The sequence below is a fragment of the Nipponia nippon genome, unplaced genomic scaffold (assembly GCF_047370975.1).
Source record: "Nipponia nippon isolate SJK-2023a ecotype South Korea unplaced genomic scaffold, ASM4737097v1 scaffold_2, whole genome shotgun sequence".
NCBI lineage: Eukaryota > Metazoa > Chordata > Aves > Pelecaniformes > Threskiornithidae > Nipponia > Nipponia nippon.
The window spans coordinates 108,984,459-109,127,429 of NW_028262336.1; the positions used below are offsets into that span (position 1 = coordinate 108,984,459).

The following is a 142,971-nucleotide window of genomic DNA, read 5'->3' on the forward strand; positions in this document are numbered from 1 at the left end:
TAATTCAATTCCAGCCTGATGACTTTATGAGAAGCAGAACTGCAGAAGTTTGCAAAACAGTAGACAGCAGTTTCGCAGTATAAACTCTCTCATCAATAATATGTTCCACTCTGAATTTGAATTTCCCTTTCCTTAATTACCTCTCATTTACCCTAAGTACGCTGCCAGTGTGTTTGCCTAAGCAATTTTTCTCTGTCAACGATGTTTACTCTCCTCAGATACCTACAGACTATTTTCACATCTGCCCACACACTGTGTTATGTTTTAGACAAACCCTTATTTAGATTTATGTTTTCTCCTTTTAAGTTGATCACTTTGGTCTTCTCCTGACATTGTGGCTTTACTCTGGATTCTGTCATCCCACCAAGACAGTGGTCTTGGGGCCCAGCGTACACTCCCAGAAGCTGTGAAGGCAGCAAGCATGGTAAGCACCCTGGCCCACTGCCAGAGAAGCAATTTTCAACCTGTTCTTAACTTTAAGCACACGAGTAATCCCACTTGCTTTACTGAGATTACACATGCCCTTAAAATAAAGCCTTGCTCAGCTGCTGTGCTGGAGTGGGACCAGAGCGCTCTGTCTATTCTGTATCAAGCCCATTAAGAAAAGGACTTTTCACTCATTTTTCCGTGACATAATGAATGTGTGTGAATGGAGCTCAAGGTGTGCTTTCTTGCAAATACTTGTCTGATTTTCTGCCCACCAGCACTCCAGTGTCTCCAGACGTGCTCTTGTATCTGTGCATCTCCTCCCTCAAATGTTTGGGGCTTATGTAACTTTCCAGAATGAGCTCATGTTCCTCCAAACCAAGTCACGTTCTTGTTATCTGCTGTCCGGCTTAAAAAGAGCTCTTGGACAAGTTGGGGAATGAAGATAGCTGAAACAGTGGGTTTACTCTGAGAAAATGTGACTTAGGGTGGTAACATAGATGAAGTGGCTAGCAGGCAGCGTAGGACTAGTTTCCTGGGGGGTTTCTGCTGGGTCACTGGATTATTTTATGCCAACTCCAGAACTTTTTCCAGTGGCTGAGGTAGCCCTAGCATACATCTCCCATAGAGCTTCTCTGGTATCTGTGAAGACATTGGTCCTTCTCTCCTGCTTCCCCCACATTCACAGGGTCTCCTTTTCTCCTATACTTAGCCATTTATTTTTGTGAAACTTGTAAAAACTGAGCTCTGGGACACATTGACTCATGTCAATCACAGTTTGATAGTGCGGTAATAAGGAGGAACACCTGCACACATGCTCTTCTGCCTAAACCATGGTATCACGAGAGCCTCGTTTCTGTAGCAAACTAGGCTAAAAGGAGACTTGCTTGGGGAAACAAGGAGTTAACCCAGATAATTGATGAGTTATGAAGAGCTGTACTGTGCTAATCACATTCTCATTCCTTTTAAGTAAACAAGTGACAAAATCGGGGAGATCTGCAGGGCTGAGTGCCTTGAAAGACTGATCTGCGTTATTTAGATGTACAACTATGGACTAAGGAGTGTACTGCTAGTTCTACAGATCTATGGCTTGGGCCATGTTTTCTGATGAAACATGGCCCACAACAAAGAGCTGAGGCTCTTCATGTTTGGTTGTACAACACTGGTAAGGCAGGCAGATGTTGACCACCACTTCAAATAGCACAAGCTTGAAGATGTGACATCTGTGGTGTGAGAGAAAAACAATATCAGTATGTTTGAACTCCAGGAGACCACAGGAGCAGTTGCAACACTCACCACAGGCTTCATCTGCACTAGTCAGATAGTGAAGTGGCCACAAGCATGGATCAGAGAGCAGGAAGATGCGTGGAGGAAGAGTGAAGGACACCCAGTGGTCCTATGGTGAAAAATGGTGTGTGCTGGTGGAGCTGCCATCCCGCCCTGGCTGCAGATGGCACATGGACTCACTGAACCAGAGCAGCCATAGCCCTACGAATGGTGGGGGGACCGAGGCTTGCGGTTGGCAGCACTGGTGGAGGGGCTTACTGAGATCCTTGAAACACTCATACACTGCACAAGGGCAGCCTCACCTCCAAGGTGATGGTAGATATGGGCTCTTCCCTCTGTCAGGCTTATTTTGTCATGAGCTGAGATCTCACAAGTCTTGTGTTATTGAGCCCAAGAGGCCAGAGAAGTTTTCTTCTGGGATGCCTGATTGCTCCTTTTGACTCTTCTGTACCAGAATAGATTGTCTCTGCTTAAGAGCAACCAAGTGTGAGGGGAGTGCAGAAGGATGGACCCCATTGACTGCAACTGTATGTGTGAAGTGAACATGTCCATGGCCTCTTCTCTAGCCTTTGAGGGCAAGTGGCACAGCACAGCTGGTATTTGCTTGGCTGACCTGCCTTCAGTTACAGGTAAGGTGTAGATCCATACATCCCATTGGGGCTATATGTAGATTGGGTTTATTGGGTTTATTATTGTTGGTTTATTATGAACTGTGCCCAGGCATTTCCTGCACAGAGGGGTAGCTGCCAGGGCCCAAAACCATGCCAGGCAGTGTGCTGCTAAGTATCCCACCAGGACAGCTGCAGGCCTGTGGTCAAAGCCCATGTCCTGTCCCTTTCTAGTTTACTTGCATAGGTGTAGCCAGAGACCAAAAGGAGGGCTAGGATAAGATGGGCTGTGCTGGCAACTTGCTAATGAAGAGCAGGGCAAGGACAGTCTGTGGCAGAGGTGACAGCATTCGAGCTAAGCCGTAGCTGGAGTAACAAGCCAAGCCACCGTCCTATCCATTTCAGTTGAGCTGCTGAGAGGCGTGAGCCCTGACCCTTGCAGAGTGAGTAGGAGGTGTCAGGCTGGGAGGAGCAGGCAGGGCAGAGGAGGAACGACCATGCACACCAGGCTGGATGGACCCACCATGCACCCGGGGGCTGGATGGACCATTCCTTTAAGAAAAATAGTCTTCTGGCTTGGAGCCCAGACTCTCAAATCTCCTGTGAAGCAAGACACCCTCTTTCAGCATTGCACATACCTTTCATACTTCTTTCCCTCAAGGAAGTGTTTTATGATGATTAATAAATTATGAAGGTCACCTTTTGGGTCTTCAGCTCTCACTGAACTCCAAAGAAAACAAAATCCGGAAGAGTTCTGGCTAAAAGTGTCATAGTAAATGCATCCAGTTTACTTTATTTATGATTATGCTCACAATGGACTTTTTAAGTACATTTTTTAAATAAACAGAACTTGAGACTGTTTGTGAAATGCTGAGGTTTTCTGTCTTAAAACATCTGCTGCCTATTTCTTAAGGACCATTTAGGTAATGCTAGAGCATGCCCAGATATGTATCTATTTCCTGGAAATTGCTTAAACATTCCACAAAAATGTAGAAATCTGCCCCTTTACCACCCAAGGAAAACCTAAGACTAAAACAAATGAGGCTGTGTAGCCGTTAGCTGAGAGACATTCAATAAATCTACCCTGCACATGAACTGTGTTGGAATGTGAGACTGGAAAGCTTGCTGGCAGGAGACAGAGAAGTTGACTGTAGGTCTGTATAACTCTAACTAATAATGCATAATGTTGCATAAAGTAATGCAGCTATTTCAGCAGTGTGCTTTTTCTAATGACGTGCCTACTGAATAAACAACTGGACTCACATCTTCCTCCAAAACTGAAGATGTTCTGGACGGGAATTTCCTTTTGAGCATCTGTCCCATTAGATGGCCTATAATTGATATCCTTGGGGAATCTTCTTCTATATGCCAAGTATGAAGAGACTCTAGGAACATCTGCAAGATAACTTCTCTGTGAGATGTGATCCTTGTCAAATATCTCCACGATGTTTGATGTCTCACCTCCTCTCCGGCAATAAGAGTCCAACTGCACTCTGACATCCAGTGGTTTCCTATGGACAGTGTTAGATGTCTTCCAATCTGGCTTCTTTTTGGCTTTCATTTCATAGCTGTCTTCTCCCCACTTGAAAGGAAGTCAGGGAATAAAGTCAGATTCACTCTTCAAGTCCAGTGGCTCCAAGTGCATGCTGGAAACATGGCTAGACTTCATGAGTACCTGCCTTCAGCACCTGTTACAGATACCACGATATAACCCAAGGCCTGTGTCTGTTTTGCTGATTGTTGGTCTTTCCAACAGATGAACAGAACACATGTAAGCTTGTGAGTTTTGGGCTAAAGCTGTCATAGGCTACTATTTCCCTCTCCCAGAACTAACACACCTCATTGGAGACAAATCTCATTCTAGATCTGGGGAAACGAAGAGAACAAACAAGCACCAGAGCTCTAATGCAATGCAGCGCATCAAATCTGGCTTCTGAGAGGCTTGAGAAACACGCATAAGGACATTAATACGACCACAATGGAGAAGCCTTACCAACCACCCTTTCAGGTCTTAAATGACAACCCTGTGATCCCAGCAATGAACAACCACTCCGACAGTGATTCTGTAGGACGCATGACTTTAAACTACCTTCAGAGCCCACAGATCATCTTTGTGGCAGAACAGTGAGTTGGGACCCAGCTGTTCACATCTGTGCTCAACACTCGGCTCGTGAGTTGTCCCAGAGGATTCACTTCGTGGGGTCTTTGCATAGGACCCTTCCAGCTTTGTGCTTGAAGGTTTTGCAGAGCATGATATGTGTGCAAAGGCTAAACTGAATGATAGCCAGAATGTTTTATATTTAGCTGGGGAAATAAAAAACACTATCACAACCCTTTAACAATCATCTTAATTATTTAGAAATGCAGAAATTCAAAGCACCTGGAATCTGAAGTGCAGTTTTGATCTCAGGTCCATTGCTCCCTTGGCCTTATCCTGCACTTAACCAATTAATTGAGACAGACACACCAGACTTCTTCCTTGCCATGTCAAAAGAAAGAGCTGTGTGTCAAACCTTCTTATTCCTGCAGATAAAGGATTTGTCACTTTATCAGCCAGCTAGCCACATATGTAAGCTTGCAACATCTGTTTTTACACTGGTGATTGACAGCACATACATTTCTTCCTAATTAGTATTGTCTCCATAGTCATCAAATCAGCTGTATCTGCCAAGATGGTGCACGTTGCATGGCCTCCTTGCTGCTGAACTGTGTCAGAGCATAGGCGCGTTGACCTCTGGGCATCACTTTAAACACTTCATATCCTGGGAAAAGCTGCAGTGACTTGCACAGGCCTCTTGAAAGAGCATCAGTCTGGATCCTGTGTTGTCTGGATTTGTTATCAATGAAAATGTGCTGATCCTACTGAAGTTTCTTTTCTCTGGTCCTTGTGTGGCTGACAGGGAGGCTAAATCTGGGCATGACAGTGTGCTTGACTCTTAGTATTAAATACAATGCTTCCAGGCCCTAATGTGTTGCTCCTTGTGCTATTCAGGAAGGTTATTAAATTCCCCATCAAAACATCTAAGCAGTATTCTTAATTCTAGGAAAAGAGGGGGGTCTGCCTCATGCAGGCACGAATTAGCCATTCCTGTTCCCTCACTACAGAGGGCATGGCAGAAGGAAGGGTAAATCTGGCAGGAGCATTGCCTTCCTTGGCTTGCTGAGAGCAAAAAGACAGTGTGATCCAGAATATGTCACCCAGAGAAAGTCCTCCTGCTCAGAGCCTCAGAAAGAGAGACAAGGGTCCTTCCTCAGATTAATCTTGTCTTAACGTACATTAGAGGGGCCCTAAAGCAATTCTCGCCTGCACTGCAGGCTAGCAGGTAAGAGGGGTTGCTGTGTCATCCAGGAGTCATTAGAAGAGCGAAAACTTCCTTGTTTGAGGGACTCAGCAGCCTCCCAGCCTGGCAGCAGCAACTGCCTGCTGATGACTTCTGTCTCATCTGTGAAGAGAAAATATTAGGCCTCTCTTGGGCATATGTTTGTGATGGAGGTTGCGGTTAAGAACAGAACCGAAGCTGGGGTGCCAGAGTCTTGGCATCTTTCGGATGCAGAGCAATGTTTTTTCCCCTGCTGCATGGACCAGCATGGGGTGAGCAATGCTCCCCTTCCCAGGCAGAGTTTAGCCCATGGCACTGCCTGGGCTGCCATCACCAAAACGGCACCTCTGTGCCACGTATCCATGACAAAGTGCACGTAGTGTTGGGGATAGCTAGACAGGTGAGAAAGCAGGCTCAGCACAACAGCTGACCTTGCCAAAAAAGACCCTCAAACAAATCCTCAAAAGAAGAGTAAATATAATCTCATGATAACAAAATCTCCCAGGAATTAATCAGGTTCATCTGGATTTATGGGGTAGGAAGCATTTGCTCTGCTCTGATTCAGTTAAATAATGATCTGTACCAGCTGCTGTAAACTGGGTGAGTTCACTTCTTTGATTCAGTTACACCTACGCACTTTGGAGTCAGCATCCTTCTCCTGCGCAGAGCTATCTTCAGAAAGTTTCTCACTCCCATGGGGCTGGGGGAGCTTGCCTGCTGGCAGCGGGGGGCCTGCGCTGCCCCACAGCCCACTGTGGGCACTGCCTCCCACCCTGTGCATCGTGCATGGGGAAAACAGAATTACCCAGAGGCAACAGCCATAGCTTGCAATGAAGTCCCCCTTAAAACCTTCTCTTTGCTCTGATGGCTTCAAAACTCTGGGCAATGTTTCAGCTGCTGATGTGCTGCATCACCACCTCGCATGTGTTCAAAGTTGTCCCAGTGTCTCCCTCAGCTCCACCCCTTGCCAAGAGATCTGCATCTCCCACCGTGTCCTGGGGCACCGAGCACCTTGCAGGAAGGGACTCTTCCTGTGTCTCTGCACCACCAGCGAGATGGGGGCTGTGGAGAGAGCTCACAGCTGGGCAGCTGGGACTTATACAGGCTGAGGTCATTCTTATAGCACCACTGCATTAACCCGTTGACTAGTAATCAATCGCTGTCTGCACTATCAGGCTGGGGGTGCGGGCGGGGTGTTGGTTGGTTTTAGTCTCTATCACCAAAGTATCTCTTTTCAAGATTTCATCCTGTTCTGTTTTTTCTAGTCACTTACTTGCGGTCTCAGTCCTCCTCCAGTCTGTAGAGCTGATGGATAGTCACCTGTTTCAGGAGTGACATGTACTTTCCTAAGGCATCTTTCACCCATGGAGATGTTCCCTTTACACGCAGACAACTCTCCTCCCCGCTACTAGAGAGAGAATACCTTAGAGGAAGGTCTGTATTAATAGATATTGCACACCCCGGACGCAGACAGAGGTCATTTCAATTTGCTAGGTAGGCTCGACCATCCAGGCAGGACAATGAAGTTATTGCTGTCTAGACCTGTCCATTTTGGGTCTTTGTGCCTAGGTCCCTGTGACATCTACCACGGGTAGATGTTGCACTTCACGGACATTTCTGCCAAACTTACTGACATCACAGCAGTAGGAAGGGGCACTGATGATTTTTATTGTGCTTTCCGGTTGGGAGTTGGGATGTCTTTCATAAACTTTCAAGGAGGAGAAACATAGCAGTAAATAGCTTCAGGTTCTGGCCTTCTTTTGTTCTTGATTTTAACACCTCCTGTCCTAATTATAATCATTTGCCATGTGATTTTAAAGCAATTATGAACTGACTGTAATGCATGCAGATTACTGATCTCTTTGTCATGCACAAAATTCATTCACTGTGCCAGCAATTTCAGACACTGAACTTCAGTTTGTGACTCACAGTTTTGCGTAAATGATTCTACAGTAAAACCTGTGAAATAGTAAACCTTCGATAAACATTTTTGTTTAACAGATTCTTCAATGTTATTACTCCTTATAAGGCCTCTTTGCCAGCGGAAAAGAAAACACTCCCACACAAACATGGGTAATTTAACTGGAGACCTTTTATGAGGTAGGTGATTGTTTTATACCTGAGCAGATATTTATTGCGAATTACACTTAGTTACAGCAAGAATACCATGTGGGCAGAGACGCACCAGGGAAGCTGAGAGCAAAACCTTACGAGATTCCTTGTCCAAGAGTCACTGGGTCATTTTCTTAGGTGCTGCGTGCGAACTGGTGCAGGTCTAGTAATAGTGGCTGGAGGACACAGCCCAGGAGGAGAAGCACAGACCAGGAGGTTTCTCCAGGAGGAGAAACACAGACAATTCCTTAAAAATTAGAGGCCCCTCCAAAATCGCATGCTGTTTATCAACCAGACCAAATCAGTCAAAACAATGAACAGGCTTGCTTTGCAATCAGTAAAGTAGACTTAAGTCTGATGAAATAATTGAAAACCATGGAAATCTAGATGTCCTTCCCAAAACTTGGTCAGCTTTACTATATTATTCAAAACAATTTCAGACAAGACTGCCAGGATCTCCTCTCAGATCATTCAATATACCAACACTGGCACAATTGCTCTTCAATGTCAGCGAAGCAGCAGATCCACTATATATCCACAAAGGCCTTTCCTCTGGAATTTATGGACATCCAGGAGCCTGGGAAGCCAGCCTGGAAACTCAGGACATCACTGCCCAAAGCAGTGGCCAACCATCTGAATCAACAGGGATTGATAACTTGGCATAGAAACGTTACAGCTGGTGACACCGTCAGGAGAGGGAACCAACCCCAAAACCATCAGTTGCAGTTAAAGTTATGCCATGCACTTTGGGCTGCAGAATTAGACCAGGCAATTCCTCTGGCTTTATCATTGCCTGCCCAATACTCCTTTCAGCAGAGTTGTGTTGACAAATTTACTACAGTTTCATAAAACATCAGGTACAATTTCTTACTCATGAACCACATCGTGGCTCTTCTACAGCAGAGACTCGCTTCCAGCAGCCAATACGTGTGCTAATTAACAGCATCATCTCTGGGAGGGCAGCCCACGGCTGTGAACGTCAAGATCAGACCCACTGACCAGAGTGCCCAATACCCGGCTCTGAAGCAACTGTGCTTCTGTCTGTCCTATACAACACTTCTGAAAGCTGGGCTTGTTCTTTTTGTATTTACCAGCCTCAGCGTCCGAGGCTTAATTCATATCAAAACAAAGTCCTACTGGCTCCAGAGAGGGCCAAGCCAGGCCCACAATGATGAGAATTCTTTATTTTATAGAGAGTAAGTGCACAGCTGCCTCGCAAACGCTGCAGTTGTTAGCAAACAATGAATTAATTCTATTTTAGCTCCCCATAATAAAGATCTTGCAGCAGTGCAATAAGGGAGAGGAAACATAAGAGCCACTTGGAAGGGAACAACAGCACTACAGAGTGAATGAAGCCTTTATCACACAGCGGTCCAACAAAAACAGAATTCCACGACTGTGGCAGAGGAGCAGAAGCTCAGTAGCATGCAGCCCTACAGCTATACCTTCAGGCAATTACATAAGCTAAGATGTCACAGGATCCAGTGCGGTTAATTGAAGCGGACCATTATAGAGACAAAGCGTAGGACGACTCTTTGTTCCACAGATTTGCAAATACTTCACATCAGCAAACAGGTCAAAAGATCCTGGCCTCTTGTTGTTTTCATGTCCTGAGTGTGCACACTCACTGCCAGGGCGCAGCAAGAGCAAGGGCTCAGCAGGGGACATGGCCAGGCACAGGCATGCCTGCAATGGAGTTCAGGCAGGGACCACGGGTAAGCGGCTGAACTTAAATACAGTCCTTGAGCAATGGTGAGGTAACACCCAGGGTCCTGACGCTCACCCCGCAAATGTCCCCAAAATGAAGCAGACACCATTTTAGCAAAGGTGCAGTCCTCCTGCCTTGCTTATGAAGAGTGGGTGTCTGGAAAAGAGAGGGGGCAACTGTGCAATGAAGGTGTATTACAGGGAAATAACTGGAAGTGCTGGTAGCGAAACAGTGGATGCATGAGACACTGTCATGGACAGCAATTATTGATTTTACTGAGTCAAATAGAATTTGGTGGGACTTGCACACAAAACAGAAAGTCCTGGAGACTAGATCCAGGCATTGCTGTACTCATACCATGTATTTGGTGGTATCCCTTTCAACCTCAGAGGCAACTGTGATGAACGTGTCCATGATTTAACATTATCTTAGCCCTCCTCATTTTCTGCCATGTTTCTGACAGCTCTAGCTCATTTTTTCTGCTGCTCTGTTCTAAAGATTTGCTAGGAAGGACACAAAGCAACCCAGGGAACAGTGCAGTTCAGGTAATTAACATATCAAACAGATTGTCTGTCTGTCTATCTATCTGTCCATCTATCCGTCCATCCATCCATCCATCCATCCATGCATCCATCCATCCATCCATCCATCCATCCATCCATCCCTTGCTCCTCAGGTATAGTCTACAGAGAGGGGCGTGGTTGAATAGGGTCAGTCAGAAGATGGGACAGGTGATCATCTGGGACCTTCCTTGTCCTCTGACTTCCACCCCTTTCCTTTGCACGCCAGGCAGAAGTTGAACCCCACTAGTACTTTCACTCAAGCACAAGTGACTCTCAGAAGGCTACACCTGGCACAGGCTGTCCATGCCCATGACCCCATACAAGGGAGCTACAGTAAGAACTTGTTACCTTTGCTAAGAAACAGGTGTCTTTGCTGGCCAAGACCCACACTTGTTTATGTGAAAAACACATAAACAAGTGTACTAAAAGTGTAAGAACAAGCAGTCTTAGAGGAGGCACCTACACTACTGAGTAAAAGAAAGCCAGGGAGAGAGCTCAAGCACTAGATCACCTGTGTGGTTGTCCACACTCTGAGCTCACTCACTGGCTCCAATTTGGATCTCTTCAACTAGCTCTTTCCAAGAGAAATCTCCTGCAGAAGGACTAGCCCTGGGCAGTGTGACCACCCAGAGCAGTGTGGCAGTGAGGCTGGGGGTCTGTCTCCAGCAGTATTTAGTCTCCAGAAATACTAGCCTAGTCTCCACTGTGTTTAGCAGCATGGACAAAGCCATGCAGACTTTGGATATTCAGTACACGGATAGCTGGTCTACCCTTAGGCCATTAGCACATTCTTAGACTTCCAGATTCAAAACGGGGTTCATGATCACATGAAGTAGGATATGAAGTTGCTCATGATCCTGGAAGTAGGATAGGGTTGAAAGCCCGTAAATGAATCAAGAAGTACAAGTAAAGGTGAGGTTATGTGCATAGAAGCTTGAGAAGCAGTGTTTCAGTCCTAAATAGGACTTACCAGGTTTTCTGGGCTGAAAGCAAATCTCCTCTTTAAGGAGATGTGTGCAGTGTTTCCCATCCCTGACTCCTGAATATATTTTTATCAAGTCAAAGGCAACTTGAGTTCATCCTTTCTCCAGTGGGAACAAAATGTGGCAACTCTTTCTCTAAAATCACTGGATGGATCTTAAGTAGTCCCGGTATAACATTTCCTTCTGTTCAGGAGAGATTTTTCAGCAGCTGGCTGGTTTGGTCATGCTCCACCCCCAAAAATGTGAAGCTGGAAATGGCAGCCCCCAATTCGAACCCTGACTTCTTCTTTGGTGCTTCAGGCAGTACCTTGAATGTGTTCCCCAGGAACTGGGAGTTCGAGGATTTTGGAATGTTCAGCTGCCGGCAGCCAGTAAGACCCAGAGGAGCATCTCTTCTGCATGAAAAAGCCTTCCTCCTTCTTTTTTGTATCTGCTTCTCTCCATCCTTTTAGTACCTCCCCTATAAAAAGGAACATAGTGATGCTTTGCCCACCTCTGTGACATCCTTTGGATGACTAAGAAGCACTGTGCGTAATTTTATGACTTGAAAGATAAGGAGTGAAGGGCAGAGCTCTACCACTTGCTACTGTACTTAAAGCTGTAATTGTGTGTAAGTGCTTGTAAATATCAAGGCCACCTTTGGGAACAACTAACTATGTGTAATGGCTATAATATAATGGAAGACTTGCTATATTCCATTTGTCCAGTAGAACATAATGGCTAAATCAATTTATTTATTTAAATGGCATTTCTTTTTTCTGTTCTCCCTGGGGCTATTCTTTCCAGTTATGTATGTTCAGCTTTGACCTCCAGAAAAATCAATGAAGATTTAGTTGTTCTCAAAAAAAACCCAAGCTAAACATTTAAAGCATTTTCTGTCATCTTGGTATGGCATATGTAATCCCTCTCCCCCTCAGGCTGCCACAAAGAGCACCCGACTCAGCAAGCTTTTGTGAAATGAGCAGTAGCATGAAAACAGGTTTATACTTAAAGGTTGTTTTTCTTGGGTCTCATTTTTAACCATAATCAATGAAATAATTGTTTTTACTTGTATTCTCATAAAAGAACCACTACCACTTTACTGTTCCTGAAAAATAAAGGCAGTTTTCATAAAAAAAAAAAAAAAAAAAAAAGCTGACCTATCTATCTATCCTCTGACATTCTCTTTGTGTCAAACCCTGACTTTTCAGTTCACTTTTACACATGGCTGTGAACACAACACCTATGCTTATGATGCAGTCAGCCAGTGCCTGCAAGAAGACACAGCATAGCTATCAGACTGTATGTAGGAGTAAGCTGCAAATAATAAAAAATGAGAAAGCACATTAAGTGCAAACTGAAATTTATCTATGTCTATACAAAGAAAAAGCTTTAGAGAAGATTTAGGAATACATTTGTAATAAAACCCTCATTTTGGCACTTAGGTCTTCACGGTGGCTTTTGCCTCCAGTACAACCTTCTGTGTTTTTCTAAAGATCAGATACCACAGTCAGTAAAATAATGCCTTACTTCTCAAGCAGCCTTGAGAAGTGCTAGGCTTTCATGCTCTAAGATATAATTCTGCTCTTAGTACAGAGAACAATTTTCAGGAATGATGCAACATTATCAGAGCATCTCCCTGCAAAGCATAGCAGGGGCCTTGGGGATTAAAGACGTTGCACCCAGAAAGGTTTGGCATCACAGCTCATGGGCCGGCTGCTCAGCAGAGCAGGCAGGGAAGCTGAGGAATCTGGGGTGATCGAAGCAATGTGCTACCATTTTGGAAAGTACTTGGCTGTGATTTTAGTTGCTCAAATACCAAAGCTGCCTGGATGTTGGAAAGGCGAAACATCCTCTTAGGAGCATCAGAGTTTCAACAAGTAGAAGGCAAAAACTCTGAAAAGTATCTTCCCAGGGCCCCTTGACCCATTCCTCTCACTTAATTATCTTTCCCGTGGGTTGTGTGGAGGTTTGGGAGGTTTTGCTTTGCAAACAGAAGCAGCAGACTGAAGCAGGTTTGACAGTCCAGTTTGACCAGTTGCTTGCACTTCTTATAAGGAAGAAGGAAAGAAGCCAAACCCTCCTGCAGCGTGTGGGTGTATCGGCATACCAGCTGTGTTATTACCGACATTACCAACCAGGTAAGATGCACAGCATAGCCATTATGGAGCCTATCACACCCTCCACGCCCCAAGCACCCCCGGCTCCCCCGGCACTGAGCGTGGTGTCAGCATGGGGTACGCTTGGGTCTGGTAGGAGGAAAACAACGTGTAGCCTCGTTTTTGAAAAAAAAAAAGCAAATCAACCCGCTCTGTTTATCTGCAGTTGCTTGGCAAATTATGTCATCAAGACTCTGTTTCATTGCTTTAAGTGGAAAATGTTTGTGTCAAGCATCTTCCCCAATGCTTGTGTAAGGACACAGCACGGGGGCTGGAGAGCGCCAGGAACCAACACCCCCCAGCCCCATCTGTGGTCACCGGTGCCATCATCACCACTTGCTCTTGGCAGCAGCTTAGTCATCGGAGGGTGGCAGAGGGGAGCTCGGCAACTGGAAAAGTTTCTCCCAATGCCACTCATCAAACGTGATGTCCTTGCAGGGCATTTGCGGTGGGCAGATGAGCTAGGAAATGAGGTCGGAGGATATGTGGTGTTTGCCTCTGCAGGGAAGTGATGGTGAAATAGCCCACGGCAGCCATTCGCAGTTTATCTCACTCTCTCTCTCCCAGCTTCTCTGGCTCAGCCGAGCATCAGCAGCCACGCTGCAGAAATCTCCTAGCACTTTTCTTAAAAGCCACAAGCCAGCGGCAACTTGACTGGTGTCTTCAAAGTAATCTGTGAGAAGTTAAACTGGCAAATTACTCACATTCTCTCCTCATCTGACTAGCGGAAATTTCTGGAGGGCAAACTGAAGAAGCCCAGGGGCGTGGGCTATTGTGTCGTACTGACAGAAAGGGTCAAGTCTGGGCTCCACAGGCACTAAGCCCAGCCCTGCCAAAACCAAGCAGCAGCTGCATATCAGAGTTGTCTCTGGAGGAGGGGTCAAGTACACAGGAGTTGGAAACACAGTGTTTGAGATTGCCTAACACAACTGGGTCTTCTGAAGAAAATAACCCAGGAGATGTGTTAGCAGGTGATGACAGCACCTCCTTCCTGCCTGGCTGGACCATCCATCACCCATTTAGGCCACTGCAGCAGAGACAAACCCAATTACCTGCTGACCCATCAGATCCTCTTTTCATCTCCTTCTCCAGGAAAAAAAATCACACCAACCTACGCAGCAAACACCCCCACCCCAATAGCTCACACTGGGGGTGACAGGCAGACAGGGTGCCTAGCCCTGCCCAGGCTGGAGGGGTGCTGCCCACCCTCCTGGCACAAACAGGGGCAGGGAGGGGAGCCAGCACCCCAGCGAGGGGAACAGGGACAGGGACGGGGACAGGGATGGGCAGGGAGTGCAGCTGGGCTGCACTGTCCTCCACCCTGCCACAGAGGACCTGCTGTCCTCAGCAGGCCTGCAGCCGGTGCCTCTGCTTGATGAGGACCTCAGCAGAAAATGTTGTGCACACACAGAGCTCAACAGACGTTTAACACAACAATATTACACACACACACACAAAGCATATAGCTGTGCATTACCGAGACAGTGCTAGCAAGATGAGAATATTTATTTATTATATGCTGGAAAACAGGAAAAAAACAGCCTTTACTTTTCAAAAGACCTTGTAACTTTCTTCTGTGCTCCCTCTTTTGTGCTTGGCCTGAGCTGCTGCGTGCTGGTCTCTGTGAGGTTGGGGACAGCCAGCAAAATCCCCATGTTGGGCCGCCACGCAGCCAAGGGTGCTCCCCGCTGCAGCAATGCATCCTCCTCGAGTGCCTTGTGATTCCTGGGCTTGGTGTTAGCCTCTGCACAGAGGCAAATAAAAGACTCAGAAACTTTTCTGAGCGTTATAAATTTCTGGTGGGGATGGCCCCTACCAGCCCTGGGGTAAGCACCTCTCATGGCTGTTTACCTGTCATTGATCCCTGTGATGCTTATTGAGCTCATTTTAGGAGACAGGAGTAATGCCGACATCCCACCTTCTTTAGATGCTTATTTCTCTGATTCAGTGCTAAGACGGTGCCAGTACCTTCTGTCCTTCTCCATGCAACCTCGCCCAGGCAGCGACCCCCAGCTCAGGCTCGTGCCCACAAAGTTTCTGCTTCCTGCAGGTTTCCTTCCTCAGCCGCCTGCTCTGGCTCTCCCGGTGTTGACTGATAGCAACAAGGACCTGGTTCAAATTATAGCTGTTGCTGGTAACAACTGGCTCAAGCCTCCGAGCACAGCCCCGGGAAGATTAAACAAAGCTGTCCGAGTCCCCAGTGAGCAACATTTTCTCTGAGTGTACGGGATGAATCATGGGGCTCAACAATCCTGGAGGAAGAAAAGGGCAACAGGAAAACAAGCAGATGATGTACCGTAACCAGCAGTTCCTTTCCCAAAGCACAGCCAGCCCCTGTCTGGGGCTCCCAGAAGGGTCCTCTCAAGACCCTCAGCTCCCAGGTTTCTATGAGCCGATGACTTCTGCTGCCACTGCTTTCCTCAGCTCTCTCCCATGGATTGTATGGCCATTTCCTTAAAGTACAGAAAACCTGGAGAAGGGGGAAAATCATCACAAGCCATCCTCCCTCCTTCCTTCTTCTGTCTCCACATCAGTAGATTGACTTAAAAATCATACCATTTGAAAAATAAGCTTTGGAGCTCAGGATGCCCCCTCATTTTCTGAGCCTTTGGATCATATTAGATCATGGCCCATCATTTTTCTTTTCACATGTGAAGGCTAGAAATTTGCCTTGAATGACAGCCGAGATTCATCTCCAGGAGCCAAGGGTTTTTAAGTAAAAGTCTATTTTTAGCATAGCATAGCATAGCATAGAATAGAATATAATAATTTCAGTTGGAAGGGACCTGTAACAATCATCTAGTCCAAGTCACACCATAGGACTTGTACTTTGAACGCAAAATACGTAACATTAGAAATACATAACATAAGAAAAGAAGTCTGGCTTGCCTTTGTGGAGGGTTTCTGTTGAGGAAAGCTGCATTTTCTTGAGAGCAGCAGCAATGGTTACACAAATCTATCTTTATTATTCAGGAAGGAGAAACAGTGTTTGTCAGTAATAAAATCTTCTCTCAGTCCACCTGCTTGTAGACAGATTATACAGAGTTTATGGTCAGGAGCAGAAAGAAAATGTAGGAAATATAAGAAATATAAGAAGTATAAGAAATATAAGTCTTCCTAGTTTCTATTTGCTTTGGGAAATCTTTCTTTAAGGAGTTTGCTGCTCCAAAGTGTCCTTAGGAAAAAATTTGTGTTGACAAACTGCAGAAGGCCTCTTGAGGATTCCCCGTTTTTAAATGCTCTTTAAATGCTGTAAACTATTACAGCAGTTGTGTTGCAGAGTCCGTCATTTCCTTGCATGACTGCATGCCATTATATGTACAATACTCACCCCACAAAAGAAACATCATCTTCCTTTCCCTCACCCTTTGCAGTGTGCAAAATACCATCCAAAAACTAGATCCCACCTTGCTTACAGTTTTGCAGCAAATCTCAAGTGTTCACTGGGAACTAAAATGAAACAGTGAACATCCATGGGTTAATGTTCTAATAAACAACTTTTGAGGAGCTGTGAAACTGCAGATTGCACAAGCTCACCAAGGAATAGGTTGATTTCTTTAGGAAAGGTGGAGGTCTGGGGTTGGTTTTGCTTTTATCACATCTGGCTTTAGCTAACTGGGGCAGAGATACTGAATTGTGACCCAGGATGGCATTGGGCGTCTGGGTCCTTAACTGCTGCTCCCACGGGGTAAACCTGACCTGCAGGAGGGCTGGGGAAGGGCGAATGTGATTAGATGCCACTTTTTTTCCTGGAGATGCACACGCTGAAGTGAAAAGCTTCAGCCCAGGCTTGGCTGAAGCGCTCAGGGAAGAGGAGGGTGGGCAGCGCAGGTGGGGCAGCTCCTGGCCTCACAGGGGTGGCCGCCCTCAGAGCCTTCCCTGGGGAGCTGAGCTGCACCCGGAGCCCCAGGGCTTTCCTCTCCAGCAAGTACAGAGACCCGCATCCCGCGTTTGATAATGATTGATGAGGTGGTTCAATGTTTCCATGATACGCTGCTGAAGTGGAGATGGAGAAAGTGTCCTGACCACAGAACCACAGACCACAGCTCTGTTGCTTTTTGACAGGGGGAGACCAAAAAGGAGTTACTTTTGAGAGTGGAAATTATGACAATTATACCAGATTTCTGCTGGTATTTCTGAGTGATTCTCTAAATTAAGTCATCTGAAAATGCCCCTCAGTAGTGTCCAAGCCACAGCTGATGGTCACGCTTGAGGGTACGGGTCCCCGTCTGAGATGGCTGCCCCAGCAGTCAGAGGGAGGGTGCTGGATCCGTCCCCACCAGCACTAATCCCAACACCAGTCGAGGGCAGCCGTGCCAAGGGAAAACTTACTCTGATTTATTCTTTCAGATCATGCTCGGCAGTGCACCCTCCCCACACTTCGCTGGGTGCTCCGGGAAGACCAGCTGATGGGTCGGTGGGCAGCCTTCGGCCCTCCAGGGGAGGGTAATGGGCCATTTCTCCAAGCAGCTCGTGCTCTCACAGGCACCCACTTGGGTGGCTCCACCATGTTCCAAGCCATGAAGAGATGGAGTTCCTGATAATGAAGGAATGAAATGCATTTCTCTAGCCCGGAAAATGGGAGGGTTGGGGAGGACCCTTGAAGACCTGGTCGTGTGGAGAAAAGAGCTGAAATGGGCAGAGACTCACAGCTGAACAAAGCAGATGGTACACTGAAGAGATGACAGAAAGCCGGGGCTGAGCAGGGCTCAGGAATTTGTCCAGCTTTGCCAGCCCCAGAGCAGGAACACCTAACCCTAGTGCCCTCTTCTTGCTTCTTTTTTATATGTATCTCTAGACTGTTCTTAAAAATTCTGAAGGGTGAGATTTTATGGGATTGCTATGCTCCTTTTCCAGAGCTAACTATCCAAGACTCTTAGAAATTATTTTGAAATTTCTGACCTAACTCCCCATGCTGCAGCTTAGATCCATTACTTCTTGTCTTCTCTACAGCTGATGTGGCAGAGAGAAGACAAGCCCCGCCGAGAGGGATCTGAGCTGTGGAAATGCCTGAAGGCAGGAGGGTTCCTCAGCACTAAGCCTGTGGTTCTCAGAAATGAGGTGAGAACTGAGCTGGTGTCATGGGCCCAAAGTGCAAACAGATGGGGGACTGCAGTCTGGAGGCGGGATCCCAAGGAGGAATGCTTGTGACCTGCTACCCTAAGCGCAGCTGGAGGCATGGGAGGTCAGAGAAGAGTAACTGTGGCCCAGGGGGTATGAAAACGACAGCTCAGGAGCAAACATCCCCTTGTGCAGAAAGACCAGGAGTTTGTCTAAGCAAGTGTCTTCTCAATTAACTGACGTGCAAAATAAGAGATAACAACAATTGGAAACATGGGCAAGCCACAAAAAGGAGCATGCAAGCATTGTTCATTCACTCTGGGATGAAATCAGAAAGGAGAAAGCCCAGCTGGAGCTTAGACTAGCTAGGGACAAAGACAAACGTGCAAGGATGTTACACGTATGTTAGTAGCAAAAGGAAATTTGGAGAAATTGTGGGTCCACTAATGAATGGGGGAGACAACCCACTGACAGATGATAAGCAAAAGACCAAAGTATTCAATGCCTTTTTTGCATAGGTTTTAATTGGCTGAACCTATTCTCACACCTTACATGTCCAGCATGATTTGGAAGGAGAGGGACAATCCATGGCAGAAGCAATAAAGGAGGGTCTACCAAGAGAAGCTGTAAGTATTCAGATCCAGGTGAGCAGATGGGATTCACCTGAGGGTGCTGATGTGACTTCATGGCTGCTGTCCATCATCAGAAACTCATGGTGATCAGGGACAGCTCTGACAACTGGAAAGTCTCACGCAGTGTTTTCATGCAAAACCGGAGCAAACATGAGTTGAATGAACAAACTGTTAGATGGACTGAAAATTAGCTGGACCATTAGGTCAAAGAATAGTAATCAATGTTGTGACGGGCCATCTGACAGCCAGTAGTGAACAGAGGACCCCAGGGAATGACATGGGAGCTGATATTGTTCAATATTTTCATCAGTCACCAGGCTGATGACACAGAGGACACTTTCAGCACATTTACAGATGATAACAGATTAGAAGCAATGACATCCATCCCGATTTGGCAGAGCTGGTAGACCTTCAGTCCAGAGACACCTTGAAAAACTTGGGACCTGGGTCAATAGAAACCCTCAGAGTTCAACAGGAGCAGTGCAAACCCTGTGCTTTGGTGTAGGATGGCATCCTACTGCCTACGTAACAGCCATGCAGGAAAGGACCTGAGCTTTACTACAAGACTTCAGTGAGAATTTAATGCGAATCAGGCAAACCATACACTGGAGACGCGTAGGAGCAATGTGACTGGCAGTCAGAGCTATTATTCCCTTTCTACTCAGTGTTGGTGAGGCTGCCCCAGAAATGTTGCCCCATGTTGGGACTCCCAGTTCAAAAGGCCATTGAGAAACTGGAGAAAGTCCGCTGGAGTGCTGCCAAGATGGTCAGTGGGCTAGAGCACATGATCCGCAAAGAGATGCTGAGGGACATGGGTTTGGGTAATCTGGCAAAGAGGTGGCTTAGGAGAAGTCCAAAACCAGCCTGCACCTACATGAAGGGGAATGACAAAGAGAATGGAGCCAAACTGCCCACATTAGTGGTGAGCTATACAGAAAAATCCTGGTCTTCACTGGAGTGAACAGGTTTGTCTCTTCAGGGGCCTGAAGGAGGATCATGGAGTGGACCTCTGTGGTGGACCTCTGACCACCCACTCCAGCTGATAGCTCACTGCCTAGCTCTGCCTTGGGTGGCCCCAGCCAGCTCCCTCTGAGCCAGTGCCCAGGCACTGCTCTGGGAACAGCTCATTCCCACAAGTTGTCCCCAAAAGACAGCGTGGACAGGGTGGTGCTAGGTTCCGCCCACACAACCTTTAACAGGACCCTATTGCGCATTTCACCCTAAAACACCTCCACAAGCTTCGTGCCACACCTCGTGGCACGCAACGCAAAGCCTGTTTTGCATTAAAAAAATGCCACTCTCATGGGCTCAAACACAGATCTCATATCATTTTGGATATTTTGAACTGCAGGAATAAAAAAAGAGGAAAAATTGTCACTAGGGACCTGAGTATCCCAGAGGGCCCAGAAGAGACCCAGGACTGAATGCTATTTCATGTAGACCTGGCTAATCTAGCAACAATTATCTTTAAGCAGAGTGGGTACGGGCCAGTACACAGGGCCCTGGGGCTGGGATTTAGTCACCAGCCGTCTTTCAGCTGACAGCATAGGCACAACCATGGAAACTTAAGGTCAATCGCCAAGGGGAAGCCCCCCCATGGCTGTAAGTCACATCCCCCAGCGCAGCTCCCTACTGGCAGGACATTGAAGACCAGGGAGGGCACAAACAGTGAATGGTGGAGCCCACCGTGTTACCTCCACATAAGTAAGAAGCTTTTATGATTATCAGTTTCCTTTGTACAGCTTGGAGGCACGTGTGTGTGCAGCGCAGTGGGGAGCAGAAGTGACCTCTCCTTACCTCTCCTCTGCTGTGTCCACATGGAGGTGGACCCGTGAATGTGCCAGTTTCCTCCAGTGTTTTCCCCTTACTGTGCAAGGGGACGATGCAGGCAGCAAGGCAGCTCATTGCCCAGATTAAAATAACTCAGTTATGCTTCAGATCTTGCTTGTATTTTACCAGCTTTGTATCTGAACATCTCATTAACAAAAGCAAATGGACTATAACTTCTTCTGAGCAAGCTTGCTCAGAAATCCCTGAATCCATCAAAAGCCAGGGAAAACAATTCATTGCATCTGATGCATGAGTTCTTAGAATTTTAGCTATATTAGGCAATACCTCTTTGTTCACTTGAATTAGCCTAATTGCATGCATATTTATTGTCCACTGTTCTTTAGCATCTAGGCAAAATCAAAGTAGGCTGTTTCACTACTGAGATGGCAATTTTGCATAAGAAATACAGACAGTTTTACATCAGACTAATAATGCTATTCCATTATTCAAAACCAGAGCTAAAATTAGCAGGCACCTCAACAATCAGACACATATTTTATCTTCAAGGTATGAGCCTGAATTAGCACAGACCTCTGCCTCCTATCAATAGCCCTTATTTCTATATAGGCTCTTCTACGCCAAGATCATTGGCATGAGATAGGCACGTGAGACTCAGACTACCTCTTACGTTTGTATCTTCCTATTTAAATACTAAAAGGACTCCAGAAGTCATGCTCCATCTCCATTCTTTTGCTATGTGCTGGAAAACTACATAAACCTCCAGATCTGACATGTTATATACCTTTTTAATAGCAAATGACTTGCTGGTACCTGTTTAATGAAAAATAGAGTCAAACCCACCTGCAGAATTGCACCTGCTTGTGCTCACTCCAGAAGGACCGGTCCTTTCTTGAGGCCCTCCTTGAAATGATATGGCATCTTTCCCCCCGTTGGGTGGCCGAGGGATGGGGAGCTCCTAGCATGGAGCAGGTGCTGTAGCTCATCCGTGCTTTCTAAATAACAGCCAAAGCATTGTTGTGCAACAGCATGAAATGGTCCATTAGGAGGTCTTTTAATAGGCCATATGTGCGCAGCACTTGGACAGATGGAAAAAATCCCTCTTGACCAATGCATTTTAAGCACCCTTAATCTGCAGGGACATTGCCACTTGAATGGAATACTGGACACCTTGAAGAATGCAATAAACCCAAACAAAGCTCTCTGTTTCAGCCTCTATACACTGCCCGAGACATGAAAGGGTGAGAGGAAGGGTAAAAAAATCATAGTTCTGGTATAAAATCCTCCAATGTCCCTCCTGCCTGTGCTGATGGAGTGGTTACTTCATGTCTAAAGCCCAGGCCAGCTTTTTCCCAACTCAGTTCAGAGGCAGGTGGAAGAAATGTGGCTGCTCAAAGATGGTGAAGAATGACAAAATACTGTAAATCTGGTCCATGGACTAGTCTCCTCATTGCTGGGGTGCACAGACCGGGGCGAGGGGGCTGCCCAAGATGGGGGTTTCACCCAGGGTAATTCCTCCCTGTGGAGGAGCAAAATGGTCAGATGTGCCTCCTTCTCTTCAAGGGCTGTAGAGGACATTTTGCTCAGAAGCTGCCGAGATGCCTCAGTCCTGGTGAGGGGAGTCCCCCCAGCTGCTGGGCAGGGCCCAGGGCTAAGTTCTGGGGGCTGGGGTTGGGCAGTTGCCCCCATCACTGCCACTGGGCATCACAGGGTGGCAGCCAGGCCTTTTCCTTCCCAGCAGCTGAGTGCAACCCGTCTATTTTCACCCAAATCAGCCTAATCGCATCCATATTTATTGCCTGCTGTTGTCTTACAGGTAGGCAACACCTCCTTAGCTGCTTCAGCTCCTAGGGAGCTGCAATACCATGCTGCTGTTGCTGTGGTTGCTCCGTGATCTCTGCAATCCTCGGGCTTCTCCCAGTTCTATGTCTTAGGGTTAAAGAGACCTTCAAACTTTTTAATATCAAAAGAAACAGTATCAGTGGGAAATCTGCTTGCTGAGCATGGTTCAGATCAAACCGTGTTCTTAAAGGCTCCTGGAAGGGTTCAGGGCTGTGAGCCCCAGACAGCAGGAGCATTGCTTTGCCTGTGCTGGGATTTGTTTGCAGGAGGGGAAGGAAGTATCAGCTGCAGGACTGGAGTTTGTAATTCACCTCCCTGCCCCAGCCAGGGGAGAGTTTAGTCCTCTCTTCTCAGAGCTGCGCCCAGAAACAATATTTGCTGATATTGGCTTACCATCCCAAGGGGGGACATTACTATGAAATGTTTACAAGGACCATTTGAAACCTGAGAAGAGGATGTTTTTAGTAATGGGGAAAGAGCCAAATACCTTGGAAGAGAAACATTCCAGCTTTAAGCATTAATTACTGCTTCCCAGTAATGCAGGTTGACTATTAAATAACCTTGCGCAATTTCCCTGACAGATACATTTTAATGGCAATATTGTGCATAGATCCAGAGCAAAATACAGTTCACTGAACCGTGACCCCGCAAGCCCAGGCACATGGGCAGGTGCCTTTGCTCAAGCACTTAACCAGCGAAACCCAGGGGTCGAGGCATGGGGCTAAAGCAGCCACCTATACACAGCCGCTCACACCGTGAGGGCCTCTGGGCAAGGATTTCTCCTATGGATGGTTATTTTCAGGCCAGGAAGGAAAGCATGGATAGTAAACAACCAAGTGCATTTCTAAAAACTACAGCTGTAACGTCTATGGAGCTCTATAATCATCATGCAAACTTTACTACATAGCTTTTCAGTTGTAAATTGAGTATCATTGGCCAGTGAAATGGATGCTCGATTTCTATGCCCTAATTTTTCTTTTGGTAGCGTGGGAAGATAGTATATAACCGGTTACACTCCACAATGTACGCTGGCATAACAAGTCACAATATGTATTTATGCTTCTTTCAGTCAAAAGCATCAAGTAATGAATGTAGATAGAAAACCTCATAAACCAGTTATCTGAAAACCATTTTCAGTAAAAAGGCATTGCTTGCTTCCTCTCTTTAGATAGGTGGAAAGAGGAGAGCCATGGAAGAGCAAGTCTGAGAATCAATGGGGTTTTCTGGAAGTCTGAATTGTCACTAATTACCCAAAATCCAAGCTGAGCTGCTGCTTTGTGAGCCATGCTTTAACTCATAATAAGCTTTTCAGGGACATCACTCTGAAGGTTTCTCAGGAAGACAGCTCTTTGGAGGATTGCATGGTACCTCGGTGCAGCAATGCAGCGACAGCATCACCCCTGGAGATATTGCTCCTAGAAGGACAACTGGCTTCGCATCCTGGCTTTAGGAGCAACTAAAGAGATCTTGTTGTCTTACTGGTGTGAAAAGCCAATGTGCCAAGTGCAACAACTGCTGCAAAAGGTCAACTTTCCCTGAAGGAATTTATTCTGAACCTATTCAGACCTTCCTAAATAAACAGCAGCTTCACCAAAAGCTATTGAAGTCCCCCAGGACTAAAATTGTCTTATAGGAGGTCCAGGCATGGGATGTAGATTCATTTCTAGTCATCTGTCCATCCGAGCCTCGACCACTTTTGCTCCCTGTCTGAAGCTGGAACCTAGGTCTTGCCCACAATGTGAACGTGGTCCCTCTTGTCCACAGTCCGTCTTGTCCACGGTCCTTCATCCGAACAAACCACATAAACACAGCAGGGGCCTGCGGCACTGACCATTGCATGTGCTGATAGCCTGCACCCTGCCAGGAGGCAGCGAGGAAGCAGCCCAGGTCCAGGCTGCTCCAGCAGGGCAGAAAGCGAGGGGACAGCCGTAAAGCCTTTTGAAGAAAACATCCTTATCTCTGTCTAGGGATCTGTGGCTCCTGAACTGAAGCATACAGAAACAGGTTGATAGCAGCAGCTATTTTAAAATTCATGAAGTCTTAAAGCATTACTAGATGATTTCAGTGCTGGGAGATAACTAGACAAAATAGCCCAACAGGGGGGAGATGCTGATGTAGTAGCAGCCATAATAGTGCATGATGCCGCACACGTCCCTGCTTCTGAAAACCCACTCATCCGTCTTGTCAGGGGAAATTGCTGTGATTTGGTTTCATAGCGGAGGTGGTGGGAGGAAGGAGGCAGACGCATATTTTCCTGTGATCAAGGAGAAAGGCCAGGGTGTGCCCCACTTACCCTCTGAAGCCACCCTGGCCTCTGGGTGAAAGGCTTAGAGACTGGTCATGGCACGTATTCGGTAGGGAGGGTGCAAGTGGCTGTGGTGCAAGAGAAACAAGGCTTTGGAGCTCCTCTGCTAGCACTTGAGAGATGGCTTTCCCTCCCTGCCCCGGTGTGCCCCTCTTTGTCCGCTCATCCCGGACTGAAGAAAAAGCCAGGGCAAAAGGAGCTGGGAGCCAGCGGGCTCCTCCTGCACTTTCCCTGTCAGCCCAGGGTCGCACAGGCTGAAAACTTCTGGGTGAAGGCAAATCTGTGCCAGCCGGGTCAAATTCCAACAAACAGCTTAAATGCCTAATTTATGTATCTGTACCCAAAAGCGTTATCCAGAACTCCCCAGCTCAGCTGCTGCCTTAGACTGGAAGCAGGTCAGAGCACCCCTCCCTCCCTGCCATGGACATGCTTTAGCCAGTGAGATTCCCCATTACATCCCCGAGGGGGCTCATCCTGCTCCCAGCATGTGACCGAGCCATCCCGACAGCATGGGGAGGGAATGGGAGGGTTTGCACCTCCACCTGAACGTGGGTGCCTATATAACGAGGGGCATCTCTTTACGTTCTCCCCATAGGTGAGAGATGGGGAAAATCACTGTATTTACCCTCCTGCCCACTTCTTCCCCTCGTGTGCCCGGCAGCCTCTTGCCCAAAACAGCCAGCACAGCTGCCGGTGGCTTCTAAAGTCTCACAGTGGGGCAGAGGGAGGCACCAGAGGTTGGTGCCTATTGCTTTTTTTCACCTGGCCTTTGATGACCATGGTGAGGTGCAGAGAGTTCCAGTACACGTTACCTGCCCTTTTAGCGTATTTCGTGCCCATGTATGAGCTGGATGCCTTGAGCGACTTGCTCAGTGAAAATCTGTACTGGATGCATGAGTAGGAAATCAAGCTTCACCACTTCCAAAGACAAAAGCTACAGTTTAAAAAAATTACCAACACCATTTCATAGTGGTAATTTCTCTTGGAAACAATTTGTTATCCCTGATTTCAGGATGGTGAAATGCTGCATAAACATCCCACTTGTGATTTTTCAAACTCCCCTTCAAATTTCCCATGAATGCGTGGCCTGTGTGGTGAGTTTGAGTCTGCCCGGGATCTGCTCATTCTCATCAACCCTCTCCCTCTGCTCCCCTCGAGCCCACAGCCCAGAGTCCTGGACCCGGCAGAGCAGCTCTCACAGTGAAGAAATATTTAAAATGTGTTTTAAACAGTACTTTTATTTGTCCAGGCTGTCACTGTGCTTTTGCACCTCCATTAATTCAAGAGTTTTGGACCCAGTTTGCAGTCCCAGTTTCAGTCTGGTCCTGCAAGTCTGGAGCTAGCTCCCTTCAGCTCTCCCGCTCCCTTTGGTAGGGCAGCACAGGGCCTTCAGAGAGGAGATACACAGGTAACATGCCTGGACTGGGGGTGTACACGTGGCCCTGGATGGGGAATAGTGCTGCTGGCATCCCACACCTCTACCCAGCGCTAAAATGGGCTTCTGATGCTTCCTTGCAGAGCACCATCTTGCTCAGTCACCCTCCCCTCGATTACCACCGTCATGAAGGCTTTCATCTGCAGATCAGGAGTGGAGGTGTCCCAGAAAGTTTCAAGTCCCAGGGGTCAGAAACAACAGATACTGCCTACTGACTACAAGGGACTTAGGCAGCAGTTACCTGCCTTTCCTAACAAAGGCAAGAAGAAAAGGGTCTTTGGACTTAACCTACAGAAAAAAACCCATATCTTACTGGAGTTGTGCGTGAGCGAGGACAGCAGGTTTCCCACTGTACAGATTACTCCACTTCCACACTTTCTACTCAGCATGGAGCAGAGCTTTATTTTTTCCCAACACAATGCACATACTTCAGAGGCATATTTGAAGCGCAAAACCCACGTTCCATGCTTAGGCATCCAGCAAACGGTTAATAAAAACCATTCTAGTACGGTGTAGAGCTTATGTGAAATATGAGTGAAAAGTCTAACTTGTTTCCAATGGCTACGAAATTGCCCTGGGGAAGATAAAGATGCGATTCCTTTTAAATGTAGCTATTTTCTGTAAAGGGAACCTACGCATCAGTCCTTCCTATCACAGATCTCCAGAGAAAGCAGCAGCCATCCCACACACTCCTCTGCAGCGGATTGCTCAGCACTTTGTCCCATGGTAATCCGTAGGAGAAACTCAACCCTCCCATTAAATGCTTTGGGCTCAAAAGATTAATTCTGCAGGATAGATCTCTAAAGCACCTCAGAAACGGGAACTCATTCCTAACAGCTTATCATCATTCAGGCAATTACAGGTACAAGCAAAACAGCAGTCGTTGAGGGAGGAAAGCAATCCTATTATAATCATAATTCTTACAGGTTTATATTTTCATGTTTAATAGAGCTTTTTTTTTTCCCCCCCTCTCTCTCCATATAAAGCTTTCCATCAAAGGCTTTCCAAGCATTTTATAAAGGCAGGTGAGCGTTACAGCATCATCACTTCCATTTTACAAACAGGAAACTGAGGCTCCAAAAAAGTCATTTGAGCAGAGTAAAACAGCAAATCCCAGCCCAAAACAGAAACGGAATCAGAACCTCCTGGCAAAAATCCCCTTCTCCAACTACCTCTATTTAGTTACTATGCAGCATTTTTTTGTTTTGGTAAAAATAACCCAACCAGTCAAACAAGAGAGAATGGCAAGGAAATCACAAGCTTCGACATACTTACATCCATACTGCTGGCATTAGTACAAAAATAAAGATTTTTATTAACTAGTTTACAAAAACAAAGTCTATTGAGTCACACAGGATCTCATCGGGGGGTTTATTTGACTTTGGAAGATAAAGCCTGTTTGAAACGTCTCTTTAGATCTTGCATGTTGGGAGACTTGGGCCGAGGGATGATGGACGACCGCCTCCTGTCCATGCTGCCAGCGTGCTGTAGTTTGCTGACCTCCTTGCAAAGATACTGGAAAACATCACAGACGCCCTGGGAGTCGTCACTCGTGGAGATTTCCAAGAACAGGCTGCCCAGTTCATTTGCCAGCTGTAGTCCGTCTTTCGCCTGCACTTGCCTGGCGTGGAGGAGGTCTGCTTTGTTCCCCACGATAATGATGGGAGTCCTGGCATCGGGGTGGACCTTGCGTATGTACTGATAGAGCGGTTGGACGGACTGGTAGCTGCTGTAGTCCGTGATGGAGTAGACCAGGAGGAAGCCCTCTGCCCACTTCACACACCTGGAGAGGGAGTCCAGCACCTGCACGCAGTCCTCCTGCACCTGCGGTACGACAGAGAGCACAAATTTGGCACGGGGCTGTGAAAGTATAAAGCCTGCATCATAGACAGCACCGTTAAATGGGTCCAAAGGGAAGCCTGCGCTCTGTCTTAGGAGACTAAGCCTGGCCTTGGAGGAAGCCTTGGCTCAAAAGCTGAGCCTTTAGGTGGCAGAGAAGAACCGACTGATCGGAAGCATCTCCGTACCTGGATGCACCCCGGCGTGTCTTGGATCTGCACGGCAACGTGGTCCCCCTCCAGATGGACCAGCCGGGAGTAGAGGTTGCCTGGAGAGCAGAGAGCCGTCAGGCACAGCCCCGACCGCGGGGGCCCCCGCCGCGCCCCGCCGCCCGCCGCCTCACCTGTGTTGGGCTCGTAGTCCCCGATGAACCGCTTCGTCAGGAACCGCACGATCATCGCTGCAACACAGAGCGGCCGCGTTAGGGGGGGGGGGGGCGGGCGGGCGGGCGGACGGACGGACGGACGGACGGACAGGGGGAGGGGGGACGGACAGCCCCGCCGCACTCACCGCTCTTGCCGACGGCCCGGGCGCCCAGCACGGCCAGGCGGACCTGGGCGCCGGGCGGCCCCGGGGCGCACTCGGCGATGGGCGCCAGCAGGAAGGGCTGGGACATGCTCGGCAGGCGCATGGGCGGGGCGGCCGGACGGCTCGGCTGGGCTCGGCTGGGCTCGGCTGGGCTCGGCTCAGCTAGGCTCGGTTCGGCTCGGCTTAGCTGGGCCCGGCTCCGCTCGGCCGGCAGCACCCAGCGCGGGCGGCCGCCAGCGGCTTTTAAAGGCTCCGCCGGCAGCGCCCAGCGCGGGGCGCCCATTGGTTCCCGCCCCCCCCCCCCGGCTGTACCGCCCCCCCCCCCCCGGCTGTACCGCCCCCCCGCCACCGCAACAGGCTCCCGCTTTACGCGCCCTCCCGGCAGCGGGGGGCTCCGGGCACAGAAGAAGGGAAACGATTTGTTTTCTTTTTACCTCAGACTGTTTTGTTTCCCACACCCGAGCGTGGAACGCCTCCACATGGCGTTGAAAGGCCAGCTCGCAGATCAAAGCAACAGCCAGCCCCGAAACCAAAGCGGTCCACAGCGCCCTGAGGGCTGGATTAGGCCCTAGGGTTTTTAAAGTGGAAGAAAGTTTCAGAGGAGAAAGGCGCTCCGCCACCGGCTGCCCTTCAACAAGCCTCCAACCTGCAAACGGCCGTGCGGTTGCTTCCGTCTCTCTGCAAATCCTTGCCCTGGCTCCTGCAGAACCGCTTCTGCCACGTGCTGCTTTGCAAACGTGTGAGTGCTTACGAGATAAATCATCTATTCAGGGGCTGTTCTGTTTTTATTATTATCAGGGAGATAACACAAGTCAGCAGGAAACAACATGGAAGAAGCCAGCAGGTCGGTACTCCAAAGCAGCGGGATGGGTCTGTGGTCTCGCCGCCCGGCACTCTGGGGGGTGGAGGACGGAGCCATGGGAGGACAGAGCCGCCGTGGGAGCTGCTGGACCCTGGCTGTGGGCTGGTGCCCAAGGGCACCCCAGGTGGCCCCGGGCACCCACAGGCAGGCAGCTGAGCTGAACCTTGGCAGCAGTGGGGCTCTGCAGTGGTGTTGCTCTTGGTTGCCTTCCCACCTCCCCTTCAATACAGCTCTCGGAAGATGCACACAATAACAACGAGTCCTGTTTTTTCTCGCTTTCCTCTTGTCCTCCCTCTCACTTTCTCCCTACATCCATGCCAGAATCCAGGCACCCAACCTACTGTGCACTTCTTTGGACATCCTCAGCCCCAGTCCCTCCCGTGACATGAAAACTCAGAACAAGGGCACCAGGGTAACATCGCCAGCTCTGCTCTGCCAGAGCCAAAGTGTTCCTGAGGAAAGTCACTGCGGGGGCAAGGATGGGGAGGAACTGCTCCCTGCTTCCCATGGGCGCAAAGTTCGAGCAGGGAACGGAGGCTTAGCTGGGGCTCTGCACCCCGCAGTGGCCAGAGGACTGGCCAGCCCCCCAAAACAATGTTCTGCCCTGTTTAAAGATTCTCCCCTGGTGCCCCAGAAATGTTCTACCTGATAACGATGCCACACCGCTCTTTGCGGAAGGGTTACACATACTTCACAGGAGTTAACGCCACGCAGATTAACACCAGTTGAAGTAGTGCCTGTGGAAAAGCACGGTGGAAGAAGTGTTGTTGATTATTTGTCTTACTTTAGTGCCTAAGAACCCCCATGGTAACATTAAGGCCACTTTTAAGCTGAAAAACTGATTGCCTCTAAAATTCCTACTTCATTTCCCATCATGCCAGTGAGCCCTTCTCTTTTTGTAAACAAGATTTCTCTTGTAGTTTTGTAAACAAGATTTCTTTTGGTTTCCAGAGGTTCACGCTATTGTCATCTGCTCCCATTGTCATGCACCACCACTTGTCTTTGGCCTTGCTCACAGTGCCAACACAGGCTATTTTTATACATTTCTTTACAAAAGAGCTATCAGAGTACATTCAGCATGCCCTTGGAAGAATGCTACTGAAATGAGTCCGTTCCAGACAGATGATTCCCAGGTGCTGAGCTGTGAAAACAGTGGTATTAAACAACCACGGTCCCCAAAATTTGAGGAGCTCCCCCTTTCTGGGCAGCTGTAGAGCTCATGCTGCCTCACTCACTGCTGAGAGCCGCCCCAAAAGGCCAACGGTGATGGTCAAGCCGAGAGATGACTGTGCAAACCCAGGTAGGAAACCCTGCAGAGGAATTAATTTCCAGGGAGCGACAGGCTGTCTCTCCATCAACACCTACTCTGGTGCAACAGGAGCAGTTCAGTAGGTTGAAGCAGTTGGGGCTCAGATTCCGCTCAGGTGGGGGTTCAGAGTAGCTGTCCCTGTTCTGCGGACCCAGCTACCCCTGGGATGCACGGGCCTCATGGCTATTCCAAGGAGCCTTTCCTTTCTTAGCTGGCAGTCCTACTTGGGAAGCACAAGGCTGTACTTCCACCCATCCCATGCAGGTGGCCCATGCCACCATCCCTATGGTCTACCCTTCCCCACAGCAACACCACTCAGTCCCCCCCACGTGGAGTCCCAGGGACCCCACAGTGCTGCCTGACCCACCTCCCTATTCCAAGCTCCGGTAACGTTCCACAGCGGGTAGGTTGCAGCAGGGAGGACATCCTGAGAGCACCTGGAGCTCCTTTCTCCTCTAAGAAACAAAATGCAGAGTTTTCCCAGGAGTCTTTGCTGATGTTGTGGAGTCAGCTAGCAGTTCTGGGCTTAAGATTGGCAGGACCATGTGAGGGAACGAGCAGTAGGCACAGAGCTTTCCCATGTGGAAGAACACTGGCAAGAACCTTTGCTGTGGGCTGGCATGGCTTCACCACTCTCCTATGAATTTTCAGGAGCACAAGCCCATGTTCAAGACTGCAGCTATTCCTTACGCTCCCCAAGTCTTGCTGGTCAATGGTTAAACAGTTTGGAGTGGGCATGGACAAAAAGGTGACTGAGGGCCCAGAGGCCATCGCCCAAAGCCTCTTCCTCCAAATGGTGGAAAAGGAAATCAGCAACTCAACCACAGCTTTGTATTTTCCTGGGTTCCTGAGCTGTATGGGTGCTGCTGGTGGGAGCGATGTCCCTACCCAATGCGTGAGCAAGGATGGTTACGACTGTGTAAATTCCAGCAGCTACAACTTCTTACACAGACCTTGGTAGTACATCCACTGAGGCAGATGCATGGACATGAAAAGCTCATCATCTGTGTCTTCCATACCACCACCCTCAGCATTGCAGGGATTGCTGGTACCTTCCTCCCACACAAGAAGGCCATTTGCAGCAGCAGGGTGCCCCCTGTGCTGTGGGAGACACTACCCACACCCCGCAGTCACGAGGTGCTACCCAGGCAGTGATGAGCCCAGTTTAACCATGCCTTTTCACCACACACCCTGACCTACAGGAACCCACTGCGCCTTGCAGTCTCTGCAAGGACAGGGGGAGCCTGTCCTGCCTGTGCTGGGACAGGGAGGAACACATTTCTGGCAGGTGTACGCACAGCTCTTGGCATCCTCTGGACCAGTCAGGACATCCCAGCGCAGCATCTCTGTCTGGGATGCCAGTCATCCTTTTGATCACAAAGGCCATGAACATGCCGAGTCCAGGATTGCACCGAGGACAAGGGAGCGAACATCAAGACCGTTTCACGTATCTGATACACACTACAGGAAGATTACAAAAGCATGAGTTGTTTGTACATCCTTGTAGCAGCTGCCTCCCCCCAGGAACGGGTGTCTGCACACCCCTCACCCCGCTCAGGTGCGCTTCACCTGCTCCCTCCCGGGGTCCTCAGCCCGCAGCCCCTTTGCACAGGCACAGTTCCTCCTCCCCAGCCCTTTCTGCCATTGACCACGCACAGTGTTCGCACTAACACTGCCTACGCAGCCCTGAGGAAACCTCAGGCCTCAGTGTCACCGATACACTAAAAAAGACAAAGCTGACAGCTCAGGAGAAGGCTTCCATGCTTCTTCTCCAAGAGACGACAGGAGATTTCGGCAGAGCCTTTGTCAGGGAACCAGCTGCAATGGTTTGAGGCAGTAAAACCTGGTAAGGAGGAGAGAGCTCAGCCCCCACCTCCCAGTTAGGCTCCATGGAATGGAGACAAAGCACTACACTGAAGTGTAACTGCTTGTGCTAATCCATCAGCACTTCACTCTCTGCATGTTGTACAGGGACAGCCTGTCCACCAGCTCCGGGATAATGAAGTCTCTGTGCTAGAAAGGGACTGGAAGACAGGTAACATGTAATATGGGACTTCTGCAAAACTGGCCTTTGAACTAGGGATTCCTGAATTCTGCTAGCTCAAGGTGTGTCCAGTTATATGGGAAACCTATAGCTTTGCAGATTTCACAACAGTTCTCCACAATCCAAAGCATCACGGAATGAACAAAATTCAGGTCTGCCATGGTTGGAAGAGAGAGGAAACACCTAGGCTGTAGCTGGCACGCTCGCTGCAGGGTTTTGCTCGCTAGGCACAGCCTCAGGACAGGACTGCAAAGAACTGGTTACAGCTTATGGGTCTAGTGCGTAAAACCTCTTCCAGAGCGAGTCGAAGAGGAGAGAAACTGGCAACTCCACCATAAAGAAACAAGTTTCCTCCACCCAGAGGGGCAAAGGCTGAACTGCTGAAATCACCCCCCTTCCCTCCCGAATCTTCTGCATACACCTGAAACTATTTTCTTCTACCAAGAAGGACGCATTTCAATTTAGACGCTAGTTTCATGACTGCAGATGTCCTGACAGGCAGTTCTTCGGCAACTTTTCCCAATTCACAGATCTCCCTCTTTTGTCAGGACTATGCAAAAACAGGGCAGCTGAATGCACGGGAAACAAACTTCAAGAGCAGATACCAAGTTCTGTAAACATCTGAGCTGTGCTTCTACAAACTTGAGATGACCAGGAAAACTGCCACTGCACAGAGAGCAACTAACAGGTAGCATCTATAAAACCAAGACAGGTTATATCTTAGTTAATTTGTCCTGTTTTCAAACATTAAAAAACCCAAAAAAGGCTATTCTCTTGCTACACAAACCCAGTTTCATTTTCCATCATTTCTGGGAATCCTGACCAAGGAAAGCATTCCCTCCTCCTCCTCCCAGCCCACACACAGCTTCCAAATATGCATTTAAGAGCATCTACTGTCGGCATAGTGACCTTAAAAACAGTGAGACTAAATAAAACTGTTGCAATGCACAGTGCCTCTGGAAGCACAGCTCTTAAATGAGACCACTGCATGCTGTCTAGTCTTATTATTCCAAATTGTTGATAAATTCAAAAGTTTGGAACTACCCACCACCTCTAGTTACTGTTAACCATTTCATCATGATGCTACAGCTAATCCACTTCACTGTTGACAGAGAAGTACAAAACAGACATAGAACCAAAATAACTTACACAAGCATGCATGGGAAGAAAAATTTAAAATACCATCACCGAACTTCGTACCCAGTGAAACCTCCCACTTAACTCCTTCAGATGCAAAGCCTAATGGAAAATTATGCTCATCTTGTGAGTCAAATACCGATTTTAAATTGCTGTGGAAATCCACGAGCCAAAGAAACTAATAAAGGTCTAAGGCTTAGTACACAGATCTAGCTGCTCCAGGAAAACCCCACTTGATCGTAAAAGCCAAGTGCACAAGCTGCAACAGTGGAAGTTAAGAGAGATTCATCAACCTTTGCTGCAGGAGACGGTGGTGCACTCTATGCCCAGTACATATGGTGTCAAAATACAGTATTAATATCACGTATCAGTCTGTTCACGGGTAGGCACTGTTCCATCTTCTCCAAGGTGTTTCCAAAGCCATTCCAACTATACAGCTTGCTCCATCTTCTGAGATGGGAGCTTGCAGGAACTTCAAACACCCGACTTGCTCACTGAGACTTTGAACCTCTGGCGCCTAAAGCCTGTCACGCTTCAACACCAGGCCAAGCCAGACAATGACTTCAACGTCCAAAAGCTACATTCCATGAAAAAAGGAACACTCACAGTTGAATGTTAGGTAAATGCAAACAGGCATTAATCCTTTAATTTATAAGCCATCTGTACATGGTTTGACACTTCTGCTTAAGGCACTCCGGAATTGAGGGAAAAAGCAAACCTCATTACCTCTCTCCATTTCTTACTCCCAAACTTAGTAGCTGTCCTACTGTCCTGCTTTTGGCTGGGATAGAGTTAATTTTCTTCCTAGTAGCGGGTACAGTGCTGTGTTTTGGATTTAGGATGAGAATAATGTAGATAACACACTGATGCTTTAGTTGTTGCTAAGCAGTGCTTACACTGGTCAAGGACTTCTCAGCTTCCCATGCTCTGCCCGGTGCACCAGAAGCTGGGAGGGGGCACAGCCAGGACGGCTGACCCAGACTGGCCCCAGGGCTATTCCATACCATATGCCGTCATGCCCAGTATATAAACTGGGGGGAGATAGCTGGGGAGCAGTGATCGCTGCTCAGGGATGGGCTGGGTGTTGGCTGGTGAGCAACTGCATTGTGCATTACTTGTTTTGTGTATTTATCATTATTATTTCCTCTTCCTCTGCTGTCCTATTAAACTGTCTTTATCTCAGCCCACGGGGCTTACCTTTTTTCTCCTGGGGCAGGGAGAGTGAGCAAGCAGCTGTGCGGTGCTTAGTTGCCCGCTGGGTTTAAACCACAACACCTCCAACTGACTGTTCAATTGCTTTCAACAGCCAATACCTACAAACTGCTTGAGGTCACTACCTTCTCTAGTATTTTACTCTCTCTATGTGTAGACAGTAGTTTTACATCACTTATTTGACGTAGCTAAGCAATGCCTTACATCAGGCTTAGAAAAGTAAAATCATATTTATCCAGATCTATAACACAGTTAAGCTTGAGTTTATGCATGTTCGAAGCTAACAAAGCAGGTTATCTCCAGCAGTTTCTTTAGCAAGCTTCACGCTGCTTCAAACAAAGCTCACAAAAATAGCATTGGTTCGTAAACACTTGGCTGAAGACATTCTTCCATTCAAGAAACACTGGGAGGTAGCACTGGGGTTTTGTGAGTTACCAATAACAACAAGGGGATGAGAGGAATGCATCAGAACATCCAGGCAGACGTTTAGATTCAACAGACATGCAAAAACCAAAATGCAAGTGTTCAGCTATGCCAGCCAATGCAAATGATAAAAATCAAATTACAAAGGCTGGCAGTTTTGGAATTAAAGCCTTGTTTCTAAACTACTACAATTTCATAAGAACACTTACTGGCCTGAGTATGTTCTAAAAATCCTTCTTTTACAGGTTACAATGGTAAAAACACCAAAATCCTCCCACAGCCTTTCTCAAGAGGTTGCTTTCAAAAACTGTTTCCACAATTTTTCTTTGGTATTTATCTGAGGCCTCTTAGACAAAAGCTTTTATCAGCGAAATCTGAAGCCCATTATCCCTTTTCCCACAAAAAAATTAAACCTTCAAATGACACTGTACAATTCTTGGTATATGCTCTTAGTTTGCTGGTGAAATATTTCACGTCCTCTCATATTACCTCATTAGGTTATCAAAGAAGGATGATAATCACTAAGCATTAGCAAATTTGCGTCCCCAGGATTTATGGTCTATATAAATGACTTAACTGATCATCAAAAGCTGCAGATGATTTAAATGACCAAGCACCATGTAAGGCAAGTTAAATAAACAAACTTCAATAAAAGAGGAGTTCTAAAGCATCTGTCCCAAAAAAACTAAAGGCATGAGCCACAATCACATACACTTGTCCAAAACCAGATCTTCAGTTTATTTTTTTTAAATGTGCATTATGCCATGAATTCATAGGGAATAGGCTCCAGCAGCTCTGGATCCTTGCCATTAGTTCTCACAAAGTGTGCTTCTCTTGGTGGAGCGGGCTGTAAACAGAGGAAAACAAGAAAGAAAAGTCATGGCACTAAAACTCAAAACAAACCTTATACAAAATTCTTTTTAACAACCATTTAACACATTATTATATAAACATTACAGCACTTTTACTATTCCTAGTCTCTTTAAAATTTGATTCAAAGAATAGCACTGAGAAAATAATCTGCTAGAAAGTGTACTTGACTTTCATTGCTGAATGAAAAAACCTACACTTTACCCTCTGCAATTTACTAATCCAAATTATCACAAAGCGATGTGCCCTAGCGTTCCGGAAGCAACAGCCATTATCTCCTCTCTGAAGTCTAGTTATTCATTCTTTTCTTAAAGGGTTCCAACAGAAACTGTTGCAGCTAAATTCAACTAAACCAAAAGCAACACTGATCCCAGAAATCACCCAGAGCTGCTGCTGGAAATCAGCAACACAACAGGAAGCATCCGTCCCTATGTTCACGGCCAAGGATAGAATTTCCATCCAGAACAGTGCAGTTCTGTTCAGGCACCAAACACATCAGATAGCTCAGATGCAGACACGCTGCATGCTGCCGCTCTACTCTTATTAAAAAACAAAACAAAACAAAAACCAAACCACCTCCCGCAAAGGACTGCGAACCCAAGTGAGGATAGTAGCAACAGACACCTCCAACAAAATCTGCCAGAGACCTGGATTTTTCAGAATGCTGTAAGCAGCTTCATTTATGTGAGGTGGGTTTTTTGGGTTTTTTTTGGTTTTGTTTTTTTAAAGACAGACAGAAAAGCTCAGTTTACAGCATAGCACACTGTTGTTTTGGAAGAAAACAACATTTTACTCAACTGGTTTGGTTCTAGCTGGTTTTTTTTTTTTTTTGGTGAATTGAATCAACAATGTGTCAACTACAATAAAAATATTACCTGACGTTTCAGTTGAACCCAAATGCCTTTTTCTTTTGCTTCCTTTTTCTTCTTTTCATTCTCCTTCACACGCTGAAGAAAGCTGTCTCTGCTCTTGGAATGTTTAATATGCTCAATACGCACATTAATTCTCTTGGCAAGAATCTTGCCCCTAAGAAAAGAAATCGGTTTTTTATCTACTGCACTTGAAAAAAAGGCTACTTCAAAGCTAGTTTTACAGCCCTTATGAGTAACTCCGTAAGCTCAATAACAGATAATTTTTCTTTAAAGGGCAATCACTCAAAATACATTGCTGCAGATGCAAATCAGATGTAACTTATATAACTGAAAGCTTACTAATATATAACAATATGCTGACAATTTAGGATTAAGACTGTGGAGAGCACGTAATTTTAACCTTGTAGCACACAAACGAAGAATTGCATTACCACTGTACTCCAGTCCAATTACTGGAAGAAAAACAACTTGTCCTTTTCTGACTAAACCGTACAAAACCCAGCTGAATACAGCTACAAATTAGTATTAAAAAAGGGCTTGAGTATCAGTGTGAAAGTCGGCTGATAATCCTCATCAGGTAATGTCACTTTAAGTGGTGCTCAGAAAAATAAAAACTGTATCCTCTGACAGGATCCAAGTCAAATGAGCATCATTTGCTTGGGTTATAAAAAGGAGATATACTTTACCCACCTTGAATGACCAATCAAGACAATAACTGTCTAACTGGCAAAGTGAAAGGAGGGTGCAATTACAGATCAACTTTCCCGAACACAGCGTTTTAATACATAGAACTTCATTACTTACTTAACCTGCTTGTTAACAATAATGCCCACAGCGTGCTGAGTAACGTTATATACCCTTCCAGTCTTGCCATGGTAACACTTGTGGGGCATACCTTTTTGAACAGTACCCATACCCTGTTAAGAGGTAAAACAAGAATAAACTGTAAACTTCAACTTGGAAAAAAGAAAAAAGCAGCATCAAGAACTTTTCTTTCAGAAGTTATTTAAAGTACACATTTCAAATTACTTGAGATTGATTTAAAACTACCCCTATTTTATTCATACATTAGAATTTATAACCACGCACTTTATATCTGAAGACTATCAAATTCTGCTATGACAATTCTGGTTGCTCTCAGTGTCGGTGAAATGATTGATCACTTTGCTTTCAGCAAGCAATCACAGGAGACAATCATCATCAAGCTCCAGTGCATCAAGAAGCGTTAATTCTGAACAGTGCAGTTCTCCAGGAGTCACATAACAAATAAGCAAATTACACACCATCTTCTGTGTGACTGTTATGAGAACTCGTGCATTTCAAATGAAACTAAAGGATTCAACAAAGTACGAAATCCTTGACGAAAGGCTTTCAGATTCACTACAACTTAATTTTGAAAGTACAGTTGTTTTTAAAGGACAAGTTCTAGAAAATACCAAGTGAAGGGAAATGCTGCTTCACTTTTTTCCCCTGTATTAATATATATGATGTATCCTTACATTTATTTCTTGGTTTCTAGTTTTAATGTGGCTTTGTAATCACCATCCCTGTACATACTTATTTTAAGTATAGTCCTACAATGACACAGAGACACAGACGTAACTATCAGCTACACCACCATAATCCATGGCTCTTCTGAACAGCAGGTGCAAATCAGGCAAAACAGAACACCAACTAAAATGACAGCTGGGGTTCCTATGAAAGCAGTGCTGGTAGGTACCATACTGCAACCCCAGTATTAGATATGGCATCTTTCACTCACTTTTTTCAGCTGAACACACAGTAACGGAGCACAGCTGAATATATAAAGGATATACATACACATACAAATATATAAAAACCCACATAAAGCAGCATGTGACACTAAAGCATTACTATTGGTTCAGTAGCATTGTCAGTCCATTACTGCTTCAAAAGTGAGCAGCAGGTACTTGTGCTGACACACATGACCCGAGCAACAACAAAGACTACCTCAAGAAACTGGAGACTGTAAAGGACTACACTGCTTTAGCTTTTAATTATGTAGCACTGTAGAAAGTACCTTGATATCAACTATATCACCCTTCTTGTAGATGCGCATATAGGTAGCCAGAGGGACAACTCCTGTTAAGAGATACAAATTTGGATACTTATGAAGTTCACAATTTCACACACAGAGACACACACACCCCCCAAATGGGGTGGGGGGCACAGAACACGCATTTGACAAAGTTTTCTTAAAAATGCCTCAAATTTAAATTCAATTTCAAAAATGTAAAACTAAGAAATCAAACTGTTTTGTTTTTTTTTTTTTTTTTTCCCAAGCAGTAATTACCTCCTCACATGCTCCCAATTTAAAAAAAAAAAATCCAACTAAGGAAAAATTACAGCTTTAACCTCGTTCCTAATGCAAAAGTTGAAAAGGCATTACAACTATTTACTACTACTTCATTGTGAAAACAGCTGTTACCACTGCTCATTGCTAAGACGCAACAAACTGTAATTTTAAGTAAGTGTAACTGTTGAAATATATTCTTCACCTTCAAATTAATTTTCAAGCATTGATAGAATTAGCATTGTTACTACTGTGAAGCAATCAGAATACCAATACATAAGCTATAAGAGGTGAGAGGTTACTTGCATATCATTCTACAGTTTTTAGCCCAAGCTGTCAGCTATCCTTTGACACAAGCCATTGTTTTACTAATGGTACTTAGGGACTGTTGATGTCCAACAAGTCAGTAACTTAATACACTGTTCTCACTACAAGGTATACTTACCATGCTTGCGAAATGGCCTTGAGAACATATAACGCGTCCCCCTCCTCTTTCCTTTTGTGTTCGTCATTTTGGCCGATTACTGTAAAAATGAATGCAAACTATTCAGAACTACTAGTTCATTCACTAAAAGTTTGACTGACAGCATTTTCATACATTTCAGAAAAACCAAGTCTTTAAACCCACCCAGAATGACATCACTTCCAAATTGCTGGGTCAATTCAAGCAATGTTTTTAGCTTAGACCTTCACAGAGAACGGCATTTATAGGACCAGAGGGTAACTCAGGTTTGAATGGATGCGAGTAAGTCACCTAGCTCAACATCTTGCTTCAAGCAAGGTCTACTATGAGATCAGACCAGGTTGCCCAGAGCTTTGTCCCTGAAACCCGTCAAGCATGGAGAGACTACTGCACAGCCTCCCTAGGCAGCCTGTTTGGAGGCCTAGCTGTTCTCATGATGAAAAGCTTTTTCCTTATATCCAGCCTGAGCTTCTCATTTTGCCTTAAGCCAGCTGTTTTGTGCTCCTGTCAAGTACCAGGATCGGTCTTCTTGCTAACAGCGCTGCTAGGTGCCCCCCAAAGCCGCCTCTGCTCCAGGCCGAGCAAGCCCCGCTCCCTCTGCCGCTCCTCACAAGGCATCCAAAAGGCAACATCTCTACTACCAGACTTCTCAGCCACTGATACATCTGACACGATACAAACCGTGGTCCTCTGTCTGTGCTCCGAGTGCAACAATTTCTTTAGCTTCAAGCTGCGTCTCCTATTGCCACAGGAGCCCCCCCGCCCCGGCACCTGGTGCCGCGGCCAACGGGGACGCCAGCCACCAAGCACGCTAGCGAAGCACAAGTCCCGCCGCAGCCGGCGGTCCCCGCTCCGGGGCCCACCCCGGGGAGCTGCGCCAGCCGCGGGGCCGGCGCAGGGCCGCTCCCCCGCTCCCCCGCCCCCGACGTCCCACCGGCCGCCCCGGGGCTGACCGGGCCCACCGCCACGTACCGCCGCCTCGGCGGAGCCCCGCTCCCCCGCACCTGCACCCGCCGCCGTCGCCGGCCTCGGCGGTCCCCTCCCTCCTGCCCTCCATCCCTCGCAGGCCTCCCGGCCTGGCCGGGCCCGGCACGCCGCACCGAGCCCTGCAGGCCGCGGCCTCTCCACTCCCTCAGCCCCCTCGCCCCAGCAAGGCCGCGCCGCCCCCAGCTGAGCCGGCGGCCACCCGCCCCGACGCCAGCGCGTCCCGCCCTCCCTCCCGCCGCCACCCGGAGCCGCGGAGGCACCTGAGGCCGGCGAGCGGAGCTCGGCGCACCTCCCCGCGCGTGCCTACAAAATGGCGGCTCGGAGCGAAAGGAAAGAGGCGGCGCCGCGGCCGCCCTTAACAGCGGGGCCTTCGCGGGGCTGCCCGCGCCGCGCCTGAGAGAAAGCCCCGGGTAGGCGCCTGCCTGCCTGCCTGCCTGCGAGAGGTAGATGTCGTGAAGGAAGCGTTTGCACGCCGGTCCTGATAAACAGCCACGGAGCTGGCCCGGCAGAAGTGTGACCCGTTCGCTAAAGCAGGGGCAAATGGTGGTTTTGCTCATGGCTGTGCCGTGAGGCGGGGCTAGGAGAGGTTTGACGGCGGGGAAGCGGGAAAACGAGCCAAGTGTCTGTCAGAGATGCTGAGGAGAGAGTTCTGTGGTGGAGCGGCTGGCCCGCCGTCCACAATGTAAAATATAAGCAGCCAAGAAGTTGTTTTACGACATTAAAGAAGTGCACCGAAATTTAAATTTGCAGTAATGCGAGCCGCCTGCTGCCATGTGTCAGTCACAGCTGCCTGACTGGAGATCAAGTAGTGCTGGGCAGGAAACCATGGTGGGAGAAGCAAACCAACAGCAGAAGCGGAGAGGCTGCTCAGGTTTGGTGTTTCTTATTATTGTAATGGGCTTTATTATTATTGTTATAATGCCCTAATCTCCAATTTGTGTGGCAGATGTTTCCACAAAGATAAATAAAGTACGGATTCTCAACAAAGAGCCACAGGTTGCATCAGCTGTGTGGTGCCTGAAAATGAAGCGGACTGGTGAGCAGCTTCCAGAGCTGGCGGCATGACTCATTGTGTTTGTGCATCGTCAATATCGGAGCAGACGGGAATCATCTTGGGAAGCCGATTACAGGCGGGAGTGAGTCAAAAGAGGGCCTCCTTCCCCTGAGCTAAACACGCAGGGGCAGCTCAAAACTTGTCTCAGCGAGAAGTTGCCCTACTGCAGGAATTTTTGTTTTGAATGAAAGAAGCACTTATTTGATTTAGGGGAGGGATGATTACTTAAAGTGGCATATAAAAACATATTTGATCCTCTGACTAATTTCACAGTTATTTTAATGTTGTCTTGCAAAACTTAAGCCCTTTCTATCATCATTTTAAAGCCAGTTTAATGTTTATGGGTTGCAAGAGTGGATATGGAGGATTAAATACACTATCAGGTTCTGCCTGCAAAGCTAGCTGGCGGGGCGTGTTATGACAGACAGAGGCCCTGTCTCCACAGGAAATCTCTTGGGAGTGAAGTGTTATATTTAGAAGAAATGTGTCTATATTCCAGCTCTGTACCATGAAGAATCCAGAATTTACAGCACCTGATATCTACGCAGAGAAAATCGGTATCATTTAATATGCATTCAGCCTAGGTTTCCAAGCGTGAAGATAATTACGAGCCTGAACAGCTCAGGTGAGGAAGCATATTGGCAACAGATAGAGAGATGTCTGGGAGGATATCAAGCAAAGTAAAGACAGGAAGCCAAATCTGAAAAGGCATTACTGAATAAAGGAAGATAGGGATTTTCAGTGAGCTGAACTCCTTACTCTTCCCAGTGATTTACATAGAGGGCAAATCTCCAAGTCAAGCAGGAAAGAAGGGGGAGGAAACTCTACATGTTGAAACTCATGTCCACATATAAAGCCTGTAAGTTTTAATTCATTAGGCAGTAGTAACTGTGACCTTAATTGAACTTTGTTTTATTTGGGGCCAAGACATTCAGGATTTGCTACATTATTTTTTTTTCCTGCATAAACTGCATGACAGGTTGATTTAAAATTTCAGTAATGTTTTTATTCATAAAATCTACCCTGATTAGCACATTCCCGGGATCCTTCTTTAGCTCCACGTTTTGAAGAAACAATCATGTTTCACAGTTTGTCTCCATTGAATCATTCACTGGGCATGCTGTCTGGGTCTGACCCAGAGGTCCATCCTATCTGCCAACATTTTATACGTGGTTTCCCAAATCTGTGGCCTACTGAGCACTTAAAGACTGAAGAGCCTTTGTATGTTGCTCACAAAAGGATTTCTTAATAATGGCTGTCTCTAGCAGATAAAGGTGCACAAGTTGTGGGGTGAGTTCTGGTCTGGAAACCAGAGGTAGCAGCCAAGCAGACGTGGGGGAGACCTGCAGCTCTACATTCCAGACTGCGGGTGCTTCCCTTACTGCCCTGCCTCATCCCTTCAGAAACCCAGCCTAAAAGTGTTCTTCGTTGATCAAACTGCAGTTGTAGGATCCAGATTCCAGTTCCTCCTAGGCTGTACAGCTAATACCACATCTGGTTCTGCTGCAGAAACACCACATCCTCAAGACGGAGGTGAACATGAGTGGCAACGCCCAGCTTAACGTAAAGATCTAAAACCCCATGAAGGTCCCAGGCTGGTGCTCCACCCGTTAATGTACTCTGGAAATCTTACTACACCACGGTAGACTGAGTTTCCCTCCTACTCTCCCTGGCTTGGAGGTAGAGCAAGAGAGGGAAAGCAGCTGCCATGGGAGTCAATTCAAAAGTTGCTGGGGAAAGGAGCTTGAAAGGGAGGGCTCATTAGAAGTCCGAGCAGTGGGGACTAGATAAACATCACTTTGTTTTTCAGAGTGGAAAGTACCACGCCAAAAAAACCATTTCCAGTCCCCAAGTTCCCACAGTCACAATTCTGGTATCTTCTTTGGGAGGGCCCCATTTTGTTTCTGACACTTCTCTGCAGCATCTGTCTGGACAACAGCTCTCTCTAAAGAATAATGCGCTATGATGATTCTGCATATGGGGCTGTCAGGAATCCTTCACCGAAATTTTAATGCACAGTGGGATCTGGCTTGCTCCTAAGCTCAGAGGACCAAGTGATACACACAGAGATCTCGAGTGTGACATTGCATTTGTGTTAGGTTATTCAGCAGGGGTGCGGAAGGAATTTAAATTAATGAGAGTTTGTAAAGGGCTTCGAGGTGAAAAATGAAAAATATTCCCCTTCAGTAGGGCGTAGGTCTCCTGTGTCTCACATAATGCATTCATTACATGAAAAAAAAAAAAGCTGATTATGACTGGAGCAAAATTTTAACAGAAATAACTGAGAATAAGTGCTAAATAAAGAGGATTGAAATCTGCAGTTCCTCTTGTGATAACGCTGCAAAACTAAATTGAAAATCAAGATTGTGAAGTTAATTGCTTACCCCATGGCAGGCTCCCATCCATAGAAGGGCAGCATGTACCTAGTGCTTTTGATCAAAAAGTTACTGACCAAAGTCATCTCTGTCACCTCTTAAGTTGACCCTGGTGTTCCACTGTTCACTCTTTCCAAAAGGATCTTGTTACTGGGCATCACAGACTCATGCTTCTGTCCCCTTTCATGGTCTCTTTAGCTCCCCGATGATTCTAGCTCTAACAACCTCTTTATTTCTGGTAGTCAGTTCAACTCATCCACAAAACCCATTCTGTAAATATTAGCCTGAGCCTAGTTTCACGGGAGTTAAAATCAATAACATTTGTGTCTAATCAATCAAGCACCTCCCAAAATGGCTGGATGGACAAACTGCTTGAGTGGTCTCACTGTGGGATAGCCCAAGTGCCGGTGCAGGTGGCTGTACTGAGCTGCATTGCCAGTCAGGAGAGAGGAATGGAAAATAATGACAGCGTGCCTTTGAGAGAAATGAAAAAGCAAAACCTGTACAGACCTAGAATTGTGGTGGGGCCCAGCACATCACACATGGGTGAAAGTTTTCGTTACACTAATACGTTACTTACACATTAATTCCTAATTCAAAATTTTACTAGAAGCAGGTAGATTGATACTGAAGCCAAACAAATGGCCTTTTTTCCATCATTATCTCAACTGCCACATAAAATTTGAAGTACTGACAAGTTCTGTCAATCAACTGTATATTTGAATAACACGGCATTCTACTTGTACATGTACCTCAGTGAATACTGCCTTACTGGCCGTACAGCAATCATCAGGAACTTGCAAGGAAGCTGTCGTGTAACCGTGACCAGCTTCTCACGGGTACCAAATCATATAATCCATTTATCAAACTTCAGATTTATCAAACTTCATTTCAAAAGCAATTAATGTCCCCTTCCTCCCTTACTAACGGAGTGGCTTCTCAGGAAACCGGCTTCATTAATGCAGTGTTTTCTCCAACTTCTTGTAAGCATTACTACTTTTTTGAAGTCTGCTGTCTCTGTGTAACCTCCCCTGAGTCAAACCCATCTAGCCAGGAACAAGGAACTCCTCACATTGTCAGCATCAGCTTTGCTCTGTATATTTAGTTGTTTTGACTACAGGTGATTAGCCACTCGTTGGCTGACACAGCTGGTAATTATGGATACTTTTTGCTCCTCTGCCATGGAGGAACCAAGCTGCTGCTATCAGTAAATCTGCATAATGTGGGGATTTTCTTTTGATAATGTGTTGAATATAAGTATAGAATTAATATTAAAATATATTTTTAAAAATCTGATCTTTCACAATTCCCCTTAAGCCCTTTGCCAGCCCTCTTGGAAGCTCTTAACTACAGTTTAAGAAATAACTGGCTTAATGGTTAGGAACATACTGCTATTTTCTGTTCATTTGTTTATGTCTGAGCTTATGTGTACTTCTAGCTGGAAGAACAACAATGTTTGCCCTTTTTCTGTAATTATTTACACAGAAGAATGATAACCCCTTTACACCTTCATTTTACTAAGCTAAATAAACCAGGCTGTTGGAGCCTCCGGCCGCATGGCAGGCACTCTGCATTTGCTCCCATTCCCACACCTCTCTCTTGAGTATCAGTGATCAGATTTGTACGCAACAGTCCCAGTTAGCTTGCTTACTGTGCACCAGTTCCTCCTGAGATACTTCCTCTTATTACTGAAGATGATCACAATCCACCAAACATGAAGCTCCTGGGGTTGAATTTTTTTTTCTGGCTGTAAATGTTTCGGTACTTGTCCTTAACCTGCTAGCTGGGAACTAGGAGAGAATTGTTTAATCTCACGGTCATGCAATGGCAGGCTTCTCAGTGATTTCGGTGTCACAAAGTCAGTTCTTGTTTACTGATGATTTTTCTCAGGCAAAACTTTCAGTGTCTTCAAAGAATTTTTGTCTATAAGGAATAAACAGGACAGAATTGGCCTTTTATCATTTTAAAGTAGATAAGCCAAAACAAAACAAATACACTCTACGAAAAAACTGCCGACTGGCGAGGGCCAGACTTAGTTGACCTTTTCCTTATCTGATTTCTAGCATGTGACTATTTTATTCACTATGAAGTATAATTTTAACAGAAGCTCTACCTACAGCAATTGGTTTTTCAAGACAGGCTTAACTTTGGAGGGCAAAGAGATTTAACTTTAGGTAGATCTGAATATGAGCTTTGCTGCTGAAATGTAATACCCGATGTGAAGTGTCATGTATAGGAACAGTTTATAATAATGGCACACTGAGTCTGAACTGATGAAATCTCACTGAAACTATATTACAAAACAATTTTTTGGTGCTAATTCTCAGGTGAGTTTGCAGATGATAGCTAATTGCTGGGAGTGCTCATATCACTGGAGGGCAGGGCTGCTACTGAGAGGGACGGAGACAGGCTGGGGAAATGGGCTGGCAGGAACCTTGAAGTTCAGGACAGGCAAACACAAAGTCCTGTCCTTGGGTTGGAATAACCCCATGCAACAGGACAGGCTGAGGGCTGGCTGTATGGAAAGGGGCTTTGCTGAAAAGGACCTGAGGGTCCTGGTGGACGACGGCAATGTGTCCTTGCTGCAGAGTCAGCTACATCCAGGACTGTATTAGCAAGAGGTTAGCCAGCAGGGCTAGGGATTCTTCCTTGCCGTTTGGCACCCGTGAGACCACAGCTGGAGTGCGTGTCCTGTTTTGGGCTCCCCAGGACACAAAAGACATGGACATACTGGAGCAAGCCCAGCGGAGGGCCACCAAGATGGTCACCGGGCTGAAGCACAGGGACGTATGAGAAGAAGCTGAAAGAGCTGGGTTTGCTCATCTGGCAGAGAAGAAGGAAATCTTATATGTCTCTTCTGCTATCTCATGGGAGGGTGCAGAGAAGATGGAGACAGGCACCTCTCGGGGTGCACAATAGAAGGACAAGAGGCAATGGACAGAAGTTAGAACATGGGAAATTTCTGACTCAAGATAATGAAAACATTTTTAATGTAAACGTGGTCAAAAACTCAACCAGGTTGCTCAGAGAGATGGTGGAATTTACATCCTTGGAGCTGTTTAAAACTTGACATGGCCCTAAGCAACCTGATCTAGCTGGACCTGCTTTGAGCAGGGGATTGGACTACAGACCTCCATAGGTGCCAGAGATTGTTTTGCGTCTGTGATTCCAGCTTCTCAACATTGGGTGCTGCAGTTTAAAAAGGCAACATGCCTGATGGATGCAACAACATAAAGTAAAAATGTGGGTGGAATGATTCTCTATTCTATAAATACTCTATGGCATTGTATTAGCATATTGGTATCTGAGGCAGCCGTTTGTATTTCTTATTAATTGTTATAATCAGAGCCATTAACATCATTGTTTTTAATTGCTTATGAAATAGCAAAGAACCTTGCTGGAAGGAAAGGGCTATATAAAATATTGCTAGTTTTATTTCAAGTAAATTAATGTCTTCTACTTAGTGTTAGCTGAATCCCAGTAAGCGCAAATTTAAATTTATCTTCAAACTATGCCAAAGAAAATTTGTTTTTCTGTATGAGTGCAGAAAGACAAAGCGGCATGTTTATGATTTTAATAGTGCTACAAAATGCTCGTTTTAATAATGCATGACGTAACCAGAGTTATTGCAAACTCGAGTACTGAGCAGATTGTAACAATCTTTCAGTAAACATTATTGTCTTGCTCTAGTTCTATGCATCTTCTGGATGCTAAAAGAAAATCCTATCCTGCCTCCATACCCTCTTCTTGAAAGAAGAGGAAAGAAGAATCAAATGCAGAAACTACAGGACTAAAAAGCACACTATTCTCTGCATTAAAGCACCTCACATGTGATTATAATTCCAGTTATATATTCTTTCCTAGGTGTTTAGCAGAGTTTGAATTTGTGGTCAGAAAATATCAGCCTTCACTGAGTGATTTTTTTTTTTTTTTTTTTTTTTTTTTGCAGGCCAGCCTCCTTTCCAAAATGGGAAACTGGCTGTAGCTTCTGCAGTCTTACACATACCAGTATCTTAAATGATGAACCTAAGACAGACCCCATGATGTGACAAGGTACAGATGCAGTTGTATTTTTTAAAAACACATATGCTTTTACTTTCGCCCTATTTGAACATTTTCAGTCCTGCCATCACATTTTTTTCAGTTTTCTAGCTTATTGAGCCAGAAACTTGTTATAATAAGCAAAAGGTGAATTTCTCAAGTAATCTTCATCACCTGAACCTGGGAACTGTGGTTGCAAGGGAACTATCAAATATCACAAGGTTTGTGATAAAATAATGAGAATTGGCTACGCTCTGACAACCCCTGTCAGTGAGACAACAGCTGCTCTGAACAAACGCTACAGCCAGAAAAGACAAATCAATGGTCAGTCAAGGAGAAGCGAAACAGAGAATTAGCAAGGGATAAACTTGACCAAGCTACGACCAACCAAGGATAAACTAGACCAACTTTCCCATATGTATAGTAGGAATAGTAGCACATATTTATGGAGCAGGGTTATTGTTGATTCATTAGTATTTGGGAAATGCTGTGGAGTCCTTCACAGAATATGCAAAATAGTAATGTGAGCTAATTAGCATATGTGCTGCTCCAAGGCAGCCACAGCTTATTCAAGGGAGAGAGGCAGTACAGGTGAAGGGGCAAAACAGGGAAAAACAAATAGAGGGCAAATGGCAAAAAGAAGTGCCGCAGGGGGAGAGGAGGAAATGAAATCGCAGGGGAAATGGAAAGAGGAAATGAGGCCATACAGGACAAAGAGGTGATGCCCGGGTTACTGCAGTATAAAGACACAGGGCACAAATCTGTATGAAACAGCTTTATTAGTTCTGCTGCTCATGTGATAACCTGTGGTTGGCTGTTTGTTTTGGGTTGTTGGGTTTGGGGTTTTGGGGTTTTTTTTGGGTTTGGTTTTTTTGTTGTTTTTTTTTTAAAACTAAGTATAACCAGAGAAAAACAAGTATAACCAGATGGGAGTATTTAACTGACCATCTGCAAGTACAGAGGGAAACTGTGGGTTTTCCGGGGTATAAATCTTCCAAGAGAAGAAATCAAAATCATTCTACTTCTGTATTGCTGACAAACAGAGCATTGTCTGAGAACTGATTGCAACATGCACTTGAACAATAGCTTTAGATCAGCGGAAGCACAAAATATTGCTAACTGCGACATATGTTTCAATTAAAACAAAAATAATTAACCACCCATTAGTGTCATGAAAAACACAGGCTATTAACAGTAAGTGCTCTTTAGCAATTTTATTATCTCCACAAAGCTGCTTCCAGTATTTTTTCTACCTCCTATTGATAATTTTTTCCACCGCGTAGCTATCTGCATGCTGTTTTACATATTCCTCCTCAGCTTCATTTCTATCTTGGTACTGTAAAGAACTGATTAGTGGGAGAGACTGTAATGATACAAAGACTCTTCACCTGGAGGCTGCCTGTTGTCACATTGTGCGTCACTGTTGTTATTACATGACAGCTCATCTTGCTTTTGGAGAACTGCTGCAAAGATCACAAAAACACTATCTTGCTGACTGCAGCGGGAAGCTTTGCTTGGTATTCTGGTAGAGAACACAGAGACGGAAGAAGCGTCTTGTACTTCTCACCTGTGGTAATGGATTTTCCAAGTTAGTGTTAGAGCGCTGTCGCTGACTCCTGAGGTTTTCATACTGCGGAGAAACTGGAGTTACTGAGACAATCGTTTCCCTAGTGCCTGTGTCAAGGATCAAAGCCATTAATTTTTTAAGAGAAGTTTCTATTATTGAAAGTATTTCATTACAATATTAAACAACCTTATTTCTAAATATACTTGTGGCCTTATTTCTCCAAAAGATTCTGTTCAGAACAATGTCAAAAAGCACACAGTTATTGTTTTAGCTCACGTCCTTTCATATCGAGATCACCGAGACCCAAACTACACACATTTCTCTTGCAGAATACAATGACATCTTTCAAAAGAGTTACCATTTTATAAATGGACTCTTTTTCTAAGAACTGTAACTTTATTTTCAGTTAGAATTCCACCCACTTTTAGGAGTCTAAAGACTCAAACAGTGGTAACAGTTTAGAAATCTACTGTTATTTTCAACACAACTAAATTCTTATATTTTACAGTCTTATTGGACATCTCTCTTAACTGATGTGTACTTTAAATGCTGTTGGTAGAAATTTGTATTCAGTTTAGTAGCATAAAATTTTTTATTTTCTCTTTTAACTTTTCAGATGCTGGTAATCCTTTGTGTAATAAGAGGTTAATTGTCTGCCAGCTATATATATGGCAAGATGCCCAGTATCAGCTGAGCTGTGAAAATGAAAGTATCAAAATATCCCCATGTGTGAACTCTGCAAGAAACAAATATTACCCTCTGCTTTAAAAAAAAAAACAACACAAACACAAGCCAACAAAACCCAACACCTTTACTGAGGAAACCTTTGGTCTTCCAAAATGAGTGTAAGGGAAAAATCATCATGAGCAAATTTTACCCTGTCAGAGAACTCTCACCTAATTTATTCTGTTTACAGATTTGATCTAAGAATGATTATTTCTCACACCTCTTTGTAAAATATTCTGAGATTTACTGATGAAAAGTGCTAAGGAATAAAATAATATTTATCTATTGCACAATTATAGTATCATGATTTTTATAGTATATAGTTTTCTGTGATGACAATTTATTAATGTCTTCCTTATGATTACAACTAAGACTGGATTTATTCTTTTGAACCTATGAATAAAATGTATCACTTGTTTAAGTACTTGCTCAGGTCCTCCCATATCCAGTTAGTCTACTATCACCCCCCCGTCATGGTTCCCAGAGAGCATGTACAACTGTTATGAAAACAGTTGTGTTTTCTGAAAATGTACCATCAACATCATTTACAAAGAATAATCTACTAATATAGATGTTTAACTACCTGTCAGTCAGTACAAGATGGTTTGATATAACATGACTTTCCGAATATATTTCCTGTTTGTCTCTTCTGTTCCCCAGAAGGATCCAGTTTCACTCACATAATGTGTTAAAGATTCCAGTTCTGTATAATTTGATGCAGCTTCAGGTTTTCTCGGAATTATGAAATACAAGTTGGGAAAAATGTCTTTTATGTCTTACTCCCTATTACCTCATAGCACAAATCCTGCAACACCCGTTGCCTACAAAGTAAGGTGCATTTCCATAGCAAGGCTGGCTAATATATGGTGAGAATGGTGGATGACCTTCACTGGGCTATGTGTCAATAGAAATACAGATGGTGAATTCAGATGGTTTTCTTGCAAGGACCAGCCGCTGCCTCTATTATGTCTGGATCCAAATTTAAGAGTTTCCAGAACAAGTAAAGAGTTATACGTACACAAAGCAACCTGTTCTGACCTCAAATCTGACTCTGCTATGAGCAGAAGGTTGGACTAGAGACTCCAGAGGTCCTGTCCGACCTGAATTATCCTGTGATCCTATTATGCTACAATCTTGCAATCATACTGTGTACTAGTCCAACAACAGATGTGATATGTCTGCATTCACATACTGCAGCAACGGTGCGACTGGTTGGTGGTTTGACTGGTTAGCGGAGCTGGTAAATAGATTCATGGGGCCAATTCTGTTGTCAAGCAACGTTAATAAAAACCTGACGTGCCCCAGACTCAGCAAAACCATCTGTAGTCACATATAGATGGTACAGGCACAAACGTACCTGTACCATGCCTACTCTTCAATTTCTAAAGCCAGCCTACCCACACAGCCCAGAGTAAGCTGGGCTCCTGCCAAACCACAAGATTATGAAACAAGGAGAGGCGCAGGATGAGCAGCAGCAGCTTACACTTGTTATATTTTCTCTTTGCTCCTCTGTGTCTGTTGGTGCCTCCTTCCATTTGGAGTATCCGGTCTTCAGAAGACAGATTGGGGTTTTCTCTTAATATCTTGTGTAGTGACTAAGGAGGCGAAGGGCTCTGGCCTCTGACTTGTGTTTCTAGGTGTTATGGTAATGTAATAACAACAACTGCATGGTCTGAGAGACTTTCAGGGCAGAGAATGAATTCTATCTGTTCAACTAATGTACTTCTGTGAGAAAAGCATCTATCCTTTCACTGAAGCCCTTAGGGGATACTGGATGTGCCATTTCTCTTGGCAGCATATTCCAACCATTAATGTCTTCCACTGTTAAAAAATGTGCGTAATTTACAACCCAAACTTGTTTGATTTCAGTTTATAGTTATTTTTTCTTGTTACGCCTCTCACTGTGCAAGATTAAAGATCACTGTAGCCACCTTCCAGTCATCTTTTTGATAAGCCAAACAGATTGTGCTCTTTAAGTCTCTCCAAGCAAAGAATTTTCTCCAGCCTCAAATGATTTCTCAGCATTCTTTTGACAACAAGGACACCAGAGGCTAGCGCAGTATTGCCACAAAAATCCCCCCGATGCCGTACATAGAAGGAAAATAACGTCTCTTCCTACTTGCCACGTCTCTGTTTATATAGTCAAGGACTCCATTATTTGCTTATACCATAGCATTAGACTGGAAATTAATTTTTGCTGGCATGGCCACTGTTAACTCTTAATTTCTTTTCAGTGTTCAGTCACTGCTCTCCACAACACAGCCCCTCATCTCTGCAAACATGACTTGCTCACTGCATTTTTAAGTAATTCTACTTGCATCTATATTGAGACACACTATATCTGAATGGGATAAATTTACCAAACCATATAGATCTTATGATAACCCCAGCCTTAATTTAATTTCCTATTTAGCCACTCTTTTTATCTTCACAGCACATCAGTATTGCTTTCTCATTGCTGAAAATACTAATACATTTATTTGTTTTTCCTCAGTATTAGGATCCTTGGGCTCTCCTGCCAGCTTTCCTGAGCAACTTTACCCTTCGGAGCTGCCGTTCACTGGATCCCACCTACCAGTTTCCTGAATAAACTGGTCTGTCCCCCTAAAGCCAGGGTCTGTAGTCTACTGCTCTCCTTCCTCAGCCCCTACAGGATCCTGAACTCCAGTCCTCAGTCACTACAGCCCAGGCTTAGGTAACCAAGCCGTTGATTACCACACCCCCCAGTTCTTCCTTGTTAGTGAAGAGCAGATCCAGCTGTGAATCACCCCCGGTTGGCCCAGCCAGTATCAAGAAGTTATCCTTGATGCCTTTCAGAAATCTCCTGGACTGCTTGCATCCTGATGTGTGGTGCTTGTAGCAGATGTCGAGCAGGCTGAAATTCCCCCAAAACCCAGGGTCTGTGATCACGAGACGTCCTTGTTCCCAGTTAAAGTTCCCCTCAGCAGCTTGGCTGGCCAGCTGGCAAAGATGCGCTTGTCGCATTTTGTCAGGTGGATCCTGTCTCTCCCCAGTGATACAAGATATGACTGATATCTTGTCTCAGACAGGGTCAGTTACCATACGGATCTATATGCGTTACAGTCGCTCTGTAGCTGCTTTCAAAGCTCTGTCTCCTCAAGCATACACAAACAGGCGCACAATCCTGGTCTACCCACCCTGTTTTTCCTTAGCTGGTCAAGTACCTGGAATACTTAATTTGTGAATAATTCCAATCACCCCAAGGGGCTTAGCGATGACAATTAATTCAGTGACAATTTCCAATTCTTTTACTCTTTTCCTCTTATTTTACCTCATTTTAATGGCCGATGGTACAGAAAGTGTTTCTGTGTTTCCCCTCATTCTATGTGGCATGAGTTCAGTTTGCTCATAACACAGCACCTCAGTTTACACAGAATTAAAAAAAAAATAGGTCTCTCTGTATGTTACTAATTTAGCATCTTCGCAGCTGCTCTGCTTAAGTCTCCAGCCACGATTAGCCCACACCTGTCAGATGCAGGCCAGTGTAGCCATACATCCCCCACTCTTTTTGAAATGTGGTCTGATACTCCACAACATCTAAATTTTCCCTTGGAACTACAGACAGAAAGAGCACCTCACACTAAGTACATTTTGCCTTCTTTCTCTAATTTATGAGTAGGAAGAAACTTAAAGGCAATCTCTGACTTTCCGTTTGAGTGCCTTTCAAGATTCCTGCAGTTTTCTATGGCCTGTACAGTTCCACCTGACGCTACGTAATTATTTCCAAACTGAATTATCTTCCAGATAATGTTACAAGCTTCTGCAATAGTGCAATTGCTTTTTGTGTTTTTGCTTCAGGGAAACAGCATGCCGTCATATTTTCCTTGTGTCATTTTTTGAAGACTTCGTCCACTCTGGATTATGCAGGAGTATCTCTTGTAGCATGTCTGATTAATACTGTAAGGAATCGTATTACAGATGTGTCTTGCAGCATTGTATTTCAGTAGATGAACTGCTGGATATCTGTAAGTTTGACACTTCCAGCTGGCCAAATATCCGTTCTTGCTTCTTTGCACAAAAATGGCCAATCCACTCCTTTTGTTTCTATTCTTTCTCATTCTCCTGATGCTGTCCTCCCCCATGGTTTCTGTGGCAACTGTTTCTGAATGTAGTCAACCAAGAGGCATTCATTTTCCCCAATACTATACTTTTGAAATATATACTTCTAGACCACAGATATTATATAAAAGAATTGCTTGAGGATATTTCAGGTTGCAATAGATTTTAGTTATAAGAATTTCTAAAGTCATGTTCTTTATGTTTCAGATGAAGGAAAATTTACAATTTCCATTAATTTAGTTGATAAAGAATTTTTACTTCTGAAGATCATAGAAAGTACCATGACTTAGTGTTATAGATACCAAAATATCTTTTTTACAGTGAAAGGATGCGTTGTGATCTAGGCCTTATATGCACAGACATTATTCTTAATAATAACGCGTCTTGATCTGCTAGATGGCTCCCACATATGAAAAAAAAAAAAGACAGGGCGGGACATTCCATGTCAGGCACTGGACCAGGCTGCCCAGGGAGGTGGTTGAGTCCCCATCCCTGGAGGTATTTAAAAGACGTGTGGATGTGGTGCTTAGGGACATGGTTTAGTGGTGGACCTGGCAGTGCTAGGTTAACGGTTGGACTTGATGATCTTAAGGGTCTTTTCCAACCTGAACGATTCTGTGATTCTATATCTTAGCTAGCTTTATGCTTCTTTAATGCAGACATCAACACCTTGAATGAGTCATCCAGATTGCCAAACAGGCACATCTAGACGATTCATCTCATTCCCAAGAAGATACCTCAAGCAGTTGATACAAAGGACTACTCTACAGATCAGCTTTACTTTCCAAGATGTCTGAGGCTGGGGCTTGCAAATCCCAGACTCACAGAAACCAAAGAGCTGGTCATCTAGAGATGAAGCAAAAAAAAAGGAAAGAGAGGAATTCATAGGTGCGTGCCCCCCCCGTCCCCCCCGTCCCCCTCTTCCTGGGAGGGACCCTGGGGGATGGCTCTCAGAAGACAACGGCTCTCCAGATGGCACAGCTCACTCTGGAGTCAGTCTGGCATTAGAGTGATTAAGTTGATAAAAGCCAACAGTTTTCTTAGTTCTACTTTTTAATCTGCTTTTATCGTTTGGCTATGAGTTGTGCCTATTCACTCTCCTCTCCAGTTCCCGAGGGAATTATTTCCTGGAGCGGCTCAACACTTGGAGTATAGCAACATCCACTAATCCACCTGCCCCCAACTCTTCCGGCGCTCACCCACTGGCCGCCCGTTACACTTCAACTCTAGGGCCAGAGAAGGAGGAAAAATGAAAAAAAGTACACCCTGCGCGCTGAGGGCCCTCAGACTGGGCCCCCGCAGCGACCGCCAGCCGCCCGCCCTCCGCCATGCCGGAGCGCGACGGCCGCCCTCAGGAGAGCGAGGCACCGCCCCTGCAAGCGGCCCTGCGCGCGCCCTCGCCCCGCCCCCCACTCCGCGCCGCGCATGCGCTTGTGGCGGGCGGGAGGCGGAGCCAGGCCCGAGGGGAGCCGGGCGGGGGGCGGGGCGCGGGGAGGCGGCGCCGAGGCTGGGGGGCGGGGGGGCGGTCGGGGCCGTCACCCGGCGGCGCTAGGGCCCGGCGGCAGGCGGGGCGGGGCGGGGCGGGGCGGGGCCGGGCCGGGCCGGGCCGGGCCGGGGGGGGCGGGCTCGCGCGGTGCTGGCCGCGCGCGGGGCGAGGGGGAGCGAGCCTCTGTGGTGCCGGCGGGGAGCCGCGCGCCCGGCCAGCATCGGGGCGGCCATCGCGGCGGCCATCGGGGCGGCCAGTCACCGGGGCGGCCATCGGGGCGGTCACCGGGGCGGCCATCGGGGCGGCCATCGGGGCGGCCGGGGCTGCGTGCGCCCCGCGGCGGGCGCGGGCGGGGGCGGTGAGGGCTGCCCGGGCTGCCCCCGCCGCCCGCCTCCCCTTCCCTTCCCCTCCTACTCCCGCCCGGCCCAGCCCGGCTCCGCTCGGCTCGGCGCTGCGATTGGGCGGAAGATGGCGCTGGGCGGATGGAAATCCTAATGACCGTCTCCAAAATCGCCTCCGTCTGTACCATGGTGAGTGAGCGAGGGGCCGCGGCCGGGGCCCGGGCGGCTCTCTCCCGCCCTGCCGGCTCCCCGGGGGCGGGGGAGGGGGCCGCGGCCCGGGGCGGGCTGCGGGGGAGGCCGGCTGTGCGCGGCGCCCCGGCGGTGGGCGGCGCGGCGGCGGGGGGGGGGGGGCGGCCGGCCCGGGGACGGGGATGGGAAGCGGAGCGGGGTTAATCGGCTTTGGGAGGCTCAGCCTCGATCGGCGGAGGCCGGCCGGGGGCGAGGCGGGATCCTGGCCGTGAACGGGGCAGGCGTGCGTGGGGTGGGAGCGCAGCCTTTCCCCGAAGCGTGCCCGCAGCGGGGGGGAGAGCTTCGGGACGCTGCCTCGAGTGCGGGGCTGCTGCTTGCAAGTAGGCTTTTAGGGCAGGGTTTCTAGAAGCACCCCTCCTTCTCCCAATCCACTTCGTAGTTGTCCCCAGCTCTCCAAGCACGTTCCTCCTGCTGTAATTGTGGGGCTGTAATTGCCTCCCTTGCCTGTTAGCAGAGGGGTGCTCCTCTGGTTACCCCGCGAAGTGTCAGCATCCCGCCTGATGGGTTCAGGCAAGCAGGCTCCGCGCGTTGGCATGCAATTTGGCTTGCTTGCATCGATCCGGGTGCTGGTAGGAGGCTTCTTCCAGCGATTGCTTTTTCATTACCCTCTCTCTCGATAAATTAGAGCTATGAGCAGATACACAGATGTGATAAGGCTCTCTTGGGGTTTTTTAAAGAGGGGTGGGGAGCTAGGTAGATTCACTGATGGAGGAATGCTGAATTTAAGGAAGGAAATATCCCTTAGTCAGTAGAAGTCACTACGTGTCATGGAAGAGCTGCGTTGATGGTTCACAGCTGAAGATCTCGCATTTGTGCTCTATTCTTACCTATTCCGTGGCCAAATGAAAGTTCTTGTTCCCAAATCTGTTTCCACAGGGGAAAGGAAGAGATGGTTAAGAGGAAAAATGCACTCTGTCGTCTGGTTTGTTTATTTGCTGAACGGGGATTATGACATATCATAATGTCAACAGTGGGAAATGCTTACATTTTATATTATTGGAAACTGATTTATGGTTTTCATAAATTTTGCTGCAAAGATGCTTTAACATCTCAAACAGACATTTCAGAGGTGGCCCGTGGGAATCTTGAATGAACGTCTGTAAACCCATGGGGTGAGGTTGCTCAGGTGGTTGTTGATCAGCTGGAGTAATGTGTTTTGTGGTATGGGAGATCACGTCTTTTCATTCGGACTTGGAGAATCTGACCTCTTGAATTCATGAGCTGTATACCAACATCTTTATATGGCCAAATGCTGTAGGACGTACACCATGTGCTTCAGGAGTTTTCGTTCTCTGAAGTAGTTAGATTTTAGGTTAGGCTGTTGAGGAGTCAATGTGATTGATCCTTGAGCTAGGATCTCGTTTTATTGCAATTCCAGCTAACATGTTTTCACCCACAGCTGACCACTACTAGCCTTTGTGTCAACATAAACTCAGTGCTGGCCTCTTGATTTAGGTCCAGTATGGGACCTCACTTTTCTGCTTCTGGAGAGCATAGAAGTTGTAGGTCTGGACTGGCCAAGCAGCTAGTTTAATCTTATTCTGTATGTATGATTATTAGAAATTATATTATGTCGTTGACATTATGTCATTGGCATTTAGGTCAATCTCAAAACAGTTTTTTTCTACTAAAAATCTTCTTATGATTAACTAAAGTGTCTATATCCATGAAGCTGAAATTCTGATGGCAATTAGGTATTATCTGTCCAGTCATAATCGTGTGCACTGAGGTGGATAAACTCCAGGCATAAGATTTTTCCTGGGCCTTTCTGATGCGTGAGCTTTAATAGTACCGTGAGATGGGACAGCTAGCATAGGATACCTGCTGTAAAAGTTTTTTCAGCACTTAATAGATAATATAAGATTGTGCTTAAAAATATTTCAGTAAAGATAGTGTGAAGAAGCACTTGGTATTTATTGTGGAGTTGTTTACAACAATGTGGTTATGGTCAGGCAGATCTTTTTAATTTTAACAAGAGCCATATACTCATGTTTAAGCATATTTTGTTGCAAAATCAAAATGGAATATAATTGCTGAGTAATACTATTTTTTTTTTCTGGCAGTTCTTCTTTGTGTCAACCCACTGTTTGATAAACTGCCAGACAGCTTCCTAAAAATTCTTACAAGTTTTTCTTGCCTTTCCCCATGCCTCTTACAAGAACTCTCAGGCTGTTGTTTCTCTTGTGTTTGGTTAGTACAAAACCAGTAACAGGCAATTTTTGTCAAGAGGCAGTTTGTGCCTACACAAACCTAACATGCGCATACACTTATAATGTGTAACAGAGCAGTCTGTTGAAGAAGCTCTTCCATCGCAGTCCTCCGTTCCATGACTTCCATTTTTGTGTCCAAATTCAAGTTTCGCTTCTACTTACTCACTTATATTTTATCCATCTTATCCTTGTTGTTCAAGCTCTGAATATTAGAAAGCAATATATTACATTTTACAGTACTGGCAGGTTGTGTGGGTACGGCGAAGAGTGATATCCAGTATTTTTAGCTTGTTAGCCACGGTGCCTTTTGAGATGATCTTACAAGAGCACATCCTGTCTGGAAAGGGTTGGTTCTTTTGTAGGCTTCATTAGTTCGTTGATCTATGCTCCAGTGTTCACACCAGTGATGGCAGAGCTCTTCCTCTAGTACTGTCTCCTAGTGTTGTATCCCCTTTGAACTTCCTTGGACTTCTTTGCTCTACATCACCGCTCCCGTGGTTCCTCGTGCTGTAGTAAGTCTTAATTACATGACTGGTGATTGTGGAAAAGCACTGGAAAATACCTTTGCCCTTGAGTGGTTTAGCCACTGTTCTTGTTGCAAAATGGATGAGGTTAAAAGGTAGAACTTGGTCTTTCACCCTCATCCATGCATTAAACTGCAGTCAAAGCCTTACCTGACTGAATTATGTGGGGGTTTTATGCATGGCTGAGAAGTGGTAAAGTAACCCATGCTAACTGCAATGAAAGTGTCCCCCAAACTATACTCCCCATAAAATACAGATTGAATCTAGTACTTCTGACTTTTGTTTCCGTTGTCTAGAATCCAGCAAACACTTGTCACCAGTTGAAAAGTATCAAGTCTTATAGTAGCTGAAGTAAAGAGAAGATAGAAATTATCTTTGTAGCTTAAAAGCTACAAAAAGCTGCAAAGACGTTAGTCTCAGACATATAGAAGGAAGTTGTAATGGCAGTAGTACTTGTTTTTCAGCGTTTCTTCTAGAAACTGGTTGATAATGTTAGCACAGCCTGAAAAAGTTTAATGGCATTTAAAAACTATGCTGATCTAGAAGCTGTAGCCTTAGACATGAAAATCTTGTCTTCATGTTTCAGATATTTGTCTACGTGTTGCCTTCTCTATCTGCCAGTTCAACATCTTGTATACAGGGTCAGTGTCACTGAATGTCTTCAGTGACCGATTCAGCCCCCCAACACTGACATCAAATACGTAGTCTTTAGCTAGATGTGGACTGCGTGATGTAACAGTGTGTTCTGCGTGAGAAGTCTGTGCATATCTTAACAATCCAAATTTTTGTTTTGTTTTTGAAAGGAGTAAGACTTGTGGAATCATGCTGAATGGCTGGCTATTGTCCTTTCCCTGCCTGTCTCCTGTCTAAGGGTGCTGTCACCAGTATCCTTTTGCCTGTTTCAGTCACATTTGACAAGGGCGAAGAGGTCTCAGAGGTACTTAAGTTCAAATAAGCATGTGGGGAAAAAAAGGCAAGCTTGGAGGAAAGAGACCCTGCAAGTGCCCAGCTGAGGGAAGGCTGCAGTGCACCTACCTCGGATGCCGTAGCAGAGAGGCTTTATAAAAACACTGAATTGCAGGAAAATTTTATAAATAACTGTGAGATAGGTATACCTATATGGACTTCCTTACTGCTTAAGGAATTCTTTGTTTACAATAGGGTTTTCAAATCTGATTGTGAAATCTGCACTTAATGTAAATTGATGTTTGCCAGAGTTTGCAGTCCGCCATAAATGGCTATGATGTACTCACTCCTGTTCCTTCTAATTGCACTGTTTCCTCTGAAGCACAAATTATAATACTTAACCATTAATTGATGGTCAGGTTAACAGATTCCACAGGAAAGTGTACAGAAGTCTCATACTGGAAGAAGTGAGAACTGCGAGTTACAGCAAGGAAAGAAAAGTTGTAGAAAAACACAGCTTCAAAGTGAGGAGATGATAGCAACGAGAGCAGAGAAGAGGACTAAAGTAACACAGAGAAAACAGCAGTGTTATGGTAGTCCTTTATCCAGCTGACTTGCCCATGTAGCGGAGTTGGCAAGAAGGAACATGTGCTGTGCCTCAGCCGCTGCATTTCACTCTGGCATCGTGACCGGCATTCGCCTTGATCAGTGGACCGGAGTGTTCAGGCACGTGTTCTGTTGCGGTGATTCTGTTGCAAGCACGTTAAATTTTGGAGAAGTATTTGTTAGACAGTTGGAGTAAGAGCTTAAACCACAGTAGGGAGGTTCGCTCATCTGTTGGAGCTCTTATCAGGAGAATATTTCATGATAAATATGAAACTAAGACTCATGCATGATTATGACATTTGTCATCATCATTTTTGTAGATGTAACATGCTACAATATGGTAATAAAAGATGAGTCTGTACATTTGCTCTTTGAAATACTGGGTTTGTGACACTGTGTAGTATACTAATTAATTTAGACAAATTTAGTTTAAATTTACATCAAAATACGAATTTGACTCTAAATTAATATAAAGCAAATGTCAAATATGAGACACAAAGAAAAAATTCCTGAAGTTGCGTAGCTGTAAAGCAATATTTATACCAGCACAGAGAATTCTTTAGTTGGCATATCACTTAGTTGGATAATTTCAATTATATAAACATTCCTTTTTACCTGTATGTATACAGTTCTAAGCACGAAGAAACAATGAAACACAAACTTGGAGTCTAGTCTTGCCAACAGAATTTTTAGCTGTGTCAGTGGGAATAACTATTCTATTACTAGAAAAGCTTATATTTAGATTGGTCATTTATATAGTCTTTGTATTTACTTTTTAAGCTACTGAAGGAGCTAATTTGCATTCAAACTTCTAGGAATGATTCTGTAAAAATGTGGCAAAAGAATGTCTGTCCAATAATTGATATTGTCTACTTTTCTCTTTCAAATTTGTTGAAGGAAAGAGGTGTGTAAAAGCCCTGTATAGGGGGGTAACTTCTTTTCCCTAGCTTAGGAAGTTTGCTAAAGTTAATTGCTTTTAACAAATGATTCATTTCAATAAGGTCTTTTTCATCTTTCAGTTGAGGGGGAAAAAAAAAAATCTAGAACTTTTTGTAGTGTAGAACCAGAATGGTGTGTTAATATAAGTAGACCAGAACCGGAAAACGTTTTTACTGTTTTTCATAAACTCAAGTTCTTTTTATAATTCCATGAAAATGAGAAATTATAAAAGCAACATACTTCTTATGAAACAGGAATTATGTGGGTTGAAAAAGCACGTGAAACACACCACAGCGTGCAGTTTATCAACAAAAGTGGTTGAGCAAATGCATTCTTTTTTTTCTTTTTTTTCCTGCCCCTCTGCATTTTGGGTGATTAGGTAAGTCTGATTTTTCTTAAAGATTAATACAATGCTTATAACAGTCTGTACTTTTTAGGCAGTGAAAGCTTTCTAAGGTCACCATGAGATCCTCTTTTAAATACATCTCACAGATTTCCTATCTTGTCTGCTAGTGTAATTCAGCCTTTAACTAAAAGTCTTTGAAGGTAATAGTTTTGATCTTTTGGGACCCCGCTTAATAAGTGTCATTATGGGATGTGTTGCACCGATGCTATTGAAAATCCAGCTGATCGGAGGAAACTGAAGCAACGGCACCTGACGTCATAAACAGCGTTACCCCAGGAATTTTCTGGAATTATACAGTATAAACACGACTTATCTTGTTGGCAGTGTATTGGGTGGCAACGTTTTGGTAGGGGGGGCTACAGGGGTGGCTTCTGTGAGAAGCTGCTAGAAGCTTCCCCCATGCCCGATAGAGCCAATGTCAGCTGGCTCCAAGACGGACCTGCCGCTGGCCAAGGCTGAGCCCATCAGCGATGGTGGTAGCACCTCTGGCGTAACATATTGAAGAAGGGGGAGGGCAAAAACCCTGCGCGATTGCAGAGAGGAGCGTGACACTATGTGAGGAACAACCCTGCAGACACCAAGGCCAGTGAAGAAGGAGGGGGAGGAGGTGCTCCAGGCGCTGGAGCAGAGATTCCCCTGCAGACCATGGTGAAGACCATGGTGAGACAGGCTGTCCCCTGCAGCCCATGGCAGGTTAACGGTGGAGCAGATATCCACCTGCAGCCTGTGGGGGACCCCACGCCAGAGCAGGGGGATGCCCAAAGGAGGCTCTGACCCCATGTGAGCCTGCGCTGGAACAGGCTTCTGGCAGAACCTGTGGACCTGTGGAGAGAGGAGCCCAGGCTGGAGCAGTTTTGCTGGCAGGACTTGTGACCCCGCGGGGGACCCACACTGGAGCAGTTCATGAAGAACAGCAGCCCGTGGGAGAGACTCATGTTGGAGAAGTTTGCGGAGGACTGTCTCCCGTGGGAGGGACCTCATGCTGGAGCAGGGGCAGAGTGTGAGGAGTCCTCCCCCTGAGGAGGAAGGAGCGGCAGAGACAAGGAGTGATGAACTGACCACCATTCCCCGTCCCCCTGTGCTGCTCGGGGGGAGGAGGCAGAGAAAATTGGCAGTGAGGCTGAGCCCAGGAAGACGTGAGGGGTGGTAGGAAGGTGTTTTAAGATTTGGGTTTATTTCTCATTATCCTACTCTGATTTGATTGGCAATAAATTAAATTCATTTTTCTCCAAGTCGAGTCTGTTTTGCCCATGATGGTAACTGCTGAGTGATCTCCCTGCCCTTATCTCAACCCATGAGCCTTTTGTTATATTTTCTCTCCCCTGTCCAGCTGAGGAGGGAGAGTGATAGCACAGCTTTGGTGGGCACCTGGCGTCCAACCAGGGTTAACCCACCACAGCAGTATTTTAGTTTTTAGCAGTATGGTTTCATTCTGTATTGGGCAGGTAGTAGACAGAGTCCATTTCAAGTCTGGCAGCAATTGGGGAAGAATTGTAAAAGCATCATTACATCTTTTCGTGCTTTGAAGATTCATTCCACGAAGGAGCCAAGCCCAGAGCCCTAATTCTCCGAGTCTCAGCTTAATATGTGAGAGTAACTTATCTTTCTTTGACTTCAGTATTCAAAACAGAAGGAAGTATGACTATATCTAGTTGCTGTGAGGGAAAATATGTTGTGTATGCTTAGTGGGTCTCAAAAAGATGGGTGTGGTAGACATACCAAATGTGCAGTGAAGGTAATTTTGTGCTATGCTATCATTTTCCTTGCCCAGGCAGAGATGTTTTTCCTTTGTACTCAATAAAAAAAACTTTTGTCTTAGCTGCACATGATAAGAATATACAGGACTATGTCTTAAACTAATTAGTTAAGAAAATAACTCTATTTGTAAGTGTTTTAAAAATATGAACTGAAACTATCCATGTATTTCATAGTTAGGTTATCAAGTTGTGTATTACTAATGCATGTTCTTTTGCAAATAAATGAACAACAGGGATTATTGAATTTCACTCAGCATATTTTACTTCTGCTTCCTGGGCTAGAAACAGTATCAAAAGAAATGTGTTTCCATTTTGACTGCAGTCGAAACAACAGCTATAAACTGATTTAATATAGCTATTCTGTTTGCTGTTAATCCTGATTCATATAAATACATGGAAAAGTAGGAGTTCACATATTCTGATAAAACATAACTGGAAGAGTAGGACTACGTATTTCTTCTTTAACAGAAGATTCCATCAGTCACGGGGCATTAATTAGCGTAGGCTATGAAATTCTGTATACCTTCACTAGTGGCACAGACAAGGAAGAGTCTTGTAATACATGCCATAAAAGAGTGAAAGCACTAGTAAATGAGTGCTTCGATACTGAGATTTATTTTTGCTAATTATAAATTACATTAATTTTACACTTGTAATGTTTTATTCTTGTTCAGGAAAACATTGCTATTCCTGGTTACTGAATTTCCCTTTTACTTGTAATGCCTTTCTGTCACTAAGAAGAATAAAAGTTCTGTTTTGTGTGTTTTGTTGTTGTTGTTCACTTACGTATAGCTAGGGTCATGTTTAAAAAATTGGGCTTAGATATACCTTTGCGACATGGTTTAGTTATGTGAGTCACCTTTTATCTTTATTGTTCCTTGCTTCTTGAGGGCATTGTAGGGCAGGATCTAGCATAGCGCATGTGTGAAGGGAGAAATGGATCTTCAGAATTTTGACAACCGATGTAAGTTTTGAGATAAGAAATTTCTTTTTAAGGTGAAATTTTTGGTTTTACTCAGGAAATTTACAACTCAATAAAGCTAAAGGAGAAAGCTGTTACAGCAGACTACTGAAAAGATGACCCACCAAGTTATCAATTGATAGTTATTCTAGAAAGGGATCAAATGCCCCTATCTCACCCCAGTAAGACTAACACCAGTGTAATCTTCAAAGCACATTAGACTGGTTATGAATCAAGTCTTTGTAAGAGAAATGCTGCCTTCTAGGTTGGATGATAACAAGAAGGTAGGACACTTTAAAACTGCAATTGTTTGCCTGCTTGCTGACATGTTTTTAGACAGTATTTTTAATATAGGGTGGCTTTTTTTTTTTCTTTAGACAAGTGCTGGGTGCATTTTCATTAGTGTTTTAGTTCAGGTAAGGTGTGTGCAATTCTGAAGTGATTCTCCCAGGCATCCCAATTTACCATACTTTGCTTTGCATCTTGGAGTGGTCTTGGAGTGCACAAATTACATTCCTTTTGGAGGAAGCTAAACCAAGCAACATAGTTCAGCTGCAGCTGGGTGTTCAGTCACAGAGCCAGCCTAGAACTAATCTGGCAAAAACCCTCTGAAACCCAAAATGTGTATGTCAGGTCGTAAGCACCAACTGATTTGCTTTACAGATTGGCTCCAATTAGCTCATCCATATGTTAGCCATCAGCGTGTCTCAGGAGTACTAGTTCGACATGCAGCACCACAGTAGTGTGACCTCTGAGGCAGTGAGAAAAGGCAATAATGAAAGTGGAAATGGCATTTAGCAATATTATTGCTTTAGCAAGTGAAAAACTAAACAAACAAAAAACCCCATCATATGTCTGCACTTTATATTTTTTTTTCCTCTTTTCCGTCGAAATGTACAATGTCAGGGTTTTTTAGTTTATTTTAGAACTTTGGGAGAATGTGTATCTGTAAAACTTGAAAATCAGGAAAATTCAACTGTACTGAATTAAAAGATACTACACTTTCCTCTCCCAGTGTGTTTTCTGGGCTTCGATTCCACTAAACTGAAATAAACACTCATTTCGTCAATGTTCAATGTGTTAATTTATAGAAACCTCGAGCTCTTTTGAAAATAAAAGTTGAGAAACTTAATTAAGGGCCTTCCATGGTAAACACGGATTCTTATCCCATCATTAAGAAATTAGCATCTAAGGGAATCTTTGATAAATCCAGTAATATAGCCTTTTTCTTTAACTTGGTGGGGGAGATAAGCAATAAATGTTCAACTGATTTGAACATGGTTAAACTAAGATTACTCATGATTTTTCTCGTATCGGTTTGAAGTTAAACACAGGATGAAGTGTACAGCTTTACACCTGACTTTCATTATGTGTGAGAACACTCTTTTATAATCATTGATATTTTAACATTGTTTCCAGAATTATTTTCAATAACAAATAAAAGTTAAGCAAATCTGGATTTCATATTGCGTTCTTGTATACACACCTTAGTTGCTGAACTTTCCGCTTTATAAAGGTATAGTGTGGTAACCATGACAAATACGTTTTCTGTATGCCTGTATAATTATCTCTGTGCTGGAAGGCAGGTAATGTAAGGCAGCATTTGGTGACGTATGGGTTTTATACTAGTATGATGCAAAAACTGGTAAATGCCAGTACTATTGCAATATTAGCTTTTCTGGACTTCTGTTGTGCCTCTGTTCCTTCCCACTTCTGGGTAATGACCTTGTGTGCTTCCGATCAGGCGGGCAGGGAGACTGGAGGTGGGTGTACTGACCAAAGTTGATGATGTCCCTTTCTGTCCCCTGCACAATGTCAAAGCCAAGTTGCTGTGTGGGGACTGAGCTCCTATTGTATGGGTTGTTCAGTGAGCCCCAAAAAAGAGAGGTTCATTTTGGGATCTTCCCACATCCCAGTTCAGTGGCAGAGGAAGCAATTCTATACTGTGCAGCATACATCAGAGACTGAAATCTCGCAAGTGTAGACCCCAAGCCCAATAAGTCCATCTTGGCTGATGGAAAGAGATAGATAGACTCCACTTCTGCCTTAAACCTCTGCTGTCCTCTTGTCCAAAAGATGATGTGGTACCATAATAGTTGGTGGTGTCGCAGTGCTTCCCCTCTGCATCTGTATTTGCGTAATGGAAGAGTCAACTGGGACTGATAATGTGTACTGTAATGCTGAACGGGAAGCCTTTTGTATCAAGGGGTAGTTAGGTTTTAAAATAGCTTTTACAGGTCAGGTGTGAACGTGCATTTTAGCATACTCTTTCAAGCCCTTGCTGCATACTAAGTTTTCACTCTCTGCAACCAACACGCTGTGCACAGTATAAATGATTAATTTGGGGGGACGAGTAACGTCCTTCATGATAGACAAAAAGAGAGCTGTAGAGGGAAGTCTTAAGTAGCTTGAGGGTTTTTATATTGGTGTAAAACGTCCATGCTGGTTTGTAGTAATAAAACATTCATAAACAACTGCATTCAAACATAGATAATGCTGTGCTTTGAAATCATGTGAAAGTCTAAGCCTTGAATGAAACAGCCTTGAATAATCAGAAAACCATAAATATATTAGAGTATCTTAGCGTGTCTTTCTCATTGCCAAGTCAGGATCTTTATTGTGCTAGAAAACAGTGTTCAGGTCTGTACAAAACAGAAACATCAATGTTTATACGATAATATTTTTCCTTCCAAATATAGAATAAAGCAGCTACTCCACCCTAGCTTCGAAAAGAGAAAGAATTTCCTAAAAGCCTGCTCTTGAATGTATTTATTTTTAAAGAAGTAGAGATTTTAACAATCGGGTAAAAAGGCCTCCACAGGTCCTTTTTTCTAGTTTATTTGTAAATAATATCCGCCTTGCCAGAGCTTGTGGGTGTGTTTCAATAAGGCTGCAAAACTAAATATTCAGAAGTTGTGGAGTGCTTTAATCTTAAATGAGGGGTTTTTGGCAAGGATAAATGACCCTTTTCCTTACCACCACCATCACCATTTGAGAACGGCTTCTAAAGTAATAAGCCCTGCAGCCAAATCACCAGTAAAGGAGAGGCTTTAGGATATGACTGATGAAAAAGCAGCTGGGGCTGTGGTGTTAATGGAGCAGAGCTGTACTGTCTCAAGCGTGGAGTTACGCTATCTTTTGCTCTATTCTAGTTAAAGTTGTTACCTCCTAATGGGCCTTTGACCATGTTTCCAGTTTCAGAACTACTAAGCTAGACTGCCTAACCACTCTTAAGTTTTGCAGTACCACAATCAGATCATGGCAGATACCACATAATAGACTTCCATTTTAATTTCATACATTTTGATTCAGTCCTAATTTTAATTCTATCCCCCTTCCCCCTATCTGTAATTAATCTGTGAAATCCTGTGTGCTGTTTTAATTTGATTTTATTGTTGTAATGTCTAGGGCTATTTGCTAAATCTTTGGTGTAAAGGAAGAACTTGTGGGAATGAGTCGCATCTGTTTTCAAGATTCTTTGCTGTATACTATGTGCTATTTTAGCTTCACTTAGGCCTGACTTTAGGCTGCAATATTCATGCTCATGTATTAGTTTGATAGAGGAGATATGTATAGATATATATAGATATATATATATCAGTGTTGTATGCCACAAAAGGGATCTAGAGTTGGATCCATTTGCTTTACTCTAAAAGCAATCAGTGTAAGAGCTCATAGAAGGCTAGGGGTTTTTTTTGTTCTCTGAATTTTCGAGCGCGGAGGTTTTTCTGTCTCTAAATAAAAGCCCTCTCTGTCCTTTGAAACCCAGTGTTTATTGCACCAGTTCAGTCAACAGTCTACAGAGTGCAGAACTACAGAGTAATCAAAGTTACCTTCTCTGACTTCTTTTTGAGGATCAGACCCAACAGAGATGTTGGGCAAAGGCTGCAGCATTTGTAATGCACACCAGCACTAGCTGTACCATGTTGTCTTTTAATTTTACAAAATTCAAGGTATTTAGCAAAGCACTTTGAATGTTTTGTATTTTCAGTATAAGTGGAATGGACCAGTCTCTTTGCTTCCTATGAACAATCTGCATTTCTTAACTTTCTGAAATGTGCTACACAGTATGAAAATTACACTTGTTAAGAGGAGCTCACCATTTGGCCTTGTATCACCTGCTTTGCAATACTATATTAATGCAATTGTTATTAAAGAAGCTCCACTCTGAAAATAATAAATACAGAGCATCAAAACAGTGTAATTACCTGAAAATACATGAAAATGATATAACTTACTTTGAGATATTTTTGAACAGAGCATATTTGGAAACACATATCTCTAAGGTATTTTGGATTATGTTGAAATAATTTTCTTGTGGTGGAAGAGTGTTAGGTTCTTCTTTATTAGTAGTATGTAGGTATGCAGTTATGGCACAGAAGACTTGCTGTCTGCTTTAAGACCTGTGTGAAATGGTTTTGTGGACAATCTAGACATCCTGAAACTGCAAATCAACAGGGAACTAAAACGGCTGATTTTTCTGCATTCATGGCTAATATTATCCTGCCTCCGAGCTTGTCTTTGCATTAAGCGATAGACTAACTAAACAAGTTTGGTTAATTTGCCACGTATGATTGTTGAGCTGGGTCACAAACTCCACTTTCTCCCCCCTCCTCCAGGGTACAGACAGGAAGGTGTTTCATCCATTTTCAATATTTAGTCACTCATTTATTCTTGTTTTCCTCCCTCCTGACTAGAGAGAGGTTCTGTGTAAGTAAGTTTAGTAACCCTGAAGTCTTATGGTCTGAGATCTGAAGATACTGGTTTTGTGTTAGCAAGGTCTGTAGTTGTGACCAGGGGTTTTTGGGTTTTTTTTTGGTTGGTTGGTTTTGGTCATTTATCCTTGCCAAAAAATGTTACTTTTTTTTCTCGACTAGTTAAATTCACTGTGTACATAGCTGCAACACTAATATTTTGCTGCTTTTGATTTTTCTAGGGCGCCAATGCCTCAGCTTTGGAGAAAGAGATTGGTCCAGAACAATTTCCAGTCAATGAGCACTATTTTGGTTTGGTTAATGTAAGTTTCAGTCCATAACCTCATTGCTTTGAAATGCCACCAGTGGATTTGTTAAATTACAAGACTGCGACTGAGTAAATAATTAAAACACTGAAAGATATGATCAGTGAATATACATACTTACTGAAATGTGTTCCAATATTCAATGTATTTGTTGAAATATGCTACTGAAATAATTGTCGAAATTGGACTGTGTATTTAATACTTTGTTTCTTTTTACTAATTGTTCAGTATTTTTTAAATCACTTTCTTGCTATTAAAATGTATAAGTAAAAAAAAAAAAAAAAGCTGTTTAAAATATGTAGGTTGTATTTCATCATATGCCAATCTAAGTGAATAAATACAGTACCAGAAAAAAATCTGTGAAAGACTGTTGATGATATGAAGTGTTCACATCTGGTATTTGTATTAAGATTTAAAAAAAATGCTCAGCCCAAAGGGGAAAGCAATGGTGGAAGAACATACTGAATTGTTGGAGTCAATTGTTAGTTTGAAGGAATAATTGAAATTTTAATTTCTGGTATTACCCATGAAAAGTATATCTTATTAGAAATTGTGTTATTCTGAAATGAAATATTAAATGATTTTCTTTATTGGGGCTTCAGAAAGTACATATTTAAACCAAATTAATTTATCAAAAGCTATCGTCTTGCATTTCTTAATGAAGCTAATTACTTCTAATGCTGTCCTGCTACTATAACATATGTCTCTACCTCTAGGTTCTTAGCACTGACATGGTTCAAGAGTCTGCAGTCCAAGTATACACTGTACAGTCAGTAAACACTCTTACTGATAAGCTGACTTACGTGCATCTCAAATGCCATGACTTAAATTAGTAATTTTTTCCCTTTCTCATTGAAGTTAAAATACCTTCAAAATGATGCGTTGTTTCTCTGAAAAGAGGAAATGCAGTAGTTTAACTGTTAATACTTGTTAGTTCTGTAGCAGTGCTTAGGCTTTCCATCAAAGCTGTTCTTGTCTTTTCTCAAATCTGTTACTCTGTTGACAGGTAACCTGTTTTCCTAATTTCTTGTCCAAGTCCAGAGAGGATTTAAGACTTAACAGTAAAGTTGTATTGTACGCCTAATCTTGAAGTTTTACATATTTTGTACCCTTAAGAAAAGTTTCAGTAAAGGACAATCTTCCTAATATATAATGAATATCAACAAATTCTGGCTTTCTGTAGTCCAGAGGGAGTAGGGAATTTGAGGGGAGATCTGTCTTTAAGTCATTGCCCTCAACCATACACATAAGAGGCAGGCATCTAAGGTATCTCAGAGTGCTCTTAACTTTCTGTGTAGTACAGGAATGTTGCTTATTTTAGCTTCAAACAATTAAGTTTTATGGACCAAAATTGTTTGAATTGTACCAAATAGTGAAATGGGATTCTGTTACATCTGTGGCACACTGGTGCTGTGTTTTTCAGGTACAATGGTTGGCTAAGGAAATTCAGTCATATTGTTGCTTGGATGGTTTTCAGATCTGTTATACACAGTATGTATATGCCATAAATGTGTAATAAGCTTGCAGAATTTAAATCTATCAGGAAAAGGAAAGGTAGTGACTTCTTCATTAGCAAACTATGGCCAGTGGCCTTAAGGAAGAATGACAGAGCTAATGATAATTAGAAGAAATATTAGATAATTAGATAATAAATTAAGAGTACTATTAGATTGAGAAGTGATAGAAATCACAGTTTTTGCCTTCATTGATTTCTCTAATTGTTTTATAGCAATTACAATAAGTTGAACTCTTAGAGGTTCATTAACATTTACTGCTAAATTTTTCTGATTTGTTTATCGATTTTGTTTGTCCTAACTTTGTCCAGAGTAATGGAAAAAATGGAGATAATGTGGAAATCAATAGCTCTCTTCTAACTGTGTGATGGCTAGCCATTTAAGATGTCTGGAATGCGGGACAGGGTTTTAGATAAAGATGACAATTCTGAAATAGAGATCTGTCAATGATGAATTTAGTGTTTATCCAGAGGTAGTGTAAAAGAAGAGGAGGTAGAAGCCCTATCTTATCTCCTCTCCAGCTTTGTGGCGGAATCTAGGGATTATTCAGAGGATGTGCTGAAAGAACAATTTGAGAGGTAAAAGAATGAAGAAAGGGCAATTATGGGAAGCATATGGAAGACCAGACGGTTGATGGGATGTTTGATTCTGTCAATGAAAGCTCTAAATGGAAAATTCATCTTAGGCTTGAAAGGACAATACCATTCACTAAATCAGCAGGAAATATTTAAGATACATGGTAAGTCAAAAATGTTAGTAGTATGATGTCCCACGCACATGGACAATCAGGAACATCAAGTCTGCCTATCATTCTTCTTTCCCTCTACAGTGTAGTAATGCAAACTAATTAAATCTATGTGCTTCACAAATTAAATCAATGATTTTATCCAATGAGTATGAAATAATGAACATTTTTAATCTCATAAGAGCTACTCTGGTAGCTCTTCAGCAGTTTACCAGACTTCTAGAGCAGAAAGTTTGGTTATTCAGTCTCTTGCAATGGATCTATGTGTTTTGAAGAAATCCTGTTTATTGGCGTGGCCCATTGCAACAAATAAAAGTTGTCAGAGCTGCCAACGCATGAGAACTGGGAGGAATCATAGTGCTGCACAAAGGCAGTGTTCTAAGCAGATCTAAGTTCTTGTAGATCTCGTTTGGTTTTGTAGAGCTGTGGGGTTCAACAACCAAGTTTCTTCCCAGTTGTATGTTGCGTCAGAAGAGTGAACTATAAGGCTATAAGCCTTAGTGAGTGTGTGGCGTTTTTGTTGCAACTTTCCCGATTGTCTCGATTTTTTTTTTTTTATTTCCACACAGGTTCAAGTGTTGAAACTTTGATTTAGGAATTAAAAAAAAAGATGTGTGTGGGAAACATACAGAGTGCAGTGTTTTTGTGAAAGGAAATAATCTCATTTCTCAGGATTTAGAACAGAAGAACAATATGAACTGAAAAAAAGAGCAAATTTGGATTTTTACTCTTCTTAGATATGCACATCTTAAGGTGATCCTCACAGAAACAAGGAGGCAAGCAGTAAACCAGTTGAAAACATAGATTAAAATAACTCTACTCTATATAGTCTCTGTTACCTTCCCCTGAATGAGATAGAGGAGTTTCAGTAGCCTGTACAGCTTGACAGTTAAAGATACAAAATTACAGTTGCGGTCTTTCTTAGAGTTTTATACTGTTATTCTGAGGCAGACTGAACAAGCGTTTCATTTTCCTACAATTATATTTTGAATAAAGCTAGCTAATTTCTCAAACTAGCTAAATATCCTTCTTGTTTTGAATAGTTTAATGGGCTTCCACTGCTGTGTATTTTCATATTTCAGAGTGGTGTTGGAGTGTTTACACTGTCACTACAAAACATACAGATTAGGGTGGCAAACTTCTTATTATACAGTGCAGTGCGTGCACATCTTCTTACAAGTGTTATGCTTCTGAGGCAGTGCTAACTGTCAAGTGAGGGGAGAAGGAAGGCATCTGTCGGCCAGGTTAGCAGGAGAGCTCTGCCTTGAAGAAGCAGAATTAAAAAGCCAAGTATAGGTGTTCAGCAGGAGGCAGGAGGATGGGGAGACTAGAGCAAGGTCTTGGTGTTTTCTAAATGAGAAGTGTGCTTTTGTACTGGAGTCAAAGATGGGAAGTAAAGCAACTATGGTGGTAAAACCAGCATTTATTCGTATAACAAATTCCTTATTTGCTTAGTCTAGAAACCTCCCCACCTTTTCCCCCTTGTTGTTTAGTACATGTGCCATTATAATTTTTTAATGATTGAAAGCTTTTATTTTAAAAAGAGTTTAGGTTTTCAAGTGGAGATTGATGCTTTAGATATAAAACAAACATGAACTAATTACAGTTTCTTCAGGAGTTTGTTTTCAAACTCTTCTATTGCCTACTGTCTTTCTGAATTTGGTTGAAGAAAACCTTTTATGAACTTAATCTGCTTGCTTTTATTTCATATCCACAGGCATGTAGGTTAACATACATTCATATTAAATTAATCTCCTGAATTTTGCTCAGTGTTCTGAGTACTCTGTTGCTTCATATTGTGGTCGTCTCTCACTGCATGTTTGCCATTCCAATTAATTTCTCATCAGACTGTTTGTTTTTAAAATGGGAATGTTATGAAATTTCTAATTTGCTGCCTTTTCATCTTTTGACACTTGGTGTAGAAATTTTAGCACTTTTCCCATTTGATTTCATTTTAAGAATGTTCTTAACGTTTTAATGTAGTTCTTCTTTTATGGCTATTTCTAATTAGAAACTCCTAAATAGTTAGCTTAAAATATTAAATGTTTTGGCATAAACTACTGTGTGATTTCATCTGCTTCCTTTAAGGAAAAAAGCCCTGGTTTTCCTCTTAAGTTCATTGACCTACCTGAGTGCAGATTTGGACCACAAGGAAGCTAATATAAGCATTTTCCCTAGCTTAAAGAAGTAAAAATAACGGGCGTTAATTTCCTCGCTTTTTAATATGGAGATCTTAAGACTTAGAATCATAGAATCATAGAATTGTTAAGGTTGGAAAGGACCTCTGAGATCATTGAGTCCAACCTGTTAATATCTTTTAATATATCCAACTTGTTAATACCTTTTTATTTTAAAATACACTTCTTACTCATTCTTTGAGTGTGTCTTGGGTATTTAGAAAGTAGTTCTTCATATTTCATTAATTCAAAATGAAGGAAAACAATTTACTTTCCAGTTTTCTGATTAAATTGTGGGGTGATCTTGTTTGTCATTGTCTTAATTGGGAGAGAGCAAAAACCAGTTACTCCCCTGTTATTCCTAAGATGTAAAAGCTTTTTGTTCTTTTTCTGTGTTGAAAGAACCTGCTCTTAAAATATCTCTAAATGAACTCGGTTTGCTATACAACAGGCTCTCCATCACAATTTGCTACCCATATATGGTACTATCTTTATAGAAAACATAAATACGAACGTAATTTTCACATTTTACAGCATGTGTGTAGCAGGTACAGGCTTCAATTTGCAGGTTGAGTGACTGCAGCTGAAAGGTTGGATTACTTGCTGAGGGCCTTATAACGATTTTTCTCACACTTTCAGTGTTAGATAATAGGTTTCACTGGAGGAGGGCAGCATAGAATGAGAGTGGCTCTATCCACTGACAGCTCATGGTGCCTTCTCAGAGGTGATGGGGAGGTTTGCAGTGTTGGGGTGAGCTGGAGACAGTGTCAGCGATCGCAAGACTCAAGTGCCTAAGAACTGGAAGGAGTCTGGGGAAGAGGGACATCTGGAGTGTCGTGGTACAAAGGGGGTTACGGATGCTTTTCTAGCTGCCCCGTTTCAATTCAGTGACCTGCCTCCTTCAAAATGCGCGCGTCCAAATTGTGCATTCTTTTCCTTTCAGTCTCGATTTGAAACTACCACCTGTGCCATAGCTTTGAATCCTAAACAAGCCACGTTGCAATCTTTTAAGAAAGCTCCTGAATGCCAATCCTGTCACCCTGAAAAGAGAACTGAAAACGTAGGAACAGGTTAAAGCAGTTATTTCTGACTTTGATCACAACTAATAAGATTTGGAGAATCCAATTTCTGAAGTGTCTGAGAAGCTCTCAATTTACAGCTGAATTTCTTCACAGTACAAGGTCATGCTGTGCCTGTTCTTTACTGTTGTGGCTGACTTGTGGTAGATGGATAGATATTTTTACCTGGGCATATTTTGGGAGCTGTGAAATTGGTGGTATTTGTTGAACGTTTTGACCCAAGTAAATGCAAAATATTACTAATAAATTAAATTCAGGAGTGAGGCAGTGCTATATAGTATTGTTCGAATTTACCTAGGTGTTTCTTGCATTTACTTAACAGTGTATGTGTTAATCCTTTGCGAAACAGAAATATGCTTTACTGTCTTAAAGTCAGGAAGAAATGAGTTGCAGAAAATTTGCGCCTGCTTATGCATTCTCTTATACTTTGGATTTAATTTTTAAATTTTTTTATTTTTAATTAATCTCTACAGTAATACAATGCAAGCTAATAAATCTCTCTCTTCTTTTATAGTTTGGGAATACATGCTACTGCAATTCAGTTCTTCAGGCACTTTATTTTTGTCGGCCATTTCGAGACAAAGTCTTAGCATACAAGAGTCAACCAAGAAAAAAAGAGAATCTCCTTACGTGCTTAGCTGATCTCTTCCACAGTATAGCCACGCAGAAGAAAAAAGTTGGAGTAATACCTCCCAAGAAATTTATAACAAGATTACGAAAAGAAAATGGTAACTTTTTTTTCTTTTTGTTGCGTAATAATAATAGCAATTATTATTTAATTCTGAAGTTGACATAGTGGAATACCTACGTATCTGTTACGCATGGGAAGTGTTCTTGGTTCTGCAGTATAGAGAAGAAGTGACCCTAGAACAAAGGTGTAACCTTGGAGCCGTTTTGAGAGAGAATCCTTGTCTGTCTCTCTTCATGTAGAACGGAGTGTATTGTCAGTGGCTGCTTATGAAATTGCTTGCTAATTTTGCCTCTCTATGAATTGTATTTTTATAATCAAAATTCACTGTAAAGCTTTTGTTCTGTGTTTAAAAAAACCTTACTCCCTGAATGCAGGAATCAGTCTCCCAAACTGAGCATGTAGAAAGGACGTTAAAGACTTCCCTTCAAGAATGCAGCTTAAAAACCCACAAATTTTTAAATTCATTTAGAATTTATGCAATACTTAGCTTGACCTGCTTTTTAAAGGATTAATGAATTTTAAAATCACTAAGTAATTTTGGCTATTTTTTTTTATTGTAATTGATATCCTAAATTTCAAGAGATTTCCAGAGATTTTTAACATTACTTGACTCTTATCTGCCAATTGGTAAAAATGTTTTAGAAAATAATTCAGTGTTAAAATATAAATGAAACCTTGTAATATACTACTCAATTTGGATATGCTTTTATAAAAACATAACATAAAATTTTTCTAAAAAATAGCCACTAGATTTAAATAAACTGTATGAGGTACGATATTTAACACTGCTGCAATAGACATGTTCATACTGTTGTAATCTCTCCAAGACTGTGTATGCAGACTAAAAAAGTGTTTAAGTGTTATGATGACCATCTCTGTAGTAAAAGCAAGAAATAAAATATTATGGCATTCCTAATTTGAAGTGACACCTCCAGCAAATGCACACCATGAGTTGTAATAATATTGTTAAAAAAAAGCTCTCAGGTAATGTACAATCTCTTACATATGCAGAATAGAAAACTGTGATTCAATTCTTTTGTAAGTATACTGGAGTAAGTGTGCTTGTATGTTGATGCATTTACAGAAATAGTTCATTATGTCAGTGAATGTTGACTAACTGTGACAAATGTGGAGAATGGATTCAAATGGAAAGCACAAAGTAAACCACAGGAGCCATTAAGTTCTTTTTAGAAAGTGTTCTTTTTAATGCTTAATTATGTCATGACACTAAAATTCTAAGCAGAGGGCGGCAATTGGAAAATCTTCATTAGAGAAATCAGATGTGAAAGTTCAGCTCTTGCTGGCTTTTGGGGTCTCTTAATAACGATACTCTCACCTTTTCTACAAATAAATGGCTAAATTGTCAGGCAGTGATTACATGGACATCATATATGCTATTAAGTGCTTATTGTAAAGGTATACAAGTTTGAGCTTTAAAGAAGAGTTAAAGAATCAGGTAGGTATGCAACACCGATCTATATTCTATTCCAGTCAGTATCCAGCTATACCAGGGTGATGACTGCGAACATAATCTTAATGTATTCCAGACTGTAATGCTGCTATTCTATCTTTATTTTCAAAGTCTGAATACAACATACATGTATTAATGACCTTAAAGCTTAACTGGCTGGGAAGCAGCTGTTGAAGTCAGCTGAAGGTATACTGTTACACTCGCTTAAATTTCTTCTAATCATAAAATGAATAATGTGTAGCTTTCATTCTGTTGTATTTAATGCTCATCTACTGAAGGGCACATAGCCGTGAGAGGTCCGTGATGTACCACTCTGAAGAATCTCTGAAGTGTTTTACCTCAAGAGACTTGTAGCTCTTGTTCTGCCTTGACTTACTTGATTAAATAAAGACGTTGCAGTTGGCTAGATTCAGAGTTGAGCTTACTTCTCAAAAATAGTGTAGTAGTTCATTAAATAAACTACTTGGTTCATACTCTTGGCTGACCTATTGCACTACTTAACCTCTCCAAATAATCTAGATTAGCATCAAATTCCTCCCTACTTTACTAATAACTCAGGATTTTTTTTTTCTCTTTGAAGTTTACTCCTGAATGCCATCAAGTGAATGATAGTAAAGCTTCCATGTGGTCTCTATATGCGCTTCAAAACTTAAGCTTCACTGAGTATCTTCTTCATTCATCTTTCCAGTCCTGGGAACTATCCCTCCACTGAAGGCCAGTCTCTTAGTATATTCTTGGTGTGGTGGGTTGACCCTCGTTGGACGCCAGATGCCCACCAAAGCTGCTCTATCACTCCCCTCCTCAGCTGGACAGGGGAGAGAAAATATAATGAAAAGGCTCTTGTGTTGACATAATGGCAGGGAGAGATCATTCACGAATTACCATCACGGGCAAAACAGACTCAATTTGGGGAAAAATTAATTTAATTTATTGCCAATTGAATCAGACCTCCATGGGCTGCAGGGGGACAGCCTGCCTCACCATGGTCTTCACCACGGGCTGCAGGAGAATCTGCTCCAGCGCCTGGAGCACCTCCTCCCCCTCCTTCTTCACTGGCCTTGGTGTCTGCAGGGTTGTTCCTCTCACATATTCTCACTCCCCCCTCCAACTGCAATTGCGCAGGGTTTTTTTTCCCCCTTCTTCAATATGTTATCCCAGAGGTGCTACCACCGTCGCTGATGGCCGCTTGGCCAGCGGCGGGTCCGTCTTGGAGCCGGCTGACATTGGCTCTGTCGGGCATGGGGGAAGCTTCCAGCAGCTTCTCACAGAAGCCACCCTTGTAACCCCCCCCACTACCAAAACCTTGCCACAGAAACACAATACACTTGGACTGCAAGCAAATTGCAAGTTATAATTAATTGAAGTAATGGCACATTAAAAGACTTGTATGATACTAGCCAGTGATATAGAATGCTTTTTAAATTGGCAGGTAACTTTCCTTGTAAGAATTCCTGATCAGAGAGAGAAGAATTAACTTAATAAATCTGATTCAATGCCTTTATGGTTTTCTTAGTCCCATTCCTAATGTGAGGATTTGTAGCAGCAGAGGATTTCTCAGGTTGATATCCCAGGGGACTCCAATAAATGATGTTTTCAGGGTAGTACCAGTTTGAACATAAACAAGAGAGTAGATTTGTAAGAAAGAGAGTTCAACTTCATGCTTTAATCTGTATCATTGCTATACATCGCAAGTATGTGCCAGTGAAACTATTCCCCTCCCACTTAATTAATCCTAAAGCTATTATGCTTAGAAATGTTGACAAACTGAGTACATGAAGCGGAAAGCATAGTGAATCCATTATTATCTATCCAACAAGTCCACCAGTAATAAAGGTGCCCACATATACCAACCTCCAGAAGCAATATTTCAGATCTTGAAAGACATCTATTTATTACCTCAAGTCGTAATTTGAAACCTGTTTGCTCTTGCTGTGGCTAGAACTTTAGGCTAATTTGACATGGCTTCTACAAATACTACCTTACTTACAGAGCTTTGAGAAAGGAAACAGTTGTTTAAAAATATCAGTGTCTTTAAGTTTTTGGTCTTAATCTTATTTTCACTGGTAGTATTGATGACACTGTGCTTATGACAGAGCAGCAGTGGACTTAAAACCCTAAAAATGAAAATAAATAAAGCAATATTTTGAGCATTTATTGTTCATGTTCTTCCTGTGATAGAACATATAGACGATGAAATATTTCCTGTCATATGTTCTCTGTTCATTTCTGGAAAATATCAACATGTAGTGCCATTTGAGATGCCCTGTGTTATCCAAGACATCCACCTCAGCTTGGCAGAGATAGCATAAGCCCCTGTAGGAGATCCAACTCACCGTGGACTGTCATCTGGAGGCTGGATGGGATAAGCTGTAACATTCCAGGTGGCACTATGTGTACACCTGTGTTTAGGTAGTTGAATCATGCCCTAGTTTTCTTGCGGAATGGTTTGCTCTTTTGTTAATTCTGATCAGCTGAGAGATTTCTGTGAATGTAAGCTGACTTGCCCTCCCCTCTTCCCACCCCCTGTATTTTTGGCTTAGTCTATGAAGTACGCATTTTGGGTTGGTGGTATATTGTCATGAATGATTCAAGACGTGAAATAAAGACTGGTTTTGAAATTCGACTTCTTTTAAAAACTTTTTTGTAGTATAGCACTAACTGATTAATTAAGAAATCTTCTGTTGTTTTGTCTTGTAGAGCTTTTTGATAACTACATGCAGCAGGATGCACATGAGTTCTTAAACTATCTATTAAATACAATTGCGGATATCTTGCAAGAGGAAAGAAAACAAGAGAAACAAAATGGTCGCCTGCCTAATGGCAACATCGACAATGAAAATAACAGCCCGCCAGACCCAACCTGGGTTCATGAAATCTTTCAGGGAACATTAACTAATGAAACCAGATGTCTTACGTGTGAAACTGTAAGTCCGTATATACTTCGTAAAATGAATTCCCGTGTTTCAGAACTTTGTGTTTCATGATTCATTTATCTCAACAGACTAACATACTAGATTAGTTTCTTTCTTTAGAAATCTTACATTCGTATGAACATTTGCATTTTTTCTCTGTTAGTGAGAAAATTTCAGCAGCTGATGCATGCATTGTAGGAAAAAGCTTTGGGTCAATATTAGGCAAATGCCCAATTGAATTTTTGTCAGTGTGATCATAATCAACTTCAAAGTGTAGATTAGAAAATTCTAAATTGATGTATTCCTAAGAGCAATGAAGCCTGCTACTTTGGGATGTGGAGTTCTTCTCAAATTTAATGTCTTAATAATTTAATGTCATGCTTAGTGATACATTCCATACATAAGTATTCTGCATCAGTTTCCACCGATTTCTAGTTTTTAAATTTAAAGCCATTGAAATCAAGATACTGTGGTTGGCTTTTGGCACTGAGACAGTAGACTGGGGTTCTCAAAGAACATAACTTAATGTGCAGGAAAAGTAATCCTTTCCTAAATGTCTGTCCACAGGAATTCTTCTAATACTAGACCCTGAGAAATAAACTCCTTCTTTGAGTAAGCTATACTAAAATTTTCTTTGATAATAGTTCTACAATAAGAGAAAGCATATATTTCAGAAAAAGTTATAATTGAATTTTTCCTGCTTGAGAAAGAGAAAAAGCAGCACAATTTGAAAATTACAGTAATTCTGTCACGGTCTATACCTTAGATATTGTAAAAAACTAAATGACTGTATTTTTTGTATGAGTCTTCGTACCTATTTTCCTTAACTTAATTAGGTAATGCACATATTTCAGCATGACGTTGGAAAGGAAGAATTAATCAGATTAAATCTATATATTTCACATGTAATTTTCTCCATCCTCTAGAAATAGCCACCTCTCTTTTATTTCAAAGAAAATAGCTTCCTAATGTCATGTGTAACTGCAGACTTCAGTATATCATGGTATTTTGAGTAATTTGGGTGCTGATTTCTAGCTACCATATTTTCTTTCCTGGTAGATTTCCCCTCCCTAATAACTATTTCATGACAACTGTCAATTGCGTCTCTTTTAGCTCCTGAACTGACTTTTTTTCTTCTTGAAACATTAGTTTAGCTTAGTCTCTTAACGACTGACATCATTACCTTTCCTCCCTATGTCATAGTGAATTACGGCTGTCAGGATTTTGATCTAGGTACAGTCCTCAATACAATTTTAAAATGCTGATATGCTCTTTGCCAGCATATTTAATTAGTTTTCAGACCTATCACAATTTTGAGAGTTTTACTAGTATTGCTCAGTTCTGTTTTTCTGTTAGCTAGTGCTGAACAGGATACGCCATGTCTGTTTGCCACTGTGCCTCCTTGGACAGTTGAATTTTAAATTCAGTGTTCTAATACACATTGGTTTTTAGTATATTAGGGCCTTAGTTTTCCAAGCCCTAATAATCTGGAAACTATTTTATCAGCTTCTGTCTATTCATTATATCAGCTTGTGTCTAATTAAAACACAGTGACCTGAAAATGGGCACTTAGAAACACATTTAGACACATTAACTAAGTAATATTACTGTGAATAGTGTCTTATTTTCAAATATAGTGAGCATATATGATTGTTTTAATGTTTATTGGAAGCTTTTGGCATTTAGAGGTTTTCTGTGTTTAGAAATATAACTTAAAATGTCAGGAGTACTTGGATATAACTCATGTAGAAGATTACACAGCAATAGTGGATGAACTAGCGCTTCTTAATGATAAGACAATAACCTTAGCGTATTTTTAATTTAAATTTGGAATTTAACACATACTTAAATATAAAGCATAGTATATCTCTGCTGTAAGTGAGAATGGTCATCTTTTAACTGGCCAAACCTACTCAATGTTCCTAAAATCAACATGGCAAGATTTTATTCCAATTTCAATTGTCCTGATTATAGAAAAGAGCTTCTTTCCAGGACACTCTGTCTCGTTAGCCCATCTTTAAAATAAAAAATGAACTGACTAAAGATTTATCCTTAGTTTAAGTATGGACAGTGGAATTGAAGGAACATAGATATGATTCTTTAACAAAGATTTGTGTCATGGGTCAAGCCACACTATAAAATGAACAAGTTACAAAATGGATTGTAAGTTGTCTTTACATGCTTTTAATGTAATTTCTTGTTATGATGCTTTCCGGCTTCCTTGGTAGAGGCAGTATGATGAAGTGAATGTTACAAATTTTTGTGGCTAATTGATAAAAATGATCTAGAAGTGCATGGTTTTACAGATTTCTCTCAGAATTTAAGGAAAGAGTAACAGTAAACCAGAAAATAATGTAATTGGCTTCATTAAGATTAAATTCGAAGCGGCTAAATGTGGACAGTACTTCTACAGAGAAAAATAGGAAATTGTCTTGGGTCAAAAGCACCAAACATGTGGATAATGCTTTTCTCCAGCTGATGGTCTTGTTCTTGTGCTCAAATGACTCTACAAGGTATAAAATTCTTTGGCTCAATTCTACTTTGGACTGAGAGAAGGCAATAAGGAAAATCTCAGTGGTCTCTTCTTACAGGAGTACTATAGAAACCTTAACTGTGCCCTACTTTATTTTTTCTCTTTTTTTTTTGAAACCAACATAAATCATGCCCTTTGTTTCAGTTTCATTTAAAAATAGTTTCTGTCTTAGCACACATGGGAGCCTACAGTTGCAAAAGCTTTTTTGTCAGTGAGCTGACTCACATTGCTAGTGAAATTCCAAACTGAAAGAAATACAGATTCCATGAGTGTTAGCCTTCTGAATTTTCTGTTCTGTGTGGCACTGGTTGTCAGAGTACAGCTGAGCTGTTTGAGTGCCGGTTATGTCCTTGATGTGAGAACAACACACCATCACCTTTAGCCAGAATGTTGGAACACCCAAATTCTTCACTATTATTCAGGTGCTCCTGTTAGGAGCACTCAGATGGCTTTTTGAACACATCAGGGCTTGAATCTGCAAGTGATGAGGTTTTCTGACCATGTCCATCTTCATTTCATTCTATAGGTGATTGAAATATATAGCATTGGTGACTTCAGTCTAAGGAACTTAGTGATGTTTATTTGAAACAGAGCCTCTGCAGAAGGTGGGGGGAGCTGGTTAGAGTGGAGGGTGACTTTTTAATAATTTTTCTTTTTTTTTTTTAATTAAAACTGTATGAGCTAATGTTGGAAAGAAAAAGGACTGTTCAAATACTAATGTTCAAAAAATCTTGAAAATTAGGAATAGTAATTTCTAAATTATCAACATAGATGGAAAAAATCCACTTGGCTGTTCTTTCAACAAAGCCTTTAATGGTTCCTCATGATCCTAAGTGCACAATGGACTGGGTAAGCTGAGAGAGGTTCTTTAAGGCAGTATTATCACTAAGTATGGAAGAATTCCTTTTGCAAACTTCTGGTTTCAGTACCAATCTCTTTTTAACCAAGTACAACACATCCCTTTCCTCTTCTCCTTCTATCCCCGCCCTTACAGCTTCTGCGTGGGATAAAGCTGACTGTGAAATGTTTATTGTTTCATGGAGTTTTCTTTGATTAGACCAAGAGAGGAAGAATTATCTAATTGCATGTCTGAATAACACTGATCACATGACTCCTTAATTCCAGCTGTCCTAGCTGAAGACTGCAGTGGAGTATTTTCTAGAACTGATTTTTTTTTTCCTGAGCCGTTCTTAAGCCCTAGGGTAAGATGATTTCCACCAGAGTTCTTAGTGTTATAAACTCAAGTTTGATAATTCCAAAAGTGGTTTGCAATGGGATATTTTGAAGAATTGTCCACACAACTTTACAAATTTATTTTTATTCTGAGTTGAAAAGGGAACATAAATCTCATATGTTTTAAAGATCAGTTTACATTAGTTCTCCTATAGTTGTTTAACTTTTCCTGCTTTCAATCAAGAAACTGCAGCCAGGGATCTTTTCTAAAAGCATTTACTTTTGTACCTAGGAGTCATAAAAGGCAGAGGACATTCTCATCAGTGGCATTGAGTATCTCTAAATACAGAGAGGAAACACTAGCAGACAAAAGTTAAGGTTGCAGATTGCTATTTCCTAAACCTTTTAATGACACAGTTCATTTTTAGGGCAGTTGTGGATTTCATCCATCACCGTTTTTCAGGATTTGTGATGGAATTTATTCTCTGCTTCTAGGGTTTTCTTTTTTACTTTAATTGTTATTCTTGCATTTTTGTAAGAAATGGCTATGCACTATTCTGCCTCTATCAGACCAAGTCCCACGCTCTCATTTACCAACAAATTTGCTATCTGCTGCTCATTTAAGAGTATGAATCTAGCCAGGAAGAGGATGCAAAATATTTGTGCTCTTTATTAGGGACACTATGATATGCAAATACATAACTTTCAGTTGGAGGGAATCATAGGGGAAGAACAGAGGTGAGAGTACTAAACAGAAGAATCCCAGTGATTGTATTCTTTTGGAAAGAGTGAGGTGTAGAAGGAATATGGCATTTATATTGTTAAGCTGAAATCACAGCATAATGACAGCTGGCATTATATACCCCCACAGACACATATACGCTTCCCTCTTCCTCTTTCTGAACAAAATCAGAAACAGAGATCTAGCACATCTCTGAAATAGAAAGGCCACTTGTAACAATTTTTAAAAGGCTGTTGTAAGGTAAAAGATGCATTCTGTCAATAGAAAATGGTACTGAAACACTGAGGTAAATTAGTATAACTAGTTTTAACTATAATCTATTGGGTTTTTTTTTCCTGCAGATAAGCAGCAAAGATGAAGATTTCTTAGACCTTTCAGTTGATGTGGAGCAGAATACTTCAATCACTCATTGTTTAAGGTAGATGGAAAAATCTGAGTTTTCATAATTTGTCTTTTATCTGTTACCTAGAAAGCAGGAAGTAGAACTAAAAGCTCACAAGCTTAGCAAATTTTAGCTTATGTAGACTTAAGAGTATAAAATTATGTTTATATTGTACATGTTTATATGTGTATTTCAGACAAGAAACTAGTATCTATAGCATTTCTTTTTTTTTTTTTTTTTAATTCAGGGGTTTCAGCAATACAGAAACTCTGTGCAGTGAATACAAATATTACTGTGAAGAATGTCGCAGTAAGCAAGAAGCACATAAAAGGTACATCAGACTCAAGGAGGGAAAAAAATAACCCATGCATTTCCTGAAAATACTCTTGTATTTCCTTGTGTGTGCGTGTATGAAGCAAGGGGAGAACATTCTTTTTCCCTTAATTTTTCTCACTCTTCTTCCACTTAAGAGTAGCTCGGTTGCATTCCTCTTGCTTGAATTCAATGAGCCTACATCCATGAGTAATGAGAATCCATGTAGAGCGTTTGGGGACTCCTTTGATCATTATTTATTTTGCGAACAACAAAAAGAATGGTCTTAAGACCAAAAATAAGTTAAAAAGACAAGTTAAAACAAACTGCCAGTGACTAATCAAAGATTATGAGTAATGACGAAAAGTCACTGATTTCATGTGACTTTTTAAACTTGGTTTTGTCTTGATAATAAAATATTTTTTCCAGTTACTGTAAGAAACAGTTTGATAGCACTTTTTTTCTGATTCAGTCAGAATGAGGCTTGTAACTTTTTTTGTTAACTGAGTTTCTGGCATAATTAGTTGTGCTAAAGTTCTGCTTGACAGTGCTCCTGAAAAGCATCAGAAGCTCTGTGGAAGCCTGAAATTCATTATGTTTAAAAACAACTCTTGTCTGCTTAATAATTCTTCTAGTCTTGTTTACACCTTTGAAAAACCTCTGATTTTGTGTACTGTGTGGTATTTATTATCTGAGAAAGTATTTGGCTGCTTATAGATGAGTTGAAGGGATGGAAACACGAACATGCTCTACTGGTTATACCACTGATTCTGATTATTTGGTTTACCATAGATTCAGCACTTGGCTTTTGGCATATCTCATCTGCAAAGTCTGCCTTCACACATTGCCTAAGCTTACTAATTGGTGTGTATTAGAGGGTTGTGAAACCAAGTCTGTCCTGTTGCTTTCTGTTGCCTTAGCTCTTTTTCTGTGTGGGAGGTAATGTGATCCCTGACCAGTATAAGCTGTGTTGACATAAACCTGTACTGTAGGCACTGGCATATTGGCAAAACACAGCTTTTGTTGTTTATATTTTGCTTTTCATGTGGGGCTTAAGTTCAGTTTCACTACAGTCGTAGTGAAAGATATTTCCATCTCTATAACATGGAGCTTATCTGTGACAGTGTCTACTCAACTAGCAAAGGTGGTGTTCTTCACTAGTGAAAGAGGTCCTGTTATCACAGTTGCATTATAAGAAGAGGACTTTCATTTTGAAAAAAGAAAAAGAGCAGAAGTTGTATCCATATCTCAGTAATATAATAAAAATGTAACTCTCCCTAAAAATAGTTGCTTCTGTCATCTTCCTGCTCTTCTCCAGCTTTTTTCATTTCCTAGTTCCCTTGCAGGCCATGGAGAAAATTTGAGTCTAGCAGGGTTTCCTACAGGTTACTATCAGTCTAAGTTTAATGAGAAAAAGGGAAGGAAGGTGAGTTTTCAAGGATTTTTGTCCCCAGCTCCCTATCTTTTGAAAAAGGATTGTCTTGTACAAACATATTTCCTGACATTCTGAAAATATGGTCTTAGTAGACATGTCTGAAACCTGGGCTATATTGTTGAGACTTTTGAGCTCCCTTTTGGGGCTGAAGGCAGTTTGAAAACTTCAGCACTGTGCTGATCTAAAGCAGTTAGCTATGCCAAGAAGCAATGCGCTCTGGCTTGGTTGCTCTGTTAGTATGGGCAAATTTATTGCCCAGAGAGTGGAAGTCTGTGTTTGCTGCCAGGCCAGCTGTGCTTGGCTGATGAGGATTTGTAGGCACTGATGCAAGATCTCAAACTAAGGAAAGGGGCCAGTGAGCCCTCAGTAGAACTAGATTATCACCTTCTGGCTTTGACTGCCATAAAATAATGCTGCAACAGTTGTATGAAATTATTGTGCTAGAGCACAGCATTATCTTGTTTGGGTAGCATGAGGTAAGGTGAATAACAGTGGGCTATTTTCAGTCTTTGGCAATGTTAAATGAATGGCTTGATAGGAAAACTTGGAGTAATACATATGTAACAAAGTGGTGTAACAAAGCTTATTTTAAAAAGCTTGTTTGACTTGGCTAGTTTACTGAGAAATTCAACTGGAACAGAATCTCGGGAACAACTTCGTTGCAATGCCTCCCCTGTATACCAAGTGGGATCTAGGTTTTGCTTTTGGGAAAGCTGTGGGGAGCTATGTTTAAAAATTGAGTTCTGTGCTGTGCAGTTATTGTGTCTAAATTATTATGTGTGTTCATCATGTCTGTTATTATTATGTACTATAGCTCATTATTTTAAATACATTTGCAATTTTCTCAATTGTTAAAATCCACCTTCAGTTTAGCAATACAGGACATGTTCACTTTTTGTTAAACAGTTAATTATTTGAGCTTCTTTAAATGCTTGCGAAATTTTTAAGAGACTTCAGTAAGACAGGTTTCCTGTTTGTTGGTATCAACTGAATGTTTTGGCTGGGTATTGTAAATACGGTGAAGTTTGTTTTTTTTTTTAGGATGAAAGTAAAAAAGCTGCCTATGATTCTAGCTCTCCATTTGAAGAGATTTAAATACATGGATCAGCTGCATCGATACACAAAACTCTCTTATAGAGTAGTTTTTCCTTTAGAGCTTCGTTTATTTAACACCTCAGGAGATGCCACCAATCCTGACAGAATGTATGACCTTGTTGCTGTGGTAGTTCATTGTGGAAGGTAACAACTCTGTTTTATGCAAGGGATTTTTGTATAAGTTTAACTATGTTTAAAAACCAAAACACCCAGTATCATGTAACTCTAATAGCATTTAAAGACCTCTTAAAAGAAAAGTTTCTTAGGAAAGAAAGCATTGTGGGGCGATGCTACCAATCCTGACAGAACGTATGGCTTTCTTGCCATGACAATTTTTTGTGGAAAGTGATAACAGTGTATTTCACATGACGGATCTTTAGACTAACTTAACTATGTTTAAAAAAACCCACAAAACATGCAGTATCATATAACGGTAATAACATTTAAAGATCATTTTAAAAAAAAGTTACTTAGTAAGGAAAGCATTATAGAACAGATTCTTTTGTAAAGCATTTCCTTTAGGGTGGGTTTTTTTTAAGGCTTGAGCAACATTTTGTGAAGTATATCCATAAATTACAAGTTTTGATGATTACTTTGCTTGCTTTCAAAATATGACTGTTAGATTTGTATTTGATTTTGCTGTATTCAACAAATGTTCTTATGGTTTCATGTCTTAAAATCAGGGCTACTCTACAAACTACTGATTGAGTAGATAAAAACCCCCAAGTGGGAAATGATGATTTAACATCTAGCATCATAGAATAATTTACATTGTGAGATCAACTACTTAAAGCTCAAAGCAGGGCTAACTTTGACGTTAGATTAGGTTGCACTGGGCTCAGTTTCATGGCTAGGAATGCTGATTTCACTGCCTCTTTGGGCAATTTATTCCAGTCCATCAATGATCTCACAGTGATTTTTTTTTTCTCCCCTATATCTGGTCAGAATTTCCCTTGCTGCAGTTTGTGACCACTGCCTCTTGTCCTTTCACTGTGCATTTCTGAGAAGAGCCTGGCTCTGATATCTTTATAACTCTTCCGTTTTGGGTAGTGGAAGGCAGCAGTTGAATTCCTCATTTAGTCTTTTCCAGGCTGAATAAAGCCAGCTCCCTTAGCCTCTCTTCATCCATCTGGTGCTGTAGCCCTCTGATAAATGTAGTGGCCTGCCACTGGACTTCCTCCAGTTTATCAGTTTCTCCCTTAAACTGACAAGGTCATGTCTGGGATCCCATGTCCAGTTCTGGGTCCCAGAACGCAGAGTAGGGGGAATTATCGCTTCACTGCTGGCTCTACTCTTACAGTACAGCCCTGTCGCTGAAATGATGTGCTGCTGGCTAACAGCTCATCTTGTTGACCTCCTGGGCCTACCTAGCCAGTTGGTCTGCAGCTGGTACTGTTGGATGGAGTTAGTCTGGCACAAGACTTTGCATTCGTACTTGTTAAACTTCATGAGGTTCTCGTCCATGAGGTTCTCGTCAGCCCATTCTTCTTTGAAGTTCCTCAAAATGGCAGACCTGCCCTCTCGTTGCCGGTTACTGCCCTTTGTTCCACGCCCACCCCCATTCCTCCCTAGACAGACCTAGGATTAGAATAGAGATACGATGACTAGATCTCAAGTTAGCCAGGACAGTTTGGGAAGATAAGCCTTTGTGCCATAGTCTTCTGGGACACTCTTGTTCTGGATTTTAGGGAAAATAGAACCTGTCCATTTCTGACCATTCTGTCCAATTCTGACCATTTCTTTCTCCTTCATTCAAGCGGCAGCCTTGGAACCTTACCCATTCTCAGAGCCCTGGAAGGAGATGAACCCTGTTTTCATTGGGTTATGTGATTTGGTACACAGACATGTCCCTCACAGCTGGCAACCTTCCCTCCCTCATCTAGACATAACAATTGTATGAGTGCTTTTAGCTGGTTAAGACAGTTCCAGAACTGCTTTAACTAGTTGTCCACTTTCAGTTATAAGGTTCAGCTATTTCAGAAAGTGTTATTATTTCTTTACTTGAAATCTGATTAGAAATAGGACACTTTTAAAGGTTGGGGTTTTTTTTTTTTTCTGTCGTAGTTGTGGAGAAATTTTTTGTCTGCCATAAACTGAAGAGCTGTGCATTATAATAGTTTTAATTTAATTGGGAGCCCTTCTCATTGTTGTGAGGATTCTTGAGACTTCTAAACTGTCAGTTTAATTCAGTTTTTGTTTACAGTGGACCAGGTAAAGAGATTCCTGATTGAGACTGTAAATGAACAGCAGCTCTACAGCTTTTTCTTTCTGAAGATCAGAAATAGTTTGGGATCTGTTCTGTCCCTGTGAAACATCAGAATAATTTCTTGATTTCACTTCTTTGACTCTCTTTTTTTTAAAATTTCATTTGTATTTTCAATTCCTGTGCTGCTTATTCCTCATTTGAAATTGTAATCCTTTTTTAAGCACAATATTAAATGTGGAGATAAGTAAGACCTCATTATGAAGATAAGTGGAGGGAAAAAAAGAAAAGAAACATACAAAGAGAAATTGTACTGGTAGCCATTTTAATTACTGTTAAGTATTGCTTTTCTACAAGAAAAAAAAATTAATGAAATACATTTGTACATACATGTGTGTTATTGTCTGTGTTCTTTTCTAATTTTATTTTACAGTGGACCTAACAGAGGACATTATATTGCAATAGTGAAGAGTCATGATTTTTGGTTGCTTTTTGATGATGACATTGTTGAGGTAAGCTTTGTGTAACCCTGGACTTTTTTCTCATACCAACCAGAGTGTATGCACCCCCCTTCTGTATATGATTACTTAAAGTAAAAGGAGTGGTATGCTAACGAAAAGAGGGTTCAACCCCAGTCTAAATGAGCAATAACTGTGAGTGCAGAGCTGCGCCTTACAATTTGACTGTTCAATACTTTGAATTGCATTTGGGTTTTTATACTTCTTAAAAGAAGCTTCTTTGTTTATGGCCACTGTCTTTCACCTTTGTTTAATAAGCTATTCCTGTGGCCAGAAGACATGGCAAATGAAGATACAGATAAATTGCTTTTACTGCAGTTCTTTTCTGAGGGCAATTTTTTGGAGCAAGCCATTTGTTCCTATTTTCTAGGAGCTTATGATTTAGTGGAATGGATTCAGTCTGGTAGTCTGTTTTATTGAGTATCCTGGGTTGTTTCAGACAAAGGTATAACAAATACCAGTATAGGAAGAAACTTCAGATTTTTGAGATTTTGCCCTAAAATTTAAAAGTTAATCCCTAAACGGGAGCTTTTTGCCTCTGGTGGTATGCTTGCTAATATTAGCCATACTTCCAGGAATTCTTATTATTAAAAAAAAAAAACCTGTTTCTAACTGATTTCTTGGAACAGCAGAATTCCCTTCACCAGTTTTGACTTTGTCATCTTTCTGTTTCCTCAGTTATCTTTTTTTCTTTATTGAGAGAGAAAGCAGAAACTGCTGGTGTCCTTATATCATCTCAGGTTTTTTGCTTGTTCTGTCATCTTCTTTTTTTCCTCATTTGCCTATGCTTATGCATGAACAGAAGTATGATTGTGCTGTTGAAGTCCTTTTCCTGACCTTATTTGAATTAATTAAATCTATAAAATGAATAGTTTACATTTTCCTTACAATACACAAGAACTGCATAATTGAAAAGAAGAAAAATGAGTGAGACAGGTATTGGACTTCGATTGTCAATTGGCAGGATGAGTCAGGGGTATTGAAGAGTTCTTCTCTCCAAGCCACGTTATGGACAGTTGTTCACATAGGAAATGACAAACATGGAAATATGCAGAGCTATTGGAAAAGTGAAAGGATTGCCTCTGTGTCTTACGAAGATACACGGTAAATGGAAATGTCTCGATAGGGTCAAAAGTTCACTTTCCTCCAGGGAAAACAGGGAGAGCTGTAGTAGATCTCATATCATTTCACAAACATCAGGGACAATCTCTCCAGTTCCAAAGCAGTAACACCTGGCAGTAATGTATTTTTTTTTCTCTTAGCCCTTCTAAAGAGGAAGGAAAGAATCTTTTTGTTCTTAGATCTAAAGCATCTCATTGACATTTAGCCCATGGTTCATCAAGTTGGAATGGCTCACTCCTTCCTGAGAGAGGTTTTATTCCAAATAATGGGAATGAGACTAAATAAAATCTGCCTAAGTGAAGGAAAATTTATCTTTCCACCATTTTGTTGTTTGTAGCCTAATTGCCCTTGATTTAAAATGTGGCAGGAGAGCTTGCTTTCAGTTTCTTTTGTAGCTGAAAATGATGACAATGAAAACCAGACAGTACTCTTTTCATCTTCTTAGCAGAAGTTTTGCATCTTCCCACAAAAATCTTGGTTATAGGAGGCTATGTAAGCTACCAGGATCACAGGCAAACATTCTGTGTGAAAAACAAAGAAATCAGCCTTCATTTTCTGCCTTCCCCTTATTCTCCTCTGCACTTGATTGGCTTACACTGGTTAGATTTAGAAATGATAGTCTGTACTTACATTCTTCATATTGAATTTGAAGTCTCAATGGGATATTGTTGTCTTTAAAACTTTTCTGTGTGAAATTCACACAAGCAATGCATGTAAGGTTGCACTTATAGTAGGTTCACTTAATCCTTAAAAATTTGTATCTAAAATGTATATATCCGCTACACTCTGTGCAGTTGACAGCAGAGGGGAAAACAAATCATAACAAGTTTAAAAATTATTTGGATTTTATTACTTTATGTAATGATGTGAAAGTTATTTTTGTTTGACAATAGTTTTTAGAGTGGAACTTAATGCCATGTATATGTTACGCAAGATATTCTTACTTTAAATTTCTGGGTTTTTACATACAGAAAATTGATGCACAAGCTATTGAAGAATTCTACGGGTTGACATCAGACATCTCAAAGAACTCTGAGTCTGGTTACATCCTCTTCTATCAGTCTCGGGATTGAGGGGGAGCTGTAGTGAAGAGAGATTTTTATGCCTCATCTTCTCTATCTTGGAATGGAGCAAGCACTGAAAAAAGAAAAGCAGGGAGCTCCAGGGGCAGTAGCACAGTTTGCACACAACTAAGCAAAGAGTTTGGGATTCTTAAAACCTTTGTATCATTTTCATTTTATTTGCTCAGGTATCATGCTGACTACACATCTCCACTGCATCCCATAAGCAAAAAGAGAGATACCAGCCACTCTTGCAGGAGCTTTCCATTAGGTAATACTATCTCTGTGGTCCTAATTCAAAGCCCATTAAGGTCACTGGAGAACCCTTCACGGACTTCAGTGGAATTTGAATCAGGTTCTAACTGCACTGCCAGATTGGTGCAATAGGAGCATTAGAAATCTGTCTTTTATACAGACTTTGTGTATAAAAGGTAAAGGACTCTTTGTGAACTTAGTTTCCTGTGCTTAAGTTTAAAAGAATGAGGTTGGGAGGTTAACATGTAAGCAAGAAGATATATCTGGGCCCAACACAATTGCCTTCTTGATGGTAGTAGTTTAACTGAAGATATAAACTGGTGTCGGGGAGGCAAGTATGTTTTGCTTCTCTGAAGAAGCTTACATTATTTATAATGTATGATCGGGAACAATCAGTCAAGATTATGGCTTTTAATCTCCGTATGGGGAAAGATTTGGTTTGTAATAGTTTATTTTTATTTATAAATTATTGTAACTTAGGATCTTGTGTATTGTCCTTTATTCTAACAAGTATTGGAAATTTTATATATTAATTTGAATTAAAACTAATTATGTTTAAATGTTAAAGAAGAGCCAATATAAATTCTAAAAACAAAATGCCTACAATGTCTGTGAAAAATGAATAACACAGAAGAGAGATTTCCTTCTGGAGGAACTGGTATCTAAGTGAGGTACTTTATTTAATTAAATTAGAATATCCTCTTTCCATTAATGAGTAAAAAAAAGTGATCAAACTATTACATAGAAAACTTTAAGAACGCGTATCATAAGAAAATGATGGTGCAGTGGTGGTATACTGGTCTTTATAGTTCTTCAATAATTTGTTAATGTTTTATACTCTAAGCAAATTAGAATGATTTGGATCAAAGTAAACCATTTTCAGAATATTATTCCCTCTCCTAAAAATGGATCCACTTCTGTTGCCAATGGCATGGGTGACTATCTTAAAAACCACTCAAGGTCTCAAGTATAAATTATGTCTAAGTAATAAAAAGAAATAGGCTTGGAATTTCATGCGACTGAAGACACCACATTCCTTTAAAGTAATAATACTTAAGTCCTGTAGGGTGAAAACATCTGAAACTAAGCAGTTTACCTTGCTTTAGGTTTATGAAACAGCATTAAGAATTAAATCTTGGCAAAACACCTGATCTGTAAGAAATGTGAACTATTGTGATTTGACATTCTTCCACTTACCAGTACGTTGTTTGACAGTAGCTGAATGTAATTTCTGGAAAGTCATGGGATGTGCATTCCAGATTATGGCAATCAGGTCTTGGATATCCTTGTCATTCCCTCTTCAGCTGGTGATTTTTACATCGTTGTAATTTTCTAAAGTTATTTTATTGATACTGTTGCAACTTCTAAAAAGAATGTCTCCTGTCTGCTGCTATAACTGACTATTTACTTACCTGTATCTTTTAGCTCAGGAAATGACTTCACCTATTCACTCAGTTGAACAAATCTTTAACAGGGTCACTAAATAAATTGGGCTATTTAGCAACTGTCATACTGTAATAAATTGCTTTTGTAAAATGCAAAGTTTCTAAAGCCTTGGTTTGGCTAGAATTCTTTTATAGAAAATTATGTATCATGATTAAACTACCAGCATTGTAAAGTAAAGCTTAAATATTGTGGGAGATGCAGAAAATATGATTGGATTTTTCTTAAAGGATTCAAATAATTTTAAAACCTTTTTTCAGCTTTCGGTGGGAAAAGGGTTAAGGGGTGAATCAGTTGGATAATGGTGCACGTTAGAAGGATGAAGTCCTTTGCATACTAAAGGTACAGTATTGTAAAAGAACTGTCACATTACTTTTTGTTAATTGAAAATGTTTGGAATTTTTTTCTTCTTTTTCTTTTTTTTTTGGTGTAGTTAAAAGCTGAGGCTAGTTGCTAAATATTTTATACCCTAACAAAATTTGAAACATTTTTGTTGTATCACTGGGTTTACTCCTGCAATGTATTTTTATAAGATACTGACTTTTATTTTGTATAGGGTTTTTGAGATAGTATTCCAAATTATATATTTCATTTTTCTTTTAGTGCAGCTGAAATAATTGTAAGTAAGTTCTTAATTCAACTGGTATCAGAAACTGCAACTTAAAAACAAAGAAAAGAGGCAGGGAAGTACAAAATATAACTGATTGGTATGTAAAACATTATAGGATTTTTTCTTGGCTGTACAGTGGGGAGCGTGGGAAAGTCGTCAGTTGTTGTAAATGGTGGAAATTATTTGCTGTGTAACTATGTAAATGTTAATTGGGACTACAGTCCCCTATTTTGTATATTGGAGCAAAAAACTTCTATTAAATAAAGTATGTTCTCTAAAGGTAAGTACTGTATCCTTTGTGGAGCCCGAATGGTCAGTCAGCTGCCTTTTGTGCTTTTCAATGTTTTCAAACCTAAAACGTATCTGGAGTTTCCTGTATTAAGCTAACTGCCCTGAGCCATGGAGGAAGAAGTGTGTTTAAATACACTGCATTATATATCTTTCTAGATGTGTTGTTACGAAAATAGTTCCTGGCAGCCGTATTTTTGGTAGTATACTTCTCTAGAATCAGTTTTTAAGTTGTTGGTTGCTGAGGTAGAGGAGAAGGGAGTGTTTTGAAATACTGTTCTTTCTTGACTTCCATTTCCTCAAAAAAATCTGCACCTTGCTATAAAATATGCAGCTGAGTTACCTAAGGGATTTCTTGGATCGCCACCGTGTGAGAGGGAAAACAGAAGGAAAGAAAAATAGGAGTGTTTACAGCACTAACATTAGAGAGAGACTGACCAAAGAACAGGAGTCCAGCATCAGAAGAAAAAGATGCAGCTGGTTACAATATCCATGTATGATTTGCTGTCAAGTCATTCTTCACTTGGAGCATACGCTACTGTTTGTAATGAATATAAATACTTAAGGTTTTACAAACAGTTCATACCCTGCCATATTTGTAGTTGTGACGCCCACATCCATAGCCTTTAACTGCATGAAAATTGTGACTTTCGGGTGTTCAGGTGCACTTATGAATGGTTAAATGGAATTGTGTTTTCCAAAGTTTGTCATAAATCAGATTGTATATCTTTAGGTGACATTCAGGTGTTAGCACGGAGGGATTTGATGCCACTTTGGATCTTCTGCCGTACCCTTTGACATCTGCATAGGACTGGCAGGTATAACACAGGATACACGGGAGATCTGCATCCTTCTGGAGCAGCGGCTTGAAGCCAGGCAGGACACCCTGGCTTGTTCCCCGTCTCTGTCTCAGTGTTTCCACAAGCACTATTGCGCACGCACTACTTGGATCATAAACAGACGAAAGTCTGTATTGCTTGGTTACTTTTTTGTGGTGATGTTTGTAAAGTTTAAAACCTGAAGTATCCGAGGCCTCTAGTTACTTTCATAATTCCCTTATTAAAATTAAAGGAACTTTATCTTGTGCTATTTGGTCCGGTCTCTCAGCTGTAGGTTTAAGATGATCATGTATAGACTTGCTATTAAGCTCATCCTTGTAACTAAAAGAAGTTTTGATATGTGAAAACTTCAATCTTCATTTACCAGAACTTACTTAGTTTTGTTTCTTCTTACCTTTTTCTACAGAAATTTCCAATTACCCTTACCAGAAAAATCTTAACTGTGTACAGTTACTGTCATAAACAGATCCTCATAACTTTCTTCATAACTGTTCATTCAAAATGAGTAGTTGTCCCCTAGTGCAGTATACCTCCACAACATGGATTATGGAAGAACAGGGATCGATTCTTCTATACACAAAGCTTTGGCTACTTATACACATGAAGAGGTGACATCTTTTTTTCTGTTTAACTGCTGACTTTGTTCAATGACAGAATTCAGCTTGGGCTGGAAGACTGAGAGTGGGAACTTTTAGAAAGTGTTGAAAATGCATCAACAACTGAGGATGCCGAAGAGGATTGGGTGGTGGTTTGTTTGTTTGAGGTTTGGGATTTTTTCATTTTGGGTTTGTTTGTTTGTTTTTTTTAAGTTACCTGAGACCAGTTACTTGAAACTGGTGTGTCATCCCTTTAGATGTATTCATAGATTAAACCAGCAATACATATATCTCTTCAGTTACCCTTATCTGTAAGAAGAGAAAACTTCACTTCAGGACATGCTAAAATCTGTGGCTTGCAGTATTACATTGCAGATACTTTTGTGGCTTTTTTCTAAAAGCTTAAATAATCCAGATATGGTTGGTTTGCTTTCAGAGAGTGGCTTTATGGTGTAAGCTGTCCACTTTTCCCCCCACGTTTGTGTGGGTTGATCTTAAGTTTGTGTGTCATAGAAATTCAGTCTTTGTTTTCCCTCTTGATAATGCAGTGTGCACATTTATGGTTTCTGTCTTGTAAGGCTTCAAAGTCCTCTAACCCCTCACAGCATAACATGAGATGTATAATACATTAGTCTCTTTACATGCAAGCCTCCAAGTACTCAATTATTACTGAAATTAGTATTCTACATAATCTGTATTCAAGGGTTGTTCATTTTGCAGCAGCTTTGCTACTGATTGATTGTTATAAATGAACTATGCAAGTCAACTACCATGCAAACAAACACAGGCTTCATCTTTTAAATACAGAGATCTCTGGAATCTATTGTTTCCAGTCTTAATGATAGAGTGTGGTGAGGCAGAAATAGGCTTTCTTTGGTCTGTACTCAAAAATGTCTGCAAAATTGTCTGCCTCTTACCATTTTTTTTTTCTTAAGTAAGTGAGTTAATTTTTAGGCTAAACCTAAGAATCTGCTATTACAGTTGATGAATCCCTTTGGGGGAACTTGTGTAAGAACGTGTTGGATATATAAGGAGGATTGTTTGCAGACATCACCAGTTTTGAAATGAACTGAGTAATATCTTCCAGTTTCTTCCCAAAAGTACAAATAAATTATATTCTTTCTTTCCCTCTAATGGCTTACGATTGCTGCCTGCATAAGAGATTGTAAGGGCTCCGAAAAGGGCAGGGTGCTTTCTACCTAGCTGTCTGTATAGAACTCGTGTTGGCAGCATTAGGGAGCTTGTAATTACAGGAGGATCATCAGTCGTGTCCTTGATCTGCATTCCGCAGGGTATGTAATCCAGGAGAGAAAACACACAGCAGGATCTGTCAGAGAGTATGGAGAAGTAGCTTTACAATTATTTACTAACACACTAGATATAAAAGCAGCATTTCCCCAAAAGACAAAATATGACATTTAATGCAGATTTCTGGTGTTGGGAGAATTTAGGGGGTGCTCAAAACATCCTGCCATGCTAGGCTTTTGTTGCTTATTGAAGAGCCATGCCTTTGTGTGTGTGTGTTCAATTTGCTATTTAAGCCTATATTTGAAATTTCCATCTGTACACAAATTTGTTAGGTTGATATGATTGTATTAATGAGTGCTCCTCCAGAAACAATTTATACATATATGTCAGTCAGATGGAATATAATCTTTGAATGGTCTGATCTACAAAGCATTTTCAGCTATTTGTTAGGATTCATTTCTGTATGTTCTGATACTGATTTTAAGTTAGGAAAAAAGTGAAGATCTCCAAATATTTTATTAGCGTGCTGTATTATTGAGTGATGCAGTATCCATGGATGCCTGAAAATCTCACTGCTGTCAAGTATCGGCTGTTCAGAATTTGAATGTCATCACATCGTAACACAAGTTGATATACATAACTGCTTTGAGCTGTGATCGCTACGTTATTTCAACTCCACTCAATGTTGCTTTATTGTAATGGCTGCTTTAATCAGCTCTCATGAGATGTGCTAACGACATTCAGCTCGAGTTACATACTTTCAAGCATGCACATTTATTTGTGTTTCCAGCAGCTGATTATCCTAATGTTATGTCACGTCAGTCTTCTCTCTGCATCTTTCATGTCAAGGAAGACTGCTGATACGCAGCTACAGGCAATGTTTGCTAAATTACTGAGCTGTATTTCAGAGCTGAGATCAATGTTTAAGATTTTTGCACTGAAAATATCTGGAGCTTTTTCTCTTCTAATCCTCATGCCTCTCTGGCGAATGTACTCTTCAATATCAAAACCACTTTCTTGGAGTCATGGGATTGAACAAATACAACCTTGATGTACCCCTTTCTTCCTCTTTTTAGAGAGACTCTGAAAAGCATTCAGTGTTTCTCCCGAAGATTATTACACAACCAGAAACATATTTGGAAAAAGAAACATTTGTTTTATAGAAGATACCCTACAGATTATTTTTGAGTTTGCTTAGAGTTCAGTGTGGAGGCATGGCAATATTACACAGAGATCTATCAGAACGAGTAGCAGGTTGTGATAAGACCCGTTGGGAGCTAGATACCAAGGAGGTATCACTGTTCTTGCTCATCCCAATGTATTCTAGCAGGACGCAAATTTTGCAGAGCAGCCACCAAGAACCTTCAGCGAGTATCTAGAGAAAAACTGCATTCAGCAGGACTGTACTTGCTGAGCATATGCAAGGCTCTGAGACTGGCCAATGCTCCTTTTCATTCCCTTCTTTTGAATAAAAGCGAGACCATTTTGAAGATACAATTTCGATATGTATAGGCTATGTATTCACTCACTTTTTTTGGCGATAAAATTCTGGTGACTTCTTCTGAATTGCAGAGTACTGGGGGAGGGACTGCAGGTTGAGAGCAAGAACTATGTTCCACACATATATCGCAACACCAATTAGCCTCTATTTTTAATATATTATATATAGAAAAATTCATAATTCGCCAGAGGAGAAACAAGACAAAAGTGACTATAGTTCCTAAGCTGTCTTTTGTCTTTCTTCATTATGGGATTCTGTGTAAAATAATATATATTTGGGGGAAAAAAAGGTTGAAAAAGAACTTGGGCATTTAAAAAAAATACAATGCATGGTAATTTTGTGCTTCAGTGAGTAATAGTAATTATTAAAGAATATAAAACAGTGAAACTACTTTTGGCCAAATTTGGTAACTTTTAAAAATACAACTAACTAGCATACTGAAAGCTTATTAATAAGGATTAGAGTGAGATGAAAAAAGCCCCAAGAGCCTTGAAATCTTCTAAAAACAATGACCATTCTACCAGACTGGAAGGAAAAAAAAAGAAAGAAAAAGCTATTTGTGCAGGCTGATAGGGGCAGTCTGTATTATACAGATTATCAGCCTGCATGTCTAAAAAATGGCATCTCCTTGTGTCTGTGCTGTGTGCCAGATACATCTACATATATCAGAAGACACAGCTGTTCATGCAACAGACTTCCATAAAGAACATACCCATGATAATAGTTACAGCGCATGAATATTTGTCTTTAACTGCACAAACGTCAACTTCAGTTTTGGAAATTGAGAAGGAATAATGTGAAAACACAGCTGCCATGTGTCCCAAAAAAAGGAGAAATCTTGGTTTTATGGGGATGATGAGTCTCATTCTCCAGACTCCTGAATAATCCAGTCCCACTTTGGCATTTCCTTTCAAGAAAACGTGTGTTTCAAAGAGCTGCCACAAATCTTCCCTGGAGGACCCCAGCCTGCCTGCCACTTGCTCTGCTGTAGTCGAGCATTGCAGCCATCTACATGAAGAGCACAGAAAAATTCTACCCTATAAAGCATCCCTTGCAAAATTAGAGGTAAGACTGTGTGGAAGGCTATGCAAGCTGGTTGCCTGCTCTTCCACTTGTGTGCAACAGGTAGAGCAGCTTCTAGGACTTACGCATATCCTTGGTGGTTTTTATATTCAAGTCATCCTTGTTCTAACTTGCTCTGTTTGGTGGTTTCTAACTGAGGGGCATTTAACATCTGCTCATGAAGATTATCTCTTTAAACCATGGTCTAACTCCAGTTTCCATTGCTGGCAGGGCATGGACAGAAAGCAATTCCTGATGTTTTGTGGTTATTTATGTAACTACAAAGAGTAGCACTGCATTTTCTGTTTAGTTCCCTCAAAGGCTGGATAAGATTGTAAGGGTCAGCACACAGAGAGATTACAAAAATCTAATTAATAGCTAGATTTAGTAGGAGTTATGTATTTTAAATACCTTTGTCAATAAGGACCAAAGATAATATAGTGCAAAATCCATAGTAATTCCTGCGGAAGCAAAAAGTGCTGAAAATTTGTGGTCTTCAATATCTGAGAGAACAAGCCTTCCAGGTGCTCCGTAAGAGCATATGGACCCTCAAGAAGCAACAGCTCACCCTGAGCATTGTCTTGGAGAAGCTGATTCAATGCAAATGACTTACCTTTTCTGGTGAAATTAGAAGTAATGAAGCGCTTTTCCCATTCTGTAAGCAAGGTCTACGTGAATTTTGAGGCTGGAGATGTTTTTCATTGAAAATTAAGTTTGATGTTTTGCGATTAATAATTTACTGAAATACTTCTCATAGATGATTAAGTTAGGTGAATTAGAGTTCTAAGTCTCCTTATATCAATGCTGGTTTCCCATTGTTGCTGTTATTTTTTTAATTATAATAAGGAAGATGCGGAGATTAGAAGTCAGCTGTCACATTAGCATTCCATTTATTTGGCAGATTGGTCTGTTGTGGATGTCTAGATAATGATATGTAAATCACTGACTCTTGCTAATGGCCAACTGGAGGGTTTTTTTCCCACAAATCTGTCAGTTCTTGAATGTTTCTCCTAAAGTGTGAGGAGGAATTAAAAAACATTTTGACATAGTCGTGCAAATGTAAGCTGAATGTAGACATGCAAATGCTTAAACTCTGCAGTATCTAAATATGGATGTTTTCAAACTGCTACTTTTATAGTGGAAAACAGGCTATGTAATTAAAAACTTTTGAAATGCAAGTGCCTGAAACTAATTGTCTCAATATGATTTAAAATTCTACTTGTCTTCTGAATATTTTTTCAGTGTTAACAGTAAAAGTCCCCTAAAATGAAAAGGAGCTACATAATCTCAATGTCTTTGGAAAGGTCATTGTAATGTAGATGCCTAATACAGAGTTGGAAGCCCAACTTTTTACATGAGGTTGACAATTTTGGCCTGATTTATTAACAGAAGTTTTCAGTAGCTTCACATAAGGTAAAGAATCCATCTCATGGATGGTGGTGAAAATGTACAGTTCCATATAACTGAAAAGAAATTTTTGCATTGTTAAATCCTAGTTTTCTTAAAATCACTGGAGCTAGTAATGGCAATGGTCAAAGCATTAGGAATGTTCTAAGTGTGGCATAACAGCACAGCATATTCAAACGTATGTGAGCACAGATCTGTGTTGATGGATGATCAATGCTATTCATACAAAAGTACTAACATCAACAGCAGAACTTTCACAATTTAAGTGTGGGAGAGAAGCTATATCTTCTTTAAATAGTCTTTTGAAAACAGTCTTCGCTCATAACTTTACTGTGCTTAGTTAATTGCACAAATCTTTCACCAGAATTTAGTCTAGTCTCCTTCAGATACCATTTAGGGCTTGCAGAAAACATTCATGATAAATTTGGATTCCTTTATAAACTCAAATGAATGAGTTTCAAACTAAACTGAGTTGACGAATTCAGTCAAACATAGTTATGATTAGTTCATTCACAGTTCACTAATAGCTTTCATTACATATAGAATTTTAAATCTTCAGAACTGAATTAATAATACTTGGAGAACTGTGCTTACTCTGTTTTCTTATACTGTTGACCTTAGGTCCTTTGTGTTTGGTAAGCATACATGCTATTTGAGAAGAAAAGCCCCCTTCTATGAAATGTAATAAACTAAATTACAAATTTATATAAATATGGACATGTAATTCTGTGAAACTGTGTATGTCTTTCACAAAATACTGAAATAAACATTTATGATGATCCTGATTTAATAAAGTGCGATTCTGAGCTACAGAATGGCCGGCTAACTGGAGGGTTTGGGGGTTTTGTTTTGTAAATCGTGCTTTGGTTGCCGGATGTAAATATTGGCCTTTCCTTAATGCCTGTCTTGTGCTCAAAGAGCTCTGAGAATAAAAACTAAATCTGGGGTTCAGGTTGCTGGATTAGAACTGGTAAGCAAAGAGGAATACTGGCCACTGTACATGGTATGTGTGCTCAGTTTCATACAAACTGTGTTGCCCCGTATTACTCAAGAATAAGGCAAACTGAAACACTACGGTTATGGAACAGATTTTATCCAAATTCACGATTTCATGAAAAGGCAGTTGAAGGCTCACCCTGGGACTAACCTCCAGTGACTCCCAAGCGATACCAACGGGAGAGAGCAGGCGGTCCCGTCGGGCCACCCTGTTACCGGGCTCCGGGTACGGCTCGGGCTGTCTTGTCAGAAGAAGAACATTGCGCTGGCACAGAATTCAAACACTCTTGTTAAACCAGTCCTCCCAAGGCAACGCCACATACGATATGTGCTAAGTATTTGATTGTCATCAGGAATTTCACTGATGACTCATGGTGTATTAGCGATTTTTTGGTTTAGAGTGCTGTAGTGAGGAAAAGTAGTTGCATTCGTGTCAGTGATACAGGCTTTTAAAAGCAGGGCTGCACAAGCGGCTTTGTGAGAAAAGGGAATCTAGTTCTGTTGAAACATGTTTCTCTTTCGGTGTCAAAAATGAAATCCAGCAATTTGCTTGGGCAAACAATGGGATTGCAGGAGGGAGCTCTGGAGAAAGTCCAGCTTGCTGAGCGTGCAGTGGGCCACCTACCAAGCCGCACTCATCACAGCAAACGTAACACCCCGGCACTCTGAGTCCTGTGCGAGCTTCCAGTAAGATACTGGCTCAGATCCCTTGTGCTACTCCTGGTCTTCAGAACGCCAATGGAACGCGCCTCAACCTTCTCAAATCCCATCCTTCTCTCTCTGATTAGAGTCAACAGAATGGAGATCACCAAACCATCAAGGGCCAGGGTAAAACCCAGTAGTGGGGTACAGCGCTTTCTGAAGAGGGTCAGCTCCTATTGTATTTGTGCAGCTGTATCTTCAGAGCTGCAACTGGGTAGGAATTTTCCAGCAAAGATAATTTTGTGAGAAACCAGTGAGTTGGGAAAACTGAAATGCTTTGTGGGAATGTCATTCACCAATTTGGGGTGAAACAGCTGCAGAGCAAAGCAAGCAATCGGTTTGCTTGCCTCCCAGGTCATCGGACAGGTTTATGGGGAGCCCAGATTTTAGGACTCAGGCGTAACGGCTATGTGAAATCTTCAGTGGCAGGAGATCTCACCTGGTGGAGCCCTTAGCCCAGTAGGCCACTGGGTAGTCATGGGGGTTTAAGACAACATAAATATCTGAGGCTGCTGTGATTGTTTAAGGTCTTCACACGCTACAGTGGCTTCAGTCTAAGCATTTGGGTGTTACTGCATATGCACCAGGAGGCTGGATTAAGATTGCCTTCCTCCCATTTCTACCCTTTGCATGCTTGATGTTACAAACTTGATAATATTCACTGGAGTTTGTGGCTTTCTGGATTTTAGTGAAAAGCAATGGGGAGAAGCAGAGGTATTTTCTTGTGTGGATAATTTATCAGTCCTTAGAAGGAATGGAAACTTTGGATCTGTCTGAAAAAAACTGGCATTAGAGCTAACAGAGCAAGAGACAGGATGGTTATCTTCTGAACAGTTTGGTATGAAGAGATGAGTCATATGAGGTTGCAAGTGGGCTTCACAGAGACTTTCTGAAGAAAACAGGTGATCTTGGAGCAAGCTTCTGACTCCCCAGACTGGAGGAGATTGTTTCCCACTTAACCCTCTGTTGTCTCACACCTGCCCATGGCCAGTTGTTGTGGCTTAACCCCAGTTGGCAACTAAGCACCACACAGCCACTCGCTCACTCTCAGCCCCCACCCAGCGGGATGGGGGAGAGAATCGGGGGAAAAAAAAAGGAAAACCCATGGGCTGAAATAAAGACAGTTTAATAGGACAGCAGAGGAAGAGAAAATAATAATGCTAAAAAATATACAAAATAAGTGATGCACAGTGCAATTGCTCATCACCTGCCAACCGATGCCCGGCCCATCCCCAAACAGCGATCGCTGCCCCCTGGCCATCTCCCCCCAGTTTATATACTGAGCATGACGGCATACGGTATGGAATAGCCCTGGGGCCAGTCTGGGTCAGCCGTCCTGGCTGTGCCCCCTCCCAGCTTCTGGTGCACCGGGCAGAGCACGGGAACCTGAAAAGTCCTTGACCAGTGTAAGCACTACTCAGCAACAACTAAAGCATCAGTGTGTTATCTACATTATTCTCATTCTAAATCCAAAACACAGCACTGTACCAGCTACTGAGAAGAAAATTAACTCTACCCCGGCTGAAACTAGGACACAAGTGTTTTTAATTGCTTTCCCATGCCATCCTCTTGTTTACTTTTAACTCTGGGGAATTAAACAGTTGGTTAATGAAAGAGCAGGAACTATTCCCTTTCCAAAGCTGTGTTCAGACAGCATCTGTGGTCAGACCAGGTTGCTCGGGGCTTTCTCCATTTGGATCTTGAAAATGCCCAAGGCAGGGACTCTACAACCTCTCTGGGCAACCTGTGCTTGACTGTCCTCGATGTGGAAGTTTCTCCTTGAGAGTCTGAACATCTCTCTCTTCAATTTATGATGATTACCTCTCATCCACCCACCATGTACCACAGAGAATAGCCTGGCTTCCATTTTCCATGTTTTAAAACCAAAGAACTATTATTACTTAATATGACCTCTTGTGTATCTGTATTGGGTTTGCGTGGCAAGGTTTTGGTAGCAGGGGGGCTACAGGGGAGGCTTCTGTGAGAAACTGCTAGAAGCTTCCCCCATGTGCGATAGAGCCAATGCCAGCCGGCTCCAAAACGGACCCACCGCTGGCCAAGGCTGAGCCCGTCAGTGATAGTGGTAGCACCTCTTGTGACCCCACAGGGGACCCACGCTGAAGCAGTCTGCTCCTGAAGGACTGCACCCCATGGAAAAGACCCACGCTGGAGCAGTTCATGAAGAACTGCAGCCCGTGGGAAGGACCCACATTGGCGAAGTTCATGGAGAGCTGTCTCCCGTGGGAGGGATGCCACGCTGGAGCAGGGGAAGAGTGTGAGGAGTCCTCCCCCTGAGGAGGAAGGAGCGGCAGAGACAAGGAGTGATGAACTGACTGCAACCTCCATTCCCCGTCCCCCTGTGCCACTCGGGGGGAGGAGGTAGAGAAAATCAGGAGTGAAGTTGAGCCCAGGAAGAAGGGAGGGGTGGGGGAAAGGTGTTTTAAGATTTGGGTTTATTTCTCAATGCCCTACTCTGACTTTTGATTAGCAATAAGTTAACTTAATTTCCCTAAGTCGAGTCTGTTTTGCCCATGATGGTAATTGCTGAGTGATCTCCCTGTCCTTATCTCGACCCACGAGCCTTTCGTTGTGTTTTTCTCCCCCTGTCCAGCTGAGAAGGGGAGTGATAGAGCGGCTTTGGTGGGCACCTGGTGTCCAGCCAAGGTCAACCCACCACAGTATCACAGAGCTATAAATTTCATCCATCTGCTCCTGTGGGACACCTCTAAGTGGTACATGACTCTTCATTTAAGGTGCCTCTTGCTGGTGTTTCTAACTAGGCTACTTATTTGAACTCGGTACCCTTGTCTCTTGCTGCCTTCACACTTCTTATGTTACCTCATACATGGTGAGTCTGAACCAGCCTTTTCTTCCCCTCCCATCTGACTAATCTCCCCCTCCCCATGCTTGCCTTCACCTCACTCTCCCTGACTCCGGTCCCAATTTCTTTGTGCATGTGAGTCTCAGTTTCCATATGACCTGCTCCCCACCTCCCAACTCTACCTGTGTCTCAGGGCAGATGTCTGCACACACGCTGTTCTGCGCTCCATTCCTCCCTCTGCCTTCCTCAGCCTTGACTCCCAGCCTGACTCGTCCCACCAGCTCCAGTCCTGCTCTCCTCTTCCTCTCTCTTCCTCCTCCTCTGGAGTCAATCTCAGACTTGTTCCCTCTACATTCAGCCTGGAAGCGCTTGGCCTCCTCTTGCCTGGGCTCGGCAGCAGGATGCTTCTGCTGCAGATTCAAGTCTAACCCCCAACCTCAACCCCAGCATTTCCCGTGTGACTCATGAATCCCACCTTTGAGACCTGCAGATTCACAGACTCAATTCAAATTCTATGATTCTATGATTCTAGTCCGTGTAACATGGGCTTACCCTTCACCAGGGCCTGAGCAAAGTGCCTGCCGGAGAGGACACTACCACTTTGTTTTCAGCCTCGTTATCCCCTCTCCTATGCAGTGTTTTTGTTGTACCATAAAAAAGCTACACGCTTTAGTTCCAAGACTCCCTACCTATCAGTGGTCTGCTCCTCATCTCTATCTGCACTCTGGCTTGGACAACCATTTCAGCTTAATTTTACTAACAAAGTCAGAATACCTTTTCTTTCATCTCCATTTACATATAGTATGAGTGCGCTGCTTAAAATTTAGTCATTTGTAAACTAAAAGCATTGGCAAGATGACTTCACTTCATTATCCTCTTCCTAAGCAAAATTATCCTTGAAACTCACCTGTAAAATCATCTGATGTACTGTGTCTGACGCTAATACTATAATCTTCTCATTTTCTAATTTTAAATTTGCACCTCTCACATCCATTTATATCTCCCAGTGAGTTACCATGTTATCTTTAAACTGTAGGGGGGACCAGGCTATTACCATCTGTTTATACAGGATGAGTCCAGTGGTGCTGGGGCCCTATATGCTGTGGAAGGGCAATCATAGCAATCATTACGTATGGAGGATATTAGACAAATAGGAGGCATTCATTACTGTTGAGCTCAGATTCATACTTGCATTCCCCATGACAGTGATGGAAAATAATATATTTTTTTTTTATTTTGCAATGCTGTTAGTTAAATATTATTTCTAATTCTTTTTTTTTTTCCTCCTTTGGTGGTGGTGGTGATTTCCATCTGCCGTGGGATTCCTCATTCTCGGCTCCATGTAATACATTGCCATTGTCATGTTTTGTCCTGCGTAGCAGGCGCATTGGGGTTTCCTGCTGCTGTAATTAAGCCATGGCGGTGGAGGCCGGGAGCATCGAGGAGGGGCTCTTGGGGAGGCAGCCGTGAGGTGCAGTGCTCTGGCTGCCCTGCTGTGATCCCCGGCTTCAGGGCAGGGCAGCTTGCCCAAACAGCATCACCTGTGAAACCCAGCAGATGCCAGGTAGGGCAAGGAGGAAAAGCCTCACTAGAACAAACTGTGTGCTACAACAGCTTTATTGTATACGGCTGTCATCACTGCTGGGTTGTCTCATCTCTTCTGCAATAACCGTGCTTGCTAGAGGACCGCTTTCTGCCTAAGAAAGAGCACGCAACCAGCGCTGAGAATTTCTGTTTTTCTGTTGACAAGTAACGAGGGGATGCAGGATGGATCCCTGAAAAGTTGTGCCTTTGTGTTCATGATGGGGAGTGAGTTGTTATCATCCAAACAACGCTCCAGATCGATGCACTGGTTTTCAATGAAGAGAGATGGAGTTTTCCCAGTCGCTTGCTCATGGGTTGCTGCTGCTCCTGCCTTAGGCAGCAGCTGCCTTTCCAGCCGGCTGCTACGGCAGCTCCCCCAAAACTGCTACCCACCGCCTGGGGGGCACGTCTCCCCAGCACCCACAATCTCCCTTTTCCTCTTCAAAATATCAGCTCTTGTCCCCTTCAGGGGAGGTGAACAGCTTGGCAGCAAGGCAAAAAAAACTCAGAAACAAACTCTCGAGGAGGGGTTTTATAAACATTGCGCTAATTCTTAACAAAACGGCATGAGAGTGTAATCAGGAGTAATGAGAGGAGGTGCAGTTCCAGCATGCCGCTAATTAGGTACTAAAAACCTGAGCACAGTTGTCAGCGCCTCTCTCTCCAGCGATAATTCAAAATGTGGTATTCCTCCCCTGACAAATCCCCCTTGATGAATAAATAAAGTGACATTCAGTTATAATCACCTAAAGTTATGGCAAACCCCATCCACTTTAAGCTGTTACACATCTAAGAACAGTCTCTGGCAAAGTCAAGAGGACTCATGCCAATTACAGTGAAACACAAAAATATATTGCTATCTTTTTTATAAACAGTTACTGAAAATTGCACTTGTTATTCCCCCACAGCCGATGGCAGTAGCGCCGCTTCCTCGCTTGGCCGGGCTCCAGCCCCAGCCTGTGCTGCGTGCCTGCCGTGGCTTGTTTGGGAAATCAGCTCCCGAGCTGTAATTTATCCCTCCAGCTGGTGCCTGTGCAGCATTACTGTAGGGATGTGCTAATCACCCGGTATTAATTCAAGCAGAGACAAGCACACCGCACTTTCTAATTTGTAGGTAGGATGAAGATGTTGGACATTGGTCCTACCTTTAACGGCCTTTTGGTTTGCTTTGGTGGTTGATGCACTGGGCAAAATGGATGTTACCAGCTTGCAGGAGATTTTGGTATTTGGATTTTATTTCCTCTCTATCCCAGCTGAGAACAAATACACAAATGTTGCAAACTTCTTCTGAGTCAGAAAGACTCAACATGCCAATTTTTAGATTTTAAAATTTCCTGTGAAGTGGATGCTATTTGGGAATTCACATTTATACTTTAGAGAATCATTTAGGTTGGAAAAGACCTTTAAGATCATCGAGTCCAACCATTAACCTAACACTGCCAAGTCCACCACTAAACCATCTCCCTAAGCACCACATCCACACGTCTTTTAAATACCTCCAGGGATGGGGACTCAACCACCTCCCTGGGCAGCCTGGTCCAGTGCCTGACTACCCTTTCGGTGAAGAAGTTTTTCCTAATATCCAATCTAAACCTCCCCTGGCACAACATGAGGCCGTTTCCTCTCGACCTATCGCTTGTTACTTGGGAGAAGAGACCAACCCCCACCTCACTACAACCTCCTTTCAGGCAGTTGTAGAGAGCAATAAGGTCTCCCCTCAGCCTCCTCTTCTCCAGACTAAACAACCCCAGCTCCCTCAGCCACTCCTTATAAGACTTGTGCTCCAGACCCTTCACCAGCTTCGTTGCCCTTCTCTGGACACGCTCCAGCACCTCGATGTCCTTCTTGTAGTGAGGGGCCCAAAACTGAACACAGTACTCGAGGTGCAGCCTCACCAGTGCTGAGTACAGGGGCACTATCACCGCCCTGGTCCTGCTGGCCACACTATTTCTGATACAAGCCAGGATGCTATTGGCCTTCTTAGCCACCTGGGCACACTTCTGGCTCATGTTCAGGTGGCTGTCGACCGACACCCCCAGGTCCTTTTCCACCAGGCAGCTCTCCAGCCACTCCTCCCCCAGCCTGTAGCGTTGCATGGGGTTGTTGTGACCCAAGTGCAGGACCCGGCACTTAGCCTTGTTGAACCTCATACAGTTGGCCTTGGCCCAGCGATCCAGCCTGTCCAGATCCTTCTGCAGAGCCTTCCTACCCTCCACCAGATTAACACTCCCGGCCAGCTTGGTGTCATCTGCAAACTTCCTGAGGGTGCACTTGATCCTGTCATCCAGATCATTGGTAAAGATATTGAACAGGACTGGCCCCAGTACCGAGCCCTGGCGAACACTACTTGTGACTGGCTGCCAACTCGATTTAACTCCATTCACCACGACTCTCTGGGCTCAGCCATCCAGCCAGTTTTTAATCCAGCGAAGAGTACACCCATCCAAGCCATGAGCAGCCAATTTCTCCAGGAAAATGCTGTGTCAAAGCCTTTACTAAAGTCTAGGCAGACAACGTCCACAGCCTTTCCCTCATCCACTAAGCAGGTCACCTTGTCATAAAAGGAGATCAGGTTGGTTGGTTGGTCAAGCAGGACCTGCCTTTCATAAACCCATGCTGACTGGGCCCAGTCACCTGGTTGCCCTGTACATGCTGCCTGATTGCACCCAAGGTGATCTTCTCCATGACCTTCCGCGGCACCGAGGTCAGGCTGACAGGCCTGTAGTTCCCCGGATCCTCCTTCCAGCCCTTCTTGTAGATGGGTGTCACATTTGCTAAGCTCCAGTCCACTGGGACCTCCCCAGTTAGCCAGGACTGCTGATAGATGATGGAAAGTGGCTTATTATGGGGGCCTCATTCTGCTCCCCGTCCCTGTCTTCCAGCTCAGGGGGAAACCTGAAACCTGTGGTTTTGACAAGCCATGATGCAAAGGGTGCAGACAGCCCGTATTTATTGCTGAGATCTTGGAGGAAGGGAAAGCAGCTGCTTCTGTTTAGGAAATTCTCTCTTTTCTAGATCATACTCTCATCTTCTGTGTTTCTAAAAGGAAAGCACACAAACTGAATGCCGGGCTGTACAGAGATGCTAGGTGGCACTGAAGACGTCCAGCTCGTGAGGTCTGTCTGTGAGGCTCCAGGGATGCTCAGGAGGCTTCTAGTCCTTGGCTGCTGCTGTGCTGGACCCTGCCTGCCAGCCAGCAGCTGCCCAAGGGCCTGGGGTGACAGCCTGCCCTGGCTAATTGAGTCTCCCAGCCTGGGGGAGACCTAACCATGAATGGCAGGGAAAGGTTTCATCCTTGATCCCCAGTGGATCAAAAATCCCTAAATAATGGAAACCCTGTGGTTTGGCATTAATGTTCTTGGTAACAGGTTGGATTAACTGGGAGGTCTAAGGGGGCTGTGGCTGTTCAGCATCCCTGCCCGTGTCTCCCTGCTGTGCTGCCAGGGGCTCAGGACCACCCCTCCCCTGGTTCCTGCTGCTGCCAACCATGTCCTGGGGGAGAAATATGTTTCCCAGAGCTTTGAAGGCTGGGAAACTAGAGGTGAAGGTATTTAACTCTTCCCCTGACATTTACCATAGAAGCAAGAACAAAATCCAGATCAGCGATGCCAGACAGGTTGGCAGGAGGTGCTGAGCCCAGAAGTTTGATGAGCCGAGCAGACGGGTTGCTTTTGCTTTGGAGCGCAGCAGGGTTTGGGGTCTTGGCCCCCAGTGATGTGCTGGGGTGCTGGCTGTCACACCGGTGGGCTGCATGGGATCCTCTCCTTGCTCTCTGCGCCCAGCGGCTCCTCCTCGCTGCAGGGCAGCTTTTCTCACCGGAGACACTGTACTGTGGGAAAGCTTTCCCTGAATTTTGTGCCTGACCCACAGCCTTCCCTCCACGGTGTTTCTGCAGCAGCTTTTGAACCAAACCTGAGCAAAGTGCAGGAGTCTCAAAGGTCATCAAGTTTCTCCACACTTCATGCGTGCTGGCGGGTGGGTAAAGGAGGAGACCCAAACAAATATTTTCACTAGTTGTTTAAAGTTTTCATAATTTTCATTTTCCTTGAAGTACTGGGGAGTGAAAACCATGTCTGAGAGCTGAAGATGGAAAAACCAGCTCTCTGCCAAGTGTCAGTGACTTTGCCTCAAATCCCAGGGACGTCTCCTTAACATCATTGCCCTCCCAAGCTCTTCGAATAGTTCAGGATTTTATTAGAGCACTTCCCCTGTACAGAGGGGACTATGCATTTTTTTAAGGCTGAATCTCATTTTACTTGCATCCTAGTTCATATTTTCCATTAAAAAAAAAATCTTCCTCCAATAGCTCTATCAAAACACACGTCAGCGCTCATTTTGGCTGATTATTTATAGTCCTTCATTACGTTTACACTGGGACTTTTCTCAGAAGCTTCCATTAGGGGCCCTTAAACCTCAGCACAGAGAGAATGGTCAGAGGTGGGACAGGGTTAAATAATGGCAGGATGTTTTCATTCCAGGTATGATATCAAAATATTAACCCTGGTACCAGTGCTAGGGCCTTAGTTCTGGTCAATGATGTGCCTTGCAGTGCTCTGGTGGTGTATAGATCTCTTAGAAACACCCTAAACTAGAGCATACTCTTAGTATAAGCAAATATCCCAGGAGTCTGCAGCTGGCTTGACCTCCGAGCCCTCTGCTGTGCACAACGTCATTGAAATTAAGGTCAGCATCCAAGTGCGATGCCTTGGTTGCGACCAGCCCACCTGCCTTAGGGCAGCCCCAAGGCTGTGCTGCCGTGTTGCAGATCTGCACAAAGCTGAGAGCTGGCTCCGCTTCCCACCTGGCTGCACTGAGCAGCGATCCAAAGCGGTCGAGTCCATCCAGTGTTTGCATTTCTTTAGGTGCTCCTCTAACCTCTTAAATCACACTTCCTGCTCTGAGGCTAGATGGATGTGTTACAGTCCCACATATATTACAGCTGTCATCAAAGGCAGAAAGACCTGAGTAGGCAGTCACTTATTTTTAGAGCTGATGATAAACCCATGGAAAGGATTTTGCGGCTGCGTCCACAAATATCTTTCCATTTAATATGAATTATTCAACCACTCTGCCACAGTTTGCTTGTCTGGAGTAGGCAGTGACTTGGACTTCCAGTCACAAATCCTCACTCGCCATGTCTGAGGATCCCTCCCTGCATGGTTTACACCAGCTGGCTAGGTGACAGGCTTGTGTCAGCCCCTCAAGTATGTCTGATGAGGCAAGGGAAAGGTAAGCGGTCTGTCAGCTCGCTGCCATCCGCGGGGAGCAGGCAGGACTTGGTGCAGCAGACATGGGGGACCAGGGCTCTTCATCGCTCTCCAAGCAGCTGAGGATTGCGTGCATGCTATTAGCAAAACGGACTGTCCCCCTCTTCTTTAACACTGAAAAATTATAACCTGTTCTTCTGGCAAATACTTCTAGAAAATCAATGACTGCAGGGAAGTATCAGGGAGAGGAGAAGTTCTTCAGGCAACAATATAGCGGTCACGCTAGTAGACAGGTACGCTAGCACCATGATGGCTCAGGTCTGCGTGGTTAACCCATCTCTTAGTTAATTGATTGATGTTTTACAAATTGCCAGACTATCAAGATGGATGATTCTGTTATTCAAGGTAGAAATACCAGAAAGAAAGCAAGAAAAGGCCTTTGGGCTGCGATGACCAGTGGGTACGTGGGTAGGTGCAATGATGAGCAGTGGGTATGCAGGTAGCACGGGCAGCATTGGACACACAGCAGCTGCCAGCCATGTTTTCCCGTAGTAGTTAGAGACTCTGTGGGAATCAGATTGTATTGAAAATTCTAAAAGCTCCTTTCAAGCAGTCTTGACAGTGATACTGAAACTTGAGCGGAGATGTGCACTGTCTGGAATGAAATGAAAAGTCCTTGGGGGTGGGGGTGAAGAAGGCCTCCACCTCAAAGTGCTCCTACCCTGTGCCCCAGAGCCTTGCCAGAGATTTTGGTAGGGAGCAATGTTAAAGTCAACCATTGCCTCCCTTACAGATTTGTTTCTACCCAAGTCTATTATGTATAAATTATATAAAGAGACCAGGAACAGGACTCCCATCCCTCCGGCCGAGAGGACAACACCACTTAGGTATGAGAAGATTTCCCCTTTCTCAGTTTCCACCTGTGTGCTGTGTTATTTGTTGTACCGTGCCCCAGTTCAGCAGGAGGAGTGCTCAGGCCACATGCTCAGCTGGCCTCCCATCCCCTGGCCAGTGCCTCAGCGTGAGCACCAAGCCACGTGTGGACATGGGCACCCCCTTGCAGGTTGGAGACATCTTGAAAAGAGATGGCAGGTTTGAGTCGCTCTCTGCACCATTCTGGCTTGCTCAGTGCAGCTCCCTGCTCAGAGGGCAGGAGTCTGGATTTGAGCATCTTTTTCCTGCTCTGTCTGTGCCACCGTGGACTGTATTTTATTCCAGTGGGGGAAGAGAGATAAGAGGGGACAGGTGCTAGAAGCCTGCATTGCAAGTGCCTCAGTCACTTACCAGACTTTCTGTGAATTATTCCCACTTCACATGAAATGTCCTTATTTGAGGTATATTACGGGAGAGATGTAATTAAAGACTGAGAAGCGCCCAGACGTGGTGGTGCAGCAATGAGTGCCTGCAGGGGAGAGCAGGAGGTGCTGCCTGCCGCCACGGGATCCCTGAGGAGCTCGATGCTGGGGCACCTGTTTTTCATCTCCCTATGGCTCTGCACAGCCCCAGCTGCCACCCTGGGCCCACAGGTCGGTAGCCAAGCTCTCATCTGGGCAAGGGTGTTCGTGTCCCCCAGCAGACAGGGCAGAGGTAACATTCCCTTCCAGAGGGTCAGCTAGAATCTCCCCAAAGAGACAGCCAGACCCAGCCTGGGTTAGCAGCACATTTATTTTAAGGCACAGACAAGTAAAAGATTCGGCAAGACCTACCGTTGAAAACCGTTTTTTTAAATCCAAGTCAGCAACAGGCTGGCTAACTTGGTGAAGCAGGCTTTAAACTGAAGGACTTGGGGGGTAGGGTCCAAAACAGAAATACTCATGCCATCACATCCAACTGGGGAGTAAGTCAGGCCAACCAGAGCAGTGACAAATGTTCATTAGCTGTCTCCCAAGATGTGTACCAGCAGAGCAACCACCTCAAGTGTATGTATAGAAATGCAGACAGTCTGGGAAACAAACAGGAGGAACTGGAGCTCCATGCCCAGCCTGAAGGTTATGATATCATAGGAGTAACTGAGACACAATGGGACAACTCACATGACTGGGGAATCATGATGGACGGTTACAGGCTGTTTCACAAAGACAGGCAGGGAAAAAGAGGTGGAGGAGTCACACTCTGTATTAAGGAAAACCTCGAGTATATCGAAGTCAACTATGGTGATTGTGAGTGCCCTATTGAATGCCTCTGGGTTAAAATCAGAGGGGTCATCTCCAAGCAGGACCTTACAGTGGGCATCTGCTACCAACCTCCAAACCATGATGATAAAGCTAATGAAGCAATATTTGGGACACTAAGGCAAGCTTCTGGTCAACAGAACCTGGTTCTCATGGGTGACTTCACCTACCCAGACATTTGCTGGAAGAACAATACAGCAGCTTGCATGTCATCCATCAAGTTCCTGGAATGCATAGAGGACTGTTTCCTCTTACAAATGTTAGATGAGCCAACCAAGAAGGAGGCACTGCTGGACTTGCTATTCACAAACCAAGAAAACCTGCTTTGTAATATCTTGGTCAGTAACAACCTTGGCTGCAGTGATCACAATATTGTGGAGTTCGGGATCTGGCTGAGCATGCTGGAGGTTAGGACCAACACAAGGGTTCTAGATTTTAGAAGAGCAAACTTCAGCTCGCTCAGAGCTTAGTTGGGAGAGATTCTGTGGGAAGCTTCCATGGAGGATAAAGGAGCCAGCAAGTGCTGGGAGTTCTTCAAGAATGCTCTCTTGGAAGCACAAAACCAGTTTATCCCCTATAAAAGAAAGGGAAGTAAGCGGAACAAGAGGCCCCCTTGGCTCAACCACAAGCTCCTGGGTCTGCTTAAAACCAAAAAAGATGTGTACCAGAGATGGAGAAGTGGAAGATTGTCCACTGAGAACTACAAGGGCATTGCCAGAGTGTGCAGAGATGCAGTTAGAAAGGCAAAAGCTCAGCTTGAATTGGAACTGGCCAGAGATGTCAAAAATAACAAGAAAGGGTTCTTCAGGTATGTAAATTGCAAGTGGAAACAGAAGGAAAACAGGCCCACTGTTAAACAGTAGAGGTGAATCAGTCACCAACAATGCTGAAAAGGCAGAGGTTCTCAACACTTGATTCACCTCTGTCTTTACCAACACTGTTGGATCCCAGGTGTTGGGAACGAAAATCCAGGATGATCCAAACATAGACCCACCATCAGTGAAGAAGGAGTTAGTATGTGAATTATTACAGGAGCTTGACCCCTACAAATCAATGTGCCCTGACGCCATCCACCTGAGGGTGCTGAGAGAGCTGGCTGATGTCATTGCGGGGCCACTCTCCATAATCTTCGAGAAGTCATAGAGATCGGGGGATGTCCCAGAGGACTGGAGGAAGGAGAATGTTACCCCTATCTACAAGAAGGGCTCAAGGGAGGATCTGGGTAATTATAGGCTCATCAGTCTTACTTCAGTTCCCTGGGAAAGTTATGGAACGGATCCTCCTGGGGGCGATCACAAGTCAAATGAAGCATGTGATTGGGAAAAGCCAACACGGCTTCACCAAGGGCAGAGACTCTTGGACATGGTGCTGGGCCATCTTGCCTAGACTGTGCAAATTCTTGCCTAGAAATGTTGGACCAGATGATCCTTGAGGTCCCTTCCAACCTGGTATTCTGTGATTCTATGAGTCTATGAAGTCTGTAGGAGACAAAGATACTACATTGCAATGCTCGCATTGGGCTGTTTGGTTTAATAGGTCAGAGTGACCACAAATGTAACTTCATTCCTCCCTCTTCTGCCTGCTGTCTTCAGATATAGGCCAGCTTCCCTTCAGATACAGTCAAACAGTAAAAGATCCAATTTCCAAAAGTTCCAACCTGCCTGTACCGCCTGCTGCCTTCAGCAAAGGTCAGGAGCTCCCGCTGTGTGCGAAGAATCAGAGCCCCGGTACATTGCACACACAGCCTTTTCTCTGTAGGTCTGCAAGAACCCAAAATCAGTTGTCATGTGAGATCCGTACAAAGCAAAGGGTTCATCCGATTCAATGGCTGGTTCAGAGTTGTCCTTTGTTCTCCTGCTCTCGAGCTGGATTTGCCGACCTGAAGCATGTGAGGGGTGGAGGAGTGCTCACCCGTATGCGGCTGCTTGGAAGGGGAGTGTGGAGGAAAGGAGAAGCTCTGCTGGCGTGAGTGCCATGAGAGCTGATGGCTGCAAGGCAACGATGGGCTGCTATGGGGTATTTTTGGGAGGATCACAGAATAACTTGGAGAAACAACATGCAAACACTATGTTTTGTCAGCTCAGTCTAGGTACCCTCTGGGGGTTCCCTGAGTCACCCTGCTAGTGTCTCTCCAAGAAAGGCTTTTGCTGTTAGGAGGTTGGAGAGGCCCTGGCAGCTCTTCTGCTTCAGAAAAACAGCAACTGGAAAGAGGGAACAGGAGGAGCGCCTTAAAATGAGACAACACAAGTAGAATATCCTGCTACAACTCAACCAGAAGAGCAGCGGGAAGACAGAATGTCTTCATGCTACTTCTCTACAGCCCACTTCAGCATCCCCCACCTCTCTGGAGGAATGACTTCGGTGGGACCACCTCAGAGAACTGGGCATTTACTTCTTCAAAATGTGCAGATAAGCATGAAGGTTTTTATGAAACCCTCTGGCATTACCATCTCCACATGGGGAGTACAAGACAGCACAGCAAGAGTGGGCCAATAACTCTTGCCACACAATTTTCCTGGAGGGTCCGGGGGGAGAATTTGCAGTGTGTTGGAGGGGTGCAAAAACATTTATGCCCTGTCCTTCTAGGAAGGTGGGGGCACTGGCAAGGCAGAGCTTTTGCCAGCTCCCTGCCAGCATGAAGCCTCTCGCTGTAAGGCTCTTGCTAAGGAGTCCCTGCTCCTCTCCACCAGAGGAGCAGCATGCTCCTGTCTGCCTCCCTTTCCTCCTGCCAGCTCACATGGGATCCTGACCTGCCTGCTGGGATAGCATTAGTGCAGCTATAAATACTGTAGCAATATTATTTATTTCAATTAACCTGTTTTCTGATTAAAGCGATCAAGAGAGCAGTCACACATTTCTTAGAAAGGACCTTCAACATATTTTTTCCATCACTAATGCTGTCAGCTGAATCATATGAACCTGGGGTCCAAGTGCTGAAGTGCCCGGGGGTTGCCACCTTCTTGGTCCTGTGTCCACCACGGATGCTTTCTGTCACCCAGCTGAGTCAGTATGTCAGTGCCATCAGCACTGGGACAGCTGTGAGGAAAAACTCTCTTCAGCAATATCAATATTTTCTTGAGCAATCTGTAAGGTCCAGGATAGCTCCTGCTCAGCTCCTGGGCTGAAAATGCAAGTGAAAGTTCATAGGATCATAGAATGGTTTGGGTTGGAAGGGACCTTTGCAGATCATTCAGCCCATGACAGGCCACGGGCAGGGACATTTTCCACTAGATCAGGTTGCTCAAAGCCCCATCCAACCTGACCTTGAACACTTCCAGGGATGGGGCATCCACAACTTCTCTGGGCAACCTGTTCCAGTGTCTCACCACCCTCATTGTAAAGAATTTCTTCCTTATGTCCAGTCTATACTCAAATCCTGTTCAGTTTAAAACCATTGTCCCTTGTCCTGTCACTACAGGCCCTGGTAAAAAGTTGTGTCCCCCTCGTCATCTGCTGGATGTGGTATGTGGGTATGGGACTGTGGTCCCTCCCGTGCACATACCGAAGTCAGTCCCTGTCTGTGGTTCGGGTGGGGAAGGACCGGGAGGTGGTGGCTGGGAGTTGTGGCAGCTCCTACCAGTACTCCCCTGTGGGCGCTCATCCAAGGCCGGTCTGCGGGAAAGCTGCTGGGGTGTTGGGAATATGCCTTGTGCCTACAGTCCTGGTGAGAACCTGCATCTTGTTGCTTTTCTCCTCAACAAATTGTATGTAGGTGGAACCAATTATATGTAATGTACTTCAGCTTCCTAAATGCAAAGCATAGGAGGCTAAAATGTGCCCCAGATTGACGTCAGCAGTATTTCAAGTGTGTAGCTGAAGGCAGCATCCCTTTGATATCTGTCTATTAGTATCTGTTTGGCTGATGTCATGGGGAGTTTTTTCTTCCATTCGTCTGTTCAGAATTTTTTTTAAACTGTATTTTAAGTAATGATTTTCACCAGCAGAACGAAAGAGAATTAGCAAAGACTGTGGTGGGGGGGCGTGTGACTGTTTCAAGAATATGATGCTGTAGAAAATATTCCTTTGAGCTTTCTGGGTTCACAAATAAGCCCAGAATCACATCCTTTGGAGGTGCAAAGTACAGCACTCACAAGCCAGTGGACTTAAAACTGTGCCTGTGTCTCCTGGCTCTCGGGGATCCAGGTAACGGTTTTGCTTTCATAAGCACATCTATTCAGTAAGAAACGGTTTCTCAGCAGCTTTGGAAATGCCAGAGCTGGCTCAAAGCTGTGCAGGCAAATTCACTTCTCGTGCAGGCAGCAGGCAGGTGGTAGGGAGGGAGGAGTGTGGGGGGAGATGGTGGGGCACGTATTTGAGGGGGCTGAGGACAGGGATTGGCCTTCAGTGGGCAGGGGCTGGGCTTTCCAGGGGCTGTTGGTAGGATGCGTCTCTCTTCACCCCACACCACCTCCTCCCTTATTCCCTTGGGCAAGGGACGACCCCACATCATCCTCTCCCAGGTCTCAAGAGCCAGAGCCACCCTTCTCTCACCCCACCAAATCAGCCTTCAGGGGGAAAGTAGGGGATACACAAGCAGTTGGGGAACACAGCCCGCCCCGAGCCACGCAGGAACAGCAGAGCCTTCCCGCAGGTAAACAGACACAGCTCCTGCAAGATGCAGCCTCCAGCAGCTCCATGACCTTAAGGAAACAGAAGTGCTTGGGATTGCACGGCAGGCTATTGGAAGATGCACACTTCTTGCTTGTATGGAAATTACTATTAATTCAGACAAGGACAGAGATTCATTTATGAGATGTTGGGCTTATTTAGCACTCAGTAATCAACCGTCTCTTTTGCACCAGTCAAGGTTTACCGCCACTTCAGGTAGCCCCCAGCACCCGTATACTTCATTGCTACTGATGTTTTCCCTGCATGAGTGAAAAGATGGAGAAAAAGAAAAAGAAGATTTGTCTGTCTTCAGAAAAGACCACACTTTCAGTAGCTGCTGACAACCTTCAGTCGTATATTTCACATGCTAACATAATATTCATAGTAACGCTTCATGCTGTGGATTTGGTATAAGCAATAGCCCTACATATGCTGCTTCTTCAGAAAATTCATATCCACCAACTAATAAAGTGTAATTAGTAACTGGGGCCTTTAATGATGTTATTTTAAATAGATTGTTCTCTATGGATGATAACAATGTCAGTCCGTTCTCTGTATCATTTCCTTGAAAGCTCAAGCAAGTACTTCTGCCTTCCTGACAAGGCCACTGCTCGAGGAGTTGAGAAATGAGGAGCGACTCTGAGCACACAGGCAATTAGTTGAAAGTACATCTTATCCCTTCAAAAGCTGGTCCTATTAAAGGGCACTCAGCCCACCATGCTCAGGCCTTACAAGAAATACCCTAAGAGATCATCTGGGAAAATTTGTTATGCAAAAACAACATGTACCAAACCCACTCAGGTAAAAGGACATTTGGGTTCCCGAGAAGCCGGCAAACATCACCCTGAGGGCTGTTTATGCCAACAGCTCCCAGTGCCCCTCATTCCTTCTCAGCATGCCACAGCCATCACACACCTCCGTACCCAGTGTCTCTGCCCAGCTCACCCCACCGGCCCTACATTTCCCATCTCTCTGGCACCACCTGCCTCTCACGGCCACTTCACCCATCCTCCTACCCGGTTCCCAGGGCTGCCCTCTTACCTGCAGCCCTGCTTAGTGCTGGGACAGGTCACTCCTGTGGCAGCAGCAGTTGGGAGTCATGGGTGGCCAGGGAGAAGCTGCTGGCTCAGAGCTCAAGCCCAGCCCTGCAGGATGGAGACTGGACCTGTGAGTGGTTGTGGGGGGAATGAAGCTGTGCAGAGGGATGTGTCTGAACATAGCAGGCTCAGGGAGGAAAGAGATGGGGGCTACTGAGACCTCTCTGCCAAACAAGTGTGCAGTGAGGTTTAGAAGCTGGCCAAAGCTGCGTGGGGTTCAAAAGCTGCGTGGGGTTCAAAAGCTGCATGAGTACTCCTGGCATGCCAGTCACATCGGCCAGCAGCCTCGGGGATGCAAACGTTTCCCCAGAAGTGGGTCCTGTGAAGCCGCTAATGCTGAAAACCGTGGTAGTTCCCCTTATTTCATGCTTGGAAATGGAGCAAAGCAATTTTGGCTCAGTCCATTTCAAGGCCACCTGCATCTAATGCCTACCCTGGAAAAAGCCAGCACAGAGTTAAAGCCGATAAACTTAGACACAAATAAAACCTTCCTTGCAGGAAGTGTCTGTACAGGGGGGAAAGGCTCAGCCTTGCCTAAAAGGACTGTCCTGAGCTGGGGAGCATCTCTTTTCAAATGAGTAGGAGGAGGGTGAAGTGAACTGCACTGATGCAGATCGAGCAATGCCACTTTGCCCTGTCTCCTTGTGGGAGTTACTTGCTGCGTCCCATTTCGTCTTGGAGAAGTAGCCAGGCTGGCACTACGTTTATTTTCTTTCTACTGTTTCTTTCTCAGTCCTGTCCAGAAAATGTACCTCACCCGACCAATAAGAACCACTACAAACCACACCATGTTTGGCATTAAATGCAGGCAGATCATTCCCTCGGCCTCGCTTCAGTTGTTACACATGAAAGCTAGCAAAGGATAAAGCAGTAATGAGCAAGGCAGCAGGAAGATCAGCAGAGCAGAGACGCTGCGGTAGGGACTGTGGCACGAGAACTTCGTTAGTCAGAGGGACAGTCATGCTGGGGTGACTCAGCTTGGGAATATGTGCTTTTTTTTGATGACTTAATAAAAGGTTGTTTAGTTGTTTTTTTTTAAATTTAAATAATTGCTATTAATGACTCATTGCTAGTGGATGTCAAGGACGAAGGGAGCATGATGGCACTAGCTTATCTAGCAGACTTGTAGCTGTCACTTCAAAGTATGCTCCACATGATGCCACCTGTAGCTTAGGCTCTCATTTACACCATCCCTGTGATTTTGGTGGCTTTACAGTTTTGCCAAGTAGGCACCATTTGAACTGAGTTTCCCATGCTGGTGGTCTGCCTTGAGCTCATTATTAGTAACAGGATTGTGGTGTTTCAGCTGTTTCCAAGAACTAAATCAGGTGGAAATGTTTTGCAGGTGACTGTTTTGTACATCACAGGACCTAACAGTAGAAGTTCTGAGCTCAAAACACCACCACAAATCATCAATGCTTTTGAAATTTATCAGCCTCTGCTTTCTCAGATCTCACATGTTCCCCATAGACTTCTCAGCATGCCGCACCTCTGTGCATACTTTATGCTGGTGCTGAGCCTGCTCTGTCCCAGCACGTCCCTGGTGCACTGCCCATCCTGCACACAGGTCATCCCTAGGGGACAATGACCCATGCTTCATCCACAGGTCGATGTCGGAGCAGGACTTCCTCAGCAATAGTTTATTTCAGCTCCTGGGTGCCGAGGACCAGAGGCCAGAAAGCCTCTCAACCCTCTGCTTTTGATACTTCTCCCGTTGGCACAGAGAAGCAAGGAGGGAAAGGAAGTGTCTTTGTTCGAATGCCAGAGAGAAATAAGTTCATCCAAGGATAAAAGGTATGGGGGAAGGAGGAGGAGGGCACTAGGAGACAGACAGACTGGAGACAGCAGGGGCAGAAGGGGTCAAGCTAGCTTGGAGGGGATAAGCAGATGAAGAACAGCCTGTAACCAGTACAGCACACTCCTTTCTTGCAACCTGGAACAGGATCCAGCACTGGCAAGTCTTCACATTCCTCCGCAACCAGCAACATCTCCGTCATCAGGTGGTGGAGCTGGTGTGGGGTTAGCAGTCGGGATGCATGAGCACGGGTGCATGGACATCCCCTGTGGGTTCTGCAGCATCTTGTTGGCCACAAAGCCATGCAGTCAGCTGCCGCATCCCTGACGAAAGCTTGGGTGAGGCCCCTGGGATTCAGCAGAGGGGAATTACTGCTGGTATATGCTCTGGAGAGGGAAGGAAGGAAGGAAGAGAGGAGGGAGGGGGCTGTACACACTGCTGTCCTACAAACCCTATGCAATAACAGAGAAGACATTGCTAAGAACACTGACAGCACCTGGGAAATGCCACCACCCATGCGACCTCCTCTCCATTCCTCAGAAAGTAGAAACGAACCTTTCTCATTTTATTCCTCATTTGAGTAACCCCATGCTTTAATCAGCAAACTTCAGTGGCTCCAGGAGCAGAGGCCTACAGCACGTCCCCTGCTGTCACGGCTGACAAACTCCTCATCCTTTCCGTAAGTCATTCAAGTCATCAAGGGAGACAGCTTGGGTCTGTTTTTCCTGCTTGTCCAGGAAGACTCTGTCCCAGGCTCTCACTTTTCACAGCACTCTTCAAATTCTGATTGCCAGCCTCAACTTATTCAAGTTTAAGCCCATTTATTCTCAAGCTTTTCAAAGTCCGGGATACATCACGTACCATGCAAAGGGCAATCTCCATGCTAACAGGTGATTCCCCAAAGAAGCAAAGAGAGTCAGAGAATGATTGATTTTTTTTATTGCTCACTCTCCTATTGCTTGTATTTGTAACACTGAATGGTTTTAGAGATATTACTGTATGTTAGCTACGAGTTATTGCACCAGACTGAACTTAAACAACACCGGTATGTTGCCAATACTGAAAGTTCAAACTCACTGCGAGCTATGAGTTTACGAATTCTGCTCGTTTTGCTCAAACTTAAGCCCAAATCATCTCAAAGAGGACAAGAAATGCTTGTGAGAGCTGCAAAATTAAAACTTCAGCTGTATATCAGCAGAGCTTTCTGGAAGACAGATTAGGGAGTGCATTTGTTTTATTGGCCGTTTAAAATGTAACTAAATAAAGCTATAAGAATGTGCTCTATGAATAATTCAGCACTGTCAGAAAGACCGATTGTAACATCTCTGGATCTTCTCTTCAACAAGTTTTTATGATTCTCAAGAAAAGACTCCCAGCTCCTGAGAATGAAAAATGGGTCTCTCAAGTACTTGCAGTTGCAGTTGTGTTGGTCTAATTTTGTGCCAGGGCAGCCTGGATGGGAGCATGGGGACCTATGTCCAGGGTAACAGAAGAGTATCTCAGCCCTTACACACATACCAGCCTTCTGGCACCTCCTCTCAGATGAAATTACCCTTTCTTTTGCCAAAGAAGAATCACAGAGCATAAAGTAGTTTTGGGGGGGCAGATCTACCAACAGCAGCCACTCACCCCCTCCCCACACCCTAGGAAGCCCCATTTCAAAAATTCCAGCTCTTGCCCTCCCTGCAGCTTTCCCGTGCCCACCTAGCCTTGGCACCAGCCCTTGCTTTTGGGAAACGTTTTCTGCCTTCCCCTTTTGGTCACATTTTCCTTCTTCCTCCTTTCTTCCTCACCCTTCTCCCTTTCTGCAAAAGATGGCATTTGCTTTCCTTCACCTTCACCGTCAAATCAGCTAGCCTGCACATGTGTGTCCATGTTCCCCTGGTCCCTTACAGTTATTTGCACACCCTCCTGCTCAAGCATCCTTTCTCTCCCCAACCCTACTGCTCAGCCTTACAGGCTTGTCTCTTCCCACCTGTCCTCTTCCCTCCAGCATCATCTAAATCACTTTATCATCTCCAACTCTTCACTCTCTATTCCTTCACCCTGCTTCAGGACACCCCCATGCCGGTGCCTTGCAACGTGCTGGCTGGGAGCCCAAGAGGATGCACAGACCTCTGCAGACATCCCATGCCCGTCATTGACCTCCTTGTGCCAGCAGGACCATTCAGCTCATGTGGTCTTCAGGTCCATCATGGCATTGGTCTCCGCAGCATGGCTGTCCTTGCAGCAGGCCAGTTTCTGGTGTGCCTTGCATGTTCCTGATGCATCAGGCTATGGCACAGCCCAGCCTCTAAGAACGACACCAAAATTGCTTGTATGCATCATGTCCTGGGGACTGCCCTTCCACAGCAGTTGGTCTGGTCTTGGTGTCCTCAAGCAGGGGATGACCACAGCCACCTCCCACCCCACCACCCAGCCGGAAAAAACAAACTGGGGGTCCCCGAGAAGTCCTGTACCCCACTCCTTAACAGCTGAGGCTCTGCTTTAACTGGAGGTAAAGGTTATGCAGGAGATGCAACAATCCTTTTTTTTGGGGGGGGTCCACCTGGAGAGGTGGACACACCCCACCCCACCCCCCCCCGCCCCGGTGGGGCGCGCGCTGCAGTGCCACAGCGCCACCTGGTGGAGCAGGGCAGCTCCTTGCGCTGCAGTTGTCTTGTTGAGCATGACGTCATATGGCATGGAACATCCCTTTGGTCAGTTGGGTGGGCTGTCCCAGCCGCGTCCCCTCCCAATGTCTTGTGCACCCCCAGCCCACTCGCTGGTGGGGTGGGGCGAGGAGCAGGAAAGGCCTTGACGCTGTTTGAGAAGTTCTCAGAGATAAGGAAAACATCCCTGTGTTATCAATGCTGTTTTCAGCACAAATCCAAAAGATAGCACCATAGTAGCTACCATGAAGAAATTTAACTCTATCCCAGCCAAACACAGCACATTCTCCTGTAGGTAAATGGGGGACTTGAGACCCCCAGTAACGTACAGCCCCGAGAACACTTTAAATGTTATCACTAACACCCTGTGTTGTAACAGTGGGCAGCAGGACACACACACGCTTATGTCATACAGACTGATCTTAAAACACGGCAGTTTGTCAACTCTGCCCATCAGCCTAGAAAGAAACGTGCCTTGGCCTTGGGCCCACACTAGTGCCTTTGCTTAGCAAGGGGAGATCTGGATCTGCAAAATCTGGTCCCCACTGCCGTTCAAGCAGTTAACAACCCCTCCCACCCCTCAAGCCTGAAAAGGCTTGTGAACCTTGAAAAACCCTGAAAAGCAATGTCTTTGCTTACAGAATGTGCACAATGTTTCCTTCTGTACAGGTGACTCGGAGGAGGGTTAGCAAGGCGTTATTAATAACGCAGCCAAAAGGCTCCTCTGGTGTAGATGAAGTTCCCCAACAGAAAATTTGGCTGAAGCCACTTCCCGCACCATCCTGAGGAGCATTTCTTGGAAAGCGGTGAGATTCCCACCTCCTCTGCTTCCAGTCTTCCCGTCTGTATGCAGCACATCTGCACACAGAGGCAAATTAAACTCACTGCTGCCAGAGCTGTTGTGGATCTCCTGCTCCATTACTTATTTCAGGGATGACTACAGCCTATTACAACTCACCCCCTCCTGTTTCCATTAGAAACAGCCATGCATTTTCCTTGATGTTTTATAAAACTCCCAATGTAGTTCCCATGGGAAGTCAGGCCAGTCAGATGGAGGGACAAGCTCGGCATACGCGGAAGGGCTGAAGTGGGGCTCACAAATCGTGGATTATAACCTTGTCCTGCCACACCTGTGCACCACCCCCATTTTTTCTACCTGCAAAATGTTAAGAACAAGGAAGCCCTTTTTTTCTGCAGCCTAATGAGGTCCCCAGGAAAAAAACCCTAGGCTGTGGAGGCGTGGTCTGAAGCTCTACAGGTGAGACTAACACATTTTGTGGAGAACTGCGCTTGTGGGCTCTCCTTTAAGCGGCAGACGTGTCGCCCGCATGCGGGCAGTGCGTGCCACCTCCCCGGCGTCAGCAGACCCTGCCACTCTGCCTCCCCTGCCTGCTGCACATATAAATGTGCCACTGGAAAAGTTATGAGCTTTTTATTGTCACTTGTGGAGTGAGATATTGAACCATCGAAGTGCTTATTCATTCCTGGTTATCTGATTGTCGTAATGTTTCTAAACTGCCAGTTGAAGGTAAGAGATAAACTCCAGCCAGCCTCAGACTGAAAGGCGCCTTTGACGTAGCTAGGTTTTTTTCATCAGGGGATGATATATTATTTATTGACCTACACAGGGTCACCTGGAAATACTTCGTGGAGGGAATCGAAAGGGAAGAGTAAATACTGAAATCAAAGGCCTGCAGGACCTCGTTTTGCCAGTGGGACAGTTTTTCTCTGCTTGTGTGGCCATGGTGGACCCGGCCTTGTGGCTGGTGGCTCTGGTTCTCAGAAGTAAGAGAAACTCCTGCGCCCTCTGTCCTTCAAAGAGGAACAAATGCAGCATGGAGAAAAACAGGCAGCTATGTTATTTATTTCTGAAAGAATTCCCTTTCCCTGTTTCCATAACCTCACTCTTTAACACCAGCTTGGAGATGGTAAGCAGAGATTTAGAGGTCAAACTGCTGAAGCTACTTGAAGGAGTGAACAGCAGGGATCTCCCTGGGGATGGTGGGGAGACCCGGCATCACGGCCGAAGGAGATCAGGCAGGAGGGAGTCTCGCTGTTCTCTAGATTTCCCAGGCTTGCTCTCTAAAAACTAATCCAAATGCATCCCCGTGAAACAGCATTCACATTGTAAAATGAAAAAAAGGCTTTTCGGAGGCTCAGGGGAGTTGTGTGTGTGCAGGGGGTTCAGAGATAACAATTTTCTGAACAAATCTTTGATGTTAGTCTTTCAGCACATAATTTCAATGGAAGACAGGAGAGATATCCATCTGCTAAAGGGAATATTTACCTCTTTCATTCTGTATCTCGCTTCGCTGTTGCTATGGTCACATGTTGTTATCATTGCCTTTTATTAAAGAGAATCTCTTTTAAAGACTTTTCTACCCAATGCATTCTGCCAGCTTTCTCGTTCATGAATGTCTGTTTACCTATTTAGCCTGTCTGATGATGGCATTTTTTAAGGCCTCAGGGTATTTGGTTTCCAAGCACTGACAGAATTAACAGGGAAGTTCCCAGCATCATCATGATTTCCTGAAGTCAAAGGCAAGTTGAAAGGAGTGGGGTTGGATTTTTTTTTTTGGTGTGTTAATAAATAAAATGCCCCTTTCCGAAAAAGAAAATGTGTGAAGAATTTGGCTTTTTATCAATCAGAGATCAAATGTAATAGGCTGAAGGAGATTAATTAGTGTAACTCTTCTGCTTGGATGCTTTCTGACAGAATTTGCCTAGCCTGTTTTTAAAGGCCTCCAATTGGTCTACTATGGTCTACGTATGGATTCTACAATTTCCCTGGAGTCATCAGTACCCTGGGAAAAAATGTCTTCATTTCAAAAGCATACTGCTCTGCAGCAAAGCCTCGCTGCGCACCAGGCTGGGTGCGAGCAGTGAGGCCCGTGCCTTCTCCACAGGTGCTGTTGGAGTGTGTGACATCTCCGTCCCTGTCCTTTGCGCCTGGCCATCCTTCCAAAACCAGGATCTCGGGGAATGAAGGGGCTGCGCACTCAGATCCCATCACAAACTGCAGCTGGGACATGGCAGCTGGATCTAGAGCCTGGGAAGTGTTCCTGTGTCCCACGGTTTTTACAGAAGCCAGGTTACTTTTGTCCCACTGTAGAGACAGAGAATATGGTCACTATACCTTGTGTAATGACCTGATGCTTGCCTGAAGACTCTTGCCATATCACTCTCAGTTGTCTTCCTTAAGAGAGTCAAACTTTGGATATTATTTCGTCTTTCTGCTTCCAGGCCATTTCTGCAGTCAGTCCAGATCACACGACATCCTAATCCCATCTTCCCAAGCACTCCTCCTGGTCTGCTGACATGGGCCAGTTTTATAAGGGTGCCCTTTACTGCATCGTCCCCATAATCATGGAATCAGAATGACAGCATGGTTTGGGTTGGAAGGGACTTTTAAAGATCATCTAGTCAAACCCTCGTGCCATGAGGAGGGACATCTTCTACTAGATCAGATTGCTCAAAGCCCCATCCAGCCTTACCTCGAACACTTCCAGGGATGGGGCATCCACAGCTTCTCTGGGCAACCTGTTCCGGTGCCTCACCACCCTCACCATAAAGAATTTCTTCCTTATATCTAGCCTGAATCTACCCTCTTTTAGTTTAAAACCATTACCCCTTGTCCTGTCAATGACCCCACTGAATGATACCTAATCAGAGCAGACCTGTGTTTGGCTTCTCTTCACGTGTCCCCCAAGATGGGAAGTTAATTGTTGGTAACTACTTATTAGCCTTGTTTGGTTTGAGCATGCAGAGCAGTCAAGCTGGCAGTGTCCCCTCCGCATTGAGTATAAAATGTTGCCTGAGTTCAGTTTGACCTGGCAGCGGTACAGAGCTTTCAAAGAAAATTGTGTCTGTATAAATGTCATGAAAGTGGATAGCCAGACAGAGACAAGGATCTTTTTCAGTAACTTTGCTGAGCAAACAGCTGTAGCTGAGCTCTTGGTTTGTCAGATGCCAAGGAACCTGCACAAGTGAGAGCTCTTATGACCCCTCCAGATGAAAGCAGAACTGGAGTCAGGCATTATCACCTTCAATACTGGAGTGAGTGGCAAGGCAGGTCTGTAGGCAGGCAGGTTTTGGGAGGCCCAGGGCTGAGCGCAGCTCCTCAAGCAGCTCCAAACCTGCCTTACCACCATTTTGTCTCCTTTGCTGGGGAGAGCCCCTGCTCGGGGGGGCATGTTGGTCAAAAGGAACAGAAAGTGGTGAGTCTCGCCCTGCAGCGAGGCAATGATGCTGATGGCTCTGTTGGCCAGTGTGCATGGGCTGCTGGGTGGCCGGTATCGCAAACAATAGCTGAATCCTAAATGAAGCAAACCCAGCTCCATAGCTGTGTCTCTCTGCTCCTGAGGTGTCTGCGTGATGCCCAAGTGAATGAATAAGAACTGCTTTACTGCCCAGGCTGTCCCCCATGCTGCTGACAAAGGCTGTTATACCCCTTCAGACACAAAGTCTGGGCTCTGTGCAGCTCAGCATATCCTTGCCCACTGCGGTCCAGCCGATGTGTTCAGCATTTGTGTTGAGGCACTGCGTCACGTCAGCGGGGCTGGCTGCAGCTGAGGCCTCCCCAAACTGCATTGCCACGGCGAGCTGTGCTCCAGCCTCATCCTTCTTGGTCACTCGGCACACAGCAGGTCTCACCTCCTTCTTCTTGTCTCTCATCCCTCTTGCCCTGTTCTCCATGGTGTAGCAAGGCTCCGAGGCCCCAGTTGGATTCTCTGCTGTAGCTGCTGTCACATAAGACCCCTTTTTAGGGGGAACATCCATCCTTGCTTTCATTGGACTGCTTTGCCACGGTTTGCTTGGCAGCTGCAGTGAGAGCTGTGCTGGGGCTGCTTGGGCACTGCAGCGATTACATCTGATCATTTGTATTAAACAGTGGGACTGCAGAGCCAGGACCAGAGGCCAAACTCAAGTGGCTTTAATGATTGGGAGCTTTGTGCTTAGAGATTGCTGTGAGGGTAAAATAATAATCGGGTTGCTGACATTTTGCTGGTGTTGCAAAGAGGGAAAATGGGAAAGAAAGAAAACAGCGTTCAGCTCTGTGCTGCTGAGTTAATTGGGCAGAACTAGAGTAGTTTTATCTTGCCCAACACCAGTCACTGATCATCCGCTCCTAAAATCTGCCTTCCTCTGGGTGCCACCTCTGCCATGTCCGCCACTGTGCATAGCTGTTTTGAAACACAACGTGGATGAGAAAAACATGTGATGGAGAGGCAAAGGTGAAATTGCATAGTCAGAAACTCACCCTTCCTTTTCCTGGGGTGAGGAGGTAGGAAGGGAGGTTGAGGGGGTTGCGTTCCTCCTTCTGATCTTCAGCATCCCTGGGTGCAAGGAGCACTGCCAGACCCTCAACAGGGGAGGAGCTGCAAGAGTGCAACTCGGTCCCATGTTCAGCTGTGTGATTATTTGCAATGAGCTGTGTGTAAATCCAGCACCCTGTCCCCAGCAGATGGCTGAAGAGAGAAGGAGGCTATTTAGTCTTGTTAAGGTTGTGTTGATGCCTGTCTCCAATGGAGGAGACCCACAGAAGTGTCTCAAGGAAAAGTAGAAGGACCAAGCAAGTATATTGAGATGTTTAAAAAAAAATATGTTCCATCATGCAGCAATCTGTGGCTTAGGGGCCTCTGGGGCCTTTGCACCTAAGACACCTCAGTGGATTTCACCTCCCTGAGGATGTCCAAAACATACGTGAACCCCCGTACATTTACCTTACATCCATAATGTCGTCTCACAGGGAGCACCACAGATTTAAACACTGTGCAACCGTATAAATTCCACACTGTATAAAAATAAAACTAATTTTGTTTTTCTTGAAATTGCAGCCTGCTGGTTTTGTGTGAGTTGCCTTAACTTTTGTATTAAAAAAAGGTTGACGGGTGGTTCCTTCTTCATCTTCTCCATGTCATTTGTAATTTATAACCCACTAGCATATCCTCCTGTCTGGTTTTTGGGCTAAGAAGTTCTCTCTACCTGTTTTTAACATGCACAGAAGCCTTTCTGTACCTTTGATCACCTTTGTCAGCTTTCTCCGTATCTTTCTAGCCATAAAGCAACATTCTCTGTCACCTGTCTATAATGCTGTGTAAATGCTAAGTAAGGCCAATGTGTACCATTCATTAAGCCCAAGGGAAATCTTTGGAGGCGTATGAACCCCGCAACACTGAGCGTACATCGAGCATGTCCCTGTTCATGGGAGAGTGGATTCAGAGCAGACAGGCCATAATGGCGACCAGAGTGTGGAAGGAATATCTGCAGGATCAGAGAATGAGCAAATTCTCATCCCTACAGGGGCACAGCGTCCTGCCACAGCCTGAAATAGCCAATAAGGAATGCAAAATTCTCTGTACTGAACACTGGAGAATGCATACTGAATCCCCGGAGGGAGACATTTTAAACGTGGGAGGGGCTGGACACATCCTTAGAATGACAAACCACATTTCTAGGGCTCCCTTGAACCAGCCACTGGAGATCAACCTGAGTCAAAGGGCTAAGCCACTCTGCAGCCTCCAGGTGTGTGCAATGAAATGCAAAGAGCCTGTGCTGGCAGTTACAGGTGAGTGCAATATTTAAGTGCCTGCAATATTTAAATTCCCAGCAGGGTCTGGGTTATACAAGGAATAGTCTTCAGGTGTGTAAAGTGGAGTCTGGTCTCACTGTTCACATGATGTGACAGCCTGGATCCTAATGTGGGGTCCTCCAAGATCCTTAGTGTGGTTCTTGGAGGAGTGACTTTCTTCTTTAATGGCTGTGATTGAAACATGTAACTATAAAAACTGACACTCTTTTATATACAAATCATAGCCCTTTTTTCCCCTCCTAGGGTTAGAAGAGGCACCTGCTGTTCAGGGTGGCTTTGCAGATCTCCTGTGCTGGTGACACCAGCGTTCGTGAACCACAGACCAAGCCTCACAGCACCTTCCTCTAATACTTTCCCCAATTTTGCCTGCCCACTCTGTGGCTAGTGCATGCCTCAAGGATGGCAGAGATGCGAGTCCAATCCCTGCCTGAACACATTTCAATCCATGACTCCATCTTGCCAGGAGAGGTCTGTATTGCCTGCTGTGCAGCTAGTCAGTGTACATAAGAAAGAAAAAGAGTGCAAAAAACAATTCTAAGTCATCTGAGCATTTGAAGAGGAAAATAGCTTTATTAAATAAGGGAGCAATTTTTCTGCCCTGTTGCAGATGTCTCTGCTCCGCGCAGAACCCAGTTGTACGCCGGGTGGGATTGCTTCTCCTTGTGTGCTGCAGGAGGAGCCCCAAGGCCCCTGGCTCAGAGGTGGACCTTCATCTGGCGGGGCAAGCCCTTCCCCACAGCCCCAGCGGACTGGCTGTAAGGAAGGCAGAGGAAAAAGTCACCATCAAAGATTCCTGGTAGGAATCAGACAGGCCAAGGACACTGTTTCTGGTCCTCGGCCACCAGCCTCGCTCCCTTCTGGCACCTCGGTGTGCTGTCATTTCCTCCTTGGCTGCTTCCCTTACCCTGACACAGAGGTCAGCTAAACCGAAAACTGTGTGGTTGTGTCTTTATGTGATGAATGTTGAGGCTTAATGACAAAAGTGTAGGCACTGTTGCCTTGAAAATATGTTGCTAAGAAGCAAATGAAGAGGCTGAAAAATGCAAAATACAGGCAGCAAGGGAAAACACAAGCACAGCTATGGAAGGAAGAAGCTGTGCTCATAACTCCCTACAATCAGATACTGCAAGGTTTAAAACCTTGCTTTCAGGAAGATCCCAAAGCCATTTTTATTTGAGGGTGTAACTGACAGGTGCTATCATCAATAAATATTTTAATCGCAAAGTAGAAATCAGCAAGTAAATGAAAGGAACAATTCAATAATTTCTTCAGCTTCTTCTCAGGGATCTTTCTGGAAAGCTAGGGGAGAGATGTGGGATGGGTGAACATGGGACGGAGCCTGTCTGAGGCAACATTACATTTTTTCCTGTGTTATTCTTGGATAATACTTAAGTGGTCAGTGAAGAGTGTTTGAAACATCTGTTTGAGCCTCAGCAAAGGAAAGAATGGAGTCCAGAACTTTTTGACTTTTCGTAACCAATACTCCAAAGGTGCTCTGAGATGCATGCAATGACATCTACAAAAGGTATGAGCATTTATAGTTCTCTGCATACTTAGTGTGCCACGAAAACACCAGCTAATTAATCTAAGTGATATCATAAAGCAAATTAAACTATTTATCTTCCCAGAGATAAACTAGTAAGCATAATTAAAAAAAAAAAATAAAATCAGCTCCCTAATAGAATGCTTATTTAAAAAGGGAAACTGTTATTGTGTTTAATTTATTTCTCCAGAATAAAGAAATTTCCTGGTATTTCTGCTATAGACGAGTGCAGAACAAATGGAAAGGTTGCATTACATTCATTTGGAAGATTTGTTTTTCCTTCCAGTGTTACACCAACATCAGCCCATTGTTTTTGGCAGCTTTTTCAACTGGTGTAAGCACTTGGAGAGCCGGAGTCCTAATTCCAGTGATTGCTCCTTCAGCTCTTGTCTTCCTCTTTCATATGCATACAAAAGAAGACTTAACAATGCACACGAAAATATTCTGATGCTGAAATTGAGTTCAGCTGCCTTTCTGTTCCCCCCACACACTTTGCCTAAGCTAAATGAAGTGTTCTTTCACAGGGCTGAATTCATCCAGCCTAGCAATCATTGTCTAAGAGCTGGGCATTTATTTGGTTGCAATCTTCCAATCTCTCTCATGAGCACATGAGCAAGAGCATGAGCCAGAGCTGGCCGTGTTAACGGGAGGCCACAGCTCTCACTGCCTCTGCAAACCCACACCTGGGCTTTGGCAGAGCCTTACTTAGCTGAAAAAAGGCTTTGAGGATGTAGCCATATAAACGAATGTAAATACTATATAACAACTAATCTTCACCACAGAGGAGGAAGTAATGCAGCTTTATGAGTGGGAAGGTCAAGGAATGTTATCCGCTTTTACTCAGGAGTTTTGTGGTCTCCATTTACATTTTATCCATTTGCTTTTCTATTGACACTGGCTTGGGATAGAGGAAACGCGTGCAAAGATCAGATTGCCAGTCAAGATCCTGACAAAGGAAGGAAACGGTCATTGATTACATTGATTTGGCATTCCTCATGGAGCTCCCTGCCCCGCTGCGGAGCTCCTTGCACCACTGCAGAGCTTGCTGCCCCTTTGCTGGCTGCTGTAGGTGCCTCAGGAATGCAGAGCGGAGCCTCATGCTTGCCCAGGGCTGGCAGCAGGTGTCTGGTGTAGCTTGCGGACTATCTGTTATGACCATGCTTGGGCAATTTTAACTGCAAGAACCAGCTGAAGTGGTTCTGATCATTCAAAAGAGAGCTGGGCTTGAACCGCAGCAGTGCCCCTGCATGTCTGTTTGCTGACCCCTCGACCAAAGGGAAACCAAGAAGGGTCAGAAGGGGATTCTCTCTCCACCATGCTCCCACCATCCACCCCCAGTGTTTCACCTTTTGGAACATTTTTTAATATAATGGAGCATAGAGAGAGTGACAATAGGTACTTCTAATGATTCTGATCTCATTACGAGTGTTATTCTTTCTAGCTGTCCATCTAACAACAGAACACATTTGCATACTATTATAGATCCATTATATGCGTATATATACACACAGACACACACACAGTTATATACTAAGAGTAACTAGCTTAGAGTTGAATTTTTTTTAAACACTTTTTTTCTGAAAAGTTATGACAGCATGCTTTGTAAAACATGGGAAAAATTCCTAGACTTTATGATTCTAACACATAACAAGCAGAAATTAAGACCAAGGAAAAAAATTTGCACAAGATCTACAAGTAACTAGAAAGTTATTTTGTTTTGGAAGTCAATAATTTAACAGATAACCACTTGGTTTTAGGATATGCACTGGCACATAACACAACACTCAAAAGAGGATATGGCATCAGTTCAGGTCAGATTTGCAGATTCTACTCCCAGTCAGAGGGTCCAAAAGTTAAAAAAACTCCAGTTGTCTCCAATTTCAGATTTATATCTGTGAACCAGAGACTGGAATCTAGTTTTGCATACTTGTCCATTACAGAAGTTAGAGAAATGCTAACCCAGCCTGATCCCTCGTGCTTGTTTCTGCCCTAGGTTTTAAATGTAACAGTAGGAAGTTCTCTGCCAATGCAGAGAAAATCAGACCATAGTATGGGTTGAGCGAACAGCCTACCAGGAGAGAGGCTTTGCCCCTGAAAAGGGTTTTCTGGGCATGGGACAGATAAACTTTCCCATTGGCATATGCACGTGTGTGTATGCACACACACAGAGCCGGCCAAAGCCTCAGGGACTTTTGCCACTATCCTGTTAATCATTATTGAAGCAGAGCTGTGTTCTTTGAGATCTCTGACCTGTTTTTCAGCCCTGAAGGGTTTATTGCAGTCAGCGCAGCCTTGGCCGGTGTTTGGATTGCGTGCTGACAGCCAGCCAGCTGGCCGTGGTTCAGAGCTCAGCGATACGGAGCGTTGCAGGACTGCCCATTTGTACTTCTTGGCCTCTTGGGAACATGGAGCAACTCCTGCTTCCACCAGCCAAGGGGGAGCGGGCGGCCCGAGGGACGCGGGGCGAGGAGGAAGCAGCCGGGTGAATTTTCCTTGGGTGATAATGAGGGCACATGGACATTGTGGTTGCAAGAACATGGAATCAGGACTGAAGAGCAGTCAGGTGAAATGGGATGGTGCAAGGACAGCCCCTGTCTTCAGTGGACTGCTCCGAACACATGAAATCTCAGCCTCAAATCTTACGAGATTCGTGCACGCAGAAAAGACTTCTCCTAGAGGTCTTTGTTTAAGTCCATTTATTTTCTTTCTTTTTTCTCAGGACTATGGAAGCTTTTCCTGAAGACTTTGGTGATTTGCTGAAGCCTTGAACTTAAGCAAGCAGTTCATTCAATCTTGAATTCATTCAAGAATTTAAGTACTGTCCTATTCCTGCTCTCCTGAATTGTAAATAATTTCAAACAAAGAGGAAGCAGAACCATTTTGTCAATCGTTTTGATTAGCCAGTATCTTGCTGGCTCCTGCATATCCTTTCTGGTTGGTGACTCTCAGGGTAGACATCTGGTTCAAATACCATGAAAGTGAGACAGCAAAAAAACATAAAGAAGCGAAATTAGGAGTTCAAACCCAGTAGCCTTGCTGGGTAAGAGGCCTGTGACTAGATAATCTTTAAAGGTCCTTTCCAACCCAAACCGTCCTGTGGGTCTGTGAGTCTACGGTAAGTGCATGACCATGCAGGCACTCAGGGAAGCTCCTCTTTGGAACACGTTCCCAAGAGGACATAAATGAAAATTGTTCCTTTTTCTCACTACCGGAAACTCATGAAAATCGCCTGCACCAATTCTAAGAAAGGGCACCAACCATGCTACATAGAAGGCATCTCCATGGGGTCAAAAGGAGGGAGCAGAGATAGCGATCTCCAACACAAGAGTTTGTCTGCCCTTCTGAAGAGCATGGTCCCTCTACTCTGACTAGCAACAAAGCTGTTCAGGCTGAGAGATTCGTTGTTTTACATTTATCTAGAAGGTGTTAGGAAATGGAAGGATGTTTATTTCCCACTGTCACCCCAGTAAAGTTTCAGCCAGTTTTGTCATATCTCCATACATCCAGATTTTATGGTCCACTGCCTTACGTGCCGCCTACATAAGGCACAGAACTACGGGTAAGCATGAGCATGTAGTAACAGACAGCAAACCCGGTATCAATACCAGCAAGGCCTGTCAGCTAGACCAGGCAGACTCGCTTTCTGCTTGAGTTAATCAAACCCCTGTAGAAGCTTCCAGAGAGCACAGGGGGCTGGATAGTGCCTGGTCCTGGCTGCTGAGGTTCACACTTCGGTGGGGCCGGAGCTGATCAAAGGCGTTCGTCTGGTTCCAGCCCTTGCAGAAAAGTATGTGCTGCAATCAGGATGCTATCTACTATAATACTTCTTTCTTCGAAACACAGAAAGGTGTGACTTTTTCATGAGACCAGGAAAGGGCTCTATTGATTTTTTTGCGTGTGTGAAACAGCAGTGCAATTTTGAGCCTCCCCTGCTGTCTCACCAGTTCAAATCTCGATGCTTTGCAGAAATGACAGTTCTGTGTGGGATGAAATCACTTGGCACTAACTGGTACAAAGAAGGTTGCTCACTATTGACAAAAGCCTTTTCATCAGTTACAGCCAGCTGTCTGGGTGCATACTCCGAAAACCTTTGAAATTCTGGGGGCTGAATCACCTTGGTTGCATTTATCCATAATCTTCTTCAGCATTACTCAGGAGTTTGCAGTAAACAAATTTTACTCATTAGGGATAATGAACATAATTCACGTGTAGTTCCGCTCCATTTTACCAACTACATCACAGGCAGTCATCTTTAAGGTATAAAATATACATGTTCAGTAAAGGCTTATTTTACTGCAGTCAATAAGATATGAAGGCACCGTGTGCCCAGGAAAGAACAATTTAGGGAAATTAAGAACTGTTTCATGAATGCAAGAACAAAGCTCACTTCCAGCATCTCTCTGCTCTGTGGCTTCTCTGGTGCCTAAGAAAAGGCAGCATGTGTCCCATGGGGACACAACGGGTGTAAAATGTGCCCCCACTGAAGCCATCTTTAGATCTTGAAAATGGAGCTGCTTGATGAGTGGAGAGAAGGTGTTAGCGTGCACCAAGGGCAGGCAATGGCCATGCAGTTCTTTGTGGGTTGTCTTTTTGGGGTCTTCCTGAAGGCCAGCAACACTCCTCTCAGAGGGGAAACATCCAGTTCACCCCCATGGGACACAGAGGTGAAGTCTTTGTGACAAAAGCCTCCGTGGGGACACTTCCCCAGTTCTCATTAGAGGAGAGGGCTGGTTTTTTCCACTAACACCTGATCTCCTAATCTTCATCCTGTGCAAGAGCAGAACAGAATGGCCACTGTGTCCTCATCGAGCTGGTCTAAACAGAGTGCTCTGTGTCCTCTGCAAATGTCTTCAAATTCTGCTTTTAAACAAACCAGTCCTGGAAGCTTTGTAAACCCTGACTCACCTGGGCTAACGTTTGGTGGGACAACACACCACGCTGATTCCAGGTACCTTAACTATTTGCCTTTAGCTTTTACTAGGATTTGGCACAGAGTCCCTCTTGGCATGTAGCAAAGCAAAAGGTGATCTACACTGTGCTGAACTTCAGAGGGTGTGGGGAAAGCAGGTTTGCTCTCCCCTTGATATAGATCTGCATGGAGGCAATGATGCCCCTGGTACATTTGATTAGTGGAGGGTGTAGTGCAGGATGCTGTGTGTGCTTTTCCCTGCCCCCAGGAAGGGAGCACTGTAGGTATATACCCCAATAAACAACGTGCAGAGATGCACTCACATTTCTCCTGTAGGTACCCAGCTTAGTCATTGTGACCACCATGGTGGCTAAGGCCAAGAAGGTGATGAGTAATCTAGACTGCTCTCCAGGGCTGCCAGACATTACCTCCTTCCTCTGTCGATGGCAACACTTAAATGAGGCACTTTGAGCAAGCAGCCTAAATGCAGCCCATAGCGTAAAAAGATAGGATAGAGGCAAGTAAGAGTGTGAAGGGTGTAAGGGAAGAAAGTGGGAGAAATTATACCAGAGACAAAGGCCTGACAGGATAATGCACGATTGAGAAGAAAAGCAGAAGAGCAAGAATGAGAAGTATAGAAGTGGAAAAGTCTGGAAGAGAGTGAAAGGAACAGAGGAGAGCATAAGGGTTAACTTTGGTAGCAGTTTCCTTTGAACAGGGAGGGGGGAAAGAGCTGAAAAGAACAGAGAAATGAAGAACAGATAGCAGAGTCTCTGGTCCTCTGATTTATAGGACCCATATAAATGCTTAGTCACACAGCACTTTCGTTTTCCAAACCCACCCGATCATGGTGCAGAAAGCTCTCATGCCATCGCTGCGCAGTCTCATGCAGGATCCCTCTCGTTCATGGTGCAGGGTGCAGAGCTCCTGCAGGTGCCTCTGCAGACCCGGCACCACAGCCTCTGTGCTCAGAAGACATGCATCCAGTCTAGTGTTTGTACCTATTAAGTTTTCCAGACATCTTGCTCTGCATGCGACACTTCGTGCATGTCTCATCACTGCAGTACACTGGATTTTTCATGCAGATAATTTAACATGATGTTGTGGTCCCACATCCTACAGCTCCCCAGTGGAAGCCCCTGGTTGGAGTCATGCTGTTTGGAGCAGGAGGTTCCTGTCCTCCTCATTAGTTTAGTTGAGTCAAACCCTTCTTTCAAATCTGAAAGCAAGCCCTGGAACAGCAATTTCACCTTCGGAGCACTGAGGCTCACTAGAAGGCCACCCGCGCAGGATGCTGGACACTGACTTTGCACCAGTGTGCGCAAAATGCCGTGATTGTCACATTTTCTGTAAACTACCAGATGACAGAGTAAGTGCATTGCCTGTATCCCTCTGAGTGGTGTTAGATAATGTGTGAACATTTAGAAGACCTTTTTTTTTTTTCTGTAGAGTAACATAAACTGAGACAGGGAGAAAGCAAGTTCACACAATTAAGACGTGCTACAAGGTGACAGTGGTTGATCAATCAACTGACTAATTGCATCTGACTGTGGCAAGCAGACATTCTTCTGTCCTGAGTTTGCTTGCAATGAAGCGAGGAAGAGAACTGGGTCGCCTAAATGGCGTGAGGCACAGGCTAGCCAACACTCAGTCACCTTCACGGATGGGAAAATACAGACAGCTCTCTGGTACCACTGGAACCTTTATCCAAGATGTAGCATGCCAGAAAATATTTAGAATTAGAAGCATTTTGTATTTTTGATATATTTATAAAAAGTAACTGTTATTTTATCACCTAATCAAGGAATATAGTAGTGTTTTATTACCAAATCTGAAATTTATTACAGTTGTTTCGTGGTTATACCAAGGGCTGAATTAGTGCTAAATTACTATAAGCAACTGATAACACATACCTAATTAAGGTATCTTTGGATCTTTCTCTCTTGTTCGGAATTGTCCCAACACCAAGTTCTTGCTAGTACTGAACAATTGTATTATTAGTGACTTAAATGACCTGAAACAAGACTGAATTAACAGGTAGAGATGATGTGACTGCACCACCAAGCTTCTAAGTAGTTTGATTGGTAAATAATGCAATAATACCAATTAGAATATCACAGCTGCCTCTCTCATGGAGGTTACACGATAAAATAAATACGTATCCGTAAATACATCTTGTTATGGTAGGGTGTAGTCTGCATGATTTAAATTACTTGTAAGGAATAATTAAGCTTCTTTATGAAATCAGATATCAGAAGCAATAGTGGTCTGCACCCCAACTTTGTGAATACATCATCACAGAAAACACAAGCAAATAAAAGAAAAGCATAAACCAGGTGATTTACCCAATATTATTTTGTGTTTCTGAGTTCCAAGTAATATTTCATGTGTTATTTTGTGTCTTTGCTGAAAAAAGATCCCAAAGATATCTGGAATATGCATGAAAAAATGTGGCCTCATGGCACCAAAGGGAGAAGGATTTGATCTTGGTGCTAATCAGAAGCAAGGCTTTGAGCTGCAAACATAGGGTATATTTTGTCATTGCCCTTCCTGTTCATTCAGAAAATCAAGGGTTTGAATCCTCTGTGTGAATAACAAGACTGCAATACATACACACCGGATCCTAGCAGCAGTTTCCTTTTCCAGCTACATCTCCCAGGCCAAAATTGTTCCAAAGAACAAGAAATATCCCAACAGTGATCACCATGGTCCCTGGAGTGGTACAGCTATCCGACTTCTAGCTCGGGAAGATCATGGTGCTAATGTGGACATGGTGCTCCCGAGAGGTGTGCCGTGTTGCTGAAGTAAGCAGAAATCACTGCTCAGCAGTGTAGTATGATCATGTTCTTGAGGCTCAGGTGTCTCAGGATGGACACTGGAGGCACCTCATTTTCTGTTAGGGATTTAGTCTTTTGGAAAAAATTGGGAAAGAAAACACAAGCACAGAGAGCGTACAAGGTAGGTCAGTTTAGTTTCCTTATAAAGAAAGTAAGGAAGAAGCAAGAACTGTGACTTGTCCAGAGTCAGAGTTGCAGTAACTGAGGAAAGTGGGAACAGAAGGTGGGTTTCATTAATTCCCACCCCACGCTCACCCATGAGACCAAACCCAGAGAATCTCATAAAATTTGTCGAGGCTAGGAATAAAAGGACCAAAAATATTTCAGCTCAAACTTCCATTTCTTCCTTATTCTAGAAACAGTCCCACCATCCAGCTGTTAATAACTTTTTCCTTCTTCAGTTATAACTTTATTCAGTTCCTCTCCTCCTCCCCTCTTCTCCCTCCTACCCTAGGACTGGCGAGTGGGAAAAGCAAATGGTGAAGGTCAGTACCTGCCACACAAACTCAGCAGGCACCAGGGATGGTGAAAATTCCCTGCTCCCAGCTTTTATGGCAGGGTGCAATTGGTGGCTTGTGTTTGCTATTTAAACAAAGGAGCCTTGGAGTTAGAGGGAAGATCTTCCCCAAGAAGCTGCTGACTCCTGAAACCCGATGTCCTGCTCCTTATCGGGCTAGTTTATGGCGGGTTTCATAAATGTTTTATGAGACCCTGATGACTGCATCGCT

At 43.8% G+C, this 142,971-nt stretch overlaps 3 protein-coding genes, 1 long non-coding RNA gene and 2 other non-coding genes across 14 annotated transcripts; 2 read left to right on the forward strand and 4 right to left on the reverse strand.

The window, feature by feature from the left end:
• Nucleotides 1–26,605: 26,605 nt before the first annotated feature.
• RASL11A (RAS like family 11 member A) lies at nt 26,606–28,857 on the reverse strand. Of its 2 annotated transcripts, XM_087757514.1 has the most exons (4): nt 28,558–28,857; nt 28,391–28,447; nt 28,236–28,315; nt 26,608–28,032 (listed from the first exon to the last, which is right to left on the reverse strand). In XM_087757514.1, the coding sequence occupies exons 1-4, from the start codon at nt 28,676–28,678 to the stop codon at nt 27,580–27,582; spliced, it is 711 nt and encodes a 236-aa protein (XP_087613640.1). In that variant the 5' UTR covers nt 28,679–28,857; the 3' UTR covers nt 26,608–27,579. The 2 variants fall into 2 exon arrangements, with proteins under 2 accessions (XP_087613641.1, XP_087613640.1); XM_087757515.1 differs by lacking the exon at nt 28,391–28,447 and having other exon boundaries at nt 26,606–28,032.
• A 7,414-nt stretch (nt 28,858–36,271) lies between these two features.
• RPL21 (ribosomal protein L21) lies at nt 36,272–41,453 on the reverse strand. Its single transcript, XM_087757181.1, has 6 exons — nt 41,329–41,453; nt 40,064–40,142; nt 39,346–39,407; nt 38,109–38,221; nt 37,308–37,458; nt 36,272–36,409 (listed from the first exon to the last, which is right to left on the reverse strand). The coding sequence occupies exons 2-6, from the start codon at nt 40,128–40,130 to the stop codon at nt 36,320–36,322; spliced, it is 483 nt and encodes a 160-aa protein (XP_087613307.1). The 5' UTR covers nt 40,131–40,142; nt 41,329–41,453; the 3' UTR covers nt 36,272–36,319.
• LOC148055916 (small nucleolar RNA SNORA27) lies at nt 37,917–38,049 on the reverse strand. Its single transcript, XR_015705216.1, has one exon. It is a non-coding gene; the product is annotated as a small nucleolar RNA SNORA27 (small nucleolar RNA).
• LOC148055917 (small nucleolar RNA SNORD102) lies at nt 38,437–38,511 on the reverse strand. Its single transcript, XR_015705210.1, has one exon. It is a non-coding gene; the product is annotated as a small nucleolar RNA SNORD102 (small nucleolar RNA).
• A 143-nt stretch (nt 41,454–41,596) lies between the features above and the next one.
• Nucleotides 41,597–53,825, forward strand: LOC148055918 (uncharacterized). Of its 4 annotated transcripts, XR_015704678.1 has the most exons (5): nt 41,597–41,939; nt 42,015–42,204; nt 42,622–47,740; nt 48,447–48,550; nt 53,326–53,825. It is a non-coding gene; the product is annotated as an uncharacterized LOC148055918 (long non-coding RNA). The 4 variants fall into 4 exon arrangements; XR_015704675.1 differs by having other exon boundaries at nt 42,015–47,740; XR_015704677.1 differs by lacking the exon at nt 53,326–53,825 and adding an exon at nt 50,722–51,191 and having other exon boundaries at nt 42,015–47,740.
• A 2,711-nt stretch (nt 53,826–56,536) lies between these two features.
• Nucleotides 56,537–103,556, forward strand: USP12 (ubiquitin specific peptidase 12). 5 transcript variants are annotated; one of them, XR_015704681.1, is made up of 11 exons: nt 56,537–56,927; nt 60,525–60,658; nt 70,233–70,313; nt 76,346–76,559; nt 80,691–80,917; nt 85,695–85,771; nt 85,983–86,066; nt 88,524–88,721; nt 91,214–91,292; nt 93,392–101,326; nt 101,779–103,556. XR_015704681.1 is itself a non-coding variant. In XM_087757203.1 (10 exons), the coding sequence occupies exons 2-10, from the start codon at nt 60,551–60,553 to the stop codon at nt 93,491–93,493; spliced, it is 1,170 nt and encodes a 389-aa protein (XP_087613329.1). In that variant the 5' UTR covers nt 56,537–56,927; nt 60,525–60,550; the 3' UTR covers nt 93,494–103,556. The 5 variants fall into 5 exon arrangements, 4 of the variants coding, with proteins under 4 accessions (XP_087613329.1, XP_087613331.1, XP_087613332.1 ...); XM_087757203.1 differs by having other exon boundaries at nt 93,392–103,556; XM_087757205.1 differs by having other exon boundaries at nt 93,670–103,556.
• The last annotated feature ends 39,415 nt before the right edge of the window (nt 103,557–142,971 follow it).

What these genes read in the sequence shown, in the direction of transcription:
- RASL11A (XM_087757514.1), bottom strand. Translation starts at nt 28,678, where the DNA reads ATGCGCCTGCCGAGCATGTCCCAGCCCTTCCTGCTGGCGCCCATCGCC. An exon ending in GGACTACGAGCCCAACACAG is followed by an intron (nt 28,316 to 28,390) that starts GTGAGGCGGCGG and finishes TCTGCTCTCCAG; the next exon opens with GCAACCTCTACTCCCGGCTG. An exon ending in ACACGCCGGGGTGCATCCAG is followed by an intron (nt 28,033 to 28,235) that starts GTACGGAGATGC and finishes GTCGTACCGCAG; the next exon opens with GTGCAGGAGGACTGCGTGCA.
- RPL21 (XM_087757181.1), bottom strand. Translation starts at nt 40,130, where the DNA reads ATGACGAACACAAAAGGAAAGAGGAGGGGGACGCGTTATATGTTCTCA. An exon ending in AAGGCCATTTCGCAAGCATG is followed by an intron (nt 39,408 to 40,063) that starts GTAAGTATACCT and finishes ATCTCTTAACAG; the next exon opens with GAGTTGTCCCTCTGGCTACC. An exon ending in ATTGTTAACAAGCAGGTTAA is followed by an intron (nt 37,459 to 38,108) that starts GTAAGTAATGAA and finishes TTCTTTTCTTAG; the next exon opens with GGGCAAGATTCTTGCCAAGA.
- USP12 (XM_087757203.1), top strand. Translation starts at nt 60,551, where the DNA reads ATGGCTGGCTATTGTCCTTTCCCTGCCTGTCTCCTGTCTAAGGGTGCT. An exon ending in AAGATTACGAAAAGAAAATG is followed by an intron (nt 76,560 to 80,690) that starts GTAACTTTTTTT and finishes TTTGTCTTGTAG; the next exon opens with AGCTTTTTGATAACTACATG. An exon ending in TTGATGATGACATTGTTGAG is followed by an intron (nt 91,293 to 93,391) that starts GTAAGCTTTGTG and finishes TTTTACATACAG; the next exon opens with AAAATTGATGCACAAGCTAT.